Source organism: Gymnogyps californianus, chromosome 1, assembly GCF_018139145.2.
Source record: "Gymnogyps californianus isolate 813 chromosome 1, ASM1813914v2, whole genome shotgun sequence".
NCBI lineage: Eukaryota > Metazoa > Chordata > Aves > Accipitriformes > Cathartidae > Gymnogyps > Gymnogyps californianus.
In genome coordinates this window covers 207,577,345-207,721,523 of record NC_059471.1, presented here as the reverse complement: position 1 = coordinate 207,721,523, position 144,179 = coordinate 207,577,345, and the positions used below count along the sequence as shown (strand labels likewise).

The 144,179-nt window shown below is 37.3% G+C and overlaps 1 protein-coding gene across 1 annotated transcript; it reads left to right on the top strand.

Annotated features, from left to right (window-relative positions):
* Window positions 1–24,001: 24,001 nt before the first annotated feature.
* On the top strand, window positions 24,002–102,365 carry HGF (hepatocyte growth factor). Its single transcript, XM_050905743.1, has 18 exons — window positions 24,002–24,197; window positions 57,380–57,545; window positions 62,291–62,403; window positions 63,003–63,117; window positions 67,829–67,971; window positions 69,655–69,775; window positions 74,497–74,615; window positions 84,404–84,578; window positions 86,560–86,687; window positions 88,173–88,275; window positions 90,283–90,422; window positions 92,511–92,549; window positions 93,027–93,123; window positions 95,837–95,911; window positions 96,508–96,654; window positions 97,380–97,486; window positions 99,370–99,515; window positions 101,722–102,365. Exons 1-18 carry the CDS (start codon window positions 24,002–24,004, stop codon window positions 101,890–101,892), a joined length of 2,301 nt encoding a protein of 766 aa, XP_050761700.1. The 3' UTR covers window positions 101,893–102,365.
* The last annotated feature ends 41,814 nt before the right edge of the window (window positions 102,366–144,179 follow it).

Sequence of the window (144,179 nt, the reverse complement as noted above, 5' to 3'; positions counted from 1 at the left end):
AATTATATTATTATTATTATTATTATTATTATATTTCATTATTATTATTGTTAGTATTATATTTTACTTTAGTTATTAAACCGTTCTTATCTCAACCCACAAGTTTTACCTTCTTTCCCAATTCTCCTCCCCATCCCACTGGGAGTGGAGGGGGGAGTGAGGGAGCAGCTGCGTGGTGCTTAGCTGCTGGCTGGGGTTAGACCACGACACAGGCTGTCAGATTAGGAGTCTTGTGAGATGTTTGGTAGAGCCTTCTCGCCAATAACCTGACAACACCTATGTCAGAACAATTCTACGCAGCAAGGGGCACCGGTTGTGTGTGAAGTACTTGGGGATTTACCTCCTTTTCTCTTGCTATCAGCTGCTATCACAACCTATTCCTTCATGTTTGAAAAAAGAAAATGAAGATGTTACAGGTAATAACACTTCTACTCTGTGAAATCAGTCATAAAGGGGTATTCTGGAATGTCACACCTTGTGTAATGTAATGCTTTAATTAGATACCATGTTCTCAACAGCCTGCAGTCCAAAGATGTCGGCTTTACCTAAAGCTTCTGATACATAGAAAAAAAGAGATGGAAAATAGCAAAAATAAATATCAGCTTTATGAGGCAGAACGAGATTGTGTTGTCAGCCAGGGAGGGTTAAGGGTAATAGAGGTGATGGGTATTTTGTAGGATCTGAGTCTTTTTTTTTCCTTGAAGGGACGTGTTGTTAAAAGGCAGACATTATACTGCTGCAGAGTTTTTATGCAAGAGACCTCTGAATGCCTGTAAAATATTTGGAGCATGGATGAAGACTGATGCTGTTACAAATATAACACTTACTTTCCAAGGAAAGTGCAAGGAAATGGCATCTGAGAGAGCTGAGCCTTGTGTAGAGGACTGAAGCACTGAGAATGTAGGGGTCTCTTTCTAACCTTCAAGATATTCCAAGGGAAGAGTGGTCCTTGCTAATTTTGTACAAAAAAGAAGAGATGCCTACTTTCTGGAAAAGGTCCCAATGCCATATAGCTGTTTTGACTCCTTTCTGAGGTGTTTAGTTCTGCCTTTTCACTGTTCAGTCAGGGTTCTGGATCTCATTCGAACAGTTTGCTGTCTACAAAGAAGTTACAGTAGCACCCATATTTTTTCTTTTCTTGGTTTTTTTTTTTCCCTTTTCTTTGCCTCTCCAATTTATTGTCTTTAAAATGGGAATAATTTTTTTTCTTTCAAAGAAGCACCAAAGAAAAGTTGAGCAGTCTTGTAATACAAAAGCATGAGGTGGGATCCATCTCACCTAACTGTGTGTCTATATTCTAGATGTCTGCTGTTGAGCTCAATACTTGGCTTTCTGTCTATGATGGATCAAACAGGTGGTTTTAGACACTTTCTACCTTACGTTTAGATGTGTCCTTTTAGGACGAGATGACATTCACCCCACCAATGCCTACTTCTGTCTACTGACTATAAGAGACAGGTATACACTTTCACATTGTAGGCTTCACTGTGTGGTCAGACTAATCCCATGCAGTATGCCTGCCACAGATATCTTGTAGGATCTTTGCCAAAACATCTAATCATTTCATGTCCGTTCCCCACACATAAACCATTCATTCGTCACACAATTGTGGTGCTACCCTCTGCCTGACCCATCTATTAGACTGGAGGTTGGCCAGGGCAGATGATTGTCTTCTGTTAAGTGGAATCACAATCCTATTTGGAGCTATGAAGTGTTACAATGATTACAGTAATTTGTAATGCCATGCTATTAGTTCATTAAAATTTTTTAAAACACCTTGAAGAAGTGAAGTGCCGAGAATGACACAGAGTTAAAATAATGAGAAAAAGCAAAGACATGCATTGTACAGAAGAGGGTGAGAGAACAGCTGTTGGGGAAGTGTAGGTCAGCGCTTGTGCGGTTTTGTAATCAAAGAAGTGTAACCTTTAGTCCAGCTTTATGGTAAATAGCTTTAGGTCTACCTAGTGTTTGTCTCCTATGGATCTTTATCCTTCCTCAGTGGAAATGAGTGGGTGCTTAAAAATATGAATTACTGAATTCTGTAAAGGTAGTCCAGGCAGGAAAGCTAAAACAGATTTAAAAAAACCCCAAAAAAACAAAAAGAGCACAGCCCTCTGTGGTTCTGACTTTTCCAAAGGTTTGGAATTTATTAAGATAACAAGGCAAATCCTTCTGTTTTCCAGAAAGGAACAAATCTTCTCCCAACCAACAATAAATTCATTTTCCTAATTTTTGTGGATGGACATAAAATTTCTCTTTTCCTTCTTCAAAATACAGCATTCAAAACCCAATTGGTTTGTCAAAGATTTATTTATTTTTGGATGTGCATGAAGCACTGTCTTGCCAGGACATGAATAATTTAGAACAGGACAAAAACACATGTGGGATTTCTGCTTTAATCAATGTCAGTTCCGTATACTCTGCAAAGGGATTTTCCAAGGGTTAATATATATTATGCATTGTCATTATTAATTTTTTCTCTATATAAAAATAAGATAGCATTTCTACTGAAGTAAGGTCCAGATGGCACTCCAAGCTTACAGCTCTCTAATGCTTTTCCCCCCTTAAGTTTTCCTAGCACTTTTAATAAGAGATTACGAAGACTAGCCTGTAGAGTTTCCAAAAGCAATCAAAAACTTCCAAACAAAGCAACAGAACACTGACCTTTCCCTTTACCGTTTTCTGTCAATTCAGTTATAAAGAGTACCACTAATAGAGCTGCTGACAAATGCCTCACAGTTTATAAATCTTTTTGTTCTATGTGAGGGGGATCTCATGGATAAAGTGTATACAGGGTTTAGGGAAGTTCACACTGTGTGATGGAGCATGATACAGAGACACTCAAACCTCGGCAAGCTAAAATTGTGTAACATTTGTTCAGGCAACAAAACCCTACACTCCATTTCTTTAGTACCTTTCACAATCAGTTTTATACTAAAGTGGCTTCTCTTATGTATAGAGCCTGAATTTGCGGTGTATTTTAAACTGCTTTCTGCCTATGCATGGGATGGTGTAAGTGTAGTCTCTGTGCCTCTGTCAAGTGTTAGTCTGTCACTGAGTGGTTCAGGCACTGAACATAACAAGGATGTAGTGCAAGGTGTTCAGGATACTCTGGAATTAAGCTGGATCTTCAAGCACCTCAAGAGTTTCAGCTCCTCCAGGATTAATCATAGTAAATAATCATCAGTGGCTTGTCATTTTGGATTAGAGTTTGGACTGAGATATCCAGTAACAATGAATTGATGCTCTTAGCAAATCGTAGTATTATGTAGGCCTGTTGCAATCCTCAAGCTATCAATATCTACTTGAGTTTAGGAATCTCTACTTCTCCACTTTTCTTCCAGAAACGGAACTGAAGCAAAGAGAAGCTAATTGTCTCCAGGACAAAAAAATCTCTCAAATCCTGGGCCAACACAGATTTGCTGAGCCAGCTTTCACTTTTCTGAATGGCCACCACTGCAGCCTTGGCTTAAATCCATAATGGAGAGATATTTGGGAATTGGTCTTAAACAGCATTTTTGAAGGGGGAAAAAAAAAAAACAAACAAACACCACCTAAACAACAAAAAAACCCCAATGCTGAAAATGCATTACTTTTCTAAAAAAAAAAAAAAAAATTAATATTTAACTGAAAAACTCCAACTCCACATTCTAGGCAGATGTACAAAGATTTTCCTATTCTTAAGGAGTATTTTTCATGTTGTGTTCTATCTGTTTTCAGTTTTTCAGTCTTTTTGCTTTGGATTTTCATTAGGAAAAACCACACACACACACAAAAAGAATAGTAAAGTATAGGTCCATGGACACATCTTCTTGAAACAGCTATTTTCAAAGAAAAGCATTTTTAGTGAAATATTTGTAGTAGCTCTACTAATTATATTTAGAGCATTTCTTCTAGATAGGTAATTGTTTTAAGAATGTCTTGTTTTCTAAACAGACATTTAGTTCATTTCTCTGAAAGTCCCTTGTGAATTGAAGAAAGAAAAAAGGAGGACATCAAAGCACCCAAAGCCAACAGATTCATCATCTTCCAGGATAAACTTTTTGCAAAAGCCAAGCCTACTGTGGAAAAGCAATACCTCAGCAGGAGGGTGCAAATTCACTCACTGTGTTTTGTTTCCATCCATACAAATCTTCAGAACTGGCATAATAAATGTAAGGAAAATGAACTGAGGAGACAGTTTTGTCATCAGCATCATTCAAATCCAACAACAGATAATCTACCCTATAAGGTTTCAAGACAGAAATAGAAGAAAGGACTAAACAGGTCCATTTTGAAAGAGTGCCAGTTGGTAGTGAGGTGTTAGTGTCACTTACACCTTAAAAATAATTTTACAGCAATAGTTTTTCAGTATCACTTGGTTTTGAGATGGCAAGCATGGAGTTAGGCCCATTTTGATCCCATTCAGATTTGGGCACTGAACAAGTGGTGGCTTTTTTCTATATCGGTTTTGGACTTTGTCTCTCACTTTAATCCAAATTTTGCCTTGGAAGTCTAGAAGATCGGACCAATATATTTCAGTGAGACTTTGTGGACCTGATCCTGAGTCCTTGACTGAAATGTTCACAGCTCCTTCTGTTGTGGCAACTGCAGCTTTCTATGCCAACTAAATACTTAAAAATATGTGAAAAAGGAGAACTCTTGAATAAGTGACAGCAAAGCAGCATTGCCTCAGCTCTCAAGACAAAGAGGGAGTTTTGTCAGAGAACAATATTTCTAGACTGGATCACTTCATTTCAGGTTTAAAGTTTTGGAGTTTTGTGGGGTTTTTTTAAATTATTTTTTCTTAGCCTAATGATCAGACTCCAAAGAACTAAACTATGTAAAGCAAAATGTGAAATCACTAAGATTTCATTCATTATATCTCAGCATATCTTCATTCATATTTCTCACTATGTTGCTTAAAATGGATTATTCAAATCTATTTACTCTAATTGTCAGTAATACACTTTGTACCCTTAGAACAACATTTTTTGTCTCTGCCTTTTTTTCCTTTCCTTTTTTTTTTTTTTGTCATGCATTTCCGTAAGCCAACATGTCTCAGAGCTGGAAATTTGCAGTTGTTTAGCCATAAGTAATTGTATTTACAGCCAAAGTACAGCTATGTCATTACTCAGGTCAAAAGCCAATTTATTTATAATACAAAACATTTGAAAACTGACATCTGTTCTTGAAATACACAGAACTTCTGAATTGACGTCAATGATGTAACCACACACAAAAATGTTTCCGGTGAATTTCCTTAGTGTTTTTATCTGAATGATAACTCAGCCCAATATAGTGTAATTTGCTTTCTTTTCTTCGTGCTACACAATGGTGTGAAAGGGCAAATTTTAAAAATGCCCAATAGTTATAATGTGAACCAAATTCAAACTAGCTAAGCTTAGTTATCCTTACATCTTGAGGGTCTTTTTTGGGACCAGATACAGGTCTGATAGGCACTGCTGGGAAATTGCCCCTACTGTAGAAGGTGAAACTTTGAAATCTGGGATCACTTGAAAGCTGGGGAATAAATAGGTAGAGGTATGCTTTCAAATGTTCCTATATTTTTCAAAAGGTAAACTGGCAACAGTAGCTATTTGATTTCTCTAAGCAGGGAATATTTTCCTAAAAGATTTCTGGCAATGATTTAAATCTGTAGTTTTCAGTCTACATCATAGTATGAAACATATCTTGAGAGAATAACTTATAGCAGCTACTGCCACTATCACTGAAGTGCAGATTCGCTCTCTTTGATTCCGTATTTGCAAAACATCCCTCCAGGATTTCTTATTTGAAAAGGAATCATTAGGAAATAGGGTTACTTTTCCTTAGCTATTTACAAGGTGTTAGCCTCTAAGAAGGCCATAAGGCAGCAAGTCTTCTGGGACTATCAATGATAGTTCAATGTCTACATATAAAGGATCTTTCACCTAACTATATAATAATGACTGTGAAAACACTTGAAAGTGGAAAACTCAAGCTTAATTTTGAAATGCCTGTATGTGACAAATTCTGGGGGTAATTTGGGTTCCTCAGCTGCCATTTATAACCTGAGGAATCTATCTATGATGCTGAGTAATTCAAAGTTAGGAATGTCCTGAAACCTTGAGACATTTGTTTTGTCCTCTCTAGTTAATGATATCACCAGTGGCTGACCCAGCCCGGTACAGTTGCTTTATCATAATCCTATTACTTAAGGCTGGGAAATACCATTAGATCATCTAGTCCATCTAGTCACCTAGTCTTGCTCATTAGTAGGAGTGATTAATGTATTTCAGACCTCATAGCAGGATTCTTTTGTTGCTCCATAAGCAGTAGTAGGCTGATCCCCTATGGATTTACATCCTTCCCCAAGGTTGGGATGATACCATTCATATGGAATATGAACCCCCCCAATCAGCCAAGAGGCACATGTAGCAGGGTTAGTCCACACGTAGTATAGACTGTGCCAGACTTACATACGTAGAGTGGTTAGTCCTGACCTACAGACATGCATGTTTGATCAGCCCAGCTGGATGATACTCTGCGTGACTGGGCATACAGCTGCTTCCAAAGGGGCTGGGTTACAGCTAACTTCTGTCTGCCTTTTTCCTTCATGGGGAGTCTCTCCTTCTCTTTTCTAATGTGCTCCAAATTTTCACAAAACTTTCAGAAATGTAGCTATTTTTGAATCTTCTACCCTTTTTCAAGATTGAAATTAGGCAATGTAGTTGGAATTGGATGGTGTTCAATACTTACCAGACAGACAATTTAATAGATTACCTGGTTGCAAAAGTCTCATTTCTTAAGGTAATCAGAATTACTAAATAAATCATCTTATGGCAATCATAATGCTAAGTCTTATAAATCCATAACTTCAGGTGTTTTCCAAAAGGCATACAAAATGTGCCATATAATTCTGAATTTCTCCAGCTCTCCTTCTCCCTCTTGCATACTCACATAGAGTATAAAGTATTTTACTGTAGATGGTCATAAGCATGACCTGAGTGATTATGACTCAAGTGAAATGAGTGTTTCAAGAAATCAGGTTTTCTTATTCTCTTTAGGAATACAAAACTAGACCTCATAATGACCCCAAACAATGACACAGAGGTTGCCTAATGTGCAGAATCGCTAGTAGTATAGGTGATGACTGAAGAAGGGCTTTGCTTTTTATTACCTGAGGACACTGTGCTGTTAGGAGAGCAAATTGGCTTTTGATCAAAACAATGGAAATAGTTATTTTGAAAGGCTTCACTCACACTCTCTTTTTTTCCTGGAAAATGTCTGAAGCTCTCAGCTGCCACAGTCACAGTGTTTCCAACCAAGGATTCCGCCCCCTAAAACCAGCGCTTTGGATCCAATTTTTTTTTTAATTTGTCTAAAATTTGTCTAAATATGTCTAAATAGATGTTGTTATTTAAGCACATCAGGACAGCCGGAACGTGCTGTAAAGAGAGGTGGACAGAACACAGAATAGGTGAATATGAAACAGTTAGGCCAGATATCAAAAGAAAGTTTTCAACTGCTAACACAGTGAGATTTTACAATGACTTTAATAAGATTGCAGTGGCATGAAACGTGCCTATTTTTAATATGTTGATGGAAAGAACTGTATGATATTGTTGTCTGTAATAAAAAAGCTCTGGGCTTGATGATCAAGCAAGTAAGTGCCTTGCAGCTCTATGCCCCATGGTTTGGACATGCCACTCCTATTCATTTTAATGGAAATTACATGCCCAATTACAAAGATAATTTTGAAAACATGTTTTGTTGTTTGAAAACTGTACAGGAAGTTCAGAGAATGTGTGTTGTGTCGACAAATAAATCTCCCTCTGAGTTAGACACCAATCAACAAGTGTGAAACTTTTGAACCAACATTTTCAAAACCAGATGGCTAGAACTAGATTCTTAGATTCATATTTAGGCACTTATTTGAGCTACTTTTCAGAAGCACAAGCTTTTAAAATGACGGCTTCAGTAACATGGGAAAAGTTGATAGGCAGACTTTAGAAAGAAGAGCATTCAGAAGTATCTATGCCTCTAAACTCTGAATGGCAAGGTCCTTAGCATCATAGGCAGAATTCCTTAATATTAAGGTAAAACCTTCAGTTCTGTGTTACATGATATTTCTCATTGATTTTTCACTCAAAATCCTCTTCTGTTTTCCATTGCATTGATGGAATTGATTAGCTTTCTTACACTTATTTCATTAAGTGAAGGAATCATTTGTGAAGCTGGTTGCTCCTGGTACAGACAGACCAGAGGCTAAAGGCCTCTCTGTCTTTCTCCCTCCCCAACTGTTAATTCATCTTCATTAAAATAAAACAGATTTTTTTTTTCATTCTTATTTGCAATTAGTTTAACTATGTTGGGAGGGGGGATCCATATGAGCAAATACTGATGAAACTGAGACAATGGAATGAAACATGAACATATAAGAGATAGAGTGGCAAATGCTTCACGTTTACAGGAAATAAAATAGGAAATAAATTAAGAAATATTGAACAAAAGATCTCTTTAGAAGGAAGTGGTTTCTCAGCAAAGTTCAGACATTTTTATTTTTTTAACGCAAACATCAGATTGGGTGTGCCGTAAGGCACTATTATGTATTTAGATTCACATTCCCCTTTCACCTCTTCTTCCTGTACATGGATAATGCTCAGTATCTTCCTTTAACCAGAGGAGGCAAATTAGGCTGCTTACTTTTACAATTGAACCTCCTTTTTTTTTTTTTTTTTTCCCAACCTGGCATGGCATGGGCATTCTATCTCCATCTGTTCCCCATTTCAGGAAGACATCATTAACCCCACTACTCTGGTAAGCTGAATGAAATAAAACATGGCAAAGAAGAAGTTCCTTTCAAATTCTTTTAAAAATCCCCTATGTCTGTGGAACAGACATGCTTTATTGAACAAGTTTCAGAGCAGTATCATGATTTACTGCATTTTCAACTCAAACTAAGTCTACATTAAATCACCGATATATGTGGTGTCAAGGTGAATGTAGAGATGGAAAGAAAATCAGAACATATAGATATTTTAGGGATTTAAAGATAAGGGATTTAAACATGTTCAGTGGCAAATCACTTTTAGATTTTTTTTTTTCGTAGTTGCCAGCTTTTGGAGTCTACAATAGGTAAACTCTCCATGGTCATAGATGAAGAAAGTCTGCCTTGTTCTCCAGGCAATAGTGGCCTTCTAAGCAGCCTGGACATCATTCCAGTAAGACCTACCACAAGAATGTGTTCTGTTTTCTTCTACAAGCAATTGTTTTTTTTTTTTTTTTGGTCTCAGAGCTAACCTGGGTTTTGGGTGAACATATAGCGTGTAACTCATCATCGAATGACAGAATCACTTATGATTTATATTTACAGGGCTATTGGGAATTAATCTTTGGCAATTACTTACAGATGAGAGAGGAGAAAGAGAAGTCTTCCTTCCTGGATAACATGATTTCTGAGATCTGAGTCAGTAGTGATACTAGGCTGTGAAGCAGAAAGGCACTTTTTGTTAAACAAAAGGAAAATAGGAACATCTAGCTCTACCTCAGTCCTCTGATTCAGTAGAGAGTTGTCCTATGACTGCTTATTAGCAGCTTTTGGACACTCCTGCAGAGTTTGATTACATTTTCTGCTATAATTACCAAGTGAATTTGGGGTAAAGAGAAGCTAAATGGTGGCTGGCCTTCTTTCACTTGATCAGTCATTTGGTTTCCTTGAAAGGTCTTTATTCAGAAAATAAGGTCTTGGAGGAAGCAACAGTTATCTATATTTGTACAGTTGTTGCTAGTGAACAGTTAGGCCCACAATGCGAATGAAGGGTTAAATTACAAAGATAAGATTTTTATCAGTAAATGTTACATGTGTATAGTGTAGCTATCTACATCAGAAATATCACTCCATGCTTCTTTTATAAATACAGGGAAAAGGGCATATTTCTCTGATCTGTTTTAGATATCCGACTTATGATGAAATGAATAGTGACTCTGACATGACTGCTTCTTTCCACTGACTATAATGGGGGCCTTGATAACTGGCTTAGATGCAGCCATCAACATTTGGTCAAATTAATCACATCTAGATTTCTTAACACCCTGTATTCTTACCCGGTGGTAAAGCAGCCTCTCTAATTATGCACTCCATAAATAAAAGAGAAGAGCAACAAAATAACTGGACACATGTAAAACAATGGCATTTTAAACCGTCTAGATAGCAGAAACAGAGATGTTTACTCTTCACGCCTGAAAAGCAATATTTGCTAACATTGCTGTTGGATCAGTTAAACATAGAGAATAAAAACACATTACAATTATCTAACCAAAAGAAAAAGAACAGGAACTAAACTCTTCAGAGAACAATAGTTGTAGTTTCTGAAGGTGATGTTGAGTCATCAACAGCATTCTGCCCCTGGAAGAATGTTTAGGAAGTGAAAGTGCAGACTTGGGTATTGCAGCCATCCAGAATAACAACCAGACAAGATCAAGTGATATGATCTGACTATGTCTGTGTCTTTTCAAAAGAGAGTGGGTTTTTTCTTCTTTTTTTTTTTTCCTCTTCTCCCTATAGTGATTGTCTTTAAGAATTTATGACTGTTTAAGATGGATCTGTGAAGGGATCCCCACTACATAGCAGAGGTGCAACCTCAGCCAACGGTTCTACCAATTTATTCTGAACTTTCACTTGAGTCTCTAGAAAGAATTTTGTCTTTTAATGTTAAAAACACAAAAATTGCCTTTATTATTATCTTTTTTGTGGCCAGGAATTTGCTAGGATTCTCACAAAAAATTATTCAAAGAATATGTCATTTACACTCAATGTGTCACAAGCCAGAAACTCACGAGGGGAGAGGAAAGCATGACAATGAGATCATACAATTACCCAGCAGAAGAACTTGCTAAAATGGTCCTCTATTTTCCTCATTTTTTCTTCACAATTTCTTGCCTTCTTTCTTCTTTCATTGTTTTTTGTTTTGATTTGGTTTGGGTTTTTTTCTTTGTAGGTGAGAATTTTAAAAGTGATTGCGTGAAACTAGGCAGTTAGTCTGGTTTGCCAACACTATGTCTATGAACTCAAGGAACAAGCACGGGGACAGTGAATAGGGGTAAAAAAATATAAAGACTGATACGAAATCAACAAGGAATATACACTTTGAAAGAGAGGCTGGCAATGGCTATGTGATGTATGGACTGGAAAGTAGGAAGAGATGCTGGAATGATATGATGGATGCATCAGCAGAGGAAATGGTTACTGCAGAAACTTTGGGGGCCTTATTAAACCTAAAAGATGTGCATTAAAATGCATATAGATGATAGGAAGAGAATGGTTTAGAGTGCTGTGGAGAAAGAAAGGGCTGAATTTGCTCCAGCATGGATGACGATGGATTTAGAAAAAGGTCTTAAATTATTTTAAGCTACAGTTATATAGGTGTCAAGCAATACAAGAACATGGTTAGCTGTGATTATTAAAGGAAGTAGTGTAGACAACTTGCCTTGATTATATTGGACTTAACAGACAAGTTATTCTAGATGAGATATTCTAGATGAGAACAGTATGAGTGAGATCATAACTCTAAAAGCTCTGGAGCATAGAAGTGTAAATTCTAAGTAGTTAGTCTGGGCATGGTAGACAAAAATCCATATAAATAAATAAGGAAATAAACATGGAAAAGGGGGAGTCCTGATGTAATGGCTGATAATGAGGAAACAGAGCTGCCAGTCGGGCTGCTGACAGAGCAGTTAGAGAAATGAGCAGTGAAGAACAATCATGGGGGCCAGGGAGAAACTGGCTGCCAAGAAGAAGGGAAATGACTAAATGCATTAAGGACAACAGGAAGATCAAATAGGCTTTGAGCCAGGCCAGAAAAAGAAAGTCAGAGGGAAGCTACCATGGCTCATGTGCTGGACTGAATGGTTAAAAGCAACAACTAAGATGTTATAAGCACTCTAAGATTTAGAAGAAAAGAGAGAGATAAGACAGATCCCATAAAACTTCGTATACAGGAGAACAGACCTTCATCAAATTTCAGTGGCTTTTCATCATTGTCTTTGGTATTTGTTTGCAAATTTTCTTCTCCTGACCTGTGCACTACTGATTTGGTGTACAGGGATTCTCTGTTCCAGCAGTTTCTCATCACAATGTGAAAGGTTCATCTCATTCCGTGATGGTAGCTTTTTATGCTTGTAGCAATTCCCTCGGGTTACTAATGGATCATTTACACATCTGAGAATGTTGTTAAGAAGCTCCTGAGGTGGAATGGGATTCCAGCTGTAGCAGCTACCTATTGCTTTTATTTCTTATGGCAGGCTCCTGAGAGTTGCACAACTGCCTATTAGCAAGTTGATGATGGATGGAACAGCTGTAAATTTACAAGTAATGATAAGCTTGAGACTCCTAAATTAGTTAGAGAACAGCAATTTGCAAATTTTAAAACAGACCTTGAACCAGGATCTTTTTACGGGATAATGCCACCAGCAAGACAACAGGTTAGTGGTTGAAAGCTATAAGCATTCCTCTGTCCTTTCTTATGGTTCTTCATATTTGTTGAAAATAGATAATCCAAATCTCAGGCCAATTTACCACCATGCTTCAAGTATGGGCTTTAATTTTTCTGTTGATCTGTTGGATGGTCTTCAGGAAGTTATATGTTACTCTCCAGTTCACTGGAATATGTAGCTATTTTCTTCTGCAAAGTCACCTAAATTCATTTATTCTGAAAAGTAAGTGAAAAGTAAAAAGAATTCATATAGTAAGGAAGCAAAACAAGAATAGTCACTCAGGGATGGTGACAAAGAAGAAACAACGGAATGAGGAGGAAGGAAGAATAAGGCAGCTGGTTCAGCAGATGGAAAAGAGAGAGCATCATACCCATGGCGATTCTGTGAAGCTCTTAAAGACACCAAAGTGAAGAGAACACTCTGGGAAAGGAAAAAAGAGATAATGACAAAGAAGCAAACTTGATGCACAAAAAGTGAAACCTTGTTTTCCTTGCAGTCTTTGACAGAAAGCCAGGAATATACCTGAAAGGCCAGAGAGATGGTTATGGAGGAAGAAATGAACAACTTTCCTGGAAAGAGAAAACTGTGTTGTTCCTATCATCCTTAAAAGGGTGAAAGGAACAGAATCAAAAGTGACCTTTTTTTTCTGCTGTTTCATCTGCTGGTCTTACATGCCAAGGACTAATAGGTGGGCTTGACCCCACCTAGCTTTATAAGTCTTTATTTGAGTTAATTTTTAGCACATGTAGAGTTAAGTGCCTCTGGCACTCATTCACTATCAGGTAAGTAATCTGCATCCATAATGTTAGGACCCTAGAGACCTCTGGGCACAAAGAAAGGGCACCTGAAGATCTTGAATGAAAGCTCTTTTCACAAAAAAAGCTGTATCCACACTAATTGAGTTTTAGTGTCAGTTTTGATGTATCTCTGGACCTGGTCTACATTTAATAATGAATCATGTGGAAGGTCTCTCCTAGGCCTAACAGATTTCAAACATTTCTTCCTTTTGGATTTGAAAATCCTTGAAAGGATTTCTTGTAATGGCAACTCAGTCTAAAAATACTGATGCCCTATACACTCCATGCCAGGAAACAGAAACAAAAAATGGAATTTTAAAATACGCATAAAGAAAGAATCCAGAGGAGAGCAATATAAATTTAGTAGTCCTATTTTCATCTTCAGCAAGCATCAGTACTAATTGTTAATTGCTCTGAACAGGTAGATGACTAGTGAAGGAGTACACGGAGTACTTGTTTCACTTAATACTCAGGTTATTGGTTTTTTGTAGAGCTAAAGTTTATATGAAAATGTGAAACATGGCATAAGGGCTAAATGGTATTAGTAGGCACTTTTAATTAATGTCCAGAGTCTTATATTTGGTGTTCAATGGTATTACCATGTGAAAATAAGCTTGCAGCATCTAGAGTGTAGCAGCTGAACAAGAGCAAAGCAAGACAGTTAACACGGGATTAACCTGGTGCTCACAAAGCCAGTTTCTGTTCTTGGTGTGTTATTGTTACTACCAGCTATGCAATCTCTGCCTCCTTTCTTTCATGAATATATAGAGTGCAAACCTTATAAAACAGGTACTATCACTCACTCTGTATTTGTACTGTCTCCAGGGCAGTGCTGCTTGACTTTGTCTGAGGTCTGTGTAGGACATTATAATATTGACAAGTGTGCTCCCATCACACAGTGATGGAAGTTCAGCCCATCTCTCCCTGAGACTTCAGTGCCTGACTTCTCTATCCCAGTTATTCACATTATTGAAAGAATCAATTTTGACGGAACTGCTCACATGCTTAAACATTAGGCAAATATTTTAATAATATCTGAATTAGTCCTCTGTTTAATTGCTTTTCTCTTTTATTCATGAGTTCTGTATAAAACATTTCTAATACAATTCAATTACAAGAATAATAATCTCATAGTGCGTATGAAAAAGGAGAGAAAAATGCCACCAAGGGAAATTAGAACACCAAGGCACTCCTTTTCCTTTGGCACTTTTTTCCTGTGAGGCCTGTACTTGGATTGATGGCTTGTTGTACTGCTTTATTGCTTTGTTTGGATCGGCTCTGCAGTACTTTCCAAATTTAAAAATGAAATGCGTGACCCTTTTTTTTTGTTGCCCCCTTTAAAAAAAAGTGAGTGAACGTTCTCATCTGACATGAGCAGTGTCCCTTAGAGAGATGATTCATGAGATACCATGTCATGGGGAAAATTAAAGGGTAAAAGGGCACCCTGAATCCTATTACTTTTATTTCTCTGTTGATTTGGGTTTTTTTGAAATGAGTGGCCTTTTACTAGTTGTCTATCTGTCTTTACCATTTCTGCTAGTCTTTGTGTTCTTACAATAAAGCAGTGGCACAATCACTGCAAAGGGAAAAATAATCAGAACAGCTAAAATACTACTTCGGTTTCACTCAGAAATAACACAACCATGGCTTTCCTGGAAGAATGAAGAACGATGCCAAACTCGAGCAATATCGCCTATGAACAAAGCACAAACAGCTAATGTGCCACATTGTCATAGCTATTGATTGTAGCACACTGCTGTGGCTAATTTTAGATCAAACCATAGAATATACAGATGTGTTTAAGCAAATATCTTGCCTAAAAAGAATTTTTGGGTTGTGAAATAAAGTCTAGAGTGGAAATTTACTGACAGGTTAGAATACAAAGTTTAATTAGAACAGTTGGCTTTCAAAGCAAATATAAACTCCTATGCTGTTCAGAATATTTCTCCAATAACTCTATTTTTTAATATTATTTAATTGTAGACTGCTTTTTGACCCCACTGCAGAAAAAAAGGTCTGTTTTCTTAAATGTAGTGAAATCGTGCCCTTAAAAGTAAGTGTGGCACCACTATTTCTACAGAACTCTGAGAATATATCCTAGCATTTTGATTTTTTTTTTTTAAACAGACATAAGCAGATTTGCATAGCATGCCCACAGAAAGAATGTCTCTTTTTAGTGCCATTTTAATCTTGCTTTAAATATTGTTTACTTTACTGATCAATTGGTTTTGTTAGTGTTGTTTATCTGATGCTATGAGAACAAGAATTTAAACCCTAATGTTGAAAAGGGAGATCAAAGAAAAAAATGCAGTCTTCACATTCAATGATTCTTGACATGGTGAATTATTTTATTTTTTAATAATACAATTACAAATGTGATTAATGACATATGTAGTGGCCTCAGGAAAATATCCGCCTACCTATATTTTTATAAATATGAGAATAAGATATCAGTGAAACACTGTCCACAGTTTATCTCCAAAACAACTCATTTTCCAGCTTCAGCCAACTCTGGCTATGGAAAAAAACTTAACTGTGATTTCCTCCACTCTTGCACAATGTTGATACAAATCTTAGTGCCGCTTTGTTTATCCATTTGGGAATGTTATTTTTCCTCAAAATCATCACAGTTGTCCTTAAGATTCAACATATGAGTACCTATTAATTAGTAAAGCAGAGATGTTTGTATGGTCTATGAGCTGCTTGAGAATGTCTTAATGAATGAACTGTTTCCTTGATTAAATATTCCACAGTATAATGGAGACCAAAATTTGGTCCAGTTATTCAGATTTTGGGATGAGGCTGTTAAAAAAATTCAACCACAAAAACATGTCTCTTTTGGGACACAAACTGCTGACACACTTTTTTGTTTGGCGAATCAGTGTGATAACTGAGTTGGAAAAACATTTTCTGGTAATGTGAAAGTAGTCACAAATATGTCATCTTCTCATACCTTTATGGAAAACCAGTACAACTTAACATTCCTGTCTGTCTTCAACAAGACTAATTAGCAGGCTAACGAGGGTAGCAGACTGCACATTTTCCTTTGGGTTTTCAAAGGAGTCAAAGGGAAAGTCAGTGTTATTTGAATATTACTACTGATTTTCCTTTTGCTTTTTTGAAAATTCCATAATAAAATGTAGAGGTACAAACACACATGTACAACAATTGAAATATAGATTATATGTAATTATATAAAAGATTTTCTTTGACAGTTGCCTTGCAAGCTCATATTTTTATTTACTATTAAAGATCCCTCTACTATAACAGAACATTTTTACCTTTAATTCTTCTGATACATATGCATAGTATTTTGGTACTTGTGTATTTTTGTATTCTTACTCTAATTTCATTTTCATCATGTGTTTCCAGTAATACAGAGGATTTATTGTAGAAGTTTTGGTCTTTCTGACATCAATATATCAGAGTGTGTAATGTGGTTAGGTCCAATTTGGTTGAGTTTCCATTTGCAGACATTTTTGATGATCCTACATAACATTTCTCTTAAGCATAAGAACATGTACTATCTGCATGTGTTTAACCGTACAGATTACGGTCTTTACAGATTTTCAGATTATATACAAGGTCTACATCTTCCTGTATTACACACTAGAAAACATTTTTCAATATTCATTATTGCTAGTTCTTGTTGGAATGTTCTTCCTCTAAAATAATATTACCTTTTAAAAGAAGTGTATATATTTTCAATTAGAATTTACTTTTAGAAACTGCAGTTATACACAACAGATATGAAAGCTTTTTAAGATAAGGACATTTCAAACTGTTTTTTTCCTCATTATATTGTGTAAAAATGGACATGACCCAATAAAAAGTTTTAATAGTAAGCATGTTCATAGTTTATATATTACTGAAATATAAGTCTTAGTGATGAATTAATTTAGAGTTATTATTATGATTTGGTTCCTTTGCTTACAAAGTTTGCTGAAAACACACTGGTTTATTATCTCCCAGTTTAATTTCATTCTGCACAAGTATATCTAAGACTGTAAAATGAACTGGAAACAGAATAAAGTCCTAAACAAGTTAATAAAAAAAAAGAGAACCTCAGTCCTAAGAGTGCTCATCAGGCAATTTTCAAATCATGTATCTGGTTTTGTCTGGAACAAGACTGTACATTGCAGTACAGTGTCAACTATTTCCATGTCATGTTGAAACTTTTAAACCTCAGCTATTTCTTGGGCTGACCTTTTTTAAAAAAGGCACAAGATGTGGAAAGTTTTTAATACAGGGAAAAAAATTGTATGTATATGCATTTTCATTCTAATCAAGGCCTGACTTGTACTGACCATAAAACCTTGCCTTTTGGAGCTCAGAACAATTATAGTGTAAGAGGTGGGAAATTATATCCAAGAGGAAGATGTTCCATTAAGCTAAGATAATCTGAACAGTAAACATCATAACTGACATAATTTTGAAATTAATTACTCGCTACAGTGTGCTTAAGAAAAGAAAGGAGACATCAGCTTGGGCGTATTTTTTCCCCCCCAGAACAATGCTTCTGGTCTACTTAGACAATACATTAGAAGAAGAATCACCCATGGAGTCAGACTGTCCCCAACATGTATATTTTGCCTCCTAGAAGTATTCTGTCTCTGACATGCCATCAATTCATCGCATTTTGTTTGCCAGAAACACCCATTCTTTGCATTTGGGGTATAGAATAGGCATTGGGGTAAAGGTCTGGTGGCAGTTAGCAGTTCCATCTGCTAAGGTACTGAAGATAGGAGTTTAAGTTTTGCTCTGGACTTGCACTTACACCTCAGCTGTATAAGGTTACTGGGAAGGAATCAAAGGTGATGCTAACCACATCAATCTTTGTTTTCCCATGGATGTAGGATCTGGTACCCTATAACTATCCTGGCCTGGTAGGCGACCTATCCTAGTATATGGCCTTTGCCTTCTTTTTGACGTAGCAAAAAGGAAAGAGTTGGATTTTGGATAAAGTGTGCAACATCCTCACAGGTGTTTCAGAGTTCTTTGTAGGTATTTGATACAGTGCAATGTAACAAGGAGCCACATTGGCTACTTCTTGGTTTCCCAAATACTCCATACTTCCAGTGGAAGAAAAACATACTTGAAAAGCCCTGGACCTCTTCTGTTTCCACCAATACAGTGATATGCTAAATTTCTTCATTTAAATACATCCCAGTAAGAAGTCAGTTGGACTGTGAACTTTCTATTTTGTTCCTTCTTAGAAATTTCTCCCATTTTCTCCTCTGCCGTGCCCTGTGGTTGCAACAAAGGAGGAAGCATGAGAAAAAACTCATAACACTTGCTGGAGACAGCAAAGCAGAGATAATTTTGTACCTTTCATGGAACACCTTCGAGAATTCAACCCATACTGTCTAAGGATTTTTTATTTCCAATTGCATGTAATTCTTCTCATAGGTTTCTATTGCTAATGATTGATAGCAACACAGTAAGCACATGAGTTCAGGAAGAAAAAAACTACAGTTTATGATGAGGAAATTGTTTAAACAATATGAAACTGCCAATCTAAATTTAAATGTGCCCTTTAAACAAATCCATTCTCTCTACCTCTCCTTTGCAAGTGCTGTAAATGTGTCACTTCTGTTTTCTGTAGTTTCAGACTTTTCTTATCTCTTAACAGAGTCTGATGGAAGTATCCCACTAGTTCTTTTCCCCTTTTTCAACATGTCCAATGAAGTAGGGTTACAAAAACCCAGGCAACACTGAAAAACTGCTATTTTCATGATCATATCTCTTGCCAATTTTCACTTCTGCTCTCAATTTATTCCACACAGCTTATTTTAATAACAATAACAAAGTTTTTGATATGCACAGTATGCTTTTTTGAAACCCTTTTTAAAGAAGTAGGCTAAAAATCTCCAAAGGCAGCTTTTAAATCCTGGTGTAGTGATGATTTAAGCATCCAAATTAAGACAAGTGAGAGCCTATTTCAGAAGTGCTGAGCATCAGCAACTCTGAGTTCTAGAGCATTAAAGCTCAGCACAGTCAAAGGATCAAGCAGGCACATACAAGCAACTCCAAATCAGAGACTGCTTTTGGAAAATTTAGCCTTGTTTCTTAAGGGTGAAATCTCGGCCCTTCAAAGTCAATTACAAATCTCCCAATGACTTCAATAGGCTAGGATTTCACCCTTTATATTTTATAGGAAAAAACAAGCAACATCATACAGAAGTTTCTCTTTTATGATTTTCTTGATGTTTGCTCAACCCTGGCTTCCCTTTAGGTAGGAAAAATCATGGTTTTAATTTAAACTCCATAAAAACAAATAAACAGTAGCTTAATTACAAGGGTGGATGGGATGTTTCACAATGCTTAAGCTAATGTAGTAAAACACCAAGTGTTTGAAAAAACATTTTTAAAGCTCAGAAAACTTTAAACTGTAGTGTGTTTTCTCCTCCCTGTTCCCAACAATGCTGGAGTTGCTAATTTTACAGCACAAATGAGAAACTGATGACAATTTCTAGTAAAGTAGGTTCCATTTACTTTGGCAGATGCCAATGGCAGCACTATAGGATAACACTTTGAACTGCTTTATCTGTAGCAGTTTTCAGGTGCTTCAGTGTATACCTGTAAGATACACTGTGTCCCTGCTCCAACTATATGATACTGATCTTTTCCCAATCACTTAGGTATGATCATCTCATGTTCATAAATGTCTTATGTTTGTATAAAACACATTTCTGTGCCTATAATTGACCACACTATGACAATAATTTATAAAATACTTTTACTGGTTGTCATCCTTAAAGATGGCATCCTTACTGATGATTCAGACATGGAAAGTATTGCAATATAAAAACCGAAACACAAACACTGTATAATTTTTTAATGTGTAGACAGTCTGCTGGTCCTTGAGTCACTCTGGTCAGGTGAAAATGGACAATGTGCTAAGTAAACCTTAGATCCTATGAAATCCCCAGTAAGATTTAAATATTCTTCTGTTCTACAGCTATGACGTATTCAAAAATGTTATGGTGCTGTCAGTTCAAAGATTAAAGGTATGGTTTACCTGTTCAAGTCCTTCCACTAGCCCATTTCTTCAGGTGTTTGCAAAACAAGAATTGGCCATGATAGGGTTTATTAACATACAAGATATGGCTCTTTATTTTGCATATGTACATGTCCCATCTATGTTGACTTATTTTCCATAAGAAGGCTAGATACAGAAAGGATTTATCTGATGACTCCATAACCACTCCCTTTAGGGACTAGAGCAGAACCAAGAATATTGTTGATCCATATATGGAGGGTGCTTGCATGGAAGAAAGCCTTGAGAAAAATTATGGCTGTTCTTTGGAGGAGTAGGATAAGGATCACCCTTTTCTTTGAAAATGATGCTACTACTCTTCTGTTTAATGGTCAGAGATTTGAGGACAGATTTCCTTTTTCCCTGCAGGAGGTGGTGTCAGCGGTGCTGACATTACAGTTTTTTAATTTCACTTGGTGCATCAAAACGAGCGGCCAGACAGTCAGAGGCCTTATTTCCTACTCGGGTGATTTGTTCCCTCAGCCAAGCAGCCTACTTAGAGTACAGCTACCCTTTATGGGAAAGAAGCACAAGGAAAGAATATTTGTGCTCCCTTATTTCAGCAGTTGGTTGTTTTCAAATGGGTTAGTGAAGTTGTCTATGGGTGAAGCGTTCCATTTGTGGAGGTGCAGAAGACAGACAGCCTCTGACCATCATGCCCAAAGCACAACACTGGATTCCATTTTAGACTGCAATAGTAATTTTAGAAAATTTGCCTTCAACAGCTAGCAAAGGTAAAATAACAAGAGTATGGAATAGACTTTTTCCTTGCTGTATGCCTAGAGGTCATGTTTTATCTGAGCTCTGCAGAGTGTCAAATTTTTCTTTTGTAAAGTACACTTATTGCCATTCAATATTGATGCTAAATTTGAGTGATCTTATTAAACTAACTTTTGACTGGATTTTTAACCAACCAAAATTCTACCAGATGTTTCTATAAATAAAGGACAGCACTGGCCCAGTGTATTTTAGCTGGATCTGCTTTTGAACACTGTAAACTTGTTTCCAGGATTTTAAAAGTCTCTTAATAGATAGAGTGTATCCTTACCTACTCACCTATCAGTTCTGTGTATATAATGTGCTTAGAAAGTGTGCTGCACTAGTCCACTTTACCTTTTGCCTGGCAATACTCCTGAGGCATCTGTTCTCAGATCAAGGGAACATTGAAAGGCCTTAAATCTGATCTCTCAGACAGCTGCGCTAATTTAACTAAAGGGGCTACAAGAGGGGATGGAGAGAAATCTATAAAATATTTGGCTGACATTTGAAAAAAGAGATAGGATGTTTTCTTGTTAACCTTTAGAGCAGCCCATTACATAAATTGTGACAATGTTCTCAGATTAAATGAGACTGTATTCTGGCTTAGCTCTAGATTTATCACTCCAGCAAATGAATTCTACTGTAAAGTCTGGCAATATATCTTTTAAAGAATGCTGTTTATCTCACTGGGGAAGCAGAGTGCTGATAAATAAGGAGCACAGCCTTTTGGATGAAACATGGTAAAGATGGATTGGAAAGAAGATTCAATAGCGTTGCTTTCCTTCTTCAGTGTAGGAATGTTCCAGGGTATATATCTGATTAAAATTAGAGATTTCTCATAGCACAAGTTTTAACGTAATAAACAAAAATATCTAAGAAATGTTGCCTTCTCATAACATTTGATTATGTGAATTCTAATTACATATGAAAAGTATTTGCACAGGATTCAATGATGAGTGGTTGTTCAGCAGTAGCTTCAATTCCTAGCTATGTTTCTGTTCACTCTGAATGAATAAATTTCACCAATTTATGTCTACAAGAGAAGGTTGAGCACTGACATTTTAAATAATTTGATTTTAAACTCTCCTAAAATTAAAACAACTTCAATAGAATTTTTTGATTTCTCAGAAAACTAAATCTTGCACTAGTTTCTAAGAGGTGAAAATTTCTTTATATTTATTGAAACTCTGAGTAATATGAGAAGCTGAAATATAGAGCTCTTACAGAAATCTAAAAGGCCTATGTGCATCTTTAGGAAGAGAGTAGAAAAAAGTTTGAAAAATTATTTTAGAGTAACATATGACAATACTATGTAACAGTATGAAATATTATCAGAGGCAGTCAGTTTATAAAAACTGCTTTCTGGAAATTAATTATTCAATTTCTGTAAAAATGTATTTTAAAAGATCAAGAAATTAGCTTTTAATAAGCCAAGGGTAAAGAACGTGAACCTTGATTCCAATAGGATGAATTTTTGAAACCTAAAAAAAAAAACATTTTCAATGTTAGTTCCTAAAATGCACTGAGGAATCTGTTGTGAATTGCTTAAACTTTCAGAGGCAAGAGATTACACACATTGTAGTGTTCAAAAAGAAAGACCCTGATTATTCAATGGGTAAAATATCAGAATTGTTATAAAGACTGTAAGTTTCAAACTGTAATTACGTTACTCATGAAAGTAAAGCATACTTGTCTGAATAAAGCAAAGGATGGTGTTTCCTTATAGGGTAAAATTTATTTTCAGTAAGATTTTGTGTTCTGGGGGAATTGAACATAGCTGACCAGAAAGCAGAAGTATATAGTCCTGCCAGTCCCACACACTAATTTTGTTGAAGGTTGCAGTGTTTCTTTATTTTATCTTTATTTACTGTAGAAAGTTTCTTGGGTGATGGTGACTAATAGCTGAACATCTGGATGCAGTGACCTTTAAAAGCCTTTAGTCATTACTGTGCCCAATTAAACTCAATATCAACAGAAGTGCTTGCATTTTGACTGGACTAGTATAAATCACTTTGCAAATATATTGTGCAAACAGGGGGAAGTATTACCATCCTGGGCTCATTCCCCTCTAAATGACTTCAGCAGGATGGGTCAGGAGCTAAGGATTTGTTTTGCTTTTTGTTTCCAAAGTACAAACTTTGACAATTAAGAAAATTAATTAATGAAGTTAACTGGACTAAATAGCTCAAAAACTTCAATGGGGAACAAGACTGGAATTTATCTAAGTCAAACATACAAAAATTATCTGGGACCCGCGTCTCATCCAGAGAGAAAAAAACTTTTAAGAAAGCTTTTTAAAGGCCTAACTGGATAAACAACCATCTCATAAAAAGGATATTAGAAGTAAACAGGGACCCTATCTGGAACGGGAAAAAGACTGATCATTAAAGGAAGCTATACTTTAAAGGTCAAAAAATGCAAGCACAAAGTGACAATTTCGAAAAGTCAGGCTGGGTTTGCCTTTACAAAGGAAAATAAAACAAGTGAGCAAAAGGCTCTTCTAATAATGTCTAAAACTTGGAAGTCTGACTCCTGTTCAGTGAAGGATAGAGATAAAAGACAATCTAATGTGCCATCAAACCCCGACATTCAACAGAGTAACTGTTGTAATGAGGAGGTAGATAAAAAAAAGTGCCACATCTACAATGGCAGTAAAGCCCAGATCCAAAGTTGGTCAGGGCACTGCGTGGGCCAGGGCTGGTGGTTCCCTGGGCCTGGGGCTGGGGGTGCCAGGGGCTCCCCGGGGCAGTAGGGCAGGGCCTGGCAGCCAGGGCCCATTCCTTCCAGCAAGGGCAGGCCAGGCCAGGGTGGCAGCTGAGGCAGGCTCAGCCCCAGGCTTTGGGCACCTCCTTGGGATGGCGACAGACCAAGGCCGGGCCGGGACTTTGGCCTACAGGTGGGAGTCAGGATCCAGGCCAATGAGGGGAACCAGGGTCAGATCCAGTCCAGGATGGCAGGGCAGGGCCACGGGGACAGGGATGGGTTGAGGCCAGGCTGGGACATCAGCCAGTGGAGTGGGCCCAGCTCAGCAGGGCCCATGGCTGGGCAGGCCAGGGTTGTGGGGCTGGAGATGGCGTCCTACGGCCACTCTGGGGCAGGCACTGATGGCCCCGGGGGCTGGAATGGGGTCCTGGGCCGTGGGCAGGGTGGGAGGAGCCCTGGGGGCAAGCAGGGACATTAGGGCCCCTGAGTGCACTCAGGGCCCTTGCAGAGTTTCCCCAGTGTTAAGCACTTAAGCAAAGCAATCAGAAGCCTGGTTTTTCCACGCTTCTTTAAAATCAATGGGGAAAAGCCTCTATAAACAGCAATTCAAACTCCCTAAGATCTAAATTGGTGTCTGAAAATTCCTGTCTCTCCATTGACGAGTAGGAGGTCTTTGGGCGGTGCCTGCGTTTGTGCGTTGTGAAGTGATATGCTGAATTTGGGAGGGCTGGTAAGCATCATTTCAGACCTTTAAGAAAACTGACTTATAAAACGTAGCAAGAAATAATAAAAAATTTGTCGAGATGAAGATTGTCTTTTATAGCTAGAAGTTATACAATGCAGAATTTGTATTTAAAAGAAGAAAAATGAGATCTTGGGTGGCTGAGGAACAAATGTTTAACCTTTGTAATATGGAACACCTGGAGGAAAGAGTAATTGAAGATTTCACAATAAACAGAAAATGACATAATACACAATGAGTTTATCAAAGTTAATCATGCCATGCCAACAGGAACCTTTTGATATCACTGTTTTTTAGACAGTGCGTATATCCAAAGAGCATTTGATACTATGTCACATAGGAAACTATTAATTTTACTACAATAAAATAAATAATGAATTTGAGAAGGTGAGATAAGAATAGATTGTGATGAAGGTAACTATCAGGGTAGAGACAATGCAATTCTTTGGAGCTAATCTTGTTTAGTATTTCTAATTAGTGGCTACAGAATAAAAAGTAGACATGTTTCCGTAGAGCTTGTTAATGGTAGTATGTTAGGAGATGTTGGGTGTATTTAGACTGAGTGTCACATTATAATACATAGCTACCAAAAGTCCCAGTTCTGGAATTGTTTGCACTGATGACCTACCTGGAACATATCACAGTTCTGTTCTGGTCCAGATATCTGAGTATCTTTCTTATGTAAACTGAAGCGTGGCAGAGGGGAGGCTGCTGTGTGCTTGGATCTTGCCCTGAGGTAGGGTTAGGAGAACTCTTAACATCAAGCAGGTTAAATATAAATATTGTCATTGTAAGAATGATGACTTAGAGGACTGAAGTGCTAGGAATAAAATGAAATTCAACAGTACAATGTGCCCAGACTTACATGTGGATCTCATAACAAAGCATTATCCTATAGTTCATCAGTCATAAAAGCAGAAGCAGAGAAAGATCAGGTACCTAGATTTAGGTTCTGTGAACACTACTTGAAAGAAGTCAGTCCGTTTGTCCTGGTAAAAGACAAAGAGAGATTACTGTTCTCTGGTAATGCATCTCTATTAATAACAGGAAAGCAGAAAAGTATTTTAAGATAGGCTGCATTTCAAGAGCAAGAAATTGGCCATGAGCACCCTTAGCATGAAAAGAAAACTAACAATATAAAGATTTCTAAGCATCAGAGCAATAAAATTTTGGAAAGTCTTTCCAATGGGACAATCATAAGGTGAAGATTTATTTATTTATCAATCTATTTCTTTATATATTTTTAATATTTTCATTTTCCCATCATTCTTATATTGAAAGATATTCAGATGTGACTTCCTAAGAACTTTAAGAACACAGAGTTTCTGTAAGTTCCTATAGTGATGAAGTTCATAGAGTGACGCCTTTCCTTCAACCACTTTTTCTCTACATTGAAATGGGTGCCCTCAGGATATGCCAAAGGAACCTTCTTATGTCTTCATTGTGTGGGTCACTTCATCTGAAGAGAATGATGTCCTTTGCATCGTCATTCCTTACTATGATTTTGATATGAAAAAATCATGTAAATGTAGATAATCTGAAAATTAAAATTAGATTGTTTCACTCTTTAGGAAGAAGAAGAAACCCATAATGGATATATATATAGGTAAATTGTTTAGTATTTATGATAAATCTTGGTGAAACTCATATGATTCTTTTAATCTGCCTGCAGTATTAAGTAGTATTAATGGAAATGAAAATAATCATGCGTTCAGTCTGCTGTCTTTGGCAGCAGTAAAATGATAACAGGGTAAAAGAATTCAACTGCAAAATGCCTAAAAAGATTAAATTACCAAAGAAGAGAACAAGAATTAAAAATGTGCAAGATGGCAAAATAAAAAGTGTTTTGGAGTCATTGGCCCCAAGTTGGAAACTATAAGGAAGAATTATTATTTAGAAGGATGCAAAGGCTTTGCAATAAAAAGGCCTGTTATACAAAACTAAAACCTGACTTTCTTACAAGCCCAACTGTGAGGCAATGTGTAGCTGAGTAGCTAGATATCTGATTAGCCCTAATACTGATAATGTAAATTTGAGAGCCACATTCTGCATTTTAGTTTTACTTTCTGCTACCTGTTCTGAGAAATATGTATTAAACCTACCCATAGTAGGCATACTGTCCTATCACGAGCTAACACAGCTTTTCTGCTCCATGTGTTGATGAGCGGCATTTATATCTCATTTCTTCTCTTCTTCCCCCCCCTCTTCTCTTTACAGTATTGACAGGTTACAGTGAATGGTTATAGCAGTCTCCCAGGTTGTGTCTAAACTCATCTTCAGGCATGAATGCAATGTGAGTCAAAATCTTGATTCTTGGTAATTCAGATTAGGGAGCAGGGCTGGACAGTTGCTGCGATCTGATCCCATTTCCTGGGTGTTATTGTCTGCAAACCAGGAACTGAGGGACGAAGGGAATAGGATTTGTTCCTGTCATGGAATGAATGCTAGTTGAACTGAAGGAAGCAAATGTTTCATTATTTGGGCAGCATCTAATTTTATGAATTGTCTGTGAGTCATATTTTCCCTGTGAGTTTTCCCCTCCTTTTCGTTCAAAAATGCACAAAGAACATTGTGTTTATTTCTAATTTCTGAAATATTTATACGGTATGTATTTGAAAAATAAGAAAACTTTTAAAGAGTAATTTTTAATGTCTTTTTTAAAAATACTGTAATGTGTTTATTGTGTAACATGCAATAAACCAAATTTTTACTAGCATTTTTTATAATGAAAGTTTGATGTTTACAAAGAAACTCAACTCAAGATTCAGATACCTAAATTTAGTTGCCTATGGTATAGATGTCTGTGTATGAGCTAGATGTGTAAGATCCCATTACCATCACTGGAGGTCTGCATTCACATCATTCAAATGCAGCCACTAAATTTGGTTAGCTGACTAGGTTCTTTTGACTCTGTTGACTATACTACCAAAGGACTTGATTCAATTGCACACACATAAGTGACTAACGCAGTCTGAGATGCTGTGGAGTGTCCAAGACCATTGCATAGGATTAGAAGAGATCTCAAAAGATTTACAGGAGATCCATACTCTATTGTATTAGCAGTGGGAGGTCAAGTATGTTACCCTGGGATATCTCAACCAATGTTGATATCTACCTGTATTTAGAAACATTATGTAATTTGTCCCCTACATTTGCAGAGATTATAATGAGTTTATTCGCATGTAGATACTTACAAGTAGACACACAAATTCATGTGCCTAAATGTCAGGTCTAAATCTGGATTGGAATCCCACTCTGCCCAGCTGGAAAGAAGTTTTGCAAAAAAATACCTGGGGATCCTTCTGGACACCTAGATGAACATGAGCCAGCAACGGGCCCTTGCAGCAAAAAAGGCAAATGGGCTGCATAAGGAAGAGTGTTGCCAGCAGGTTAAGGGAGGTGATCCTGCCCCTCTACTCAGCCCTGGTGAGTCCACACCTGGAGTACTTTGCCCAGTTCTGGGTTCCTCAGTACAAGACAGACATGGACATACTGGAGAGAGTCCCACAAAGGGCCACAAAGATGACTGAAGGACTGGAGCATCTCTCATATGAGGAAAGGCTGAGAGAGTTGGGACTGTTTAACCTGGAGAAGGGAAGGCTCAGGGGAGATCTTATCAATCTATATAAATACGAGGAAGAAGAACACAGAGCCAGGCTCTTTTCAGTGCTGCCAGTGACAGGAAAAGAGGCAATAGACACAAAGTGAAGCACATGAGGTTCTGTCTGAACTTAAGGAAACACTTTTTTACTGTCAGGGTCACTGAGCACTGGCACAGGCTGCCTAGAGAGGTGGTGGAGTCCCCATCCTTGGAGATATTAAAAAACCTTCTGGACATAGTCCTGGGCAATCTGGTCTAGGTGGCCCTGCTTGAGCAGGTGGGTTGGACCAGATGACCTCCAGAGCTCCCTTTCAACCTCAACCATTCTGTGTGATTCTGTGATTCTGTGAAAATGATAATTTTCAGTCTCATAATGTCTTTGGTATAGTTTCTTCCTTTACAGAATAGTAACCAGAAGAACTAACTAAAAATTTTTGAGGCCAAAATAATGTTTATAAAGGAGACTGAAAATCCTCTCTAAATAAGAATACTATTGCAAGTAGAGTATTCAAAATACATGAACTCACAGTGTTATATGCTGTGTATTTAAAACCAATGCTTTGGGGTTTTTTTCAATATTCTTGAGAATATGGGTTTCAGGACTCCATAATACAGGTGACTAATCTTACTTTTTATTTAAGAGCACTAATTGAGACTTTTAAAAATAAGTACATTCTAGAATTTACGTTGAATAGACTGTAAGTAAGCCAATTAAACCCTCCCCCCAAAAAAACCCCGCAAAACCCCACCTTAAACACTGTCAAGCCATATGGCTTCCATTCACAGTCAAGTACTATTTAAATAATAAATATTTCACAATTTTACCTGGTGTATTTCCCTTCTGAGGAAAATAATTGTCAGGGAAATCTCTGAGGCAGAGTATAAGAAGATAGGGATTACTTTCCTGAAAACAAGACAAGTCCTGAAGTTCAAAGTTAGGCTTTCTGGATTTCTTCAAGAACTACAATTCCACCTTGAGTAGCCAAATTTAGGGACTTTGATGGAGGAGATAAATGATGTAGTGCCACAAACTAAGTGATCATAAGGAACACATATATAAAATAATCCCTTAATGATTAGTGAGTGGTTCCAATCAAGAAGAAAAGGCTGAAAGAAATAAAAATGTAATTAAGAAAGGAGTAATAGGAAAAGACATGGAACAATATCCTCTCACAACAGACAAAAATTACAAGCACTTACAGAGTGTCAGATTTCCTTTTAAATTTAAGCCTCTGTAAAATGGTATTGAATGTAAAGTTAAAAATTAGTCTTCAGATTTAAATCTGGTTGAAGAGTGAAAGATAAAGGAATACATTCAAGCACTTAATTCATGAAGTTAGACTTGTAAGCAAAACTAAATAGGCATCTAACTTGACTTTTAAATATTCTTGACAAATATGTACATTAAAATTAAATATAATTAATTTTATCCTCTTACCTTGTCTGTCTTATAAAAAGCACCAGAAAGAAAATGAACTGAAATGATTACTCACCTAAGTAAGTAAGTATCCACATAGCAGCCATTTTCTCAGACTTTGCCTTGCTCAAATTATAACTGGTAAGCCTTCTTCTCCACTGCCTTCCAATGGACCATCTGGCCTCATTCTTCTTCCATTTTTTCTACCTCCTTTAGTTTTTATGGCCTTATTCCAGAGAAAATTTGGCAGTAAATATCGTATTTCTTTTTCACCCAGTCTGTGACTTCCCCACTTCAGATACTCCCAGCACACTTGTGGAAATAAAAGAAAGAAAGTGCCATTATTGAATTTTATAATGAAAGAGCTGAACTCTATAAGTGATCTTAAGTTGATGAGAAAAATTGCGCATCAAACTAATATTATCACAAGACAAAATATGAGAAAGACATACGAATCAGACCAGTTGCTGTTTTCAAATGATGTTTCTTCATACACTACAGTGAAGTGACCAGATTTATACCCTCCTGAGAACCTGTTTCTATGTGAATCCAATCTCTGCAGAAGATATCTCTCTATATATGTTTATATAAATTACATAAGTAAGGCATAGCATAACTCTGTGTTGTTGAAGACACTCAAGAGCAGAGTCCTGAGACAAGACATGCAGCCCGTTGGCTTGGAGCCATGGTTTCAGATATGGCTGGAAGGTGTCTCAGTGTAGAACTCAAAGCCTTCTGCTTCAGGAAGCCCCACAAATTAACATGCTGCTGGACATGTCTGGACAGGCCCTCCATGAGGCAGCTTTGTGGATGGTAAGAAGTACGACATACCTTTCCCGTGGAAAGGAAGCACTCTTTAAGAAATTTGCAAACATCTCTTTAGACTCAGAAAGCAATTTAGGGTTTCAAATGAAAGAAAAAGCTGCAGGCAGTGAAACAGCATGGATCTCACCTCACATACATGCTCTAAGTTGTTAAAGGTGGGATTTTTAATAGCCCTTGCAACTGTTCATAATAAAATCCATTGGCAGATTTTACCCTAGATACGTTGAGGCAGAAACAGGTTAGTGCTGAGTGGTAGTGATAACATCATAAAACAAAAAGAAATCTTTCTGGAATGGCCCTCTCTGCAAGCCCTGGATCATCACACATTCCTGGAAATGTCTGTGGTAATTTGCTATGACTACGAGGAATTGTATTCCCATTTACTGCATCAGCAATGGCGACCACTCAAATCCTATATTTTGTGTATTTGTTATCTCCTGCCTTGTAGGTTACTCTTAAAGAAAGAAACAGCATATTGTAAGAGACTATGCATTATCAGTGGTGATGATAGCAAATAAAAACTGCAAGGTGCTATGATGTATTTACCTTTGACTGCAAGATCCTCTGTTTGGATTTAACAAATCAGCTTCTCAGAAATTTGCTCATCTGAACAGCAGCTGTTTGCCATATGGATCAAAACTACATTTGGCAATTGGAATCGTTTCCTCATGCCCATCTGATTTTCATGTACAGTCATATATTTGAATGTTTAAGGGAGGAGTTTGCTGGTCTGCTGAAGATGGTTCAGCTGAGAAGTGTTTATTTTGAATCCCAGTTTTCTTTTGCTTTTTTTTTTCCTTTTTCCCAGAAGGTTCTTCTCCTGCAGAAAACTTAAAACGAAACGAAACAAAACAAAAACCCCTAAAACCAAAACTTAATAAAGTAAACTGAGGAAAATGAAAGGCAGTGGAAAAGTGAGGGAGAAATATTTTTTAATCTTAACAAAATAAGCCAAATAAAATATTCTGGGTGAAATTCTGGCTCCAAGGAAGTAAGAAACACTGTCTTTCTTGCATCTTCTAAATATTTGATTACTATCAATAAAATCAACAATTTAATTAAAGAATAAATGATGATGATTAACTGCCAGTTATAATACTAGTGCAAGAAACATTAATAGTTGTAATACTTAAAAATGTTGACAAGGAAGTTCCCAATTTACCTAATTATGGTTTAAGTCTATTAAACAAGATTATGCAAATACAAAGAAGAAATACCCTTTCCCTGTATGGGTTATAATCCTATGAGAACATAATTTTTTTTTAATTATAGACTTCTAGCACTGCTCATGCAAAGCTGTCACAGCAGATTTCATGCTTTTAATGAATGAACAGAGCCTCACAACACCTTCTGGATATTATGGGTAAGAATTGTTGCAACCAGTAACTAAAGCGAGTGAGATTAAGAAATTTATTCATGGACATTATGCATATCCAGATTTACATATTATGTTCCCATGTTCCCATATGGATTCCTACACTAACAACACAAATCACAGAACATCAGAGAGATAATAAATACATAAAAATTAGGTAAGGTACAATTGTGGATTCATTTATAAATTCGGTGTGCTGTCCTCATGACCAGAACACTGGTTTCATTGACCTCTTGAGCTCCTGACTCATGACTTACCTAATCAGAACCATAGCTACAGAGGAAATTACTTTTTTTTTTTTTTTTTTTTTACTTTTCTAGGTTTTTCCTGTCTTTGATGAAATGTCAAAATCTGATATTTTGGGGAACTAATATTAAAAATGTATTGAATTACAGCAATTGAAATGGTTCATTCTATTTTAATTCTATTCTATTTTATAGTTCTTTCTGTTACACATTAATTCTGGTTTTAATTTAAAATATCTAGGAACTTCTTCAAATTGGAAAATGTCATTTTAAATTCTGATATCTGTCAAAAAGTTCAGATTGTTTTGTAATTTCAGATCTCCTTAAAAATAGAATAAAGAGACTTGTAGAACGTACCCTTTCTTTAGTTTTGGTTTTGATTGCATTCTGATTTTAAAATATCTGACCTGCACATTCCCAGACAGTTTTAATTAATGTTCAGGATTCTGTAAGGAGTTTGGTGTAAGTTCTGTATAAGCTATGTATATTAACAATAGAGATAATTTCTTTATTGATCATGTTTTGGAAATTTATGTATTCAAAATAACATTCTCAATCATATGAATGTTTCAAATCTCCTATTGGATTTTATTATTCTCTTTTTGGAGCTCCATTCACCTCTGTTGTCATCAGTTGTGATAAATTCAACAAAGAATGTAAAAGGCAAGAACTGTAGGGTTTTTTTAAACTATGAAACAAGTCCCCTAAAAGGAATCTATAACCCAGAGCTGGATGCCTGAGCTACCTAGACAAATTTGAAAAGTTGCATCATATTCCAAATTGCAAATATGGAATTTTTAGCTACCTTTGATGACATTGGTACATTCACATAACAGAGTAGGACAATTCAGAGGTACTGCCTTTGGCTCCTGAAGAAATATGTGCATTCTAGCATGGTGCTATGCCTAACAACCTTAACTTAATCGCAGAAAGTGTAATTAGCTCAAATCCAACACAGAAATGCTGTGTCTCTCCTATTTCTAGTTCTAGAAACAGATAGGTGCAATCTTGGAGATATCTTTGCATATGTCAATAAGGATATATTGAACCTGGATGCTAAACCAAGAAGCAAACCGGAAAAGTTTAAGTATGGGGATTAATCCATGTTTTTCTCCAGAGTTAAATTCTTGATTCATGGTTTCTTTTCAGTGTCAGGGAATTAGAACCCTTAGGTGAAGCAATAGACATTTAAAACAAACATTGAAATACTGCAGCTAGGGTCCTTCTTTTCTTTTGCTGTGGTGTGCATAGAAGAACACTCAGGAAATGTGAGTTAACAGTTCATTGTCCCCCAAAATTGTTATTGACAAATTAAGACTTAAGTAATCTTCATTTCAGCTTGCTGAGTTGCAGACTGGACTCAAGCCTGAGTGCTGTGCTGAGCCATTGTGTTATCCGTCTTTCAAACCAAAATCTAAAGTCCATGGTAAATTTTCTACAAACTCCTGAAGGTTCTGTATTACATCATAAACATATGAACATGGTCATTCCATGTGAGTCCACTGGTTTCAGGATGATTTTCTAATTCATTAGAACACTTCTGGTGCACTAGAACAACATAATATCTGTCGTTTACCTACTTTTTGCCTCATTGGATGTATTTCCTTAATTCTTAGCATTTTTTTCCTCTTCTCATCTGTTAATTTCATTATCTTCTTGCAATCAAAATCAATGAGCAAATTTCAGCTAAAAGGAGTTATATTGATGACACTCAGAAGGGTAGGCATCTGACTGAGAGGAAGTAAATACTTCCAGGATACTTTGAGGGTGACCTGAAAGTTGCCCTGAAAGTTTATTCTATCCAGTCAGATTAATTGCACCCCAAAATGCCTACTTATTTCTAACAATGCTACAATGGAAGCTAAGTGATTACCTCAGACATATTCGCCCAAAACATAGATATCTAGCATTAAATGAAATGAATACCACTGAAAATTAATAACTAGGTAGAAGTGAGAGGCCCACGTAAACATTCCCATTGGGAAAAGAGCCTTTAGTGTGGAGTCATTATATATTTTATTAGGCTTGTTTGTGACCAGTTAATATGCGTAAACCATGTTACATGGCAAAATGGCATGTGTGCTTTTCGGAGTTCACCACTGAACCCAGTGCCTCCAGCCCAGCTGGTTGCTGTGGGATGTGGCAGGTAGCTGAAGGCAGCACAGGACAAACAGGTGTATTCTCAGGAGGAGGCATATGCACCCAGGAAGCTGGGCTTCCTTTGGTAAGGCTGGAGGACTAAGACAGAAATATGTAGGAAATACGGGGTATAACATGGCAGAAATACAGTGTGACTCAAGTAGAAATATATGTTTTCCCATCTATTTATGATAGAATCAAAAGTGTCAATGATTTGCCTCCATTTTAGTATTTTTACGGACTTCCTGGACTCTAGAATATATCTGAAAGTTTTCTTATGTTCCTTATTTTCACTTGTGGTCCCCTGGTGTGTACATAAAAATGCCTTTTAAAATGGATTTGTGGGTAGGCAACCTTCCATTCCAAACACAGATGGTACATCTGCATTTATTATTTAGACATGCTAAGTGGAACACTTTTTTACAACCTATTGTAACTATATTTTGTTCTCTCTGACTTATTAAATTCCGATATGATACAGTGACTCTTTTATTTAAAAAAGAACATTTGTGCTCTATTACCTAGTTAAAAAAATGAATAAACAAACTGCTTTATCCCTTTGCTGCAGTTGCTCTTCCACAGCCTTCTGGTCTGCAGAGATTTTACCTGCAAAGAAGGTTGTGTCATTGCCTCATTGTTCATCAAATCTTGGCTTAAACAGTGTGATGCACTGCTGAAAAATGCTTTTCCTTCTTGTTGCAGTTATGGCGTGTTTGACTGAATATTCCTTTCACCATGGTTGCTACTTCACTGGAATTTTTGCTGGCCAGATGACCTATGATTCTCAGTTTGAATGTGCATTTTTCTGTCCTGACATTCTCTTCTTTGAATTACATCACAAAAGCTAGCTGTTCATTCAGACTTGATTTTGCAAGGCTGACATTTATATTTAATAATTTTTGTTGTGTTTTGGCTCAGGATAAAATTAAATGGGTTTTCAACTCCACTCTATGAGCTTTTGATCAATAGTTTGTAGGTTATTTTGGAGTCAAAGTCCTTTGAAGTATCTTCTCCATTTACGTAAAAATAGTCCCATATGCCTAGACCCAAGAAAGTTCTTTTGAATACATGTCTAAAAACATGAGTAGTCCCAGAGATTTAAAAGGGAGATAGCCAAGGATTTAAATTTGTGAGCGTGTTTTATTACCTCTTTAAATGTGTCACACAGAACAACAACTAGTTTATATTATTAATGATGAAGAATGAAGTTTAGGGCAAACCTAAACTTCGCTTGTGTTATACCTTTTCTAAAACACAGTAGAATGAACATTCTTGAGAATTAGGATGTCAGGTAGACTTTTACATGTTTTTCTGAAGCTAAGTTTCTATTTAAAAGAGAGAATGGCTATAAACAAAATTTAGAAAACTGGAGTTACAATTACTGCTTTTTGGCCTGCAGGATGCTACAGAGCTTATACAATATCACAGACTGGGGGACATATTCCGGATGTGTCCCTCTGTAATGCGTGCTCCCAACTGTAACACCTTCAAATGTAATCTTTGTCATCAGTATAAAAGCTGGTCTCCGCTATTAACTTCCATCTTTTAACTTCCCCGCAACTGGAGAGCCTTGGAAATAAAGATTTAATAGGCTGCTGTTTATTGTGCCAGTACTTTATCTGTACTAGATGGATACACTGATGTAAGTGATAGAACATTTCAAGCTGTTATTATTCCTTTACCTCCTTAAAAAGAAAATCTATTGTACTTTGAAAAAGTATTTTCTCTGGTTCTATCGTAACTTCATATTTCAACCATCATTCTTGTGTCTGCAAAGTCAGGAAAGAAGACAGTTAGCAGTATGGTAGTTAGCATATCTCAGTATGCCACCTAAAATGCCTACTAGCTGGAGCAGTAGTTGCTAAATTTTGACCCCAGATTCATGTTACTTCATAAACTTTTCTTCTAGAGTTTGTTTCATAGGCCAAAAATTAATTCATAAATCTTAGCCTGTATAACTGTATTTTTAAATTGACAATAGACAGGAAGACTTCTGTAATTGTGTGGGGTTTTAATAAAACTTTCAGAAGAGAGAAAGAGACAGAGAAAAAGAAGGAAGGAAAGAAAAGCAGAAAAGCAGAAAGTTAAAGGGAGAGGCTGATGGAGAGAAAGAGGAAAGGAGAAGAAGAGAGAAATAGAAATAGAAATAGAAATAGAAATAGAGAAGAATCACAAGAAGAGGAAGGGAGAGAAAGAGGAAAACAGAAAAAGAGAAAGAATGGGAAAGAAAGAAAGAAAGGAAAGAAAAAGAAAGAAAGAAAGAAAGAAAGAAAGAGAAAGAAAGAAAGAAAGAAAGAAAGAAAGAAAGAAAGAAAGAAAGAAAGAAAGAAAGAAAGAAAGAAAGGAAGGAAGGAAGGAAGGAAGGAAGGAAGGAAGGAAGGAAGGAAGGAAGGAAGGAAGGAAGGAAGGAAGGAAATGAGAGAGAGAGAAAGAAAGAAAAAGAAAGGAAAGGAAAGATTAAATTCCACGTATACTGTCAGCTACTGGCAATGAGGCATATAAGTGGTTTACCAGAGTAATTAGTGCTCAAAGTTTTTCTAAAATGTGATATACAGCATTCAAAATTTTGGTTAATTATGCCTCCCGTTAAAAATTGGAAGATTATTTCCAGATACAGTCAGCTTTCTACACCAGTCCTTTCAATGGAACTATATCAGATATCCTTGTCACAAAATACAGATTAATTGTAGATAATGTTCTTGCTATTTTAATCTTGGGAAACAAATACCAGATTTTTTTTTTTTTCCTGGAGAAACTATAAGAAAAGTAGTTTAAATGTTGTTCATCTCAAGCTGAGTGACATAGCCCTCTACTTCCTGTGGGTGCTCAATGCACATTCTCAGTGGTTTATTTGAAGTGTTTCCATAACTGAAGGACATGTGCATAAAATAATCTCAGGCAAAAATAAAGACAGTTTGTTACCATTACTCTTTAATATATTAATTGAAACCACATTGTTTTATCTACTGGAAATAAATGAAGAAATACATTGGAATAGTAAAAAACAGGGAATCAGATATGTGGCATGTAAATCTACATATTTTCAGAATTGATGGTTTTATTTTATTAAAAATTGTTTATTCAAGTGCATACATGAAAATCAAGTAAAGGACAGAGGGGTTCTTGGGTTTTGTTTTGTTTTGTTTTGTTTTCTTCTTAAGGAAAAGTAATAAAATTGTAACACTTAGCGTTTATTGTTCCATAGAATATGAAAAAGCTATTATTTTTCAGGGTTCTATATGTAAAACATTTTGTACCAGAAGTAAAAAGCAACTCACAAAATTGTATACTTGAAAATTCCTTGTCCAGGTTATTTATTTCTTATTTTTGTTTAGCTGTTTACATCAGAACCTTAGTAGGCTGCATAAAGAGAGAAAAAAGTAATAAATCACTGTGAAGATAATTAATTTCATAGCACCAAAAATTGGATGACTATCAAATGTTGGCAGGTTGGAAAACATTCTAAGGAAGTATCACTGCAAACTTGTTCTGTTTTTATACTTTTCCCTAGACAACCTTCATTGATTACTGTCAGATACAATTTCTCGTCTATGTGGACTTGTCCTTCAACCCAATCTGTAGATTCGTAAATTACAAACCAGTGTTACTGATCTAAGGAGTTAAATATACAATGAGTATTAATCAGTATATTGCTATTTTAAGAAAGACTTCAAAAAAAACTTGCAGTAATAATACAAAGTCAGAAATAATGTGTTTCAGTTTAGGATAGACCACAACTTCTATTCAGCAGGAAAAAACGAATTTTCCATGAAGTTTTTTCTATGCCACTATTGTAAACGCACCTTTTGCTTTATGTCTATTCGTATCAATCTGATTTTATTAAGAAGATAATTTTATTTAATAATCCAATAAAAAATACTGAAATAGGCCATCATACCAGCTTGCTTAGCAATAGTGTTCCAAATTCAAAAACTTATTCTTTAAATGATAAGTTTCATTTTGGACATGAAGAATGAGATCAGAACTTTGGGAAAGTTGAGCAAAGCCGATGCACGTGAACAAGCAGACAGATCTAGAATTGTAACTTCAGTTCATAGACATCTAAATTCTGCTTCAATCGTATTTTTGCAGCAGAAGTTGGTAGCAAAATCCTCAGCAGAAGAATATGCTAAGGCAGGAATATACTCGGTCACTCTTTAATGTGCAGTGAAGCCTAATCATCCATGCTCAAATTTCACCTATAAGAAAAAAGCTTGGCAACAGTTAATCTCTATGAAAAGCGGGGATTGGGTACTTTGTAAAAATAGATGCCATAGTGTTGAGATATGGAATACTAAAAATAGCATAGAGAAAAAGTGTATATATTTTATTGGCATAGCAAATGTAGAGCAATCACACTGTTACCAGTGTCATTTCAGTAGCAGCATTGCAATACTTGTGGTAAGATCTTTAAGGGACAAAATCGTACTGAAAAAAATTTCTCTTTAGTATATAAAGAAATGGAAACAGCAGAGAAATTTAACAGTTTGCCCTAGTCTTCCTTTGAGAGTTCCTGTCCTGATTCTGCAGCCACATGTCCCTTTTCCCTACTTGACTATTTTCCAGTAGCTACATTACAAAGCTCATATCCCAAACAAGGAGACTTTGATTCAAATAAAGTACCCAAAGCTTGTTCTTGAAAAGAAGTCAAGCTGAGATTCCTCCTCTGATAACATCTTTTCTGATGTCTTGTCAAGCTTTCTGTCTCTGGGGTTACAAACCTTAAACCAGGAAAGATCAGTGCTTTATGGCCATGAATTCTGAGTTCTTTTTTCTTGTTTGTGTTTTCTCTGAGCTGCTATTAATATGTCCTCATGTCTGAGAGATTGCTAGGAAACTGATGAATCCCTGTTTACGTTTCTTTCTAAAATCTTTAACAGCACCCTAGGTAGAAATTCTCCTCTTTGATATGAAATCCTAGAGAATTTACTCTTGACAAGCAAGTTCTGGAAGTCTTCATTCTCTGGAATTCAAAGGGCTAATGCTTTTGTCTCTGGATTTTCGAATTGCTGAAGTTATTCCATAATGTATAATTCACAGTCAAAGACCAGCATAATTTTATTCTTTATTAGTCTAAACATATTGAAAATACATTTTAAAATGTCTACCAGTCTGAGAGATATTAATAGTATTTTTATAGCAATACCTTATTTTTTTAAACCTCTCTACGTTAATTTTTTGTAGCTGGTCTTTCAGCATCAGTTTTGGTAGGGTCTTCTCAGAATATCTCTCAATGATGTTTCTTTTACAGAAGTATCATATTGGAAGACAAGGACCCTTTGCTGTCTGCCAACTATTTTACCTCCTCTAGAGGTAAAATGTATACTGCAGAGAAACTGTTTTAAACTTTTCCCAACTTAAAAGCACACATTTAAGTTGCACAAAACAATACATGGGTTTGCATTAACATCTCTGCATTGTTTTTGTCAAAATTTTCCTGGAAATCCTTTCTGTTTGTTTATTTGTTTGTTTGGATTTTTTTGTACACTAATTTTTTTTTAATTTATCAGCAAAAATGGTGTCCTGGTTTGAAATCCTTCAAAAGTTTATTTATTTTTAAAATAAGAGCAATTACTGAAAACAAAAAATGCTCCAGGAAATCAAAAAATTGTTCTCCAGTTTAATTTAACACTTAAAACGATCTTAGAAAAACTACTCTCACTTTTATGGTTAGTCTGTTAAGTGAAAAAATATGCAGCCAGATATGTTCAGTGGTTTTACTTAAGTACACTCTTGGTTTTCACTGACTTACCAATTGCAGAGGGAAGGGTGAATTATCTGTACATATAAAAGTTTCAGAGTAAGCATTACTGTATTGTCAAAATCACATATATACACACCTTAGCTCAGGCACTAAAATCATTAAATTTCTTTAAAAAGCAGGTGATTTTAAAATCAATGTGATTTGGAGATTTCCTTAGTGGCTGAATATTTTGGGCTGATATTTTCAAGCTTTTCAACAATAAAAGAGATGAAATGCCCTTAAAAATATATATACAAATGTAGATTTCCTTGATCATGATTAAGCTTTGTAGTTTACCTAAATATGCAAAGGCATGAAGGCTTTCTGAATCAAAAAAGAACAACAGCTGGAAAAATGGAGATCTGAAGTCTGGGCGATAACCACAGATTAATTTGGCCAAACCTTTGATTTTCAGACTACTTTGTCCTAGAGAATGTATCTTCTAATAAGCATGAAAAAACACTTTTTTATTTGCTAAAAGTGAAACACTTATGGAGAAGCACTAATGGATGCATATTTGAATGGTTAAATAGTGTAGAGGGTAACTATCTTCAAAGAAGTAACTCAGTAACTATGGCATGTAAATTAAGGGCTTCTGGGGCTGTTGTTTCATATCAAATGTATTCAGCTTCTGTTTGTTTTTCCAATGGCCAGTACCACAACTTGATTTTAGTAGACTAAGGTCAAAGAGAGGTTCATTTTTTCTTACATGCTTGCACAAAAAAAATCTATTGTAAAGGTTTTGCAGATCAAATTAGGCCCTGAGTAATACAGGCAAAGTACATCAGAATCTATTTAACAGTACTACCAATGACATTTATCCTTTCTAGACTTTCTTGGCACTGCAGAGACTAATAGAAGAGGAAACAAACAAATTTAAACAAAAAGTTTAACATCCTCAGTCAATATACCTAAACTCTGAGTACGTACAAGGAATGATTCTTCTGAGTAGAGTGAGGGATTTTTTTGCGTTCCTAAAAGCGTATAGCCACAATGCAGCACATTCCCAAAAACTTCAAATGGATATTACTGGGAATTTTTATGAACATAACCATTTAACCATTTTGCATGCAAATTTGTTTGCAAAATTTATCTCCTTGTAGATAAAACATTTAGGTGTGGAAATATCTAAATTTTGATCAGATATTTCCTACTAATAGCAATGTGCTGTATATAGATTCTCGCATTTTTCTTTTATTATTTTTTCCCAAAATACTGGAAATAGTAATTTCCAAACTGTATTATCATCATCTGCCGTTGGGCACCATGCCATAAATGGCTTAAATGGTGTTCATACTAGAACTTAAAAAATGTTTTGTTATTCATCTTAACTATTCTTAGTTAGCATATAACATATATGTAAAAAGCAGTTACAATATGTCTTACACAGGAAAACCATAAAGGATTTATGTTATTAACTGACTGCAGGGATGAATGCTGGATTACCTGACTAGGGTTTAGGACCCAAACCTGAGCACCTGGGAGACTGGGTGTGGGGAGAGTTGTGAATTATGTATGTTTGAATATTATGAATATATCTGAATTATAATGGGTGGAACCAAGCACAACCAAGTCACTTTGGAGCTCATGTTCCTTTTTAACTTCAGCAACTTCAAAACCATACTTCTCATTCCCCAGGAGCATGCATCTGTGTCTAAAATGATAATCTAGACTGTTTCGTATTTTGCATGTGCCCTGCATTATCTTGCATGTTTGTGCCATGAAAGTGCTCATTCAAGGTGTGAAGCTGCTTGCACAAGTCTGTTTTAGAGTAGAGGAAAGTGCAACTGTATAGTTTCAAGCCAAATCATACCATACCTTGTGCCTACAAAGCCAGGTAATAGCCCCTGACTAATTTTTATTTGTAAGCTCTGACATGGGCTGAAGGAGTAAGAAGCTTTTTAAAGCTAGACAGTTTAGGTTATTAAATACACATGGAATTTTACCTGTGAATGCGGTGTTTGCAGAGGTGACTGGCTCAGGACTGTAGGTTAGTGCCTACATTGCAGAGGGAGGTGTGGCTCTTGTCTTCATCCTTGGTTTTCCCTGGTGGCTAATCCACAAGAAGCCTCATCTGAGGTGCCACACTCTCCTGCTTCACTGCATGGGACTCTAAACACTTGACTGGTGTGGTGAATTTGCCCTCTGGGACTAGCAGATCACATCTGCAGCATTTAGTATGATGACATGCAAAATCCTTTTGGCTGAATCTAAAATGGTGGACTCAGGGGAATTTCTGAGCTTCTGCTTTCAACTAGACATTAATCCCTGTGCTTGGATCTTGTTATCCCCTTCTTCCCCCTCTTCCTTTCAGCCTTCCTGCCCTATTTGCCTTTTTCTTTCTGCATGAAGAAGGCTTGGGGATTAGGCTGGAAGGTGCCATGTGTCCAGCTGGAGCTCTGGCTGAGGTGCCTCAGCAAGTATTGACACCCGGCATGTGCTGTAGCTCTGCTTAAACTCTGCCTTTCCCAGCAGTGTCAAACCTCACAGTCCATACCTCAGTCTTTTCCCTTCCTAGTCTGAAGCTCAGTTCATAAAGACAATAAAAATTTATCCTGCTTGAAATGTGAAGCACAATTCCTTGGTTTAAACTTCTCAGGCAGCCTGAGACTTTTTTATCAATCAGCTCAGTGTTGAACAACAATTACTACATGCACTTGTTTATTTTATTGGGCTTATTATCCAGTAGGACCTTGACAGAGTGATACCTATACCAGATAAATCAAGAAGTAAAAAGGTTTATTTTGAACACAAGAGGTGATTCATATGACAGATGCTGGTTCATTCAGAAAAGCTTTCTTTAAATCTAATTGTGACTTGGTATTACTCTGTGAGTGTGTGAAGATTCCTGCCAAAACTGTGAATATCTAGCATTTCTGAACGGCAAGTTACATCTGAAAAACAGATCCAACTGTGGTTATGGTCAGAAAAGAGAATATAAAAACAGCAGTTTCTGTGTATTTGGTCATGTCTGCTTACTTTTCCAACCAAAATAAAGTTTTTCAAACTTTTTTACTCATGTAGGCAGTCCAGAGCAAACACATCTTTGGTAAATTGTGCAGTAACTCTTTTCTTTTTAGATATCTTCTACAGAAATGTTATGCTACTTTCTTAATATAGAGCTACACTGATTTGAAAGTCAGGTTATCAGGGCAAGTTTGCAAAGCTGCCAAAAAAAACAGAAGAAAAAAAAAAGAAAACCAAAAATCCCCACTCTCAGCTAAGCCCCAAAAACAGAAAAAGAGAAAGAGATTTATAGGTCAGAAAACATGTCCTCAAAAGGTCAGAAAACATAACAGAATATTCTTGCATAAAACCTACACCTTTTGATTATCATGTTTAGGTCTTTAGTTTCTCTGTGTGAAGACTGAAACTTCACATGGAATTCTTTTTGAAAACTTAAGCATGAAATGCAATTTTTACAGCCCTCCTTCATATTGAAATTCGTTTCAAGGTAAAATTTGATTGAACTGAACTAAAATATTATGCTTCAGTTGTAAAATACATGGGGCAAGAAGACACAGAAAAAGGATCATACTACATTTCGCAGTATATGATGCGAGACCAAAGAGCATTTTCATTTCCCAGATCCAGATGCAAACCTTTGTCTTGACTGCCTACAAAGAGAGCATCTGAATATATAGGATCTTTCCCTTTCTAATCTCCCTTCTGTCCCTGGCCCTCCACTCTGTGTGTCCTAGTTTCCACTGAGGGGAGATATGTAGGGCTTATGTAAAAGGCAGAGGTGTCCTCCAGCAGGTCCCCAAAATTGGACAAATAGAGAACTAGGACTATGGAGTTGCACCTGCCTGGCATAATATATGCAGCCAAAGAAGCTTATGCCCATGACGTGAGCTCTCAAGCAGAGCTGCAGATACATCATGAATAATACACAGGACTATGTATTAGTAATAGGAATCTATGTAGCAAAATACTTTCTCCATTAGGGAGCACCCTAGTCCTCAAGAGACACAGCAGAAATCTTCCTAAAATTCAGGAGAAATCTGACTACAGGCCAAATACTGCCCTCAGGGAAGTCAGTGGCAAAAAAATCTACTTGACTTTAATGGCACATGATTTTGTGCTTTATACAAAAAAGGGTCACTCATCACATGCATGGACAACAAGTCAAATACATCTGGTTAACCGAATGTGGCTATTTGGGGCTCAGCATGGTGCTATGATCATTTTTGTGGCTTATTCTTTATATTTATGTCTATCTTTAAGCACAGGGAGAAAAACAAAAACTAAGTGAGATACCCATGTTCTATCAATTGCAGTGGACAGGGATTTCACACAAGGTCATTGCCCATTGGAATACATTTTCTCTGTTCTCAGGTTGTGCATCTCTAAGGAACTCCTGTAACTTAACTTTTATTCTTGGGAGAACAACAAAGACAGCAAAAAAAACCCTCCTAGAAATAATTTTCATTCTGCAGATTTCAGAAAGTACTTTTTTCCTCACATAAATGTGTTTTTCCTGTAACGCCAAATGTTCAAAATATTTTCTTCACTGACTCTCTCTCTCAACTCCTTTCTGTCCCCTTTCTTTCACTTACCAAGGCAGTAATTCCCAAATGGAAATTTTACGTTTTGCCACTGGGCATAAATTGGGGGGGGGGGGGGGGAAGTTTTGGGAACATAGGAAAAAATTGAATGAAAGTTAACAATGAACATTTGTGACTTGGGAAGCAACCCATTTTTAAGAAAAGCTGTTTCACTCAAAGGTGTTTATCAGCAGTATGGACAGTAAGTCTGGGCAAAGGAGTCTGGGCTAGAGAAGGAGACACGTTTTCTGACTCACATGGCATGGGGCCACATGCAGGTCTCTGGTTTATTTGTGGAAAATGGAGGGAAACGGTTTCCTGTGTTGTCACAAACTTGTGCTATAGACAGTAGGTGGGGGCATGGGAGAAAGGAACAGTTTAAATTAAGGCAGAATTTATCCTGAAGTGTTTATTTTTGAACACTCGTGTGTCACGAAGGCCGGTCTCATGACTTTAAACAAAACCCAATACCATTGCTTCCATGAGGTTAAAATGAAGTGCAATAGAATAAAAACCACTTTGCCTGCAACAGAAGGAAGATCAGGCCTCGCTTTGGACTGAGGCTTGTCTCCATGGAGTGATGCCAGCCAGCTGATACTTGACCTTTAGATTCCCCAGAGCTGCCACAGTTTTGGAGAAATGGCATGTCAAATGGCCAACGAGGGTGATGGAAAGGCCAGGCTGGTGGCCAGGGACAGCCATGGGCAGGTTGGAGGAAAGGTGTTTCCTTACTGGGAAACTGGCCTTGCTTTGTCCCTGGCCACGGGGTGGGGGAGTCCTGCTGAAATGGCTATGGATGAGGGTGCTGCCTGGGGATGGGGCCAAGGGGGAGGTGGAGAAAGGGGGAGGCTGTGAAGGGAAATGTCTGCAGGGAGAGAGAGGTTTGTTCTGGCTGCAGGTGAGAGGGCAAAGGGGGCTGTGGGGCCAGGAGGGGCTGGGGGCAGGCTCCGGGGGGCTGCGCAGCAGCAGAGATCAGCCCTGGGGCAAGAGCTGGGGGGCTTGGCCCAGCCTGGCTGCTCCTCATGAGCCCCTAAGGGATGGAGGGAGGGAGGGAGGCAGGGGGGGAAGGAGGGAGGGAAAGATGGAGGGAGGGATGGGGAGGTGGGAGCCCTCTCCCTGGGCTGGCTGTGGGGCGGGAGGGGAGGCAGCTCCTGGGGAGGGGAGGAGGAGAGGAGGCAGAGAGGGGATGTTGTTAAACAGTTTCTTACCGTAAGAGGGAGTTGGGACCCAGATCTTTCCAGTTAATCACACAACAAACTTAGATCATCGCAATAAAAAGCAGCTCGGCTCACTCTGCCTCCTCTAGTGACCGGCTGTGCACAGGGTCCTTCCGAGGAGCCATCTCCTCTTCTCCTCCCCGCCAGCCGCCCGGGGGGCCGCCAGCACCATGTGGGCCACCCAACTCCTGCCAGCCTTGCTGCTCCATCAGCTGCTGCTGCTTCCCATCACCATCCCAGTGGCAGGTTAGTTTTTCTATCACTTCGCCAGTGACCCCCCTCCACCTCACAGCTGCATCGTTTTCCCTCTCCTTCTCTCCGCCGTGGCGAGGGTGGGTGCTCGGGGCGGTGCACCGGGCGCACCCCCCCCCCCCCCCTCCCCGGCAGGTGGGGCAGGCGGGGAGACCCCGCCACCTCCAGCGCCCCATCAGCTCCTACCTGCTCGGCGGGGCAGGCACCTCGCCCCGCAGACGGCGGCCGGGCGGGGGCTTAGGTGCGCCGGTGCCCGCCCAGCGCCTCCCGCGCCCGGGGAGGGCTGCGGTGCGGAGCGGTGCGGAGCGGTGCGGTGCGGGGGGGACAGCGCGGCGGGTCGGGACAAGCCGCGCTCTGCCGGCGGCAGGGTGTTCCGCGGCCAGCGCTGTGCGGGGAGGCACGGCACGCTTCGGTGGTTTGCGGGGAGGTCGCTGCTTCCCGCCACCTCCTGCCCGGGAGAGAGGGGAACTCGGGGCTCGCTCAGGACGGGGAGCCCTGGAGGCGCTGAGAGCGGGAGAAGGAAATCTCATCGTTGCCCATAGGTGCTGCCGGCCGTTATCAGGACATGAACGTGTATCCTTAATTTGCAAGTGGTAGAATAAATGTTAAGTAACAGAAATTGCCAAGGAATACCCCAAACACAGGATAGTACCTTGCTGAAAGGGAGTGTCCTTGCTGAAGTTCAGCAGCACGAACGTGCTATTTCCAGACTGAAATACTTGTAATTTCATGAGACGCTCCCGATGAAATCCGGGAGGCAGAGCAGGGGGGGAAGGAACAAACAATAAGTAATCAAGTGCTGGAAGCTCTTTAGCTGAATTTCTTTCCTGAAGTGTCCCCCTCGGACTGGATATCTGAAGAGCTAACACTGTGTTTCTATTGGCCCTCTGGGGAGACGTTTAAGGGGAAAAAAAAGTTTGCAAAGGTTTCTACAAACCTTTCCTTCCTTCCTTCCGGCAACATTGTTAGGGTCAGACCTTTGCACAGACAGAAACAAAAGACAGCCACAATTCAGGGAAGGGGTCTGCCAGGAGCGGGCAGAGCGAGGGCAGGCACACGCAGCATCTGGCTCCTGGGGCAAGGTCTGAGGGCATCAGGCAACATGTACGGCAAGTGATGTTGATGGCTTCCAAGACACAACTATGTTTTCTAATTAAAAAAATAAATGTTTTGAAATAGGATTTCAAAGTGGAGTATTTTGTGATCTGAGTGGGCAAGTCAAAAAAACCTGGCAGCATCATGTGCAGTAAAACCTGTCATTTTTCCCGTACAGTAAGAGCGTGGTTCTGTAGGATGCTGAACATCTCACCAGAGCTTCTGTGCTCAGTCTGCTCAATGATGATTTCGTTTTTGTGGGCATTCTTAGCAGGTGACACAGAGATACAGATGCTATGCTACTACACTTTTCTGAACTCCTTTTCCACATACATTGCAATTTCCATTTTATGGCCATGCGACCTCTCTGAAAAGTGATGACTAGAGCTGGTTAGGAATTTTCTGAGGAAATGTTTGGTTTTTTTTTTTTAACTGGAAAATGCTGACCCATCAAAACTTTTCACAAAAATAATTCCTTTTAAACAGAAACTTTCTTTGGCTTGGTTCCCCCAAAACAAAAGAAAGAGACATTTGCAGCAGGAGACATTCACAATAGCTTGTGATACCTGCTGTTGAGAAACCCTCACCTGTGACAGAAACTCATCAACTGATGGGCTAGTTGGGAAAACAAGTGGACTAAACGCCCCCCCTCAACTTTATTCCATGGGCCAAAGATACAGAAACTGGTCTATAGCCAAGTTCATAAGAAGCTAGGTCATGCTTACTCTCTTGATAGTCAGGATGTTTTTCTTGAATGAAAGTCCTTGTTCTCCCTGACTGTAGGCTTTTAGTGCTGGTCTGTAGTTTACCAAGCTCAATGAATATTTAATCTATCTAATATTCCAACAGGAGAGATTGAGAGACAGCCTCAGTACTGCCAGTATCAGTAGGCTGATGAATAGGGTTGTGCCCTAACCAATGCGCTCTCCAGCTTAGGAATGGATGGTTCATCTTATGTGGAGGAAAATTAGATTTCCAAAACTTCAGAATTTTTCACAGAGTAGAACTTGTTTTCTGGCCAGCTTTCATAGTGACGGTTTCTTGGCAACCCTCCCTTTCTTAACTTTCCTCCCCCACCCGCCTTAATATTAATCAATCCCATTGTTTGCCTCATGGGCAAGAAAGACGATTTTTACCACACGCTGCCATTGTGCTTACCTTGCTTTTTAAAAATATATGATCTTCAACAGAAGTGTCTGGATTTTTACAATGTAGGCAAGGGCAAGTTGTGCCATTCCTTTCTGAAAATATATTGATTGCTTTCTAAACATACATGGTATCTTTGTACGGGACGTTGAATTTTTTTTCCTGGGATGTTTTTAAGAAAGATTAATATTTGCCTACATATTTATTATTCTTATATATGAAAAACAAGCTAAATGATGAAGACAGAATTTAAAAATAGGAAAAAAAGAAATCTTTTGCTAATGCATGTCCATACTTTTTCTATTACTGTTCTGTCAAAGCTGATTTTAAATGTACCTAATAATAAGTGTTATTTCTTCTGTAAATGGATCTTTTAGGTTTGGAATCCCATGCCCTAAGTTGTGTGCGAAGACAAAGTTCTGTGTTACCGAGGTTGCTGACTATTACATTTGGGTTATATTAATGGGTAAAGAAAAAGGAGAGTGAAGAAAACACTGAGAAATTTTAATGTCAGCAAGCTGTCCACACTATCAGTTTCTGAGTTTCTTTTTAATATATAAAACGTAAGATGGTGATTGGTGAAAGATAAATGTGCAAGATTCCTATAGACTACTTGCCTAGTCATTATCAATATCCTGTAAGTCTCTGTCACTTGCACAAAGAAATAAATCTGTAGCTAGTAACTTTATCAGGGAGTTTTCTTCCTTGTTCAGATATTCTTACTATTTAGTATTCTTAGACAGTATCTCTTTGATAATGTTAATCTAGTGAAACCAAAAATGACTTTTTAATCAAAGCAAAAAGTAGATTGGTATATTGCAAAAGAGTGAATGTTAAAGATTTATTTAAATTAAAGATATATTTTTCTGTGAAAAGACTGTCAGCCAAGTATGTTTATTCAAATTTCTCAGCACTTTCTGTAGTTTGGATGATCTGAAGCAGTTGCTAATGAAGATGTGGGAGTTGCACTTAGCTCCTATAAATAACTATTGCTTAAAAAAAATAATAAAATCCCATAGCCATAATCGATGTATGAATGTTGTGTATTCCTGTGGTCTGCATAGCTAAGTATATTTTAAAAATTTAACGTGATTTATACTTCCCCATCCCAGCTGTAGATAATCATTATACTATATACTGTCAACAAAGCGAAATGATACTCTGCCAGTTGGAAGACTGTATTCCTTCTGTTTAATGGAATCCTTTTGGTGCTCAGTGCCAGGGGCTGCTTGTTTTGCTCTCGCATGTAATACAGCACTTACCCTGCTTAACAGATTTTCTGTTTCTATTAATGCCATTTTCATAAGCAACATAGCAGGAGAATATAGAGATTAAAATGTTGCATAAAACTCTGGAAAATTGTGCATTGAAGTCAAGGAAAGGAAAGCCTCTTATTGGAGGAGCTCATCTGTCATTATTGTAATACTTCAACTGAGGCCAGGGTTGGAAGGGAAATGCGCAGTCTCCCTCGGAAAGCCTAATATCTCCCCTTTGGATCTTTATGCTGAACATTAGTTTGCCACTTAAGCATTTCGAACTTTTCCAAGGAGATTTGAAAGCAGGATAACTGGGCCTCTTGATGTGGAGACGAGAGGGTTGCCCTGAATATTTTGCAATTACTTGTACTGGATGAGTGTTGGAATTTCACTTTCTCCCCATTACAGTTGAGGTGGGGTTGAAGGGTAGAGGCTAGAAGGCAGCATGGAGGTGAGAAAGGATTGATCATACAGGTGAGAAAGGATTGATCTCCACGCTTGCTTGAGAAGCATGAATAGTAGGAGAATTGGCATGATGTGAGCAATGTTTCTACCTTGCAGTGGAGAAGTATGGCAACTACAAAGAACTGGGAAGGGGTGAGGACATCCTCGCTGTTACCCCATCTTTTTTCTGTTGGTTTTTTTGGCAGTGCCCTTAGAGGATAGTAGAGCTGTTCCTGAACATTAGGTTAGTACCTACACGTAAAGCATTGCTGCGGCGAAGCAGAGCTGGGAACATGCTCCAGATTAGTCAGATGTGTTGGCAAAATCTAGCTGCAAGAGTTTTCAATGGCTTGTGGGCCTCCACCCATGTGCTGTCTGATGAGCCCAGCCATGCCTGGCAGTCCTCGGTGCTGGCCCAGCTGGGGACTGGCTGCTCCCTCTGTCTCCCCTCAGCTCCAGCTCTTCCTACGACTCCTGGCCTTGGCCGGCAGCACTATTTTTATGTATACAACATGCAGCAAGGCTCTCATCACTCCTCAGAGGGGCTGTTTTGCTGCCCTCAGCAGTCTGTCACTCTTTGTTTTGCCCAAATCCCTGCTCTGCCTGCTTGTGATTTTCTCTTTACCCCCCACTCCCTGCCCGGACATCCTCAGCGGTGGCTGAGACCCCATCACAAAAGAAGGGCACAACGTGCTGGGTGCCTCGGAGGAGACACCAAATGCTTGTAAAGATTGTGGAATGCAATGCGAAATGGTGGGGATTTAATTCTTGTGCAAAATGCATAAGAAGACAAATCTTACAAGGGAAAATCCTCTCAGTAATTTAGCCAGAGGTTAGATGCAGCAAGTCAGAGTATAAACTGCAGAACATTTGTTTCTGCCAATGGGTCCCAGCATCCTGCTGAGCAGATAACCTTTTCTTGGAAGAAAAAGACCTGTCCTTTTGCATCTACCATCCAATTTTAGAATATACTATCAGTTGTTAGCATTATCCTGAGCTTCTTGAGCTTTCACGCTGACTATAGGAGAGGGTTACAACGGTAGGGCTTAGCATAAATACGAAATTGGGTTCCAAGTAACACGGCAATCTTTGCAGCTGCTAATGAGGGGTATGTGTGCATGGGGATGTGTGTGTGAGTGGTAATATGCAATGCAAAGCCAAAAAGAAATATCTTTTTGCATTTCCTGAATCTGCTCAACAACTAGACTGAAAGCCAATGTAAAAATAAGGAAAAAATTATCTCTATATTATATATCTGTATTTCAAACTGCTTTCTAAAAGTTGTAGATTTTTTTCCACGATGGCTCTTTTGCCAAGAAAATAAATTTCAGAAGTTAAAATAATCACATCATCCTCCGGATACCTTTCTGAGAAACAGTTTAATTGTGACAAGCTAGAGATGCCTCCTTGGACAGCTGGTTTTATTTTGGTGACTTTCCATCTGTACAGCTGACTGCAGTTTTTATGGGTATGGTTGGTAAACTTCTTTCATGCCAAATTATTGTCTTACATAAATAACTGCATTAAACTTAATCTGGCATCTAAGTCTATTCAATCTACAAAGTTCCTTTCTTGGGCACATTTCAGAATTGTTTCAGTTTCTCATTATGTTGGTCTTTCTTTCTTTCTTCCTTTTTTTTTTTTTCCAAATGAGAAGTCATTTGGAAAAGGTGTTCACTTTTTTGCATTCTAGCCAGGAATCTGGACATTTCTGATACTGAAACAGGCATAAGGAGAAGTCAAAGTAAATGAAAGTAAGTTACAAGTAAGTTAAAAGTGCTGAGCATCAATTCTTTTTATCAAAGTGACTCTGTTAGGACTTGCTTTAAGAGAGAAAATTGCCTTGAATGTATTTGTTTAAAAGGTGCTTCCTAACTATTCTCATAGATAACAATACTTTGGTGACCCTATTAATGATTTTAGTATCAACATTCACCTTGAACATCTTTTCTTTTATTACTGTGACCGTACTGTTAACTTAAGCATGTGGTGTCTGAAACCATTTAGTAACATCTACTTTCACCATCTGGTCAAGTTTTGGTTTTGTTTTTTCTTTTTTTTCTTAATGAAGCCAGTATATTTATGCTGTCATACGGGGGCCTGCACCAATATGCAATTTACCCTTGATGTTTTATATCCTTTGAAAAGCATTGTCTTGGAAATACATTATTGAATTTAATTAAAAGTATCCCTTGAACCATGTTTTATAGACAAGTTAAACACCTCACTACATTTACGTACTGTTTTCAACTCAAGTATGCTGAGAACTGTTGTTTTATTTCAAACCCTACTCATTGATTTTTCTTCTTACACAAGCTTTGCCAAATGTAATTTTATGCATATAATTAAACATATTTTTTATTTTCATATTAAATTGTCACTATTTATACTGAGACAAGCATTCAGCTTTGATATCTCTTCTGAAAAGTGTTGTCTGACACTGTGATAATTCGTGGTTTTGCAGATTTTTGCTTTGTACATTTTATTGAGATCTAACATTTGCACTTTTTTTCCATTCAGATACATACTTACGAATACATTCGCTTGGGTGTTACCATGCAATTTTTGTCAAGTACAGTGTTCCCTGATAAAATGTTTGCTATGTTTATTGTGTTGGACTGTGCTTTCCCACATTTATTTCAGATGTGTTTAGGGTTGGTGATTTTTTCTTTTTTTTTTTTTCCTTGAAGGTCTTTCATATGATGGTAGATTTCTGACTTCCTACCCCCACCCCCAAGTTTTAAAACACATGAAATTCAGCTTTCATATTTTATTTTTTTCTAGCTCATTGGGGAAATCCAGTTTACTTTGGCTTGCAGTGATGATTGTTCGCAAAATTAAGTTAATAGCTAATCTCATTTTGACATTCTGACCTGGTTATGAATTATAACACAAACAATTCAATCTCTAATTAGTCCATCTGTTAACGGCTCAAGGTCAAGTGACTTCATTTCATTACAAACATGATGCAAAATATTAAACAGAGATCTAAAATGCCAACTGATACTAAAGAAAGGGACTATGTCTCTTTTATATTTCTGAAATAATTGTGTCACTTCATATGACCATTTTTCTTCACTGGAATATATTTTGAATCTTCAGCTTCTCTGAGCTTCCTACACAGTGTGTGGACAATTTCCCTCTTTTTAATTTTTCTCCCCAGTGCCATCTTATTTTATATTTCATTGCTCTATTTGGAAGGACTGCAGTTGATTCCTGCAGCATCTGCCAGCCAAAGGAATTTAGGTATCTTCATTTTCTTGATTTACTTTTTTTTTCCAGCGGTGCTGTTATGTGACTGTCCATATTTTTTTCAAAACTGAAAGTTATAGAAGGTCTTTTTTCCATTCACTGTGTGAAGACCTGTATCCAATTTACTTACATCAGTAACTATGAAAATAGAAAAAAAAATTTTTCATTACCCCACACAGTTGAAAGTTTAGCAGACCAAAGTAAATAACTACTTAGTAAAATGCTGAAGTTGTGCAAGTGTAAACAAATGGAATAAGGAAATAAAACTCTGTACTAAACCATCAAAATTCCATTAAGAATCTTCATTTAAACATAAACTTTTAATTTAAATGTATTTATCTTCTCATTTGGAAAATTTGGTGTTGAATTTTGATGTGTTTGTTCTGTATAATAAGTGGGATGCACAATTAGAAAGAAACAAAGGGAATGAGGCTTCTCATATTATCACAAGTCTTCACAATGTATATCTTTAAGGAAGCACTGACTATTGCATAGACTAGAGTGAAACTTGGAAATCCTGGAAGCTGACATGCCTAATGCATCATAACTCCTGTTTAATAAAAGCTTTGTAGACTCTATGACAAGTCCATAGAAGTAGAGCTTTTTCTAAGGGAGACAGCCAGTAAGCTCCAGTTGTACTCTGTAAGACTGACTCTGAAGCCTAAATATACATCTATATTAGAAAAAGCTGGACGGGCGGAGGAGGAAGAAAGGGATTACCAATGAGGTAGATAAAGTCAGATAATTTCATTGTAAAATTTTGCTGTAGACATTACTAGTGTTTTGCTCTCATTATAATAGACAAAGGTGATCTTTAGGCCTGTTGACATCCTGCATGCTATTTGGATTACCACAACAATGGTATTATATTGGCTATATTAGTTAGACTGGCATATTGGCAAAGACTGGAAGCCAAGAAAACGTATTGTTGGAAATCTTTTCCCTAAGATGCTCTATAGTTTGGGCAGTCTCAGTTAATACTTCATATCTGAGAAGATTATACAGAAACCTCATATGAAAAAGGTAGTAAGGGAACCCAAAGCTGAGTTCTTACATCTCCCAGGTAAATGTCTTTCACTGTGAAGAACCCTTTTTCTTCAGTAAATATTTAAAGCATTTCATAAAAATGGAAGAGCTCCAGCAGGAAGAGTGTGGAAATCCCAAATGAGATTATGGAGTACTCGTTTAATGCTGCACCCTACTAGAGCAAATGTGGTAGTTCCCATTTCCTTGGGCACTGGCTGACCTCTTCTTTTTTCTGTTCAACCACGGTTGCTGTCATGTTAAGAAATAGAAAGAGGCACCACCCTCACCTTTTTGAGGAATTTTTTAAGTTGACTGAAGAAATATTTTTAGTTAGTGGTTATTTCTGTTGAAGGAAAAAATGTTAATTCATATTTGACTGGATTCTTTTGTGTTCGAATCAGCTGCTATTTTAAAATTTAAGTGGAATGTCAGACTTCCTTAGTAATATGATATTCAATTACAAGAAACATCAGAGGACATGGCCCACAAAATAATCAAAAGTCCTGATTAATCAAAGTTTAGGAAACTGAAATGAATGGCAATCACAAATTAGGAACATCAGTTATAGCTGTTGCATGATAACCTTTAATGTAGCACATTTCTAGGGCACTATTTGATTTAAGATTTTAATAATAAAAGCACCTAATGTGAAGTAAAAAGGCTCAATTATTTTTATTTATTTTATTTTTAGAGTTGTAAAAGTAATGCTTTGTGTTATTCTGATGGTTCTAGCAGTCACACCACAGATGCATTTGGCCCTTTGCCTTTTGGATTATAGGCAAGTCATAGAACGTTGTTGTTTGAAAGCTAAAGTAAATCAGGCTGTTATGAATTGCTAAATGCAAGATCAAACCCATAATCCTCTTTGGACAACTGCTAGGAAAAGAAGAAAAAAAAAAAAGCAGAACTGTGAACCATGTTTTTCAGGCAGAACAGAATTTCTTGATTTTTTTAATCATATCTTTGTATGCTAGCTGGTGAGTTTAAGAAGCTGTTATTATCAGGAATTAAGATAATGACACTTATCAGTAGATGGGAAATGTTAGCATCAGGAACTGAAAGAAAATACTTTGATATTTCTGTACAGATTCTTACTTCCATTTGGCATAAAAGTCTTGGCCGAGACAGCATAGAACTAACAAATATGTCTTGTAAGATGATAGATTGAGAAATTTACTATAAGAGCTTTATAGACTTGTTTTTCTGTGTTTGTCTTAAAGAGCAGATGCAATCCTTTTTGCAGCACTTTGGCTCTATCACAGGTACAGCAAATAATAAAGCAGCTTCAGTGTAGACACAACAGTTTCCAGTAACAAGGTGCTGATACTTATACGCAAGAGTGTCCTCATAGCATTTCCCTAAACATAATGGTTCATTTTGGGTGCATGTGCACTGCACAAATACAAGGCTGAAAATGTTTAAGAGAGCTGATATGAGTCCCTAACACAACACCAAAACTATTAGCATTTGATCTTTTCATCAAAAGCTTCTTCGTATAATAATAACATGGATTTGGAGGTAAATAAATCCTTTTTTCTGAAAATGTTTGTAGTTGGAATTAAAATTGGGAGCTATTAGATGCAGGGGAATAGCATAGTTCACCTTCAGCAGTTCAAAAAGAAGGAGAGTAGGATGGGGTGAAGATTATTTTATAGGGACATTGCAGCAGAGATATTCTACTCCTTTGATTTTCTTTTTTTTTAAAGGCTGAAGCTCGATGAAATCTAATTTAAATGTCTTTGGTGTATTTTTGGGTGTCTTAGGGATAACTCACCACTGAGAGGTGTGATTTAGCTGAATCCAGTGAAAATGTGAGCTCACTTAATGATCAGGATGGAAGTTCTGCAAAGGGAATACCCTTAAGCTCTCTTTAGCTTTAGAATATGTCGAGTTGTCAGTAACTCCTTCAGAGCCTCAGCTATTGCAATTTAGAGAGTTATTCTGAGCTTCTGCACAGAGTGCACCAAGCAAAAATTTACTGACCTAAGTGCACTTTGCACTTGCATGAGGAGTTATCTCTTCAGGATAACAGAGCACTAGGCTCAGGTTTCACATATTTGAAAGACTCTGGCAAAATTTAATAAATTGATCCTGAGCATTCATGGTCTATCGTTGTTGTAGATTCTGTAGAGAAAAATGAAAAGACAACTGTGAAAACAGTTATATGGAAAGAAGTTATGAGAAATACTATTACCTACTTTGTAAATTAAGGAGGGATTCATTCACCTAACCTTACCTGAATTAGCCATCTAATCCAAAAAGATCATCTGGGATCATTGAGTGAAATAGGAGAAATAGATCCAAAGGGCAATTTGTCCTCCCTGTGTTACTCGTCTGTCAGAGCAGGGAGAAGCACTCTCCAGAGACACTCATTTGCCTTCACTGACAATGGAGCAGCCTACACTGGAGACTGGTTTCTATGGAAAAAAAATAAAAATATACATACATATTGGGAAAATTGTGTGTTTTTCTTGCAAAAATCAAAGACTTTTCCTCTTGCACTTTAGCCAAACATCTCTAGCCAATCTTCCCTGCTCCATTTTATATTCTTTCCTCTGGGCCTTTCAACAGAGACAGGGAAACCAGATCAGTGTGTTCCTTTTTGCAGAAATCTTTGCAGCAGTGCAGACTATTTCCATGCTATGGCCTCTGCCTCCCCTCGTCTTCTTTTCTGTAGGCTAACAACTCTAATTCAATCACACCTACACTGGACACAACACTCACACTGAGTCTTCACTGGAGCAGAGGGAGGACAAATGATTATTTTGTGTCACTTCCAGGCTCCACTTCTTTTCACAGTTTGTGACAAAAAGTTTGCAGTTTTAAGGACAGTTTATCACATTCAGACCATGATTCTCTATAACATTTATATTCTTTTCCTTCTGATTGTAAATACGCTCTGTCCATCCAAAAAAGACCTTTGAGTTTTTCATGGAAGTATTTATAAGATCTCAGATTATTATTATTATCAGGCACATTTTGGGGGTTCTGAAAAAAATTTACAGCAGGTGAAAAACTTTCCTCTTACCCTTTTCTAGCATTATGCAAGTCTTTATTTGAAATTTATTTTGCTATAATTCCTACTATTCTCCTTTTTAAGAATGGAGATCACCATCTAAAATAATCAATTCTTCTCAAGTATCCACTTGTACCTTATTTTTGTGAATTTCTCTATGCTTTATGTACCTATGTTCCTGTAATTCCTAATAAATGTTATTCATATCTAATGCCATATTTAATCTCAGCACTTTTCTTTACAGTGTTTTTTTTCTTTTTTTCTCTTTTTCTTTGCTTCTTTCTTAGAGGGCAAAGGAAAAAGGAGAAATCCTCTTCATGACTTCAAAAAAACAGGAGAGTTGATGCTCATTAAAGTAAACAAAACACTGGAAGTAAAAACCAAGCTGTTAAATACCACTGAGCAATGTGCCAAGAGATGCAGCAGGAACAAAGGCCTTTCATTCACTTGCAAGTAAGTTATGCGTCTCTATTATTTTCATTGTTTTTTTCCTAATGGAACCTATGTAACACCCTTTGACCAAAGGTCTCTGCAATTGTCGTCAAGCGTAGCTTGTACTGAGGACAACTTAAAGACTGTGCTTTTTGATTTCCATAATCTTGTTCTACCTGTCCAGAGAGTGTCAGTCTTTTCTGAAGCTTTATCTGAGTTGTTCTATCTTCTTACCTTGTCCAATCTGTAATCTTTTCCATAACATAACTGAAAAAATGTACTCATGTTAAGATGTGGATGACTTGTGCTGCACCGTAGTGTTCGGTGAACACTTCTGAGATTTTTATGTCTCTTATAAAATGGTTATTGTCACACATCACAGCTGCAGTATTTCAGCACCACTTCAGACCATGTTCTGTCTTCATTCTTTGCACATTACTCCTGCTGAAATCGATGGGAACCTCACACATGGAGCACAGATACATGCACTGCTGAAGTTCACTGGCAAGTACTACGAATCTGATACAATGGAATCAAACCTTCTGGGCTGCACAATCATTACAAATATATGATAGCTATTCTTCAGCATCTGCTGTCTCTTAGAAACACATCATACAGCTGATTGCTTGTCTGCCTTGTACATATTCTCTACTATTTTTTGGAACAAATCACTACTATTTTTCCCATGTATTAGACTTAAATTATCCCCCTGGCCTCTCTTAGTCTAGACCATTAGCAATAAATGAAAGGACATCAATGCAGGAGAATCTTGGAGAGAATGGACGACTTCTGTACTGGTGAGTACTAGGCTAAATGTGAGGCTGATCTTGAAACATAAAAAAGTTTTGACGATCGCTACAAATGGAAGCTAGGCCAAATGTGATAACAAAAGCTCTTCCTTGGCAGAAAAGGTCCTCGACTGTGATTTAATCCTTCTTTAAGCCTTTAATTCCAGAGTTGCAAGATCTAGTTTGTATTGTTTTGTGCTTTGACTATTTATATATGTAAATGATGAGCAGAGTTTACTTATTTCTGTTAGAAAATATTTTCCAGGCACTAATATTTTTCACATGGTACAAGCCACTCCTTTTCCTATTGGCAGAGCTTCCACTGATATCATTGCCAAGTGGACCAGGTTGTATTCAATACAGCAAGAAATCCTTGAGTTCTGATGGTCAACAGTGAGGAGTGTTATAAAATTAGGTTTCACAGTGTAAAAAAATTCTGAATGACGCCAAGCAAACAACAATTCTGTATTCCAACATCTGCTTGGGAAAATTGTCTCAAGCTAGTTGTAGCTGCTCTGGATGGTATGTTTTGTGTTCTGAAAATAAAAAGTAAGTTAATATATTTGTTAATTCCATTTTACATGAATAATAATCTAGAATCTCTCTGAAATTAAAAAAAATCGTCGTTTGTGAAGAATTTTTTTCTATTGGGACAGTGTCTGATGGATTCATTAAGGGGCAAATTTTCCCTGCTGTAATCAGTCAATAAAGCAACGTAGAGGAGCCATGAGGGACTTTGAGAACACATCTTGGAAGAGTCCTACTCACAGGTAGCAGAATTGCAATCAGTCACATAATTATTTTGCACTGAATATGAAAAAGAATTACAAATCTGACTACTCGTGCTCTGAATTTCCAGTTTTCCCCGACACATTTTTAGCAAGGAAGACTAGCAGCAGAGGTGTAGGTGATTAGGTCTTGCCTGTGCTACCACTATGCAGCAGAGCAAGAGGGATTTTCTGTATCTGGGAACATTCTTGTGGTTTCCCATTTGGCCCCAGATGAGTCCTGTTGTAGTGTGCATAGCTCTTTGATGCTGCTGTAAACACAGATTTGACATGTGTTCCCTTTTAAAGGAACCAGTGATTACTAATGTTTCTCTTTTATTCCTGGGATCGCCAGTCTTTAACTTCATACCAGCATAGGATTACTACAAGGTGAAATTTGTTGCCAACTTAAATTAAAACCAATTAGTTCACTGGTTGCTGTGGGAGCATTCTAAAATAAGAAGTAACACAAAATGGCATTCTAAATACTTGAAAATAAGACTTGGATTTTCCTTTGTTTATTGATGTTTTCGTGGCTTGATTCTGAAACTCTATATCCATGCAGTAGTTCTCCATCACTTGAGTCACAGCACTGATGTTTCATTTTCTGGATGCAAACTCAATTTGTTTAAGTATTAAGACCAAATAAAATAGAAATACTTTGTAACATAATTGTGACAATAGCACTGGGAGCAGAAACACCTGGATCTGTGCCCTGTGAGGTACACAAGCAGGAAGAGGGTTGGGTTTCTTTTCTGCCAGAAAGTGGTAAAGTAGCAGATTCCAGGCACTACAGACTTACAGAGGATCAGCCACTCCTTATTTTCTGGGGGGAAAAAAAAAATATTAAGACAACTTTTGATTTATATATGATAAGTTTCTCTATCACTTGCAAGTGAATTTTGAGTATTATATTTGATAATCATTAATCCTTGCTGTTTTTAATTCTGACACCTTTTTGTTGGAGCTAATATAGGTCACTTACCAGAATGGACCTTTCCTCTTTTCCCTGGCTATCGTGCTTGCACAGATCCTGATCATTTCCAACTGAGTTACAAGATCCTTATCTAGACTTGTTTCTTCTTCATAACACTATTCCTAAAATCCTCCATCGAAGTACCCCTCAGATTCACTGACCTTGTCTTTTTGACTTCATAACTCTCTGTGCATCATTTTCTGCCTTCCCTGTCAGCTTTATTAACCTGCTACTAAGCTGTTCTTATTCCTTTATTTCACCACCATTTGCAGTCCATTACTCCCACTGTTTTCCTTCAGTCATCCTTGCAGCTTTTCCCACTACATTTCTTATGGATGAGAAAAAGATAATATAGTTACTGTTTTATTGGCTATGCAGATGACTTTTGCAGACATGTAGCTTCCTTACCTACAAAGCTGTGCCTGTCTTATCCTTTATCTGCTTAATTTCTGCAGTGTCTTTGTATTTACACAGAAAGACATTCCAGTATAGACCACAGGATTTCAGTATCTGATCAGAAAATCTACCGACTATCTCAGTACAAATAGGAACAACAAAAATTGTTGTGATCGGCAGTATCAGTAGAAGAAAGTCCAAGAATTTGCTTAAATATGTTGACTTTGGAAGTATAAAAATCCTCCAGATTTGGGTCCAAGAAAAGATTGTTAGAAACTTTTATGTGCAGAAGTGGCTGAAGCCAAACTGGAAAGAAACCAAAAGGCAACTGAAAGGCAAAAACTGAAAGAAATGTTTGTAAACAGTGCATTCTGCATTCCCACTTTAGGAGGGAGGGGGGGAAAGGAGAATGTAATTGGAAAGGCAGGAAAGGTCAAGGATATTTTTGTGAAGATGGAGTTGGAGGCACTTGGATACGCTCATATTTGAGAACCAGCCAGGAGAGAACAGAAGGCTGAACAAGGGCAGAAGGATGAAGGTTAGCAGGTTGGAAACATTTGGAGTCAACAGAGTAGAGAGAGCATTTGGATAAAAAATCTGTTTGGTGATGGAAACGATAATGAAGAGGATGTTTGAAAGAGAAGAGTGGGGAGGTTGGATAGGATCTTGTAATATTTTTAACTGAAGCCAGCAAGATCTCACACAGAAAATCTTGTATGGTGAATTAAATGAAGATCAAAGAGCTTTGAGTTGAGGGATGTAGTGCTCAGGAATATGGCACAGCCAAAGTAGGGATGAAGTGTAGGAAATCTGTGTGGCTTTTGGATATTATCAAGTAGTGTTAAAATGCCTTCTCGCGTCAGAATAAAATATCTCAGAAGGTTTGGGATGACTGACAGAAATGTAGACTTTGTGGTGGGCTAGAGACAATAGTATCATGTCAGTGATTTGTTATTTGGTTCTAATGAGAAATTAAGGAAAAAAATAATTTTCAGGGTTTTTTTTGTTGTTGGGGTTTTTTTTTCTTTTTTTCTTATGGAAATAACTGTTGCCCCCACCCAGGCAGTCAACTGTGTTTTTAATATCCTTTAAAATATTTTACCTACACTTAAGGAATTTCCTTTCAAAATGATGTTAGGAGAAAAAGGTCTGCATGTTTCATTTAAAATATTGAAAGAAAGTGTTTTTACTCTTCTGATTTCTGTTTGTCTTTCTTGCCCCCCCCCAATCCACTCAATTCAGCACATGTTGTACTCTATCCTTGAAAGCAGTTAAAAATAAGAGAAAAAAAGAAAACAAAAGCAAAGCAAGGACAAGCTGTAGGTATGCTATCACAGTTTAGACTATTGACAAAAATAAAAATAATCTTGGTTTTAAACAGCTCTGTTGTTCTAGGCAAGAAACAGACTCCTTGTGCTAGAATTTTCCTCAAGCCATCAGTATGAGATACTTAACTGTTTCAGAGACATGTTGTAAGCACAACAAATAAGATGTTTTAGAGTCTTCCTTTTTTTCCCCCAGAAAGCAGCACAACTGGGGACATAAATGCTACCTCAGTCACATTTATCTCACTTTTAAAATAAAGATCTTTAATGACAAGGGAACTCTTAGATTAGTGTGAACAACCAAGCTGGTATTTAATGTAATGGCCACATCAATTTAATTTCTTTGTTTCTTTGTTCTTGTCAGCACAGTTGTGGGTTTAAATAGTAATTTGGACTGTTTCTCTGACTGGCCCAGTAAAAATAAATCCGATGTCATTGCATGCTCCTTGGCAGGCCATGTGGCATTATTATAAACCGCACAGATATTTTTTTCTCATCCAGATTTTCTTTGCAGGGCCTTTGCTTATGACAGAGTTACAAAACGGTGCCATTGGTTATCCTTCAACAGCTTGACAAATGGTGTGAGAAAGAAGCAAGACCATGCGTTTGATCTGTATGAAAAGAAGGGTAACTGATTTATTTACTGATTGTGTTTTTCCAGCTATGGGGGGGGAAAAAAGCTGAGGTCAGTCAGTGACTTTTTGGCTGTAGGAGCATCCTGGGCATGGGATGGTTTTGTGCATTCTGAAAGCTGCATCCTAGAGTTTTACTTACAGATATCCTGGTTTTGCTGTCATGCAAGTTTGTCTACATACTTGCTCTTGCTCAGTTTTCCAATCTACATATTTGCCTACCATCATATGTACTAGTCTGAATTGCTACTTCAGTTTACCACTTAAAAGCTCAGTTGTATGAGTTACTGTTATTGATTTAATATTGCTTTTATTTACCTCATTAATGAGTGGGGGACTTACGTCCTCAGACATAGACTTTTGGTCAATCAGACACTTTGGAAACATTTTCCAAAGTAGCTTTCTGGGAAGTTAGTGATCAATATTTTGAAAAAAAAGAGATAAGAACGTATGTGGACAATTTAAAAGTATTTTGAATAATTAAGTATTTAAAGGCTATCAAAAATATATTATTTTTATGTGAAAACTGATGATGAGCTCTGATTTTAAATACATTAACCAAACCCCTAATTTTCTTCTCTTTTCTTTCAATAGAGTATGTCAGGAATTGTATCATCGGAAAAGGAGCAGACTACAAAGGAACGATATCTGTTACCAAAAGTGGTATCCAGTGTCAAGCCTGGAATTCAATGATCCCCCATGAGCACAGGTAAGAGTTCAGGAGCAGAGACAATGGGAATAATGCCCAGACAGCCTCCATAAAGCATGGTTTGACTTATTAGCAGACAAAGAATTTATGAGAAAACTGACCTTAGACAACAAAATCTCTTAGGTGTATTCTTGCCTTTCCCCAAGAGATGCCATTCTGCAGATCCCAGCAAATCCTTACCTTCTTGGGCTTTCTCCAAAGAGGTCTCTCCTAATGCCAGCCTGTGTGTCTGGATCCCTTCCTTTCTTGTGTCATTTTTTTTAGCTGTTTATATCCTTTTGATCTCTTAGCTACTGGCAGAAACAAAACATCTGCATAACTTCAGCCCGGGGTCTGGAAGTTTATCACTGTTTTCTAATCGACTCCCAGGAAATGGGTAATTTTAAAAAATATGTTATTAGGAAGTGAGGGATATTAGGGATATTAGCCCACCTATTTGATCAGTATATAATTATTGTTACTATATTTTGCATAGTTACTACTAATTCTTTATTATTTGTAGAATATGTTAAACTCTATAAAGCACTTAGACCAGGCAACAAATACATGGAAAGGACTGAACAGATTATTGAAATCCTTTCCTTCACATCATACGAGCAATAACTAAAGACTGATGCAGCAGGTATGGGACTCGAGTTTTGAGTTTAAAATCTGATGTAGTGAGGAACTGAGGCTGTATCTACACCCTGAGAGTAGACTTAGTTCAACTATATTGGCTAAAGAAAAAGAGAAGAAAGCCCAAAACTGAAGCCAGTAAGAGTAATGGTAAAAACAGATTCAACCACAACAAATGTTGCTGGAAACTAGCAAAAGGACTATGAAGTACTGGTCTACTCTTTGACCATTTCTCTTTGAACCTTTTTGTATTGGCTTTAGCCATTTAGATAATAACCCCTTAAGAGCCAAAACCAAAGTGTTCTTTGACCCATAAGCTTCCTATCCACATTGCTGCTTTTTGCTCCAGACTCCCAGCATCAGCACTTTGTTTAGGAGGAGCCAAGCTGGAGATTGCTAGTGAGGAACTGGGCTGTGCACTGCTCAGTCCTGTCCTGACCAAATCTATCCAGTGTGCAAGATGATATCTTGGAACAACATTAAAAGGCAAAGGATACTTGGGTTCTCTCCTCTTATGATGTATTACAAAGCTGAGCCTCAGGCTTGGACTTGACTGGACTTGGCTGCTTATAATATAGATGGTAGTGTGTCTGATTTTCAGTATGGGACCAGAACTGTTCTTAATTGTGAACAAATTGAAATACCATCAGCTCTCACAGCAATGACCTCTTGAGACTCAACACCTTGAAGTATACAATCTGCATCTTTTAGAAGTGAAAGAATTCTTAATAATTACACCCTAAGCAAGAATGAGCATTTATTCTATATAATATACATGTGACTTTATATAATTAAAGAAAGAAACGTGTCTGGTTAGTATATATTATCACTAAATTGCATTTTAATATACAACATACACAGTTTTATCTAATACATTTGGACAGCCGCTCTTCTGTGATGAATTTTATGAGAATGACTTTTCTCCTGCCTTGTGCAATAAGTATAATTTTTAAAAGGTCACTGGATAAATGAGGTGGCTGCATGTTAATTTTGTTTTTCAACATCAGAAAATATGATTTCATCATCAGAGACATGAGGGAGATGGGAAGAAACAGACAGTAGTGGTGTGTTTGGAACTTATTAGTATGAAAGGCTTAGATTTTTGGTCCGTTTTTCTCAACATCTGATTATCACAAAGTGCCATTGGAAAATCCCTTTTTCATATTCAAGGGAGAAATATACTTTACTGATTTTTCACTACCTTTCTAGAAAGACTTGAAATAACTTCAGACTTTAAACTTGTGCTTGGATTTAACAAATTATATTTTTATTTATTTGTATTCCAGTAGAACCTGGATACTCCTAGCTGAAATCAGGGTTCCTTTATTTTTGTCCATCCCAGTACAGCTTACAAGACTCTTTTTTTTTGCTCTTAAGAGTTTTTTATCTAAGTCGGTAAAGCCAATGCAAAAAGAGTTCGAAGAGAAATGGTCAAAGAGTAGACCAGTGCTTCACAGGCTTTTTGCTGGTTTCCATGACTTTTGCTGTGGTTGATCTGGTTTTACCATTACTCTTACTGGCTTCAGTTTTTGGCTTTTTTCTTTTTGTCCTTACCTAATACAGTTGAACTAAATCAGCACACAGTTTTAGGAGTGGCTCTGTCTTCCATTTCTGGGTGGGTCTTTACTGCATCTCATCTTTTCCTCCCTCAAGAATGTTGCTTCAGTACCTGTGGAAGCCATTTGTATATCTGACCTATCTTGAGTTTCTAATGCTCTTCATTTAGACTTTTTTTCTTTTGTTCTGACAGCATATCTGACATAATTTGAAATACCTTTTCCCTATATTTTCTAATGTCCATAATTTCTGAGCAGAAAGATTTTCCAGTAGGAAAATTAAATAAAATATTCTAGTACTACATTAACACATATGCAGGTTGCAATGTCCCATCAGACAAGTTTGCACAGGGCTGTCTTTAGCTAAAAAAAATTGAAAGATTTATATTACAAGACTACAGAGAAAAAACAGAAGCAACAATTTTATAGGCAGCAGTAATGACATAAAAATTATTCTCTTCAAGCACCAAAAATAAGAAAAGCACTTTTAAGTAATGCTTCCACTTTGCATTGACTAGAACCACAATGCGATTAACTGAGATATTTTCACTTCAGTTGGTTCAAAGATTTCATTAATGGGAATAAAACATAATTAAAATGTCACATGTCAGAATTTCCTTTTTGTTTCTCTCTCCTTCTCTCTCTCTCTCTTTATTTAATTTTTAATTTATTCATTTGTAACACAGAATTTGCCAAGGACAGCAGGAACCATACAGTTCTCTTCTGCTTTTGTATATAAATTAACTCAATGTCTGTGTATAAAGACTGTCCCAAGTGCTTAGTTTAGTTTCCTAAACTGCAAGTGTCTACAGTCTTGTAAAAGAAGTTAGGTGAAATAGATATGTTTAAATTCCTTTGGTGATTAAAAAAACCCACACCAAAACAAAACAAAACAAAAAAACAACAGAAAAAAGCCCCAAACAAACACCCAAAATAAAGTATCAGGCATTTTCAGAATAAAAGGTGCACTTTACTTGTAATATATCCTCCAAAATCTAAATATACTGAGGAAAAAAACTGGAACAAATCTTAGAAAGCTCAAAAATTAAATCAATTTATTAAGTTGAATTACAAGGTTTATGTCATCCCCTATGTATTTTGCCCAACTTTTCAATGGACAACAACAATAAAAATCTTCATGGAATTGAGCATAACTCTGCATTTAATGTGTTTTTTAACTACAGAGATTTAACTGCTGCTTAAGCATCACTGCAATGAAACTGGCAGTGAAGTGCCACTGGGTTTGTCTGCAATGTGCAGCCTGAGTGTGATCATGAGCTCTTGCAGTGGCATTGAACAGCACCAGCTCTGGGGTTGGGTTCCTAACTACGGGGCTAGCTATTCCCTAGTTTGTGGGGAAAAATAACTAGTATTACTTGTATGTATAAATATATATGTATATACTGCTACATATATCTCTATATGTCAGTGTGTATGCGGGGGTTTCTCTAGAGGTAAGCACATAATTTTACAGACAGCTAAGAACCCAAAGCCTTGACCCTGGAAAGTTTATATTTGATGGACTGAGCATAAGCCACAAAGTCTCATACTGAAAATGTGTGTTAGGCAAAAAATATAATATTAGCTCACATTTCTATAAAATCACTAAAGAAAAACAAACTGCTTAGCATTGGGCTGAGAACCCCTAATCTAAAGGAAAAATCTTAAGGAGTATTGTTATTTAATAACCCCTTACAGAAAAAGCAGAAAATATAATGAGAGCACAGTTTAAGTCAGCTAGTTTGGTGTTAAATGACCTAATTTGTACGACAGCAATGATAAGTGGGTCTATAAGTAGCAGACCCTAAGGTAACAACAGTGGGGTTTGTGGCAGAACATGAAGCAAGACAGCTAAAGCGGGATCTGGGGAAATTTCTGATGCTGAAATGCAAAGCAGTCCGTGGTTTCGGGCAGTGAAAGCCTCTCGGCGTGGTGTGTCACACCGCTCGGTCACGCTCACACGCTCCTGATGCTCAGTTCTAGCTGCTGCCTGACCGGGGATGGGAAGAGGTTTCCCTGCTTGTGGCCTTTATGTAGTAGGTGCACACTAAGCCTAGCTGGGCCTGCTATATGTGCACAACATGCATAGGAAAGGTGGGTCTGACATGGCTATGGACCCAATGAATTTTTCCCCTATGCACCCAATAGATTTTTCCCCCTTGTCCAAGGGCCTTCCACGTTGCGTGAGGAGTTACGAGCTCGTGAAGGAGAGCACAGTGAGGGCTGGCAGGGAGTGTGCTGCTGCCTCTGGCTTTGCAGCAGATAGTTGGCTCCAGACGCCTGAGGGACGGGAGTAAAACTCGCTAGAGCAAGCTACGGATTAGACAAATTGTCCCAGATTTAGGCCATTGATTGGGTAATCCTTACTGAAGATGTGTATTTCTGTATGGACAGATATTTGGGTGTGTGCATTTGTTTAGGCAGGGTGGAGGGAGAAGGAAGCAGAAATGTGATTGTTTCGAACTGTTTGTAAAAAATAATATGATTAACACCAAAGTTTGCATGCTCTTATACTGTAATGATTGTCATTTTAAAACTAGCTTTTTGCCTTCGAGCTATCGGGGTAAAGACCTGCGGGAAAACTACTGTCGAAACCCCCGAGGGGAAGAGGGAGGGCCGTGGTGTTTCACCACCAGTCCAGAGACACGCCATGAAGTCTGCAACATCCCCCTCTGTTCACAAGGTAACCCGGCACGGCTCACACGGAAAGTTGCCTTTTCTCTGTTGGCAGCAGGTACGCAGAACTTCCAATAGTTTCGGTGACACTTGCTCATGGACTTTGGAGAAAGAATAGGTGATTTCTCAGCAGGAATAACTTATGTAGCAAGAAAAGCAGTTATTAGAAAAAGAGGAGATGTTGTCATCTTCCAGTACTCTGGAAGACTTGAACAAGCTTTCAGGCTCCGCAGCTTTTTTTCAGGTCATGGAGGAGCTGGAACAATGAAGTTGTGCTGGTCGCACAAACGTGATCCTTTTTTCACTTGTCTAGTCCATAGTCAATCCATTAACAATTTCAGTATTACTATGTGATAAAATCATCTAGTGCCATTCCATGGTAAAATCAACCTTTCTTCTTCTTTTTGATGAAAATACAGATACTGAATTTCAGGACAAAAGCTCAATCTAAGCATGCGTATTGTTTTTGAAATGAATACTGTAAATAAGTAAAACTTTTTATAAATCCAATCCCATTTGACTTTCAAGACATAGAATTTGAAAGACACTTCATGTGCACCATTGCATTTGTTGACTTTTAAGTTCTGTTAACCTCCAAACTAAGCTCTTCTATCTTGCTAATCAGCCAATTCAGTTCCAGTCAATCAACCCATTTAAATTCTCAAGATAGGATGCCTTTAATTTTCCTGCTAATGTGTCATGTGCAATAGCTATGCAGTGGTGGGGGAAGGAAAGGGAGAGGGAAGGAGGGAGGGAGTGATTTGCAAGGAGCTTGAAAATCTATTAAAAGCTAACATTTAAATATCAATTTAAGTGAGCTTCAAATGGGATAAGACCTGGAGCTCACTGCAGGATGAAGGCTTTGGTAGCGGATGTTTTGACTGAAGAGTGAGATCTGTAATTGCATAAATTAGTATTTACTAAGTGATCCTTCGTTACAATTACTCTAATTAAGGGGCACTTGAGAAATGTGTCTATAGTTAATTACGGTGAATTTACTTTATATTTTAAGACTTCTCATTCTAAATTATGAAGCATATTTTGTTCAACAGTGATTTCAAATCCCTTTGGTAGCTTTTGTCCACTCTCCCTCCACCCCCCACTTTCCCAAACCAGGGCTGAAAACGTATCATAGTTTAAGCTGCCAAAAAGAATTAATATCGAAAAGAAACAGTATCAAATGTAACTGAAAGTGCTGGGAATTTAAAGAGACAGACTGTACTGCATGGAATTGTGATTCAACCATTATTCTGGACTTAAACTTGTGTTGTTATTATACTATGACTTAGAGTGATTTAGAATAATGAATGTTACTTAATTAGAAAATATCACCTCTAAAAAATACTCCTTCCTTAGATGTGTGTCTCTCTGTTACCAACTATCAGTAAGGTTAAAAATCTGCTAGGAGCATGAATGCCTCTAGCAGCTTATACCTACCTGTCTTGAAATGATAAGTGTCCTATAAAGTGATACCAAATTCAAGCGTCTGGATTAGATCCAAGAAAGAGATGCAATTCTATTCCAAAGGGCATTTCCCATACCAACCTAACTAAAAGATATCACTTTTTTATACCTCTCTAGGTTGGTTTCAATTTATAACAGCAGGGATAAGATTTAATTTTTTTTTTTTTTTTTTTTGTGCTACAAGTCATCAGCATAATAAATGACTAACACATATTTTTTTTCCTAGTTGAATGCATGACCTGCAATGGAGAGAGTTACAGAGGGCCGATGGATCACACCGAGTCGGGCAAGGAGTGTCAGCGCTGGGATCTTCAGAGACCACACAAGCACAAATTTCATCCAGAGAGGTAACCTCTCCTCCCCCCCAAGCAAATCCATGCGGTTATAATCTGAAAATTACACACGTTCTGGAACCAGTTGGGCAAAATCAACATTAGCTGAACTGAAATTTATGGAGTTTACCAGTTTTGGTTGCTTGGGTTGCTGGCCCATGGTGTGTGCAGGCTGGCTACAGTCACAATGGAGATACAGGATGGGGACTAGAAGCTATTTTGTGCAGTGTGAAAATTTCCTCCCTAGCTTCATTGACAGTAAAAAATTAACCTCTGAATGCTTCTGTACGTGTTGTGATGCAGCTTCAGTCAGCTTAAAATACCTTAAAGTAATCTTAAAGTAAATAATGATTAAAAGTCATAAATTTTTGTGAGAGTTCTTAACACAATTAGTGAATATAAACTTGCAACATTGTCAAGTCAAAGTATGCTCCTTTTTTGAAATATTGAACAGCTTTAAAGCTCTAGATGGTCTTCTGTTGTAATCAGGTTTAAGTATCCAATTTGTTTGACAAAAGTGTTTGCCCACTACATGGTTTTTTTCAGCCTGGAAAAGGAGTTAATAATTCAGTTTAGCATTTTATGCACATGGATTTATATTTTAGACTTTTTTCTTTTTTTAATTTAGGCATAGATACATAATGCCAAAAGATGAGTCAGAAATAGCAAGACAAATTGCATCCCCGTTAGGGTTTGTCCTAGAGGTTAAAATTCACCCGACCGCAAAGGGTCATCTATAATACACGCTTTTGGAAGGATTTGGGGGGGGTGGGGGGGGGTGTTAGGCCACACAGGAGGGCCTTTGTGTTTCTCATAAACTGGACTAAAGTTTCATTTTAGTTTTACTCTGGATTTTGGATTAACTTCATTTATAAAGTGGATTGAAAAACTTAAACTGCCAGAGGAAGACTGCAAGAATCAACAAACTCAGAATGATTGAGACCTTCCACTGAAAGTATCTTTATATATGTTGAAGTGTTCCACTAAATAAAGCATCATTTTTATGCACAGAAATACAGGTACTGGTAGATTTTAGAAAGCCTGATTATTCATCAAAACATTAAGGATCTGCAGTTTGGGAGTTTATGTGATATAACCTCTTTTTCCTCTTGGCTCAGATGATCTGCTTCATGAATAATAGCAGGCTATCCAATAGTTCTGCTACAATAAATATTTTGTATTAGCAGACTGGGACTGAAGATAATCTGAGTTTTGCCATGCACTTGCTGTGCGTTCTAGAATAAGTCACAGAAATAATTTTGTTCCTTGGGAGTGAAACTTTTATAGAACTTCTGGGTACAAACAATAATTTTACTGTGAGGAGGAAATTTTTTTTTTCCGTTAATTTTGGATTGTTTGCAAAATGACTTTTCAGACTAACTGCAGTCCCACGAACGATCGCCTTCCTCCTTGAAAGATTTCCTTCAGAAAATGTCTTCTTGAGAGTTTTCAGGCTGTAATAAAAATGCTTTCTTATCAAAAAGTGACCCATCCAGATTGTACTGATTTGTATGTGCTTTCAGAAGAGTAACTGGGGTCCGGCACATTTCTAATACACTGTTAGTTAATTAACTTCATGGAATGGTTACTAAAGATAGTGACAATTATACTTGATCATACTAGCTTTTAAAAATGTTGTGGGCTTTGGTTTGTTCGGGCTTTTTTAATAGTCATTTAAGTTGAAAATAAGAGAGGAGATCTGGAACAATGATCCATTAAAACACAACAATCTCTAGAGAGATACAGATACTATATCATCTAGGGGTAATGTGAATAATCTGGAAACCAGGAAGGACTAGCTGGACAGATTTAAACTTATTTTCATTTATGGATTCATCAGTTGCAATGATAAAGAAAGAGAGGTAAAACTAGTAATCTTTTCAAATGCTCCAGTCTACCTGCTGTTAGACAATGCTTTCAGCTCAGGGTGAATACATCTCACTTTTCCTTTTTGTCACCTCAATGAATTGTTCCACATTTATTCCCTTCAGAGGTCAGTTACTGAAGAGAATTGATAATACCTGTTTACTTAGATGTGATTGAAGCTCACAGTAGGAATCTTCCCAAACAGCTCCTGCATGACCTGGTTTTAGCTATTAGTGGATGCAGAATTGTATTCTGAAGCTCCAGTTCTCTCCTGTATTCCTCATGGGCAGGATTGTGCCTCAGTATGGAAAGAAGACCGTTGAGAATTATGACTTAGATAGGCATAGAGCAGCATAGAGAAGCAACAATTTTCTCCTCTTCTGCTCATATTTTCTGCTCAAAATCAAATATGCTGTGAAAATAGGTACTTATTGCATGGAGGAAAGTAGGGTTGAAGTGTAGTATAAGAGTTGAATAACTGCAGGTATCCTTTTATTAAAATACTCTGGTTTATATCTCTTGTATGAAAATTTACTTTACACAAAATCAAGTTTCCAGCCCTGCATGTCTTTTAAAACAAAAAGAAGGGGAAAAGAAATATTGGTGAAGAGCTTTAGACACTAAGTTTCCATTTAGTTCCAGCAGAGCTAGAGATCAGCATCTGTCTCTTTAAAGAGAATAAATGTTATCTCTTGATTTCACACTCTTCCCCCCCCCCCCCGACACTGAGAAAAAGTCTTGATTTTGACACCAAATGTGTATCTTAATGCTTCATTTCAGTTTCAGCAGTGAAGTACAGCTACTGCAGTTTCAAGGGGAAAAAAAAAAAGAAATATGTAGGGTTCTGAAAGATCTTGGAAACTTCATGCTCTTTGTTGCCTTTAAGCAAGAGGTCTGTGCCCAAGTGTACTGGGGAAGGAGCAGTGTGCAGAGCAAAGAGATGAGCTCTCAGGGAACCCTCCACAGTCTCACTGTTGAATTATGTGGAACAGTTTAAAGCCCTGTTTATCTTATCCCTAATATTTGTGTCTTAAAGGTGTTAGTTGGCCTTTTCTATAGGAACTGAGGAACTGTTGCTTGCTGGATATGAAGGAAGGCAGAAGCATGCCTGAATATTGTGGGAAGAACCAGTGACTGGGAAGACTGTTGTTGCTCTAGAAGAGGGCACATAGATATAGTAGATGGAAAGATACAGTTCATGGACACTACTCCGTCCCACAAAGACACTCAAAGCTTGATCCTGGAAGAACTGTTACACCTCCACTTAAGTTTTAGTTAGTAAATAACAGATTTTTGACATCCTGTGGGAACATATCATATAATATTAGGAAGGACAGAGCATTCAGTGCTGTGAAAGACATTTGCCTTCTAGAAAGTGGATTCTTTACATCCCCAGTTGTTTTGAATGGGTTTTGAGAGCTATGACTGCAGATATCTTGCCATTCCTGGACTCACCTTGGTTCCTGGGTAGTGCCATGGACTCTCCATTGCTACATGACATGGAGCATGTGCTGCCTACATCAAAGCTCATCACTGCACCTGCTGGGTGGCCAAAGCCATCTCATTTTCTGCTATATTATTAGCCCATTAACAGTTTTCTTGTGAAATCCTTGGACACAATTTGTTCCTTTACATTTTGTCTTCTGCCTAGCAGAAAACAGAGTACTACTGCTAGATCTGAAACTACCACATTCCTGGCTGCCCTTGAATTCTCAGTTTTGTGAGGTTTCTCCTTGGTGGATTTGGTGTTGAGGTTTTTTTGTTCGGTTGGTTGGGTTTTTTTAATTCTACTTAAATCCTATCCCTGTCCCTTGTAGAGATGAAGGAACCTGATTTTTCCCAAGGAACGGGAGATCAAATTGCAAATGCATGAGTCAAAATTAGGGTGTTTGTTTGACAGAATAGGCATGCTAGCAAAAACACACTCTTGTAATTCATATTTTCCTCTGCTTGTGTGAAACACATCTGCTTGCAGTTGTAAATGGATTCAGGTTCCCAGGTAGTTAACTTTATTGTTCTCTTACATACTTTTCATGTTTCCCTCAGGGGCAAATCTACTTTTTGTTTCTTTTACAAACATGTTTCAACAAAACTGGAAAACCAAGACAATTTGTATTCACTGGAGAAAAAAAAGTATACATTTATCTCCTTCTCTTTAAGTTTATAGATGTTAATATAGCACATTTATACAAAAAGAACCTCCTTATCTTGAATATCTGCCTGATTGTTCGATGATGGCAGTAGGAACGTGGAAACAATTAAATGGCACAATAGTTTCAAATCTTAATGAGATAAACTGAGACGAAAGTTAATTCCTTATTTTTCTCCTTTTTCCCCCCAATGCTTGAAATGAGGGCATGACCTAGAATGAGCTCTATTACAAAAATGGAACTATCATTAGTAACATAGCTATTCAAAATAGCTTCCAGTTTGAACCCAGGGCTGTTGCACTGAAGAACCTGTTTTCTTAATGAGTCCAGCAAGCCGGGCAGTGTTTATATAATCCACACTTAATTGGGCTGTTTCAAAAAGTGAGTGGCTTTAGAGTCTGGTCATCAGTTGACAGACACAAGAGTAAGAGTTTAGCAATTAGCAGAGTTACCCTATCCGGTATCCTGTGCATTAGCACAGCAGGGAATCCCCTCAGTGGAGGTCTAATTCTGCTGCTCATTTGGAAAGAGATTTTATGTTATTAACTTTCTAATAGTGTTAAAAGAGTATTTGCATCCATCTCACAGGATCAGACCCAAGGTTAATAGGAACTGGTTCTTGTTTGCCTCTGCTGAAGACTGTCGTTTAAGTACCTTGTACAAGCTAGTGCAGTGTTGCCAGGAAGACTTCCCTGACACGTTTCTCGTTGTGGTTTGCAGATATCCTGACAAGGGCTTTGATGATAATTACTGCCGCAATCCTGATGGCAAACTGAGACCATGGTGCTACACTCTTGACCCTAACACCCCCTGGGAGTTCTGTGCAATTAAAATGTGTGGTGAGTTCAAGCGAAATTTATTACTTCCTTTTCCTTTCCAAAATCTGGACACAGATAGTTCAAGCAATGTAAGACCACAGCTACCTCAGTCATTGTACTTCACTGACTTTTAAAACACAGTTTTCAAAGAGGATCTCCTATAAAGACATTATATTTAATCTGGACAGGAAATAAAAGAGTTGCATGTTACTTAGCACTGGAATATATGTATATCTTACGTACAGGAAATTGTATTAAAATGTAGGAAAATCAAGAACTAAAAAAGTGAGGCAACATCATCATGAAGTTCTCATGTACAGTATTAGTTTGGCCATGCTGGGCATCTGCATTACAATGTGGGAGTAGGTGCATGCACACCTTCCTTATTCAGTGCGCTCTCTGTCATTGCTTTGTTTTCCTCCTGCACATTGTGCAGTTCTAGGCCTCGGTTCCTGCACACTATTCAGCCTTGTGCTGAAGACAGAATTATTAATTTCCTCATAGGTTTCTCTGTGATATTCAGCACTCCAGTATCAAAGCACTCCACAGGCAATTAATTTCTTTTCATCCATCAACTGCAAGAGGTGGCTTTTGTTATCCTCACTTTACAGACAGGGAATTGAATTAAAGTAACATTAAGGTATACAAATATTGGATGCCCACTTTGAGATGCTTTAGTTCAGAATTTTTAGAGCATTCTATGGCATGTTCTATCTTCAAAGCCCAGATCCTCCTAACTTTGGTGGTAGCTCTGACAGCTCTGTTCTACTGACAATTAGATGTCTTAAATGAGCAGTACAGCAGGGACAATGAGGAAGGTAAAACTATTGGACCTCCCTTGAAAACTTGGGTGAAGTAATTTTGCTAGACTTTCATGGTAATGCTGGGGCTGAGGCAGACGGTAGAATTAAGTTTTTTTGGACATGCTTTAATCAGGAAACTGAGATTTGCATCCCTGAAATTCCTTGCCTCATTCACAGCTTGTGGGATCTACAGGAGATAGTCTCCTCTCTTATCTCCCATACTTCTCCTTGCCAGATTTGGGGTCCAATTTTTTGTCCTTAGTGAACTGACAATATGTGAAATAATCAATGTACAAGCATGATATTAAAGGCAGTCTTGTAATACCTAGGCAGTTTTTTTTATTCTCTTTACTCAAAATACTTTGTTTATAACATCTTGGAAATAAAGGCAATTTCTGAAAACAAGGCATGACTTTAACTGAATCCATACTGCAGAAGCCTGTCAGCTTCATGTGCCCCAGCCCTGTGGCAGAGCCCCCAGGAATACAGGCAGAAAAGGGAAAACAGTATTTTTGTATTCTCCATGAAGTAGAGGCAAAGGGAAGCTTCTAAAACTGGTCAGCGAAACTTAATGTCATGTTAACTCATGAGAAAGTCAGTTTCTCTTAGATCTGCAGTTTTGGAAACTACAATTTCCTTTGTTGTCCTGCTTTAATTTTGCCTAAAATTAAGCGTTAAAAAAAAAAAAAAATCCTCAAAATCAGACACTCTGCTTTTCATCTAGCTCTAAGTGTCACTTCAGTAGGCTTATGTCACTGTAAAATTCATTTCGCTCTCTTGGGAGGAGGATAGAAGAAGAGAATAGATTCTATTAAAAAGAACAATAAAGCTCACCTGGAACTAGATTTAGTGAGAATTCAAAAAAGGGGGAAAAAAAAAGAAAAATAATAATAAGTATAAAAGAAGTGATTTTTAATGACTGTTTAATTTTCAGGATTCTCTGTATTCTGTTGTTGTTGTTATATAAACAAAAATAAACCATTACTGGAGTGTTTAAAATCCAGATAAAATAGAGACAGTAATGGATCTTACAAAAAGTCTGTTTTCATAATGTAATCCTGTATTTTTCCTATAATGTTAGCGTATAAATGGGGTGGGGGGGGTGGGGGGTGGAGAGAAGAGGGAATGGCTCTGGCATGAACTTTATGTGTGAGCAGTTGCTACCTAAAGGGGGAAGCATGGAATTCTCCATCTTCACTTGGAATTCTTACCAAACCAAATTATGCCGTGTTTTCTGCTTCCACTACCAATAGTTCAGAATTTTCTCTCCTTGCTTGTTCTTGGTTTAGGCCAGTGTAATGTCTTGGAGTGTCACTCACTTCTTATCAATTAGTCAACTGTTTGAAATCCAAAGGCTGAGTAAGAACACTCTTAATGTACTACCTGATGTGGAGTAATTGCTTATTATTCTGCACTATCATATGTCATTGTAAATCCAGTATAAGATACTTAAAATTAGCAAAATTTTTCCACTGTAAAAAAGTGAGGTTAATTTGTTACTTTGGACAATGTCTGTAATCAGGTTCTCCAGAGACAGAAGAAACTTAACAGGACTACTCCTGTTTTTGTGTCAGGCACCCATTAAGTCACACCCATGTTGAAAGTCTTGCCTGTGAACTACAGTACTAATTCATGTAATCGTATCTAGAGTTATTGATAATCTTTGATAATGGGGAAAGTTCAGTCTTTCCCCATTGTGAACACAGTCTTGCTTAGCTCTATAACTCAATTGTCTTTCCAATTTTTTAGTTAATTCATTAAGTTAGGAGTTGTTGTTTTGGATTTTTGGTTTGTATTTTTTGGTTTTTTTGGTTTGAGTTTTTTTTTTTTTTAAACTAAACTGTGCTTCCTACATTTCTCTAATTATTATATAATGTATGAATCATATGTAGCATACTAGATCTGTTCTTTTCCCCGCTAGAAGCGTTTTTATTATGAAAAAAAAATATTCCTAAGTTACAGCTGACTGTTTCACAAATGCAACTTTTATAAACCTTTATCCTTTGGCATTTCCTGAGCTGATGTGTCAGTGTTCTGAGGATTCACATCTGGCTTTGTTGGTCACGTAAGCTTACAGTCCATGTAACTTTCAGTATCTACAGTCTGGCCTCAGCTTTATAAAACAGTTGGGTGGGACATCTCCTGCAAACTACTGTAATGTCACCTTTGTTTACCCAAGTCACATTCAGAGTCCTGAAGAAAAGGTAATCATCAAAATTAAATTTAAAAAAACCCCACAATATCAAGATTTTAATGTTGTGATGGAGGCCTTTTGTCTCATTTCTAGGCCGAAGTTGACTGAATTAACTAGAAATTCTTTCTTTCATCTTCAGTTAGAAAGTATATTAAGATCAGTGGAAATTTCACAAACTGTCTTTTCATTGCAGAAAACTGTAGACCTTTGGAAATTACTGAAGTAATCTATATGAGGAAGAATACAAAAGTAATAATCTTGAAAGTGCTTAATCCAGCAGATATTTTCAAGGGATGTTTAGCACAGGCATATGGCATTGCCCTCTACATAAGGTGCGAAGCTGCTCAGTGCTTTCCTTTATAACCCGGAGAGGGAATTTATTGCTGGTGTTACTGTTGTATCACCAGCTCGGTGACCAGAATACCAGCACAAAATATCGAAGCCCTGTTTTCAGTTTTCTGTCTTTCTTGAGGCACATAGAAAAACTGTTTTCCCACCTCCTAGCAGGGAGCCCAAAACACTAGGCCATTCTGGGTTTCAGTGGCTGCTCCATTTTCTGAAGCTGTGGCTGTGTGCAATCTCAGTACACTAAAAAGAGAACATCATGAGTTATATGTCTTTGTAGCTTTGTGGTTTGGATTCTCACACAGGTTTTTAATTCCTATGCCGAGGATTGTTTATATATTTTACAAGAAATACTCATTAGAAAAAATGCTTTGCAAATCCAAGTCCTTGGACCGTATACAAAAACATAGGTGTCCTCTCTTTGGGGGAGTGACCACAAGGCAGCATGCTGCTTGTGGCTTTTGCTACATGTCATGAGTGCTAGTATGCTCTATAGCCAAAATGCTGACAACAGCTCATATACAAAATTTTCGGCAAAAAAGTCAGTGGAAGGAAGCATTCAGAAAATAAATATGTTTTTAAGACTGAAGAGACAGGAGGGCATTGTAATTTTATTTCCAAGCACAGAAGGCAGCATAAAACTTTGTGGATTGCAGCCAGGGCTGTGAGAAAGAGATGACAGGAGCAATTAGGGATTAGAGATGGCTCAAGCTGCAAAAATTGGATCTGGATTAAGACTTCAGGGACCCCAGGATTGGTTTGAAGTTGCTCACATATGTGTCTGTGGTTTTGGCTTGAGACAATTTTTAGTTAGAAGAGAGGATAAAAGGACAACTATAACAGCAATAAAGAAGTGTAGGATGAAATGAAGAAATGGAAGCAATGACAGCAAATATGAAAAAAGAAAATGACTGTTACTTTGGCATGAATGAGGACATGGACTACAGGGAAGACAGGAGTGGGGAGCTAATACTGTTTTAAAAAAAAAGAAAAAAGGATAGCTGCACTTCTGTGGATGAGTTATAGGACTATGAGAGAGGTGCTGAGGCTCAGAAATGAAGCTACATATGACAGTCATTCGAGAGCTGTAGAGTTATATGGAATTATTATGGTAAGGACAGTGTTTGGTTGTTGCCTACCTCATTTCCAGCCAATCCAGTTGATTTTACCATGGATTTAGCCTTTGCTGTCAGTACTCATAGGCAATAGGCAGGGGTGACTGGAGCCCGAAAAGCCCTGAGAGAATTCAATAAGGGTCTGGGTTTGATGGGAAAGAGCAAGTAATGAAACAGCAGAATTGAGAATCTGGGCATAAAATGAAGAGTTGCAGTGTGCCAACAACTTTTGGGAAGGCAAAGAATCACCAATATTAGATTATTCATTCTGTAGAAGCAGAGATTTCAACTGCCCATTTGAATGTGAAGTTCTGATTAAAGAGTTATTTGTTGAATCATAGTATGTAAACAAATAAAAGTGCCACTCAGTTTAAGCTTAATATTTATGTAAGATAAAGATATTTATAGAAAGGAGACAGTGAAAAGAGACTGATGTTTAGTGGCTGATAAAGTGTTACCTTCCACCTTGCTTCACACAGAGGTATAGTAGAGGTCCAACATTCATTGTGTATGCAATGGCTTAATCTACATTTCCTCAAAAAAAATCCCTCTCAGATCCTTTTCATCATTTCTATGATAGTTTTGAAAGTGAGGTTCGAGAGCTCTGAACCTGCAGAGGTCAAGATTTTTTTTTTTAATGAATTTAAAATAAAAATTGTTTGGATTTAAAGTCTAGCTGTAGATATTGGAACAACCCGGAAAGATATCTCTGTGCTCAAGGACAAATGAACTGTAGGTGTGTAGGTTTTAGGTCACAATGAGTTCTTCAGTACTGTGATTCCTGAGCTTGGGTCTAATTTATTTCTTCACTTTCTCATATGTTTTTACTGAAAAAAACCCAAACCACTAGAAATCAGTGTTGTGGGGTTTTTTTTTTCCCATGTTTCATGTACTGTGAGATAGTACATTGAAGGAAACACATGGAAAGAAAAGAACTGCCACTATCATACTGCCCAGAACTGTAGATTGTATTGCTTGAGGTAGGCATGCCTGGAGGCAGTGTAACTGAGCGTGAGCAGCTTCTCCCCATAACGTCACTCAAGTTTCTTACTGACATTCGCAGAATTGCGTGGATCATGTTTCATGAGGACTTTGCTGTGTCTAGAACATTTTCTTTACTGGGTTAGGCACCTCTTATCTTTTAAAATCTACTTTTAAAAATATTTTGTTACAAATCAGGGTACATTTTCCTTTTGTTGACTGACACACTAGGAAAGACATTGCAACAATACAAGCAAAAGTAGGCATTTTGCTGATGAAGCAATTCAGGACTCTGCTTCTTTTGCAACTATGTCTTTCTCCAAAAATGCATAGATAGTATTACCATGAAAGAACATGAATACTCCAGCAAAATCCCTACCTTCTTTTAAGTCAGTGGGAGTTTCACCATTGACCTAAAATTTGTGCAGGATTTTCTTCTGGGTCATTGGGATTAAAGACAGAAATAGTACGCTAACTGGTTACTTCAGCTGTAGAATGACTCAAAGCCCCTGCTGATTCCCTCATGCTGGCATTACTGTGAGAACCAGAACTGAGAAGACTATCTGTGGCTTTACACATGAATCTCTGGATAGTGTTTCATCTCTTTACTTAAGCATCTATGAATGCATGAGCTGGCCCTTATTAATAAAGTTATGTATTTTGAAATATCAAAATAGGGAGGTTTTATGGAAAAAAGGAAACCTTTGCATTATTGCCCTTTGGCTGGGGACTTCAGAGTGAACATGTGAAGGTGGAAATACTACTAACAGGAAATCCTCAAGTAGCTGTCTGAATTACATGGTTAATTTGAGTCACCCAGAATGCAAAAAAAAATTACAGCAAAGTTCAAAAGTAGCAAAATGCTGTTAGACAATTACCAAATCCTTCTGTTCATAATGAAGTTTCGTACAGGAATAAGAAGTGACATTTAATTAATAAATCATAAATAGTAGTCTTTTATAAGATGATATTTTGTGTGATCTTCCTTAAACAGTACTTTTTATCTCAGTTCAGAACCATAAAAGCTGAACTGGAACAAAAAAAAGGGTACTTTTAATATAAAATTTAAGTACCTGCCTGCATAGTAAGGATTTCTTATTGAATTTAAATTCATCTTCTAACTTAATTCATAATGTCTTTCTCATTGGAACAAGCCCTTGGAGTTGCAGATCTTAATTTATATTTTAGAGGGATTGCTAGGATAAGGATGGGAGTTCAGCCTTACTGATTTTTAGCTTGATCTTGTTTCCACCTTGTAAGAGATCTGGTGGGTGTGGTCTCAGGACTCTTTCACCAGTGCTCTGCACATCTGATGTTCATGCTCGGAGTTATTAAACTTTAGATAATTGTCTATGTGGGTGACAACAGTAATTAGCCTCAAGAACAAGGCCAGTACTGAATGGAGACGACTATTTAAGTTGTAGGCTTGGACAACCTGGGCACTTCTTAAAGTTTGACAACTGCCTTATAGTCTGGAGAGCACCTCTGCAACGCCTGGTGAGGCAGGCACTGCTCCTCAAGCTTTTGCATGGTCCTGTGCACATACAGCCCACCTTTCATTGACATGAACAGGGAGACTGTTCCCATCATGCCTGTTTGTGGAAATCGCCAGCTGAATGAAGGATTTCTCGAGCCTTTTTTGATAATTTTTGAGCTTTCTGTGAGACTCAAGAGCCAGAATAGGAAAGGTTGTTTCTGAGGGCATAAGTCCTCAGAATTTCACAATTAAATTTCAGAAATACTTTGGAGTCTCATTTTTCATGTTTCAAAATCAGACATTTGTAGGAAATGCAGGTGGTATAGCAAGAAGAGTTTGGGGAGGGTTCTGTGCACCTTTTTGAATGTTAGAATTGCTCTATTAATTCAAATAAAAATATTTTAGTGAACCTCTTAATCACTAGAATTCTTATTGAGAGCCGCCACAAAGTAGTAGTAGCAGATAATCCATCACACTTCGCAGATTTTGAAATAATTTCTCTCTTAGCCATTATAATGTAAGTCTTTCCAGTAGTGGTTTGGCTGTGCAAAAATTCATGACAATATGAAAGTTAAGTTTGTCTGGTTCCTTTAAATAGGATATTTTGACACGGACAAATTGTTTTAAAATCTGATCTACAGATAGAGGTCACTGTCCAGACACATAGTGTAAGGTTTAGCGATGAGCTGTATATCTGTAGATGTATAAGAAGGAATGCTCTAAATAATGACTCTATGGCCTTGCTTAAATTAATTGATGCATTAGTTATTTCATTTCAGGTACGTGATATTAAAAAAAAAACACAGACAATGATACATAAACGCCAACCTAATTACTTTTTGCCTAGTATGACTGAGTACAGAGTATATGTACTATACAGTTCATTACAGTTGAAATACTAACTTCTTGTATATAAATAAGGTCTTTGTAATAGCTTGTATTAGGTTGAATTTTTATGCATTATTACTATTATTTAAGAAGACTTTTTGCTAGAGTTATATAGTTATAATTTATTAATTTACTTAGGAAATACTATGCAGCTGGGGTACCATATGTATGCTCAAATTTATCATGGTACATAACTATTTTTTTGCCAAATTATACACCGCAGGTCTTTCATTTTTCATAAAAGCATTGCATATATTTTTTGAAAAGACTAATATGTATTTGAATGTGGCACAGCAATGTTCAGTCTAATCAGCTTAGGAGCTATTTTATAATATAATTCCGATTTCTTTTCGTATATTAATTATGATGGAAAACTGAAAAATGCAGCTATGTATTTCTTAGATGTATGAATTTGTCTTTTTGTTGTGTGACTATTTAAAAAGTGAGTAATAATGATTAAAAACATAGTTACTAGCTGCAAGCCTGTTTGATGAATCCACTAGAAAGAGTGCATTTGTCAGCCTGCAGAAGCCTGCTTGTGATACTTGCAGTGCCATGTCCTTTTGACTTTGGAACGAACTTGGAACTCACAATCCCATTGAAACAGGACAACCTTTGCAGACAAAGTGCCTTGGGAAGGAAAGACAGGAAATTAATTTGACTGTGAAACACTGATGTAAAAACATCAACCAGATGAAGGGAAAAAGGGAAATTTTCTCCAGCATGGAAAAATGTAAAATTCAACTGCACAACTTGATGTTATCATCTGACAGGGAAGTGATCTTTAACGCAGAAGATTAGACAGCAAATCAGCCAAACCCGTCTGTTATGACATTTGGTTTCCTTAAGATCCATATTCTCTGCAAGTTCATAGAACTGGCTCAAGTTACCAGGAATGAACTATATTATGAATAACACACAAATATTGTTCTAATCACTGGACCATTTGAAGAAAACTATTTTTAAAATTTTATTAAAATACTTATTGCTGGCAACTAATACTTTTAAGGTAATTAAGAAAATTACTCTTGTGAACAATAGCCATTACCAACAGATGGGCAGTTACTTACAAAAATATTATGTTGGGAGCTTTTTGGGACATCGTATAAGTGTTGCTCTTACTGTAGTGTATTTAGTTTTGTACTACTTTGTATATATCTGATGCAATATCTGTGCCATTAATTTGCAATTATGAAAATTGCATAAGAAAGAAAAAGAGACTTTCAAGTTATGTGAATAAGTAATTTCAAAAACCACTGTTTTTCTGAATTTAGTTCAAGACAGCCCACACTAGGGTGAATGCAGAGTATATCAACATCTGTAAAAGATCTTGAGTCTGATGAATTTGTTAGTCTTTAAAACATTTGTCTCTCTGTAGAGAATACTGATCTTTGATTTCCAAAAGCTGAGCTTTTTTTTGTTTTGTTTTGTTTCCTCTAACTATATGAGGCATAAAAAAAGAAACTTCAAGGAGGATTTAGCACATTACTTTATAATAGGATTTATCTTCTTTTTTTTTTTTTCAATCTGCATCTTTTTTCCTGTGATTTGATATTCTGGGAATTCTTTGGAGAAAACCAATCGGGTTTTAATCCTGCAAACACGTATTAACATGTTTAACAGTGCGCACATGGGTGGTCACGCAGTTCTGTAAGGCTAAGCAAATGAGAAAATATTTGCTGAACTGGAAAGAGTAACCAAGAATATCTCCTGACCTTCAATGATATAGCATAGGCCAGGTGCCTCACTAAATAAAAGCTCTTAAATGTTGCAGATTCTTTTCCTGCAAGCGGATAAACTAGCATAAGTTCTAACACTATTTTGATTTCATGGATATTGTGAATGTGAAGAGGAGAAAATTATTCTGTAAAAGACATGAGATTTGCAATTTCACCAAGCAACTCTAATTACCATGATTTGAACTGCAATGTAGAGTTCAAACCTGACATCCTGAGCCAGGCTCAGTCTTAAGAAAATGAAACAGCATTTCTTGTCTGGGTCTGCAGATGAAAGCATCGTGAACAGCACGGAGACGACAGCTGAGACGTTAACATGCATTCAGGGACAGGGTGAGGGTTACCGTGGCACAGTCAACACCATATGGAGTGGAATCCAGTGCCAGCGGTGGGACTCCCAGTTTCCTCATCAGCACAACATCACTCCTGAGAACTTCAAGTGCAAGTGAGTAGAAACATGTGGATATTACCGCAGTGGGAAAAAAGCATAGTTTTCAAATGGTTAGAATTCATGCCACCGAAGCAGACCGTAGGATCCCTGTCCCTGCTCTGCGACCTGATGCATTCATTCTACTTACTGATGCTGAAAACATTTGAACATGGGAAAATCAGTTCTTCATATCTCAAAATATTAGTTCTAGATGAACTTGTGTGAAACTGTGGGGCTTTTTATGAACTTTTTCTTCAAGCATGTATTCACCTTGTGAAGTGTTTGGATGTTTTCCAGACTGGGATCTGAATCCCAATAGTGCTGGTACATTACTGTTGTTTTTCTTTCATGGAGGTAAGTACTTGTTTGCAGTTTGGTTACTGACTTTAACTTAATATGTCCAAATGTTACCTAAGTGTAATCTCCTTGGCAATACTTGACGTTTATAATATTTGACAACACTTCTTTTATTTTCCATCTTTTTAATCCTTTTTCTGTCTCATTACTAAATGTACTTGCATGAATAGGACTGCTTTTACCAGAAGGACCACTGGTCATCTAACCTTTCTGTACAGTTCATAAACTCCCAGGATGTGAATAATCTACTTAGTCTAGGCACTTACCTTAGTTATGCTCTTTCAGTCCTTTTTTCACTGAGCATAGAGGAAACCTAGCTGACCAGCATGGACCCAAAGCCCAGTTTGTACTAAATGTCTTTATTGATGGCTAAATATCAGTCTGGGCTTGTGCTGAAATTTAATAGTGTGGATCTTTCAAGGTAAAGAACACACTCCAGTCTGAGTTCGGATTATCTCTCCAACAATAGCTTGTTTGAGCAAAACAGTTAGGTTTGTTGTCTTAATCCCTTCACTACTATTGTTCAGTTTATTGATCAAATACTGTGCATTGTAACACATCTACTGAAAATGTAACAATCTTCATTGTAGTGGAAAATAGGACTGATCTTGAGCCTCCTCTGTCAATCTCAGGACCACCTGGAATTTACCTGGAAGTTAGTGCTTGAGCCTGATCCCACAGGTTTTTCTCAGACAAACCACCACTTAAGCCAATTTGCACTGTACCTATGTAACATCTGCAGGATTAGGCCCTCGTGCAGTTTTAAGAATGTTCCTAGCAGTGTAGAGGGGCTAACAATATCAGGAAAGCTTATTCAGCTAATGCTTGAGAGTGTAGTGGCTATTCAGGTCAATAGCTTGAGTAAAATCAACAGAACTGTTGGTACAACTGTTCTAAACTCACATGAGTAAGAATTACAGTATTAAGCCCATTGTTTCCATAGTCTATTATCAGTAAGTGCTGCAGATGGAAAAATACAGTGAAATATGGAGATGCACAGAACATGGCAACAACTGTCAGGAGATGGGAAAATAAAACTTACATTTAAGAGGTTTGACTATTTCATGCAAGCTGCAAGAGACATTTAAAGGTGTTCCCTTGTGACTAACTTTTACTTTAAAGGTAACAGCTGTATAGAATTTCAACATACATTTTTTTGTATTCCAAGATTCAGTTTCTTAAATGAATTGCTGACAGCCTACAGGACTGTTTCTCTAAACTCAGCAGAACCATTCAAAGTACAGGGAATTTTAAGCACTTCAATAATGTTTGTGTTTAAAAGCACTTGTAATGGATTGCAGGTGTATCCAATGTCAGCTTGCATGCAAATTTTGATGGAGAATCCTGAATAAAAATAAGCTATATTGAAAACATTGTTAATCTTCAAATGAAATCTTATATCCAGTCAAAACATAGGTCCACTGAAAATGAATTCCCATAACAATATTCTTACTACAATTACTATATTTTTCTGGACACTGTATTCTTACTGGCTCCTCACCTCCTTGCACTTGACACTGATCAGTAACATACAGACCTTAAGGAGCCTATATTATTGCTAATTCATAATAAAAAGCAATAGAATGCATCAGTTGTTTTAGGTTATCCCTGCTGTGAGCTAACATATTTATTTTTATAGGGATTTGAGGGAGAACTACTGCCGAAATCCAGATGGATCTGAATCACCCTGGTGTTTTACCACTGACCCAAACATCCGTATTGGTTATTGCTCCCAGATTCCTAAGTGCGATGTATCAAATGAACAAGGTAACAGAAGGAAGGGCGATAACATGATTTTAAGTGAATGCTGTACTGTTCCAAATGGCAGATAGGCAGGCTTGAAAACTGGAGAAGTTGGTCTCAGTACATCTGTATTACACCTGTGTAATTCCGCTTTGGCTCTATTTGCATACTTGGGATTCTTCATGGTGTAAATGAGATTAATTTGTCAGTTCATGTTTTGATTCCAGCAGGGAAAGCTGCAGCAAAGATTCGCTATTGGATCTGATTTTTAGACAAGGTGAATCTGTGTGCCATTTTATAATAGCTGGAGATCTGCTTCACTGTCTTACCTTTCTTGGTTTGAAAGGTCTTTTACCAGAGCTGAGATGATTGCCTTGGTTCACAGTCTTTTTGTAATTGCATATGAGGCCACCAAAAGCAATTTTTTAAATTTATTTTTTCCATATACCCCCTTGTCTAGAAGGAGTTGAGCTGAAAAAAGCCATGTCGGACTTCCCATATAGCTTCTTAGCTTCAAGCTGTTACCTCTGCCTGTAAAGTCCACTCTGAGTGTTCAGGCAAATGTTGTTTTTCCCATGAGGTCTTGGTATTACTCTAAGGAGTATTATTGCATCCTGAGAACTGATGTCAATCATAGCATAAGCTGAGGCTAAGACGGCAGACCTACCACTCTACATCAGGCTGCATTAAGATCTCCATTTTTAAATTTTAGCCACTTTTTCTCTTAAAATTTGAAAGAGTCGCAGTTGCAAGAGTTGTCAGAGAAAGGATTAAACTTTGACTTTCATTCTCTATTTTTTGTAAAGTATCAATTATCAAAAGGTGAAAATACTGATGAATATGAAATGAAAAGCTTTATACAAAAAGTCTTTATAGTAGTGATCATTTTAAACAATCCTCTTGAAAAGTCTCAAAAAGGCTTGTGATAAAAGCTTATAAATTAAACATGACTTCTGCTAGAGTGAACAGGCAAGTTTTTGAATTACATTAAAATTAAAGTCATGTTGATTTTTTGATTTTGCCAAAGTAGAACTTATGTCTAGAATTATATATTGTTGCCAGTACCCAGAATCTACACAAAGGTAAGCTGTTTCAAATAGGCTAAGAGCACCTGTTTTTTGAGGAGGGAGGAACAAGGGGGCATTTTTCCTTTGTTTTGTATAAAACAGCTCCTGACAACTTTTAGAATATTCCGTGTGACCCTTCTAAATTAACCATAAACTGCCTATTTACGAAAGAAATTTTCCCAGTTTATCTAAGACAAAATTTAAAATGCTACTGTGTTGAGAAAGAAGGTCTCAAGAAGGAGATTATGTATCTAAATTTGAAAACTTTCTCCCATTTTCTTTCTGATTTGATTTGTACAGCTGTCTGATTTATATTGTATAGTGTTTGCTAAATATAACACTTGTCTTAAATTATTTGGATTACTGGTGGAAAGGAAGAGTTTTCTTTTCAATGTTGCACAATCACCCTCCAATTCTTTTTGTCTCAACATTCTTTATTCAGATTGTTATCGTGGCAATGGCAAGAGTTACATGGGGAATCTATCCAAGACAAGATTTGGGCTAACTTGCTCCACATGGGACAAGAATATTGAAGACTTACGTAGGTGTGTACATACAAAACGAAACAGAAAGAGATGGTTCAGTGAGTCCTGAATAAATACTGCCTCCAGATGGCATCTCTTTTTCTTCTGCAGTGATTCTGAAATAGGCCCTTATGCCCTCGAGCTTTTAGTATCTTTTTTTTAAATCTTTTTTTTTCCCTTTTTTTTTTCTTGGTGTTTAAATATATTACACAACTTGTCTTTGTTCAGGCTAACCACTAATTGCAGGCTTTGGGATGCTTCTTAGTGTTTAGTTTACTGGCCTGGTTTACCCCGTCTTTGTCCTTGAAAGTTTTGTTCTGTGAGAGGATAGCAGGAATGAAGTAGGAAATGGTTATCTCATCAATCTGATCTCATAGCTCATGCTGCTTCAAGGTGCTTGAAACCACCGAAGGTCCCTTCCAGCCTGAAATTGAATTTTGAGTCTATGATCTAATGGCACTGACATCAAATGTTATTAAAGCAACTTGCGATTTCTGTTGTTTATCATTACTTTGGCTTCATATTCAAGTAGTGAATATGGCAAGTTATTTTAATTTATTTGTTGAAGTAAAAATGAATCAGCAGTAAGTACAAAAGAAGTTGTGAGTTTCCAAGACTTTTTCAATCATGCCAGGATCCTCAGTGTTGTCTCTGCTGGTTCAGAACAGTAGATTAATAAATCTCAGGAGTGACAAAAAAATGACTTCCAGGTACCTCACAAAGACAGAGGTTTATCAAAAATTTTGCTATGTATGAGATATTACACATATTAGTGGCCCAGATGGAAACACTTTTCCCTGTTTTCCTTCAGTTTCTGAAGTCGATGCGATTATGTCTATATTACCTTTGGTACTTGTTGAGTTAGTGCTCATGATCACCACAGTCATAGTGCCCAACATATTAGCCATTGCCCTCTGGAATTTGGCTGTCCCTGATTCCCGCTGCTGACTTGATGGTCAGTCAGGTGAAGGTGTGTAAGTCAGTAAGTCAGCCTTTGGGGAAGCTGTATTGCAAAAGGCAGACTTCAGTGGCACTGTCTGGAATCACCAATTGGACTATATGTGTTTCTCCCCACACAGGATCAGAGACAGCATACGTATTCCAGTGTGCTGCTGTCCATGTAAAGGAGACAGAGGTTTAAGATCATGACTTCTGAGAGCTCTGATAAGTCTTCAGTTAGCTGTGCATGAGGTAGCTTGAACCTACTGGATGCTTGATGCAATTGTATTCATATAATCGAGCACAGATCAGCCTTTCTTCTCTTTCTCCCACAAATTTTCCATCTGGGAACTTCTTTGGGGAGTTATCTATCTCACTCCAGCCATTACTCTGGTTATGGGTGTGTTAGAAGCAGCATGCATGGTTGGTTATGAACTAAAAGAGCAGTGCAGCTGTAATTTAGGAAGCCTGTATGCTTCTCTCTGACAAGCCAGAAATAAACAGCTTTCTCTGCTTCAGATTTTCACCCCAAAATTTCACCTTTCAAGTGCCTCGTGTAGGTTTGCAACTTAGGTGACCTATCACTGCAGTTTGTCAGAGCCATTCAACCTTCTCCTTGCCTGCTGCTCAGTCTTGCTAACTTTCTTGTGTTTGTCTTTCCTTTGCCTAAGATTCAGCTTTCTTTGCAGATTCGGTGCTCCCTTGTGCTAACTGTTAATCTGCAGGGAGAAGGTACCTGTGATCCCAGAGAGGCCTGTAAATTTGCTGAGGGCAACACAGACTCTCTTCTAACCAGTGTAATGATCCCTCCTGAGGGTATCCAGGGATTTTAGCGCAAGTGGGAGATCTAGAAACCTCCCAGCTGTCCAGTGGACACAGTGCTTAAAATACCAACCAGAGGAAACTTGGACCCAGATCCAGCAAATATCTGGGTCTCATCTTCCCTTTGATTTTAACCAGCCCTAAACCCTGACCTGTAGGCTTCTCAATCAGCTAATATTACAGTGTGGAGCAAAGCAACATTTAACCTTTGAAAATTTGGGCTATAGTATAAAGCTTTTCAGCACTTTGAATTTTTTTTCCCTTTAGGCATATACAAATATTCAGAGAACCAGATGTTAGTAAACTGAAGAAAAACTATTGCCGCAATCCAGATGATGATTTTCATGGTCCCTGGTGTTACACAGATGATCCTCTTGTTCCCTGGGATTACTGTCCTATTTCTCGATGTGAGTACTTTGTATGCCTCAGGCATTGTCAACTCTGCAGTCCCAGTGAAGCCATGGTGTCACATGCGTATGCGTACCTTTCTATTGTCACTTGTGGCAGCAGAAAATGTGTAATTCTATCAAGAATCAATTGTGCATGACCAAGAAGGAATGGACAGACGCTGCTTGTGCAATATATGAACAAGGGGTCCTTTTCCTTGACCAGCTTGGAGATTTCAAGGCTTATTTATGCAGCAGGAGCATAAAAGGGTTATTACAGATGGTCAAACTTTTTCCAACAGATCTAGCTATTGAATGAGGGCTGGATGGAGACAAAGAATTGTCTAGTGGTCAGAATGCTGGCTGTGGCCTCAAGAAACCCAGGGATAGTTATCTTCTGTGCTACAAGCTTCATAGTCTCTTTGTGTGATCTGTATTTGTTTGTAAAGTTAGGATAACTCACTATATATATGCTGAAGTGTGTATGTGCTATATAGATTAGATTCTGCTTTTGGATGTTTATGGGATGATTTAACTCTTGGCAAGAATTAGGAACATCACCCCTCCAAAGTTGCATGTTAAAATACAAATAGCTCAAATAAACAGAATTAAAAATCCTAAGGAATTCAGTAATAAACTGTCATTAAGTGGAAAAAGATAGATTTATGCCGAAAAACGTGCAATTCACATTTATGTTCAAAATTTTTCTCTTCAATTCTTATTTCTGAATCACTGTGCTGTATACCCTGGGAGAACATTTAAATAGTAAATCAGGCTTTGAATGCATGTCTGTGTTCTCTAGAGGTTAAGGATAAGGTTACGTTCAATCCTAGCAACAATCTGCTGTATTTCCTCATAGTCTGAACTGTAGCATCTCTAAGAGGTGATATTTGAAGTCTCAGGTGATATTTTGGCATCTATATGAAGAGTAAACAAACTGTGCAAAAGGTTATTTGTGTCAATGTAGATAAAGAACAACAGCTGAAGAAATATAAATTTTATTCACTCACTCTCAGTTCATTATCTGGATCTATGAATTCCTAAGGAAATATTCACAGCAAACATTTGTAGGGTATATGGCAATGGTGAGTATTACGATTTCTGGAATCAAACTCCAGAGCTGGAATATGTCTGTTGTACAATTGTAACTCGTATGGACTAGTATTAAACTACTAGTAGCTTACTCAGGTACTGATAACCAGCATAACCAGTACAGATGCAATGCTGGCAGTTCCCAAGTGTACTTACTTGGTGCCTTTAACTGGTCTCTTCAAATTGCACTATATATACATATTTATATGTATAAATACATACATACATGCACATATACATATGCATACACATATGCATACGTGTATACATACACAGGGAAATTTAACTATGTATATAACTGTATGCCTTTTTTTATATATATATATTTGTTTAATGGTGGAAATCTAGTTGGATGAGACTGTTTAAATTTTGCCTGTGCAAATTTTCAGTTGCTACACCTGTACCTCTAGCTCATAATGCTGGGCCACTCTGCAGACTTCACTGAAGGCAAAAATTTTGAACCAAGTTTAAGCAACCTTGTTGTAACTGTATTTTGACTTGGACTAGATGGAAGAACCAAACCAGATTTTGGGGAACATGTTTTGATAAGTTTTTGCTGATAACAACATAAAAGGACTTTTGAAGTTTCAAAGGTTTTTAAGGAGATTAGAAATTTTCATTAAATCAGATTTGGATTTAATCACATAACTACTATAGTTCCTGAAAGCTTATAGAGAAGTCACAACTTCGTTTTTCAGCATTTGCTTGTTCAAATGAAACATGTAAACTGAACATGATAGATAGCCTGATGTATTCAGGATTCAGCCAAGAAGAAAAATGCTTGAAACTCCTGTTGCAAAACATCTCATTCTTATTTCATTCTACTGGAACGAAATTCTGCCTTCTTGTTAATCCTTACCAAATTGTGCTTTTGCAGAGTATTAAAGAAATCATTGACATTTAAAACTTTGTGACCTATTAAAATTAACAATATGCCATTTGCTGTTTATTTTTACTCTATTCAGTTTTTAGATATGTTTTAATTTTGTATTATGGCTATCTTATGTGTCTGTCTAGGTGAAGGTGATACAACTCCTACTACAACCGGCTTGGATGGTAAGTAAATTTGCAGGTGTACTGTGCAGTGCATGTATTGTATCCTTTAAGACTAGCCATTTCTTTCCAATCGGGAAACAAGAGAAAGATCAGTTAAAGGTACAAAAAAACATACAGCTTGGGAAAAATTGCTTTTACAAGAGGAAAATGTAGAATAGCTTTATTATACTCCTTTATCTGTTCTCACTGTCCTGTCTTGCCAGTGGTGAGATACGGTAATTATTTTCAATGTTTGCTTTATAATTATGTAAATCTCCGAAAAACCTATTTTAATATATGTTTTTTATATTCCCTATGAATATTTATATAGACTGACCCAGCTTCACTGAGGTAGTTTTGATGCTCTAGAAATATATTTCATTAGCACAGGAAAGTTAATTTGTAATAAATATTGACCTTCTTGTGGTCCTTATGTGCAACTGTACAGGTTTCCTACCGCTGTTTTTAGTAAAATATGATCTCTGGACCTGCTTTCAGATACTGTCATTCCTTGTGCCTCAACAAAACATTTGAGAGTTGTAAATGGAATCCCAACACAAACTAACGAAGGATGGGTGGTTAGTTTGACATACAGGTAACTATCGCTTTGATTAGAAAGACAATACATCTATTAGGATATTTGGTTTGGAACTGTAGAAAATGTTGACCATAATAAGAATTCTTCTAGATTTCAGTTAAATTCTGTAAAAGCAGAAAATTAGCATTCCTGGAACATCAGGTGATTCCATAGTGTTCACTCCATCAGTGAAATATTTATATGTTCATTATCACTAACTTACACACATGAACTTGTAAAGCATTCATAGCATTCTGGTCTTTCAGTTAGCTACTGCAGACCTTTTCATAACATTGGCTTAGCATCCAGCATTAAACTGTTTATTTTAGAGACTGTTACAAAAAAATTGAGTTTCATATCAATATTTTCACTTTAACAGCAGTGCATTTAGTTGTGAAGTGTTGGATTCAGGATTTATACCTGTGTCAAATTTAGTTTTCTGCTCATATCATTACATGCAATTAAAATGTATTCTGTACTAAAAAAATAAGTAGGAGCTATAAGGAAATCCTTTTCATTCTGTAAAACAAGAGTCTAACAAGTACAGCTGGAAATGGGTATCAGATTATGGCAGATCTTACCTTGCTACTGCGTAAAAGCCAGAACACAGAATTACTGTTTCCTACATTCTGGTTCATAACTCATCAGCTGGAAGTGTGAATCATTAATGTATAACAGGAGATATATCTCATGCATCAGCCCTGTACCTTCTATCATGAAAAAAAAGTAACAAAAAAAGTCTTTTTTGTCTGCTGGTATAGACTAAAGTACAGCTCAATTCTATTAGCTTACGATTTGTCTCTCTTTTAAAACCATGTTGTAAAATAGGTCTTAAATGAAAAATTGAAGTAAAGGAAAAGATAAAAAGCCTATTTTCTACATTGCTTCATTGCTAGAGAAATTCTGGGGTCCTCCCTATCCTTGGTAATCTTTGCATCTTATGAGATCCAATCAGATCTAGATCTTTCTGGAAGTCTAGCAGATGGTCCAGAAAGACATTTCTAGAGGAACATCACTCTATTCCTAGACTAAATAACCAGATACATGGGCTGAATCACCCTCTGGAAAAGTTTATCTTCACACTGTTTTTAAAGCAGCCTTGATGTTTGAGAAACTTTTAGACAGGTAAGGTCAATTACATCTGGGTGCCTAAAATTTAAATAGCTAATATTAAAGTAGTTGAACATGGATTTTGTGCTATGCAACAAAATTCCATTAAGTAGATGAGTGCTTAAATGATTGCAGATTCTTTTTTGAAAAAGTGATTCCTGGAATACTCCAGCAGCAAAATATATTTTTAAGTATTACATGTGGGCATAAAAATGTAGTTTTATTTTGTATTGTTACCAAGGAAGGAAATAGAATGTTGTCTGAAACAAAATCATAATGACTTCAGGACTTTCTGCAAAAAACTAACTGTACACCTCAAAATGGAATTGCCATGTCTGAATAGTAAAGGCTTAGTGATACTTAGAAACTTGTATTCGTATTTGGCAACCAAGGCTCCTCTCTAAACGTTAAATTAATCAATGACATGTTTTCTTACATATCCCATCCAGATTCTGTTATCAGGTATATTTAAGTATATTTGGATGAATTTCATCTATTTCATGGAATCAGCTCTGGATTTGTCCCACATTTAAATAAGAAGTTTAACCTTCCTATGTGTACTAGTCAATCTTCTAAAGCAGATGATGCAATCTTGTAAATTCCTTTTGATAATTAGTGATGCAAACATAACATGGAAGAACACATTTATATTCCTGATTGTGACATTTTTACAATGAAACTGGGCAGAATCTGTATTTAAAAAAGAATCCAGCCTTTTGGACTAGATATTTTGTTCCTCAACCAAAATACAATTAAAAAAAAAAAAAAAAAGAGGCAAGCATCTGTGTTATTCCGCTGTCTTTGAACTCCATATAGAGTCTGGGCTCCTTCCAGCAGTTCTTTGCAAAGCTTTGAACATTTGTGTGATTTGAATTTATAAATTGTGAGATTTTAAGCTTTTCCCAAATTGCTGACAATTCTGATTCACTTTCCAAAGAGCTGCAGAAAATAAACGTAATTTTGGAGGCACAAAGAAGGAAACTATTTAATCTGCATTCCACAGTCGTCTTTATTTTTGAAAGAACTGTCATGCTTAATTGCTTTAATTTTACTTGATATATTATGCTGCAGGTTTCCTATAATCACATGTAGGATGTCATACATTGCAGATTGTTTCCAACTGAAGTATGTGGGGACAGAAATCTCATAGGGCTTGTAATCAAATAGGAACTCTCCACCTTGAGGTCAATGCTTTGAATAATACCTACATGAATAATGAACAAATGTTGTTTACATCTGGTGGCAGTTTCGGGACTTGCTTGAATGTTTCAGTCCAGTTCCTATTACAAAGAATTAGCTTGCCTTTTTTTTTGTTGTTTTGTTTTTTAAATTAAGTCCCTTATTGTAAATTCAGCTTTGAAACCACTAAATGAACTGAGTTACTGAATTTCTCTTTTCTCCTGTTTTTTACACATTGGAGTAAATCTCTGCAAAATCGTGTTACTGTAAGTGTTGAAACTTACAAAGGGACAGAGACATGTTTTTGCAGGCTGTCAGTCACTTTTCATCAGCAAAAATACGTGGGGAGCAAAACTACTCTTTAAAGGTTTTGACTATGTAGAAACTAACACTTTTTAAATTTTTTTTTTCTTCTTTTTCTTCTTTTTTTTTTTTTTTCCAGGAATAAGCATATCTGTGGAGGTACTTTGATAAAGGAAGAGTGGGTTCTAACAGCAAGGCAGTGTTTCCCTTCTCGGTACAGTAGTCTGTAGCTTTGCAATATTGAAATACATCTATTTTGGGGAACTTATCAGCACAATATTTCTTCAACTTAAATGCAGCAATTTTCCCTCCTGTTTGGCTTTAGCACTGCTTTTCTGATGTAAAAGTCCTGTAAGACCTTGGCATTTTCTGTTGTTATTGTTGTTAATTTAAAGAGCTCTGACTATTTTACGTAGAAATATAAATATGTTTTCCAAGTGTAATGGTTAGACAATTGCCTCTTTATAAAAATAATCTCATGCTTCTGCTTAACTGGACAGAATAAAATAGAGAACTTGGGTAAATCTCAAAAAGTTCAAAGGTTCATACTGTCCAAGGATCTAAATGTTTAGATACTACTAGGAAACAAAAACTAGATTTTAGTCACAGTTAAAGATAAAATTATGTAGTGGCTTCAGACCAAAAACTTACATCCGAGCATGTTGATTTTGGAATAGCAGTTGGCAGCATAAACCCATTTCTAGAGAAGAGTATTAGTTAAGATCTTCTAGCGTAATCATATTAAGCAGAGTTTTTTGAGTTATTTTATTATACATTCAGCAAAATCCTAACCACCTTTGCCTCATTTAGGTACAAAGACTTGAAAGACTACAAAGCCTGGCTTGGAGTCCATAATATCAAAGGAAAGGGAGAGGAGAAGCATAGACAAGTTCTGAATATCTCCCAGTTGGTATATGGCCCCGCAGGGTCAGATTTGGTCTTACTGAAACTTAGCAGGTTAGTAGCTATTATTGCCAATTCCAGGTTTTTCAACTGATGAATGAGATCCTTCCTAAATAAGATTTGCAAATTCAGTTCTCTACTATCTCTGACACTGCAGATGATGTCTCCATGGGGTAAACTTCCCATTGCAAGAAATTTTACTTGATATATGCAGAAATGCAGGTCCATCTACCTTACTCAGAAAACAGATGTTACTTCTGAAAAATTGTGCCTACGTTTTTTTTCCTGATAACCAAGTTTAGGTTTGTTGGGAAGTTTTTTTTGTTGGCTTTTTTTTAAAAAAAAAAAAACCAACAGCTCATATTGACTAGTATATGGTTTTAATTCATAGAATAAGCACCAGATTGTAACTGAGATCCTTGTGTAACTGATCCTACACTGAGATCCTTGTGCATATATGAGCTTTCAAACTTTCTCCATATTAGCAAAACTATATATTCAAATGAAATACCATCATTACTTACTTTTAAGATGAAAACCCAAGTTAAATAGCATAAAAGTGGTGACAGCATTTCAAGAAATCTTTTGACAGTTAACAGCTGTAGCACAAAAAGTAGGTAGAAGAACCTATCATATTCTTCAAAGATGGAAAAGAAAGGAAAAGAATTGGCACAGTTTTTAATTGTTGTGGTCTACAATAGATTTAACATCATTTTTAAGATAGATTTTAGAAGCTTAAGTAAAATCCATTGTATCTATTATTTGTTTTCTCTTTTCAGACCTGCCATATTGACAAATTTTGTAGAAATAATCCGATTGCCCATTTCTGGATGTACCATTCCAGAGAAGACCAGTTGCAGTGTTTATGGATGGGGATACACTGGATGTAAGAAACTATTTTTAAAAACTAAATGAATACGTTGACAGCTTACTTCCTCTTGTCATTATAGGTGAGGCTGCTGGTATTGCCTGATGCCACGGTTGTCCAACACCTTTTGTTATAAAATGCAATTTCAATTTTTTTCTAATTTTGTAAATCTTTGAGCATTTTATCTAAGATTATTTAATATGAAAAATTTTCTACTAGTCCATCCTTTTTTCTGTTTGTTTGTTTCAGTGACAGGCAAAATGATTCAGACATTTCAAAGAATGAACTAGAGAAAAATATTGTTTTACGTGTTCAAAAAATCTGGCAGAATTGTTTTGCAGAGTTCTAACCCTTTTTGTAAAAATTCCGATTCATCTACTTGAGCAGTCTCTTTCTGTATCCCAGAGCAGGCTGCCCTGTGGAAAAACTAGTATAGAATCACGTAATCAAAGACATAATTAACATACACAAAGACAGTGAACTAAGGATGCACAGGCAGCCCTAAGTCTGGCATTTCCTAACTTTTGAGTACTTGACTTTGCAACTTTACTAATGTTTATTAAACACAGTTTTTGTGTGAAGTACATACAAATATGTGGGAGAACAGACATTTATTTAGTCTGGTAAATACTATATCTGGCTAATTATGTGTTGATGATAAAGTTAATAGCTGCCAGTTGACAATAATTACTCCAACAATTACTGTGCTCAAATGTCATTTTGCCACAGACCCTGAGTAAGCAGCAGCAGTGTACTCACGCTGTCCTGGAAGCAGAGCAGAAACTAGATTGTAATTCTGAGGCTCCCTTCCTTGTAACCATTACTCCACATTTCTTTGTGGGTGGCAAGTAATCTGTACCAGCCCTCTCCCAGATGACTGCCTTTGATGTTCCCAGCATGGCCATATTAGCCATCCTCTGGGGGGGAATGGATGTCTGGGGGACAGGGAAGTCGGGCTGGAGCACAGTGCAACGTCATAGGAAAGCTTAGCTTAAGAGAACTGATAAGGAATTTGCAATGTTGTGGAGTTATGTAATACAGTAAATACATAACATCTGTCATCCAAGGACCCTGTACTATATTTTATGCACTACTTAATATAATCCTCACAGCATCCTAGTCAGGGAAGGAAGAAAGGTTACATCCTTTTTTTTTTTTTTTAATTCAAGAAAGCAGGATAACAATTCAGTGAAGGGCAAGCTTGGCATTTTCTTTTGATGGCTGTGCAGAGAACGGGCAGGTCCAGGCCCTTTATTTATCTTTGCAGCTTGTACAGACTTGTCTTTCAACATGTTGAACAAGAGTAAGCTCCACAGGGCTTCCTGACCTTCACACTGATGAATGGAGATTACACAAAGCTGTGGCTCTGCCCTTGCAGGCACAAAGTCATTCAGTGTAGCTGAGCCAGCACAGAGTGAGAAAAACTCTGCTCTGCTACAGGATTTTTCAAGTCACACATCCTTCCCTAGGCCATGGCGGGCACTGTTACACATAAACTCGTGTTTAAGGCAGGGAGCAAAATCCTTGCTTCACTGATGGAAGTGACAACGTTCTCAGGCTCACTTTTTCTGCTTTCTGTGACATGACAGGGCAAGCTGATGGTGAACTGCAGAGTAAACCCAGTTACCTAGCCTTTTCTTCTAATACAAAAAATTTCTCCAGATATTCTCAGAGAACTGAACAGACATACACATCAAACAAATTTCTTGCAAATCACATTTGTAGCAAATATAAGAAATCCAAAAGACAAAGGCATGATAACAGTGAGGATGGACAAAAATATGAATACTGGAGAGAAAGTACAACAACTGAAGTTACATGAGTAACTTTATCCAGACTCAATCTTCAATTTTTTTTTCCCCCTAAAATAGAATAAAGTTTTCGTTCTTTTTCAATCCTAGTAATTAACTATGATGGCCTTCTCCGGGTAGCAAACCTGTTTATTTTGGGAAATGAGAAATGCAACCAATATCTCAAAGGGAAGATCACTGTGAATGAGTCAGAAATCTGTGCAGTGGCTGAAACCATTGGTGCTGGGCCTTGTGAGGTAAATATTACATTTCCTAATATATTCTTAGGAGCCATCAGCCTGGCTATTTCTTTCCCAGAAATAATTTACTAGCATTTTTTATAATTATTCTCTCTGCATTAAACTTGTACACAAAAAATTATTTTAATCTTTTGCATTGGAAAATGATTTATGTTTCTAGTGATCTATTTTCTGCCAGAGTGCAGGAAGAGGTTCCTTTTCTTCAATTTCACTGTACCACCACACCAGTAAAGGATTTACATGAATGTTAAATATGCTCATATGACTAAACACTTTGCTAGACTGAGACAAATTTGTGTTCTGTATAGCAAGGGCTGAAGTGGGCTGTGTGCTAGCAACAGCAATATATTTTGATTGACTAGAAAGCAAAGGCTGGAGCAAATTTACCTACTTAGTTAGATGAGGACTTGCATGCAAAATACAAAAAAGTCACTGCTGAAAAGAGTTGATAGAGTTATGAAAGAAGGAGAAAGATCCAAAAATGTACTGACGTTCAGTATTAGTCAGAAGGCCAGAGCATTTGGTGTCCCTAATCAAGCCTGAGCAATGTATCAGTGAGGACAGGAGAACTACTTCAGTGAAAGTATAGTTTGATACAGTTGTGTTGCTTGGGACTAGTTTTGATGATGGAGAAAAGACATCTGAGGAGAAATGCTATAAATCATTTATTACAGGAAGATATCACTTTTGTGTGGAAAATCTGCCTGATGTGATGATGTCTAGAAGGAGGGCAGTCATGAACATTATTATGCATTTAATATCTGAAGTAGAATAGATGATTTCCTAATACTGATGTTAACAAAGTAGTGAAATTTTCCCTACCCAAGGGTACTACCAAACCATGGAGAAATGAGGTCTTCATCAGGCTGAGGCCTTGTCCGTTTATTATTAATATTCCACAAGATCATTTTGTTATTGCAAAGTATTTTCTTCAAAATCAGATATTTAATCATAAATGAGCTCTTAGACATGTCAAGGCTTATAAATGAAACATCTGCATGGAAGTCTGCTGGGGATCCTGCACTTTGTATTCCCCTGCAAGAAGAAATGGACTGAATTAATATTAGCAATCAGTCTTAATCACTGCATGGTTTCCTGCTCCCTGAGTTCCCCTTTGAAGCTGCTTTCCTCAGCAGAGAACAGGCAGAGAAACAAATCAGATTGGCAGGTGAAACTCCACTCCTGAAAGTGTTTTATGAGCCACTGTGATGGTACTGACGTAGTTCATTGTTCATGTGGGAACTACTCTACAGTCCGTCAGAAAAAAAACCCTAAACAAAATAAAGGTCAAGCATTGTTGTTTCTCTGGTGATCCAGAGAGAATACAATGCTAATTGTCAGCTTTTATTTTTTCAAACAATATCTCACTGTCTGATATGAACATTTACTGTCTAGTTTTGCAGCTAATTTGCTAGGTTCAGCATATGTTTTGCCTGGGTAAAAACCGCAGTATCTATATTCAAGTCCCAAATCTAGGTGAATGTACCCAAATTACTGTTTCAATCTAATTTAAACTGGATGTATTTTAGTGCTAAATAAGACCTCGATCTGAGTTCGCCATACTCCAAATTTTCACTGAATGCATGTACTGGTGCATAGATGTCTCATTTACTCAGAATAATGAAAAAGAGTATTTTAACAAGTTATGTCTCAAAATTATGTTTACAAAATATTACCTTTTATTATGTTTGTGATTCCCCTCCCCCCCTCCACCTATTAGTATCCATAGATTCTCATCCTAGGGCCTTGCAAGATGGTTGACTGACAGAAGGATATTAACCTGGCTCTGTCAGTAGTCTGATGCAAAGCCTGCTATCATAACAAAGATGTTTATCAGTCAACTCACTTTCTGCTCATCTGGTTTATATGCACATAAACAAATATTAGGCTTGCAGGTAGCTGAAAGAGGAGAGTAAGATCTGGTAGTCTGAAGTCACTAGAATCACATGTAAAGATGGATCACAGGGTTTAATTTGCATGGGAAGCAACCAAAGGTCAAAGGCCAACCTTAGCATTGGTTCTTACAAGTTCTGGTTGTGAAAAAGATATTGGTAGTTGGTTTTTGTCCTATGGCAAGAATAACTCTATTGCCTGTTCATTGAGCTAGATCATCCTCAAAAGAAATCACTCAGTAAGAGACAGGTGGGAGCTGTGTCTTGAAGCATTTTGAGAAGTGACATTCTTTATATTTATTTTTTCCTAGCGAGATTATGGTGGTCCCTTGGTTTGTGAACAAAACAGGCTGAAGATAGTAGTTGGTGTCATTGTTCCTGGCCGCGGATGTGCCATTCGAAATCGTCCTGGGATTTTTGTTCGGGTCTCGTATTACTCCCGGTGGATACACAAGATTATGATGACTTACAGAAAACCCTGAAAAACTCAACAACTTCCATTCAAAGAAAGATTTTGGACAGCATGGAATTAATGTGTAATGTAAAGATCAACAATTTTTTAACTACTTGATAGTCAAGTTTGTTGAGCTTCTTTTAATATTTATGGGTGTTTTTGGTGTTTTTGTCTATAAGTGTTGTTTTATAAATGTTGGAGTGACTTACAGTATATGCAAGTATGGTGACATATCTCCTGAAGATACTTGAATGGGTAAACAATTTTGCAAAGATATTATTTCTGGATGATAAATGGTTTTGTAGAAATAGATCATATGACCTCTTTTATGCTGCTCTTCAGATTATCTTAGAAGGAGAAACAAATTATACTTTTATTTAACACATCTTATTCTTTCTATGAGCCATATATTTCTCTTCATATATGACAAAAGACCTACTGAGAGATATATGCATCTGCGAAGGACAGCATATATGATCATATTTCTCTTCCCCCTTATAAGAGGTCAAAGATTTCAATATTTCATTAAAAAATAATCTCTTTAGAAATTAATCTTTTCATTATTGATGGACTTTGACAAGCCTGCCATAAGCAGAGTTCTCATAGAAGTCAATACCACTTCCTTTTACACAGTGCTTATAGACTCTAGTTCTGCACTTGGTTCGTTCAGTGTGCATGTGGTCCCCTAAAAAATATCTCAAAAACTCTTTTGGATGAGGGTAGAGACATAGAAGTGGATTGGTTAGCAAACTATCAATCATTTCCTTAAAGCTAGTCCCAGAAATAACCATGAATTTACAATGCTAAAGAGAGTATTTCATACAGTTTGAAAAATTAATCCTGATTAGCTACAGACTTTGGCCGTTAAAAGAAATTTCAATCAAACATGCCCCAATCTTTCTCAACAGATAAGTGTTAAAAATTCAGTTGATTCTAGTTATTTCATGAAAGTAACTCTGTATTTACAGCAGGAAAAAGAATAGTTGAATCTGGCACCTGGCTGAGAGGCTTAATACTGGGAAAAGTAAGTTACACATTAATAGTCTTTCAGAGACCTAAGATCTTTAATAAAACCTTACCTAGATTTGGACAAAATTATATCCTTTGTATAATTCCTTTCAGGGTAATAAAATTGTTGCAGAGATTGAGACGATCTTGTATGTAATATGGAAAACATCACTAATAGTTTAGTAGCTCGTGTTTTCTGCCTATATGTAGAACCACCATTTTCCTTTATGTTGACGGGGAAAGGGAACAAATAACCAGCATCTATGAAAAGCGCTTGTTCTCTTTTAGGCATTTAGTTGTATGACTGGAAGTATTATACAAATATGTTGTTAGAGGTGGCACCAATTACCCTGTAATTTCTGGAAAATTGATACAACATATATCCAATTGTTAGTTTTACTACTGTACATGTAATTGCATAAGTAACTGCACTGTTACTTCACTTGTGACTATGTAATTGTAAATATTTCCAGTAGCAAATTGTATGGTATGTGTATCATATCTAACTGCATAGCCGCTAAGCTGACATCATGGTGTAGACATACAAAAGGACATTTCATTCAGAAGACGCAGGGTTGAATTCTGCCCTGGCAGAAAGTAACCACTTCAGGGGAACTGTCTTGGGAGGCAGCCCTCATGTTGACTCACCAAATTATTTTCTTCAGCAGTGCACTTTGACTTCAGTGGGACTCAAATATGCTTACATCTCCTGGTGAACTGGGATGAGTTTCAGCCCATGCTTAAGTGGCTTGGCTTGCTGAGATTTGTGTCAAGTATCCAGCAGATTCTACTGACACATAGGAAGAAGTCTTTCAGCAAGCAGAGCTTCTGAAATTCCTCCTGATGTAAATAGTCTCTTTGGACAAGATGTGACTTCTCTGTACAGCGGATCTGAGGTTGTGGATGCTACGCAGATAGTCTGTCTCGATCTATTCTGGCTGCCTCTGAAGGCTTTATGCTCCTTTTGGGCTCTGTTACTTACCAGGCCTAAAGAGGGCGGGATTTAGCCTGTTGTATTTACAGTTAATTATTGCCATGTATGTGAAGAGTGTATTCTTACTAAGTATATACTGACCATATCTTATTGAAAGGGTTAACTTTTTAAGAGAGACTTTTAAAAAACTCCAAGTGAGTTTTGTTTTCAGTCACAAGTAGAATGTGGATAAAATATATAATTCCATGTTCACTCTTTGTATTCTAAGAACTGTTATGTGGTCATTGTATTATATTTGCAGGCATTTTGTTATGTCTATCTAAAAAAATTGAATCCTAAAATATTTTAGTTATAAGCTTCTGCTGTGCAGAAGACTGTGATTTTTATATATATATATACACATATATATATGATAAAAATACTGTTTTTTGTTAGACAACGTGTAAGGATTTTTACCTGTTTGTTCTGGGCAGTGCCTCAGTAAAATAAATTGTGCAGAGCTGATGCTCCAGAACTTAACATGCTTGTATGCACTTGCTTATCAGGTGCTCTTGCTCTCCCTATCTCAATATGGAGGGCACGTGAGACTCTGAAGAGCAAGGGAAGAGAAGAATAATGATCTGTGGTAATGAATTTGTACTTCATTTATTCCTGTGAATATTTCTTGTTGGTACCAATGGTACCGTACCAGGCAACTGTTATAACTACAGGATTCTCTTAAGAAAGGACACTCTATAGATATTTTTTCACTGTTCTAATATTTTTCTCTCTGTAATAACAAGGGAACCTGATCTAGTGCCCATCTAAATTGCTGGAAAGCCTCTTACTAACTTCAGTGGGATCTGGACTTTACTTCATAGGTGTGATTTTATTCATATTAGAATTAAAGGGTACAGAACTTAAATTCTTATCTAAGGACGTTCTTAAACTTCATTGAATTTCATCTTCATTCTCCTTGCTGTAACTAATCCTTGGTCTCTGAAAAGTGTAATAACTGGATATAAAATTTTGGAATTAAAACCTAAGAGCTGATTTTGTGCTACTGAAGTTAGTTTGACTTAATTACTGATTTTCTTTGGGCATTGGAACTGGCTGATGTTTCTTCCTTTCATTAATGAAAACATTTTTCCCTTAAAAAAGCTTTTTTTCCTATCTCTTTTTCTCTCATAAACCTCATGACCCTCAGAGAAACTGTAGCTCTCATTGGGAATGTACTGGTCTAGATTTTTGCTGCTACTGCTGAAATCTTCTTCTCTAGTTTAAGATTAAAATTCTCTGAGGCATTCTGCAAACCCTTGCTGCAGGTAATGCCAATGTACTTGACAGAGCTACTCACTTGAGTTAGAGCTTTTCAGACGAGGGTCCAAATATATCTCTGAGGGTCGAAATCTACTCAGGCAAAATGTCCCTTGAAATCAGTGAATGTGATTGTCAAAAGAGCAGGGGCTGAAAGTTGCTCAGTGCTTTTCCCTATGGCCGTGCACTGAACTACATGCATCCTTGTACACTGAAAAGCACACAGATTCTCAACTCCACGGCAACTGCAACAGGAGGTGAGGCTTTATCGCCATCCTTCTGGAAGGCTGGTTGTAAACTAGTTGACCCCCATGGAACCTGTATGAAACCTATTGGACTGGTTGTTTAGCCTTGTTTCTTTATCAATTATTTTCTTCCTCCCTCACGTGCACTGGTATATTATTGTTTTATGAATGTTGGGGCTGCTGGCAGGAACTAACATGTCTTTTCACCCTAAAATTTTTACTGTGTTCCTTTTTAAACATACTCTTGGGCATTTATGTATGGTGTTCCCTTGCATGGGATCTAACTTCAGGGAGCTACCTGTGGAATTCAGTGTATGATAAGAGTATTTTTTCATATTTAAGTGGGAAAAATAATGCTCCCATTAAATACAACTAGCTGAATGCCTAATGAAAAGGGAACACTGTGGTTATAACTTGTATTACAAATCTTCTGTAATTAACGGCATCTTCATTAGTTAATAAAGTTGGTATTTTTGTAACCTTGTTTACTCTTATTATTCTTAATAAAGTATTTTATAAAAAACAACAACTTAATTAGCATATTTTTTATTTAAAGAAGAAGGTTTGGAACTCCATTGCTAGGTTCCCAGTTTTGATTTCAGTGAGGGATTTTAGTGTGAAGAGTAAGGACTGGTACTTTAAAGATCTTCATGTGTCCAATAGCAGAGTTGCACATAAAATGCCAGATACAGCCAAATCCATACTGTCGTCCTGCTGAGTCTCCCCAAGAGCTTCCTGCTGGAATTCTGCACTGAGAATGGCCTAAGCATATTACCGAGAGAGTATATTTGCAGAGGAAAGGATGTGCTTAACCTAAACATGAATTTTTACGAAGAGGTTTGTAGTTCCTTACAATTCCAGTGTGAGAGACTTGGAATTTTAAGTATTTCTTTTAATATACTTTACACTTCAGGAAAAGGGCTCCCCTCACTGTATCACTTAGTACTACTGATGCCACAAAAGGTGATGCAAAGGAGACCAATAACTTGCATGAATTTAGGTGCTGCTGCTGCACTTAATGTCAAAACCGGCCAACAGCAATAGCTAGCAAAAAAGGAAACAAGCAACACCCTTACTAGCCCCACGAGATTAGTGCCTCTGTCCAGCTGAGTACTGTCAAGCTCCCGTAGCATCATAGCATTCTGATTCGGTAAGTTCAAATAAGGGACAGTAAGTTCATTATTTCTTTTTCATTATCCAGTCGAAATTTCAAAGTTCTAAGCATTTCTGGTTACACGGCAATTTTGATGATTTAAACATATATTTGCTAGCAATTCCAGCTATATCAACAGTGAATCATTCTTCAAACAAACTCATGTGCAGAGTGGTGGAAGTCTAATTCTGAATTTTCCATGGTAAACATTACTTTCTTTTTGGTTGTAGTCCAAAAAGAGGATTTTCTTATTGATTCATAGAATCAGTGGATTTTATCAGGAACTCCTGAAATCAATGGGAAGCTTGCCAATAACTTCAACCATGCAGGAATGCTTCCAAAGTTATAAAAATCTAGAAATAGTCCATATGTCAAAACCATATTTTGCTATAGTTCTACATTCAAAGTGTTAATGATGTTCAGGTGACCTGTCTACCTCCTGGGAGCTATAAGAATTAACTGCTTGTACAGCAATTTGCACGACAAAGATCTATAAAGGGATATTACCTTCATATTACATTCTGTCATGGCTTTATCTTTTGTAGTTGCAAGAACACTATAATCTGCAGATGATAAATGATGAAAATCCACATCGATGCTCAGTGCTTGCTTTCTACTCTTTGTTATTTAACAAGCCTCGTGTAAACAGAGCAGGCCATTTAGTAGAGTTCAGTTGTGTATCTACTCTGCCTTCAAAAGCACCGATTTCTGGACAGCTATGTTCCAATAAAAACCACGTGCAATAAATAGGAAAGAAAACAGCTGGGAGGAAAAAGGCAAACCATAAAAAGGTTAATACCAAAGTAAGTCCTAAAATGAACAGATAATTTTTTTTTAATGTTGTCTCAGCTTTTATAACGTAGGATATATGCTGTGAAAAACTGCAATAGAATAGCTTAATAGCCTTAGCTTTCCTAAAGCTGTTTTACTTTGGTTCACAACACTTGAGAAGGTGCAATGACTTCTCCATATGGTCACAGAAGATGTAGTGCAAGTTGTGCTTCTGTGTCTGAGGACCTGATCCTACTTGCATTGAAATCACTGTCAAAACTCCACCTAGGGCTAATGGGTAGGTCCTAACCCAGGACTGTTTCAGATCTTGACTTAGTCAAGTACTCAGGGCATGTTCCAGGCTGGTACTGAGTGACAGAGGAGAAAAGCATATGGTTTATTTCAAACCTGGGCATCAATGTTCCACTGCAGACTATCAACTTTGCTCAGTCAAAGTCTAATTGAATATAAAGATTGGTTTATTTACTTACTATTCAAATATTTTTCATTAAAATAATAGTAATAATAATTAAAAAACCATGATGGATGCTGTTACTATTAATGTAGTTTTTATACACATAATAATAAATTCCTTAAAGAATTCCTTAGGGAAAAAGTCTCCACTAGAGCAAAAAACTGTACCACTTCAGAGCCCAAAAGATGTTGGCATTTGCTTGAGATATCTCAAGTTCTGTCTGTTTAAGCTAGTGTTGTCCTCAGTTGGGTTATTTGATATATTGTACTGGGAGAAAACATATATACAGGAGAGTGGAATTCACAGCAATTTATTAAAAATAAGGCAGGAAATACAGCATTAGAGGCACACATTGGATTAGACAGGGCTAGTGTAAAACACAAACAAGGATATAGTCCTTCTCACCACTTGAGAGAAGTTTTACCTTGAGTAATATGTGAGTTTATAGTATTTAATTCAGTTCAGATTATACTAACTGAAAAATTTCCAGATGGTTTTCTTTCCCTGAGGATTAATGTCAGCATGATATACAGACTGAGCAAATATGCATTTACATCAACATTGCTATTACAAACCATGTCAACAATAGTCTCATGTCTTGGGCGTAAATATGCCATCTGCTGTTCAGCCTTGTGTTTAACTGTGCTGTAACTCCACATAGCAGTTACAAACCTGCCATCACATAGTTTCTTCTCTCCTTTATTTTTTTTAATTTTTTTTTTTTTTTAATTAAATGAAAGCTCTGAAAATTTGCTGTTCACAGCAGTGTAAGTTGTGGAAGCTTTGCATTAAACATTCACTTGAAAGCCTCTGTTTTTCATGGCTGTGCATCCTCACAAGGCAGCTAAGTCCCAATTATTGCCTGATCCTACAATTCTTTGAAGTCTATGTTTCTGTTGGCAAAGTCTCCACATAGCCTTAATTTTTCCTGTTGAACACACTCAGAATATGTCTCTAAGAATACCTATAGGAGGTGAAAACTCATTGCAGTCCTGAAATATTCAGATACCAGCCTTCAGCTATCCACACTGATGTTCCTAGCTTGCCATCACGTACATTAACACAGGGAAAGGAATATGCTAGTGGGCTAGATCGATTCTACACATCCCACATCAGTGAGGCTTGGCTATCCCTGGGGAGGTGCTCCACAGCCCTCTATACCAAGCCGTCCATACATAGCCAGAGGCTTGATGTGACTGAGCACTAAAGTACACAAATTACACACAGTCACACAAACAAATTCACACTGCACCCACACAAATGCACACAGATGCCTTCACAATGGTATCTAGCTGACTCATTCAGAACTTCTTGGTCTACACAGATACTTCAGGAAAAGGGTTATAACCTGGGATTTTCCCTGTCCCCCAGAGCTGTGCTAATTGAAGTGCCTTAGTATAGGAACAGGACAACCTGAGAGGAAAGGTCTTCCTACCACGAGCACATATCTCACTTTGCCTAATAACTAAGAATAACAAGGGGAACCTTAGTAGTGATGGCCAGGAGTATGAATTTTTCACATCCTGAATTTGTACATTTGTGATGGCAAACTTCTGTTGTGTAAGCCTGAATTGCGAGAAAAAGTCTTATGTGCCTCAGCTCCTTTGCCCAGGCTCCGGACTAGCTGGATCCAAACCAATCCAATCAGTTCTGCAATGATAGCGTGTTTACGTCTGTCTTTGTGTGTGTGCATGTTCATGTGTGTGTATGTATATGTATCTATTCTGCCTGAAGCAACATAGAAGCTCTGGCACTGGTGTTTATTGTCCTGGAAGCAGACAAGTAGACCTGATTAGTGTTCAGCCAGCTGTGTACTGGTTTGGACCCATCAGTATAACTGTAATCTGCATGTGAAGGCCCCAAAAGTTAGGAATTAAAAAGATCAGCCTTGGCTCTTAAGATGTTCAGACCCCTAGGGAATCAATGCTAACCATACTACACTGCTAATTGAAATGGGCCCTACTGCAAGGGCCTTTGGAGACCCTTCTGGATGCTTTTTTCCCCTTTATTGTACTTCAATTTTGCTAGGTATCACCAGAGGCTGGCCCTAATGTTAAAGCTGTCTTAAAAGCAAATATTTTTCCTGTAGAAACCTGCTTCCTTACTGGAGCTCTTTCTGGGCTGTTATCTTAGTTAATAAGGTTAGGAGTCTCTTCTAAATTTCTGGATGGGTTTTCCAGGATGACTTCTCACTTTATCTTAGCAGAGAGGCCGGGCTGTATTTGTAAGCACGGCTAACATGCTTTAATCCCCTCTGATGCCACTTAGTGTTAACAACTTTTTAGTTCATATAACTCCCTAACAATAATCCCTGAGAATTAATTCCTTTAACTTTCTACTGAAGTTTTTTATTTAGCCTTACCTTCCTGCCTGGTTTATACACATGCTTAGGAAAAAAAAGGGGGGAGAGGGGGGGAAGGCTTCTCAGTTTTCTTTAGCTGGCCTTTGCATTAAAGCTACTAAACTTTCTTATCGGTACTTTTTCCCATCATGACATGCAGATCTTACCAACTCAGTCTGCAGGAACATGTCAGTTTTATTGGTATGTTTGACAGAGACCAGGCTGGTTTCCAACTGAAATCTGTTTGTTTTCCCTCCAGCGTGCTTGCTTACCTCCCCAGGCTCCCGCTCTGTGCGACTTCTTCCAAAGAGGTATTTCCCTGCCTGTTTGGGTATGGATTGTGCATTCCCTTTCAAAATTGGCAGCAGAGTTTCCTATCTTTCCCACTCCACACTGGGGAGGATGGACTTTTCTTCCCATTTCCCTGACAAATTCTTCAGGAGTGTAAAATACTCCTTACATTTAAAGCAATTTCTAACTAAACGGAGGAAGGAATCTGTGAAGCTGATGTGAGCTTGGGCAGCCAAAACTTACAGGAAGACACCTCACTTGGACATAAAACAAAAGTTTTGGATGTGCTTCGCTTTTAAATATTTAAATATAGTCTTGGCATTCCTGTATTCCTCTGAATGGTTATTATTTCAGACACTTAAGAAGAGTTTGTGAATTCCTTTCCTGGATTGGACGTGGTGAGGCAGTGGTGTTTGCACAGGCTGCAGCACAGTGTGATCCAAGGGACTCCTCAACACTGCTGACAGACAAGGACTCAAATTCTTTTTTCTTTATTGAGATTTCTTGCCTTTTTTTTTTTTGTCTGGTTTGTTTGTTTAGTACTTTATTATTCTATTTTAATGCTGACAGGAAGAAAATAAACAGGGAAGAGTAGGGCTGGTGCAAGTGATGTGTTTGAACTGTCCACTTGGTAAGATTTACAGTCTGCTAAGGACAGCTTTTTGGAATGTTCTTCTCTTCACTCCTCTCTTGGCAGTTTTCTTGGCCTCCTTAGCTGTCTGAAGACACTTCACTTTCTCTATTTGGAAAGTGCTTTCCTTATCTTCTCTGTAAGGGTGGAAGTAATGAAGTCACTTTGTCTTTCTTCCCCTTTCCCCCCCGCCCCACACTGCTATCTATGTCCCTCAGTGCAGATTCAGCAACACTACTGAGCACTTCACTGCAGGACATTTTCCTTCCGCAAGATACAGAGCAAAGGGCTACTTGGGCATACCTGTGTTTAAGAACATAATATAGCGAATGCACTGACTGGAGTGGCATTTCTACAACATTTTCCTTACTCTCTCCAGAGACCATGCCTGTAAAGACAGAGCTCTGTGGTGTATGAGAGAGCAGAAAAAGAAAACTCACTCTGGAAAAGAGAAAAATTGTTAGAAAAGACTGTTGCTCATACAGTAGGCTTTTGATTGCTCTTCAAGATGGGCTACCGCCTTCACATAAGTAGTGAATGGATGCCTGGTTTGAAATAGAGAAGTTCTGTAGAGGCAAATGAAAAGGTTAGGGGCTACCCTCAGGGAAGTTTAGGTGTGAGAAAGCAGGGCAATAATTTTAGATCCCAGCCCATAGGAGTGGCCACTGAGGAGCTTAGGAACCACACAGCTTCTGACCACTGTCAGAAGCACATGACCTGTGTCGTTGTCTGGTCTCTTTCTTTGGAAGATTGACCTATGAGAAGAAATTCAACTTTGAGGGAGAAATTTCAGCAAGCTCTGCTGAAAACACTCAGCAGCGTGCCACTGACTTTCCCGAGATCAGCTCTTTGCACATGGAGCTGGTTTGGTTTGTTTTTTCTGCCTGCTATTGGGAGATTGAAAAAGTGGCCTGAACCAGTTTATGTCTGTATCTGAATTTAGTCAGTCTTTTGACTCCAGCTTAGAAGATGAAGATCAAGGGAAGAGAAGTTTTTTTTAAAAAATGTTCTCTTTCAGGCCACATCCTTCCTATCGTTTTCCCAATTTCACACATTCATTAAAAGGGAACATGCACTGCATATAGAAAACAAACCAAGCCCTCCGAGTGAGAACATATAGCGATTTCATTCAGAAATGCTCCTTTTAAGGCAAAGTCTGTAAAAACCACACCAAGAGAATACTGTACTCTGCGGTCAATTGTTAGTAAAGCTGACAGGAAATCAAAACTGAAAGGATTCTTCTGTAACTGCCAACTTGCTGTAATGGAAGCCAGGGGAAATATATTTATCTGTTTACTTGACTAAGAAGAAAGAAACCAAAACATATTTTCCTCCAATAGTAGAGGGAGATTAGACTGTTACTAGTCACTTGTGTGCTAGACTTCCCTCCAGGCCTTTCCAAATGTTTTGTCTTACATTCAAAACAAATAAAATATCAGCTCTTAGGAAAAGAAAATATTTCCTAGAGTATAGAAACTAAAAAGACCTTATAGTACCTAACATTTCACCTTTACAGCCTTAAGGATATTGTCCAGTACTTCACGTTATTGCCAACTATCTTTTTCATAGATGATTTTTGCACAATAGAGATTGCATGCCTGTATTCTGGCACAAAACTGCAGCTGCAAAGATGGACAGCCCATTTAGAGGTATGACTCACTAGGCTTGGTTTTCCCTCCAAAATTAATTTTTATTCCATTGGAATAAATAACATGAACTAGAATGGATCTGATTACAGGAGATTCTGTCACCTTACTTAGGACTTATTGTAACAGATTCTAGGTCAGTTGAATCATGCAGGACAGCGGCTACTACTGATGTGACACTAAATGTGATCTCTATAGTTAGGATCCCTGTAAGAAGCATTTACGTGATGATGTGAAGAATAAAAATAATCTGAAATACTGCAAGGTCAGGCTCAGCAGTGGATTTTCTCTTTGCTGCATTACTCTGATGATACAGAGCTGCGATAAATTTCTTCAGTTGGTGTATTTACAGCAGTTTTGCACTGCAATGTAGGAGTCAAAACCAGCTGGCAAATCTTGTCAAAGCTGTTTAATGTGATTAATTCTTCTGTCTGGGCAGATGCAGTGCAGTCTATCAAACCATGAAAATAAAAAAAAAATAAGATGTATTTCCTAGATACTGCTAGCTGGGTAAAGCTTTGGTACCTGAAACAGGGCAAGAATTAAAAGTGGATATTTTTCCTAATAGGGCATCTTTGATGTGAATCTTAACATAACTGTTTTTAGGGAAGTTGCATGAGAGAAAGGAGTCTGTTTATAGTGTGCAAGATAGCTGAGCCAGATAACTAACAAACACATTAGGTTTTGTCCAATTTAAAAATTCCACAGCAGGAACCATCATACTTGTAGCAAGAGATGAATCTGCACGTGCTATCATCATGCTGTGTTTTTTTATGCTTTTCATATTCTGTCGTAATGTTCAAAGTGCTGAGAAAGAATCTTATGCATGGACTTCGTGACATTATTCCTAAGTACTGAATGTACCTATAGAAGTTCAGCCAGAATAGGTAGACTGCCACTTCTGACATATTTAGCACTGTAATATGAACATGAATAGACTATGCTGTAACAAACCACTTAGGTCCTCATTTGGGACCATGATTAAACACATGTTTAACTTCAAGCATAAACTTAAGTCCCATTGACAAGTGCCTTCCCTTGACGACACAATAATCCAGTGAATTTATAAAGCATTGTGACTTTGGCTGAATGTGGGCAAGGATTCCAGTTGGGGATGGGACTTGTTTATACAGTACCTAAGCCAGGAACACCATAAACATAAAAAAGACTTCCAAAACTGACATTAAAAATGTTAATGGCTCCCTTTCATTCCTCTTCTCTTTTTAAAATAACAGCTTAAAATGACGTTCAAAGGCTCAACAACTGCAACTATATGGGAGAGGACACATTCAAATTTACTTCTGCTTTAACCAGTTTGTGTAACTCCTGTGAAAATAGATGTGGTGTTGTGGTTTAGTCTTCAGAGTCTTATTAGATGCCTTATTATATGACTTCATGTAGTTGAAAGGTAATGCAGAGAACATTTTAATCTGGTTGCATTTTAATGGCATTCAGTCCAATTACTTCAGTCTGTAGGGAGCACCTATAACTGGCCTGTGCTCTGGAGCTGAATTTAGAGTGTATCTCTCTGCAGCATCTATATTACTTGTCTAGACACATCTCTTAGGATTCAGAATTAAAAATGGCAGATTGTATCCCAGGCCTGACATTTATTTGATAGAATATAGAGATATATTAATAACATGATGATAACTGTATCTGATATGTGCTTCGTCTAAGATCAGAATGAAGCCCAAAACATTCACGTGGCAGGGTCAAAACCCCTTTATGATGACATTATAGAATAAAAGTATATGTGTATATGTGCAAAAGCTCCAGATCTTGGCTTTGCAAACTTTTTTTCTATAAATTAAACTCTGTTCCATCCTCAGAAGGAATTCTGAAGATTAAAAAAGACTTGAAAAGTACACTTGAAAAGTGTACTACAAGTACCTGTCACATGAATTATCTGATCAAGCCAATTAAATTATATTCAAGAAATTATGCTAAGTCATTTAGCGAAGCTCGATTCCACAGCTGTACAAACAAGGCAATTGCTTTGAGATTAGCATGGAAGATTTGTGGATTAAAAACAAATGTTGATGACAAATGAGGATTCACATGGAAGAACTTGAGGACGTGCTCCTCCCTAGTCGAAGAATAAGTTCTTAAATAGTCCTTTGCAATCAACATATGTATCAATTCTTTATTACCATTAAACTTTTTATTTTTAATGGCAATACAGATCATGAAACTAGAATTTGTTGGAGTTGTATTCAGTTCTTGTCTCTGCCTCAGGCTTGTCAAGAGTCACTTTATCTTTGACTGTCTGTCGAGACCCTGAGCGCACTCAGGGGCCCTAATGTCCCTGCCTATCTCTGGGGCTCTCCCTGCCCTACTCACAGCCCAGGACCCCATTCCAGCCCCCGGGGCCATCGGTCCCTGCCCCAGCGAGGTTGTAGGATGCCGTCTCCACCCGTCCTGGCCCATCCCAGCGTCAGTCTGTCCTCATTCCCAAGGAGATGCCTGATGCCCAGGGCTGGGCCTGCCCAGACTGTCCCCCGGCCTGCCCTGCCTGGCTGTGAGGGACACTCTGGACACTCTGCCCTGCTGCCTCGCGGGGCCCCTGACACCCCTGGCCCCTGGCCCACGGAACCACTGGCCCTCCCAGCACCATCATAACATTGGTTCTTTATTTTCAAAAAATTATAATACTTTTTTTTCAGCTTAGTGGAAGAGGTACAAAAGCAAGAAGAAAGCTTCTGATACTCCTTCCTGCTGTGGTCAAGGTTTTGTGCCTGCGAAAAGGACTGTCAACCTGAATTGCTTTGTTCAATATGAAACATCCTCCACATCTTTCCCCCATTCAGTAATTTAACTCTTCAAATTCCCTTTTTTTCTACTAAAAACTGTTAATTTCTAATGGACAGACTTTGTTTCAAAATTGAAATAAAAGACTGCTCATTAGAAAATTTGGAAAAAAAATTGCTTATATCTTCCTAAATAGGTTTCATTTTAGAAATGCTCCCCTTTTAACATATATCTTTAATTTTAATTCAGACATAATTTCATCTAATTCTAATAAAAACACTTCCTTCTTTGGGTTTGAGTGTTGAGTTCAATGACACAACTTTATTACAACTGTATTATGTTTAATGCTTCAAAATGCTCTACAAAATGCTATTGTTTTCTCCTGAATCCTCATGAGACCATAGAACGGTAATTAGCAGATATTGCCTTCATTTTACAAAAGAAGACATAGGTGAATCTGTGCTTCTAAGATTTGTGCGTTTTTAGTTATTTCTAGCTACTTACAGCAGCAATTTTGAATAGAACATGAAAAACACGAGAAAACTGGTACAGTTTTTGAAGAAGGCAGATGAGAACCTAAAGGCCCCTAAATCCCTTGTATGTGTAAAAACACAATAAACTTTGTGTTTGTGTTTGTTTATCTGTATTTCCTGAAGAAAATTTTACAAATTTGGGAATTATTGACTAGTTGTGAATTTTTTGCATTTAACTGTAATGAAATGTATATCACAGTTGCTGATATATATAGATGAAAAAAAAAAAAGAAACTTACCTTTCCTCTAGGTCAGTGATTATCAGGCATGAAGATAATAATTTTAAGCATCTTTAAGAGAAAAGGAAATGTACTGTCAGTGCTTTTTTTTTATTTTTTATTCTTTCTCTTTGAAAGTAACTACAACTTCACCTGTTCAATATTAACGTTAAAAATTATGATAGATATTTCAGGATCCTGCACGATTTTCATTTCATATCAGGCTATTTTTACACAACGATTTTCGGAATAATTTCCATATTGTTGAATTAACTAAACACAATAGTTGCTGTATCCACCCCAAGATGAAATGCACACATTTTGTACAGCAGCTATATACAAAAGTTTGGTATATGAAGTAATATATCCAAGCTGAATTGAAAGCGTAAGGGAAATTCTAAAGAGGTAGAATGCAACTAACATTGAAAGTTGGCAAAGACGTTACACAGTTTAACACAAGCTGTTCCTCTCTAATATCATAGTGACAGTTTCATATAAATGACATTTCGTGAGTAATAAAATGACAAATACATCATTAAAATTAGAGACAGATTGCTAAAGGGATTAGACTGCAAGTATCTTGGTTTTTTCTTTCTTCTTCCACATGCATATTTCATCTTGCTGAAAAATTATATGCCAATGTTGTTCATATTGCCAGATCTTAAAATGAGTTTTAAAATTCATTCAGTTCTACCATGCAACAGCTCTTTGAGGAGAGGAAATTCAGCACTGACTTTTTTTAGTATCCTTGAACAAACCACCCCAAACTCTGTTCTGCAAGCTTTTAGATGTATGAAGTTCCAGGCACATGTAAGGCCTCGTACATGTACAAAGTAATTGCAGAACAATGAAAGGCCTTCTCTTTTTAGATGATCTTTCAAAAATAAAATCCTCTTTAAGGCTCAGGTTAGAGCATCAAAAGTTGTTATAAAGCTTGGTCTCAGAGTATGTAAATAACTAATACATTTGAGGGTTTAGAAAAGGAACCAGTCAAATCACATTCACACAGACAAATAATATACAAGATACAAGCAAGAAAACCAAATAAAAAAGACTCTTGTCATAAAAGAGGCTAAGAGGCTGGCAAAACATATTTTTAAAAAAACCAATCACATAGCTATCTAGAAGGACTTCTAAAGAAGTTATACATAAAGAGAAGTATACAGAAAGTTTTATAACAGGCTGTCAGAATTCTATAGTATAAAAATACAATTTTCTTTTGGGGTTTGGGCTCATTAAGATTAATTAGTGTAAGAAATAATATTCATTATGGAATAATTTAGGAGTAGTTTCCTTATTATCCTATTTAAAACCTCCAGGAGTCTACTGATTTTAGGGTATATTTTCATACATGATTGGATTGCAGACTTGAGCAACTTGTCAAGTGTGGCTATAGTATGCCTATAGCCCATGCAATTACAGTAAACAAGATGTTATTCTGTTAACAGAGGAAATAAGGAAGTTTGATTTCCTATGGAGGTGTCTCCCTTAAATATCTTCCTATGTGCTAACTCCAAATCTGCCTCACCAAGCAACAGGGAGCAGTAATGTGAGTGGTCCAGGTCTCTGTGTGTGCTGAAACATAATTGTTTTGTAGACTCCTACCCTTCCTTTAATGTGAATTTGATCAGAGGATTCAAAAGTTGTTAGAGAAGGATGGGCCAGCGGAAACCTGAACAGTGGGGGTTTGAGCATGAGCCAGCAATGCGCCATCACAGCAAAGCAGGCCAATAGCTTGCTGTGCTGCAGGGCCACAAACATGTTTAGGGTCTTGGAGCATCTGACATATGAGGAGAAGCTGAGGGAGCTGGGACTGTTCAGCCTGGGGAAGATAAGTGTCAGGGGGTATCTTATCAGTGAATATAAATACCTCGTGGGAGGGTGTAAAGAAGATGGAAGCAGACTCTTTTCAGTGGTATCCAGTGACAGGACAAGAGGCAATAGGCACAAACTAAAATACAGGAAATTACATTTGAAGATAAGAAAAAAAACCCCACATTTTTACTGTCAGGGTTCTTGAACACTGGCACAGGTTGCCCAGAGATGTTGTGGAGTCTCCATCCTTGGAGATATTAAAAAGTCACCTGGACAGGGTCCTGGGCAACCAGCTGTAGGTTTGAGAGGGGGAGCTGGACAAGATGACCTCCAAAGGTCCCTTCCAACCTTAACAATTCTGTGATTCTGTGATCCTGTTTCCTTAAGAAACCCATCTAAATACACATATATATAAAGTCTTCAAAATATCTGTGCAGCTGGTTCTTGTTCATTCATTCTCATGGAACAAGTAATTTGGCTTACTGGAGGCTACTCACATATCCTGCAAAACCCAGCATTTGTAGAATATATAGAGACAGCATTTGAATGGAAAAAACTTGTCAGAAGCCTCTAGATTTGTTAGAAGTGCCATACGTTTATCTGTTAGTGACTTGTTAACCAAAATTCTCTTTTATGATAACACTAAAATATCTTTTACTAGGGAAACTAATGGGCATCTTATCAGGCAACCTTCTTTACAGTGTTCCAGTGGAAACAAGCAGGGACTCATTTTAGAATTATTGAGCGCAAGCAAAAGGAACTGAACTTTTTTTTTTTTGGACTCATTCTCTGGCAAAGCCTTACTTCAGACTGTAGAATTTGTATATTCTGATGATAACAGCAGCCTGTAGGAGTAAACTTAACTCACTTTGAAACTGTTTCTATCTTTGATGAATTTGCAAGTTACTAAAAAGGAAGTGAAGATTCCATCAAATTGACCACAAGGGAATATATGTACATCTTATACAAACCAGGGCTATTTAGTTGCTAGGTAGATTCCACTTTTTGTTAATGGACTGTGGAAATGAATAATTGTCACACTTGGCCAAGGCATAGGGTTTGTAATCATCTTCAGGATTGCATAGGTCTTGGATCTAGCTGTATGAAACTGTCTTTATGTCAAGGCACAAGTGAGAGAAACTGCACTGAAAAAAGTTATAGGGCCTGATCATGGAAGGTACTGAACGACTCTGGTGAAGGACTAAGGGCCCTTGGCTTCAGCTAAAGCAAAGAACCATGCAGGATGAGGACCTCACTCTGTGAAACAATCTTCTGATTAAACATGTCCTATTTTCCCCTCTTCTGAAATGTGTGTGCACATTAACATCTGTAAATGTCAGACAAGTGATCTGCTGTATTGAGCAGTCTCCGTTTAAATCTGTCTAATGCATGCCTTGTCTTAGTAAAGATACAGATGCTTTCTGTGGTCCTATAAAAATGTGCATTTTAAAGATGAATGAGAGAGTTTATAGTTCCAATTACTCTTGTCTCCTTTGAAGCAGGAAAACTGGCAACTCCTTATCTAGACTTTAGCAGGTTGAGATAAACCTTGATAGCAAAAAAGTATCTGGATTGTCAGAGCTTTTAGCTACAGTAAACTACTTAAACTGAAAGCAGGTGTTAGTCAAAAAAGAACAATACCCATTCATTTGTGAGATGTTCTGTAGTGGGGCTGGGATACTATTTAATGAGTTTTTTCTTCAGATGAGACTATTGTAAAAAATCTAAGTTACACACACGGACACTCACATGCACAAACATGCCCACACAGTGATATAAAACACATAGTTTTTGAAGAAATCTTATTTGGCTAATACACAGTAGTCATTTGGAAGAAATGATCCATGGAGATCACTGTGTTCAGAAAACCATAATTTAGTTCCAGCAATATAGCAGTGAGATTACACTCATTGTTATGAAAATGTTGTTGTCTCTACAGATCTATTATTCCCATGTGATGTCTGGAACAGTAAAATTATCCTCACTGAGAGGTACTATTCTGTCTGCTTCTCTTTTGTTCTTAAATATATTGAAATTACGTGGACAGTGCAGACTTCTATCATGTATTCTGAATCATTACCAAGGTATTTCATTGTATTACATAAGGCAATGATTCTGACTCCCTCTGGGTTTTGTACTGTGTTTCTGCTAAGTTTCTATAAAGTTTTCTGGTGTAAATTTAAGTCTGTCTTTTAGTTAATATGGCAAACAGGAAAAGATACTGTCCTGGTTTCAGCTGGGATAGAGCTAACTCTCTTCTTAGTAGCTGGTACAGTGCTGTGTTTTGGATTTAGTGTGAGAATAATGTTGATAACACACTGATGTTTTAGTTGTTGCTAAGTAGCGCTTATCTTAAGCCAAGGACTTTTCAGTTTCCCATGCTCTGCCAGCAAGCAGGTGTGCAAGAAGCTGGGAGGGAGCAGAGCCAGGGCAGCTGACCTGAACTAGCCAAAGGGGTATTCCATACCTTGGAACGTCATGCCCAGTATATAAACTGGGGGGAGCTGGCCAGGAGGGGTGGATCGCTGCCGGGGTATTGGTCAGCGGGTGGTGAGCAATTGCATTGTGCATCACTTGTCTTTTCTTGGGTGTTTTTTCGGGTTTTTTTTGTTGTTGTTGTATTCTTTTTCATTATTATTATTATTATTACTTTATTATTATTCTTAGTTAGTAGTGTATTTTATTTTACTTTAGTTATTAAACTGTTCTTATCTCAACCCACTTTCTTTTACTTTTTTTCCTCCTCCCCACCCCACTGGGAGAGGGAGGGGGAAGCAGCTGCGTGGTGCTTAGCTGCTGACTGGGGTTAAAACACGACAGATACTAATTCAATTTGTAGTATATCTTCAGTGTGCTCACTTTGTTTACAAAACACTGTTCAGCAGTTTTAAAATTCTGCATGGATCTGTTTGGTCAAGAATGAAGCCTCCTGTATTTATGAAATACCTCCCCCAGGTCTCTGATAATGCCCATGTCATGCACACTGTCTCTCTCGTTTCCCAGACCAGTCTTCTGGAAATATGAATAACCAAATCTACAAGACCAAAGCTTTAGCTCACAGTGGCAACAGTCCACCTGATTTCCAAGGCATAAAAATTTACACCAGTTAAAATCCTCCCTTCTGACTGCAAGAGTGTCAGTTCTGCTTGATTTTCCTGTGGTTTCTGTGCAAAACCAACTTCTGTACTCAAATCTTGATCAGCTTTGCTTGGATTACAATACATTTTCCCTTGAAAATCAGGTTGGACACTCATGAAACTCAGTGTCTGTTCAGGCTGTTCTTTCTACAGCCTACCCTGATACTTGACTTCGCAATGACAAGTTAATGTCAGTGCTCTTTTCTAGGGTTTCTGTATTAGTTCATTATTGGCTGCAAGACAGGCGTGAGGATCTAGTGGGAAAGATTAGGCTGGCGAAGGAGAGGGTTTGGGTTATTATAAGGTAATCTCCACACAATTTATCCACATGCACCTGCCAAAGGGTCACCGTAACTATGCAGTAGTGAAGAAGCACAATTTCTTTCTGATTCATTTCTGTGAAGGTGTCAATGCCCAGATGAAGTTTGAATGTCTGCATTAGGCTCTGAAATTAAATCCTAAAGAAATAATTTCTTCTAACAGAGAGAGAGGAATTTGCAGCCCATGGAAAGCTGAGGCTTAACCTTACCCTTTTCCTCATATTTTAGCATTAAATCAGACTTACCTAGTTGGTTTCCAGAGAGATTTTCCTATTTTCATATGCATATTCTTATTCTTGCCGTGGCTTATGCTGAGACTTGGCAGGGTGATCCACAGTTGTGAACTTCCCTTCCAGACAAGGACCTTGATCCTCTCATGTGAACCAAAGACCTGAGTTCCTTCTTTCAGGATTTCCTGTTTAATACTATAATATGGTGGTGTCTGGTCTATTCAGTTTAGGCACTGGTTCATTTCCAGTTTGAAGTGCCTGGCCCCAGAAAGGGAAAGAAAGAGTATTTAAGCTACTCTAATGTAGCTTCCTACATCCCTTGAACAGTTTTGAAAAGAAATAAGAACTTCTGAGATCTGCAGATGGAGTTCCAGGCTACTGAAATCAAACATCTGCTCTGTGGACGGTATATGCAAACTAGGTACTACCAGAGAATAATCCAGCCTAAGGTACTTGTCTATCCTTTTCCATTGAGAATACAGTGAAATAACAGGAAATGTTCGTCTCCTCCATTCACTTGGGATGCACCTTACTAATTTTCTCTGTGCAGAAGTGGAAATCTCCAAATCTGCAAAATGAATAAGACTTCGTATCTGCAGGACTCTAGGCTCTGCTCAGGATATACTCCAATAGCCCAATAGAGTGTTTCCCTCCCTGAGGCCATGGTCTGCTGACCTGAATCACTATGCAGGCACTGGCTTGGACCAGTCAATGAGCATATGAAAGTTACCTAATGTACACGCAGATGTCTGTCCACTATCAAAGCTGGCTTCAATTATGACAACATAAAACTTTCAGGGTTTCTCCAGAACATTTAGAAAAATTTCTAGTGTGGTTGCCATAAACTGGATTGCAGCAGAGCTTTAGCTGGTATTTAAAAGACTGCCATCTCATCAGAAGAAGTACTTGCGATCAACCTGAGGTGAACTTTAAGGCTGTGAAGGGAGGCAATTCACAAACACGAGTTTAGGCTGTCCTGGAAAATAGAGCTCCTGTTTCGGATGCGGTACGCTCTAGAGATCTAAGTCCCAACTGATATGGAATTTTTGGCATTAGGATTTCATCTGCTTTTGTGTGTCCTGTATTTCCAGTACTAGATAGCATTATGGTGTTTTTGTGGGAGAGGGAACAGAACTGGTTCTTCTATCCTTCCTCATCAGAAACTTGCTGTTGTTTGATACAACAATTCTTGTTAGGTGTAAATGATGAGTACAGGTGCATCGAATCATACTATTGAGCAAAATCAAGCTTTCTGGATTTTATACTTTCCATAACTCAACCAAATTATTTATTCCACCCTGTGCCACAGTTCTCTATTTGCCAATGAAGTAAGACATCCTTATATATCAAGATTGCCGAGAGAGTGAAACCCAATTTTTAAAATATGGGTAAAAAGTATAAGTGGTAGAAAAAGAGAGAGAAGACAGACAAACTTGTTACTTTATCATAAATATGGATTAAAATACTGTATTATAAAACTTTATTTTCAATGTTTGTATTACTTATAATGCCAGATATTCTGATCCTGCCAGAGCGAATCAGATTTGATGAGAACATTAACTTGGTTTGGAGCCAGGAAATAGGTGTAAACAGCAGACCTCATTAGATTTTCCTGAACTGTACTGAAATCAAGGTTTATTTCATGCCATGTATAATTAGACAGTTATTGTAAATATTCCAATTTATTTCACATCAAGACTTTTGCATTGCATCCTTTTGAGACAAGAACTGAAATCTCCTATGCCCCAAGGCAGATCAAAACAAAATTTGTCATGTCCTATCCATCTAAAGGACAACCAACATTTGTATCTGTCCTCCGATAACAGCCAACTCCTGATGCCTCAAAGGATGACAGAATTTCAGCAGAACAGAGAATGTTTGTAGATGACGTCTGTACATGAGAAAGGAAGAATCTGCATTTTCTAAAGGGTCACTTAAAACAACGATAATTCATTCATTTCTAAACTACTTTTCAGACTGAGTCCATCTTGAAATGTCTTTCAGATATGTCCTTATGAAAAATGATTCCACAGAACTCAATGACTGGATTGAATGATTTGGGCGTAAATTATTTCACTGAAGTTGAAAGCTTTTTCTATCTGTTATCTTTGCATGCACAGCCTGCTTTCTAGAAGGATTTTTGACAGGTTTAAGCTGACTGGGTTTGTGTATTTAACTCAGTTGCACACAGCAGGGTACAGCATCTACAGACAGCATCAGAACTCTGAGGTCAGTGGATCAAAAAGAGTATTAAAAATATTGTTTTCCTAACAAAATCAGATAAGCTAAGGGAAGGCATATATGTTGAGAAAGGAGATGTAATTTTTTTCGTTTATGCTGCTTTCTACTGCAAATTCTTGTGTTTGCTGTTCATCTGGCTCTCTTTAGGGAATTCTAGACCAAAATCTACTTCTTCCCAGGTTTTGACTATTGTGGTCTGTCTGCACCAAACTTGAAGGTAATTTGTACCTAAGTCTCATAAGATCCTTCTGTCCTTCAGTCATTTGAAACACTTAACCCTGCAGTTACTGGAGAAACTTTTTTATATTTTGGGGTCACCAGATGTTATATTTCTTGTTGCCTTTGTCTGAGATATCCTGAAAGATTTTTTTTTTTCCAACAGCCCATGTTGTTCCGACATTTGAAATCATATGCACTTCAGGCAGGATGTTTCTTGAAAAAAAAATTACCACAGTTCTGCACTACCTGGATTGTAGTTTTATTGTCGTAGTCCATACACTTTATCCTCTCTGGAAATCCATGGAGTACTAAAGGTCAAGTGGAGCCTCCGTAACTTACTGCAAGGGAATATGTTTTTCCTGGAAATGCTAAAATGGGATATAAATGATCATCCAACTTTCAGTTCATAAGAGCATACCATATATTCTTCCTCAAGCCTGTACTGTTTGTTTACTATTTTTTACTTCATCTAGTACCAAAGCTGATTGTACAACAAATACACTATATGTCTTGCTGATACGTTTGTTTCTTTTTGGGGACAGGATTGTCGTGGTTTAGGCCCAGTCGGCAACAAAGCACCATGTAGCCGCTCACTCACTCCTCTCCCCCGGCGGGATGCGGAGGAGAAAATACAATGAAAAGGCTTGTGAGTCGAGACAAGGACAGGGAGGGATCACTCACTAATTATGGTCACAGGCAAAACAGACTCGAGTTTGGGGAAAAAGAAATCAATTTAATTTGTTACCAATCAAATCAGAGTAGGATGATGAGAAATAGAACCATATCTTAAAAACACACCTTCCCCCCACCCTTCCCTTCTTCCTGGGCTCAGCTTTGCTCCCAATTTCTCTACCTCCTCCCCCCAAGCAGCGCAGGGGGGCAGGAATGGGGGTTGCGGTCAGTTCATCCCACGTTGCTTCTGCTGCTCCTTCCTCCTCAGGGGAGGACTCCTCACACTCTTCCCCTGCCCCAGCGTGGGGTCCTTCTCACGGGGGTCAGCCCTCCATCAGCTTCTCTAGCGCGAGTCCTTTCCACGCACTGCAGTCCTCCGCAAACTGCTCCAGCATGGGCTTTCCCACAGAGTCACGGCTTTCTCCAGGCCCAGCCACCTGCTCCGGCGTGGGGTCCTCCACGGGCTGCAGGGGAATCTCTGCTCCACCGTTAACCTCCATGGGCTGCAGGGGGACAGCCTGCTGTCTCACCACAGGCTGCAGGGGAATCTCTGCTCCCCTGCACCTCCTCCCTCTCCTTCACTGACCTCGGTGTCTGCATGGCTGTTTCTCTCACATCCCACTCCTCTCTCCGCTGCAGCTCCTCTTCTTTCTTCTTTAGCAATCTTTTCCTTGTCTTAAATACGCTATCACAGAGGCGCTACCACCATTGCTGATGGGCTCGGCCTTGGCCAGAGGCAGGTCTGAGTTAGAGCCGCGGAAGCTTCTAGCAGCTTCTGACAGGAGCCACCCCTGTAGCCCCTCCCCCGCTACACGAACCCCCGCCACACAAACCCAAGACAAGGATCTTCAGTCATATGCTAGTCTTCACATAATCAGTATATCAAGATTACCTATAAAATACTTTAGAGTCATTTCAGACTATGAGGAACACAGGATTTTTGAGATTGTAGGGATTAGAGAAAAGAACCGAGTATAAAGTTAGTAATACCTCACCAGATTTACATGGTTATTTTGTATGGTCATTCACTATGATAATGTGATAATAGTTGATCATTAGATAAACCGATCAGTGCTCTTGGGGGTTTAAATGTTACATAAATGGAAGTATTCTTTCTGAGATTAATCTATGCAATGAGATGCTGAGATCACGTTTTAGCTCTTAAAGTCTCAAACAAAGAGCTTTAAAAGTCATAAGTAAAGTCAGAGTCTGCTTCATGATGTGTTGTTAATATAACTATTCTGTTGATGTATCCTATGAAAATACTCTAACAAAATGGTTGCTTTGGTTTGGAGATATGTTTTCTCAAGAAATATACTCCTCAAATCATAGTAGTGCTAGCATGTCCAGAAGGGGCAGAAGATGAGATCCCAAAGCTATTTCTGCACTGCTTTGATTCTGAGAACACAGATCCACTGAAATTTAGACATCATGAACTAACTTCAGTCATTCAGGAAAAGATTGTCTAGCACAGAAGTAAAAGAGCAGATGCAACTGCAGCTAAAGATTTTTTCATGCTTTTTATTGTCATAGAAAAATATGTAAAAGCAGGGCTAGATCAAAAGTGAATATACTACTAGTAGAAAGAGGAATACACATATCACCCAGTGTTACGAGGATTTGGGGTTGTACTTCAAACTATACCCATCAGCTAGAGCATCCTCTGTCTTACCCGTAGAGTAGGAGACTTTTAAATTTACTCATAGGTACTGTGGGGTCACGTGTGCTCTCCAGAGTATTGTTCCCTCTGTTGTGTTCACTCTGGTCCACCAACACAACAAAGAACAAGCTTGTTCCTGCCTTATGTCTGGGTCCTGCCATTTCCTTAACTTTCTCTTCTTGCAGTTTGATAATGAGGCACAACCTGCCTTCAGAGCACCTCTTGCTCATGGGAACTTTATGGGCAATACATCTCACAGCCTCCACCACCAGTTATGATACCCAAGCAACACCTTAACAAAGAAAGCATGAGGCAGAGAGAAGAATTTGGAGTAATAGATAAGAAAATGAAAGAGCAGGGCACAATTAACCACAAATTTCATAAGCGTGAGATCTGCAGGAGTGTGGAATAGCAGGCTAAGAGGAATCATGGAAGTTCCACCCTCAAGGGAGAATACATCACTTCAAATGGTATTGTACTGTGGGAATGAAGGGAGCATATGAACAAATAGGTCTCGTTCTGATAATTCATAATGTTTTTAATCCTTAACAAAACTTGAAGAAAATAATGGCAGTAGTCTTTCATTACAGCCCTGTTGATTATATCAAACAATAAGCCAAAAGCATTGTCCTTTTCATGATATCCTTGCCTAGCCCTTTGCCTTTGATTAAGTGTAGTTAGAAAGACAGCTATACTGGGTTGAGTGGCTAAACATTTCTTCAGAAATTAGAAACAAAGTCATGCAAATCAGGGCTGGTAAAGTGATAGCAGCAGTTTATCTCTTGTACAAACAAATTCTTACTGCTTTGTCCCAGTGTTCCTCCCTGAGTATCAGAGCATGATACAAACTTTTTTCAGTGCAGATCCACAGTGACTGCATGAGAAAAATGAATGACCCGCTGAGCCATTTGTCATTAACTCTGGATATCAAAGACACAAGCTCTGATTTGGAAGAAAAACCCCAATTCCAAGGTCTTCATTTTAAATCCATTCTTTACCATAGAATCTCTTATAATGTGGACTTAAAAAAATTAAGGGCAAAGAAACCTTTGTATTTTTTTAATCTCTCCTTTTACTTCTTTTTTAACACTGTAAGTCTTCTCTCAGAGCTGCCAAAAATTGAGATAACATTGCACTCAATCGTAAGTGAGGTAAAGAGAACACCTGCCCCAAAACATGTATCCACAATTCTGTCCATTTTTTGCAAACTGTACTAATGTAACATTGTCAATTCCATTACAATAGCTTGCTTTTGTCATGCAAATTCTGATTAGACTTACATTACATTTTAGACATGTTTTCACACTTGTTTCCACAGCCTTCAGGACAAAATACCCTCACCTGCTTCTTGGCTTAGTCTTATTTCATTTTGTGAAAATTAGACCAGCTTGAGTAAAAATTGGAAAAAGAGAGAAAATCTGTGTTCTCTCCCTCTTCCCTCTCTCCAAAGAGCTTACTACTCAGCACATTTACTACTTCTTAGCTCTACTGTCACATGAAGGAAGTGAGTTCAAGCCATATCATGTGACAGAGGAATAAAAGGCTGAATGTTCCATCATCTGAGTGATCAAATAGAAAAAAGTTTGTGTAGAGGAAGGGCAGCACTTCATCCTTCTTTACCTCTGTGAGGATTTGCATGTACTCTGAACTTGCTGATCAACAGATGTCACAGGTTTGAAAACTGTTTTGTGAGTCCAAAAGGAGTAAAATATGAGATAGCTGCTAAGATAGTTTATGATATTTTACTCAAAATGAGCACATGCCTTAGAGCAGAATTCCAAGGACTTCATAAGGGAAATTCAGAAACTGAGAAGTTTTTAGGAGCTTATGTGGGGATTTTGGAAAGCGACTAGTTTAGACTAGACCCCTGTATTTAAGTTGGTTAAAGCTAAGTGAGATGAACTGAAACCACTAACAATTTTAAGTGGGAGTTGAACTTACATGCTAGTCTGTTTTGTGAGTCAGGCCAAAGTGCCTGTTATGACTAAGGAAGTTATTTGAGACTTTCTAGGGGCAGATCACTGGAGACTTACTCAAATGGCTGAGTCCTCACATTCTCGTCTAGCTGATGTCAAAGGCACTTCTGAGAAAGGTCAAAAACTTGACTGACTTTTTTCAGCTTATCAGTTCCACACCACTTTCATATTATCATAGTAGTACAAGAGGAGGATTCCTCATTAGTTAAATGGGCTGTCTTGGATTAAAGGTTAGTTGTGGAAGGGAGGTCCATCATCAGCTAATTTGTTTGTCTGCCTGGCAGGCTATTATTTTGCTGTGGAAAAACCTTAAGCCCACAGTATAATGGCATTACTGTCTGGTATTCGTAATTCTAGCCACACAGTCCTCTTTCTTCAAAATTCATCTGCTCATTATTTGCTGAAGCCAACTTTATTTTTTCTGCAAGATGCAACAATAAGTAAACAACATATGTTGTTGATTCAAAGAATTAACAAAAGAGTGGGGTTTTTTAATGCTCAAAAATCCTGTCTGTTGAGTGTGTATAATATACTTTCTGCTTTTGCTAATTTCTCCTGCTTCCAAGTGTTTGCATTCAGAAGCTGAAAAGGACTTAGATGTTAATTACACATGTGTTTTGAGTCATGAATTTATGACCCAAATATATCTTATATACACTCACACAAATTCCTTTTTTGTCTTAATCTATCAGTCATTGTACAAACAGTACAAGTACAAACATTTGTCTTGATCTTTAGGAAACTATTGTATATGGCTGGGTAAGTTGGAATTCCTATTTTCTGCACTGGAGTATGATTTCATCCCTGGATTAGTGACACTATGTTTAGTATACATGACTTATACGTGCTCTCATAGCAGCCAGCAGCTTGAGCCTGCTCTTACTGACACTGTTTTTAGTGGTGCAGAATTGTTACTCAAATGTCATCATATTTACCTGCAAGGATTCCAGGCATATTATAAATGTGATAGTGGAAACAAACTTTTGCGTTATGCCCAAACTCATATTGAAGATCCTACCATTAAAATCAATAAAGAACATTTAGCTAAAAGGCATTGGTGGAAAAATCCATTTGATTTTTTGTGATGGCCCTTTTCAGTCAGGAAAAGTAAAGGTGTAACTTTATTGTATGCTCAATCCTTTCCCACCCACCCAGTTTGCAAGAAAGCCTCTGACTCACATTTTTACTAATATTCTCCAACTCTTACTTTGTCTAAATTGTTCTTTGGCTTAGAAGAACATTTATGTCAGTGTAGTGTTTGTGTATGTGTTCCTTTAAATCTCAACTCACAGGAGAATTTATGTACCAAATTATGATTAAATATCAGCAAATATCATTTGTATGTTAAATAGTCATCCAGACAGGAGATGGAGCCATCTGAGACTTAGCTGGCCAATCAAAAAGTGTGAGTAATGTGTAATGAGTCACATGAATATTCAGACTGAGAAGATGGCAAACAATCAGAGTCTGAAAATCACCTAATCAAAAGTAGAAAAGAACTAAAAGTTGAAGAATCATAAAAATATCTCATTTAGTAAATTAACCTATACCCTGGCTTTTCACAAGCACTTTGCTAAAATCTCTCAGTTATCTGAATGACAAACGTCTTTTCTCAGTGCTCACTGTTGTGCTTATTACCAGTAAAATATTCTCTTGGCTTTATAGAGAGTGTATTGTTGTCTTCTGGTAGCACTAGAAATCCTTCTATGGCAAAACTTATCCTTCCAGATACAGTTTAGAACATTCTCTGTGTAAGATGTACTGTATAAATTCAAACCTGTGTAATACAACATACAATCCATGATACTTAGTTCTCTGTACCTATGTGAATAAGGGAGGATGAGGAGATGTTATATGTTTAGTATTTATTCTTCAAAGTACTGATGGAGACACATAACTATACTCAGTACCCCTAAACTATGACAATGGATTGTGAAAATGTTTAGAATAGGAAAAAAACACACCGTCCCTTTATTTAGCTCCTATATTCTTTATTAGGCGCTAGTACACATTCTACATAGGACCTGTAAAATAAAAGCAAAGATATATATCAGTAATTATAGAAAGGTTTCATGGAGTTGCAGTAAAATTTCCAGAAGAAAACAAAGAAATTGAGATAATAAATACCGCAGCAAATTTAGTTTGCAGTTATTCTATGATTTTTAACTGATATTCACTGGTAGGAACATTTTAAAATGTAAGTTTACAGTTTAGGATTGTTTTAGGATAAATATAAACATGTAATCCTCAAAAGCATCTTTTTAGTCTATAAATTAATAACAAATGCTTTATTCTAATGGTGCTAGCCCACAGAAAATCAGAAAATGGGAATATTATCTCATGTCCAATTTACTCAACTATTCCACATTTCACAATATGTTTACACATGATGTACACACAAAATATTATTCATTTAAAGTACACAATCATCAGGTAGAAAGTAATTTATTTTTTGTTATATATATTCTCTGTGGACACTGTGCATTTAAACTATGCATACCTACTTGCACAGAATTCTGTCAATTGTTTGTATTATAATGTAGTCTGCATTTCATTGTCTCCATCTACTCAATTATTTCTAATCTTTTTTGACATCTTGTCCATGAAGACCTGTCTGAAATCAGGCATCTGCTTCTGATTAGAATCAGTTGTGATTTACACATATCAACTTCTAATCTTGCTTTAGTCACTGGACCTTCGTGTGGTCACTAGTCCCTACTGGCTGAATGATTTCTAATTTGATTATCCTGCATTAGTCACCATCTACCAGATGTAGACATGAAAAATTTCCCAGTAGGTTTATAAAGTCATTTATGACAGGAAGCAATTTTTCAGTGCATTCATCACTTCTGTCTCTATCACGGCATTTCTTTCAACAAAGAGTTTTTGAAATATAATACCAAAAAAGGTGAAATCATACAGCTCCAACTATAATTGTAATGATGATGCCTCCAAGTTTTTGATATAGCCTAAGCTCAGCTGGGTTGTTCATTGAAAATTTAGTCTTTTATTTTCTAAATCATTGATACTAACTTCTGTATACTTCTGTTTTTACTTGTAATTATCAGTGATCATTATATTTGTGAATACATTAAATTTCGGTGGTTATTCACAAAGTCATGAATTATTTATTCTTAGTGGTACGTGATTAGTTGTCAGTCATATTGTGCTAACCACCTTATATTAACACTATATTAGTTGCTAGTCACATTTCATCTTTTTTTTTATTATTGAGCTAAAAATAAAAGATAGACTAATGGATAACAAAAACCAGATTTTTTTATTAGTGAATTGGTGTCCTCACTGAGAGAGATAGCTTCCTGTAAGGGAACACCTTTATTAGAGCAGCTGATGTAGGTTGAATAAACAGGGTTTCCAGCACAGAAGCCTTTCTTCAGATCTGAAATGGTGCAATCCTCAAAGCCAGAAAGAGATTGCTCCAACGTTTACTAAACATGTTATCAATTAGATCTTTGGGGAGAAAAGATAGTTAGTAACTGTGAAACAAAGATGAGGGAGGAGGTGTTTGAAGGAGAAGTACTAAGTTAGCTATACTATATGGGAAAGAAAAAAGAGAGGCAGGTGACTTACTGTCTGTGGGACATGGCAGAGAAAGAAATATTATGTGTCATGATATTAATGTGAAATATTCATTTTCCAAATAGTTATGAGAGGTAAAACAAAACATAATATAAAATTTGGCACATACAGGAAATCATGGGCTGCAATGAAAGCTGAAATATGTGGAAGAAAAAATGTCTTTATGTTCAGTCTTCAGCAGGTTTTAGTCAGCACATCATTTAAAGACTTTTGGAGCATGACTACAAGCAATTTTTTAATTTTTATTTTTTAATGTGGGCCAGAATCACAGATTATAAGAATATAAAAGCATATGGTTTCTGTTTTGGAGTCAGTTTAAATGCTTTGTGCAGGGTGTGGTAATGTTCAAGAGGAAAGTCCCTCTGGGCAGAGGAGCTATCACATGATCTACCTACTCATGGTTCAACCAGATCTACAGTTTATTTTGGAGCTGATTTCTATATGGGAATAAATAAAGTATCATCTTAACTTGTGTTTCGTTATTGCTCATGACTTTAGTATCTTGATTTCCAATTTTATACTTAAATCTACTCTGGCTTGATGGAATTCTATAATTATGTCTCATGCTTAAAGCAAACTCAACTGAATATTTTCTTTTTTCATCCTCACAAGTGAAAAATACATGTAAAAATGTTGTGGATACCGTCACTGCCTCCAATGGCAAACAAGTGTGAGAATCTTAGCAGTTTCCCAGCCAGATGAAACCAGGGTTAAAAACATCAAATGAGTCACCCAGGGTGAAACCTCTCCTACAGGAACTAATTTGTGCCTACCTAGCAAGAGGCAGAGGGACTGTTAACATCCCACAGCTTTGAGGTATCCCATATTGGAATATATACTGAAGGCCATGAGAAAGAATGTAGATAATTCAGTATGAATAATCAAGAAGAATCTATTTTTAATCATTAACTGAACCGAAACCTTGGAAATTCAGCCTATCCCTGAAAGCATTAGCTATACAAATACTTCTACCTTATATGACTTCTGTACCTTACCTTACCTGTATAGCTGATTCTCCTACTTTGTACTGAATGGGTACATAAATGGGTTGCATAAAACATCCTAAAGCAGGGAACCAAAAGAATTCCCAAAGCACGTGTGGTTTGTTTAAACTGCTTAAGAAGTTAAATTTTATATTCATCAAATCTTGATCCAAAAAGGATTAGTGAGTGCATGTATGTGCTTTCAAACTGTAATAAACATAATGTTTTAAAAATTAAGTAAACATCTATCATTTAATTTTAAACCCAAGATATCTAGCTAGAAGTGCTAGCAATAAATGTGTGTTTGTGGCAAAAATATAAAATAGTAAAACTGTTAACAATGGATCTTTTAAAGAAATGTAAAGTCAACACCATAATAGAAATGGACACTTGCTATCATCCAACAATTCACAGGTATAGCCTTGCAATTAGGACAGTGAGTATTGAAGCACCACTGTAAATCCATTAAATATACAATAGTTATGTTGCCTTGTCTGACTTTTGTTTAAACTCAGTTTCACCAGAAATGATTTTAGTTATTTAGTTTTACAGTGAAATACAACCATGTATGGGATAGGTTTTTTGGTTTTTTGGTTGGGTTTTTTTTTCCCTAAAGAAGACCACAACTAGAATTGCTGTTACTTCTGTTACTATATAGTGCTTGTTTCAACTGGAATGGGAGTTTTACATATGGATTAGGATCCCTCCAACAATCCATTCCTATTTCTTTGCAATGAAATGTGTGGATAATGATTGTTCCATTCATAGAACTCCCTAAAAGCTGTTCAACTACTTCAGCTGAGAAAAAAAATTTGATGACCTACTAAGGCCTATATATTTTACTCATGACTGGGTCTTGGATTGAATAAAATGAATATTTTAGAAAAATATTAATCTTGACTTTTCATCCAAGAAGGACAAGATGTTCCTTACAGCCAGGACATTTCAAATATCAGGCCTGAAACCCTGTCAGCTATTCAAGACTTCTTTTTCTCACGTCAGGAAAGTTAGTTCACCTGTTTTTTCTGGAATACATTATTCCCCAGTGTGTATCTAAGGAATTACACCAAAGCAGGCTGACCTGAAAGTAATAATTGTGTAGATTTTGTTGAATGTCTGAGTCAAGACAAAATTAGGTTTTATGAAATTGTGAATGAAGTATGATTAAGGGGGAGTGAAAGAAAGATAGAGGAGGTAGAAGCAGTAATAGCATTCCTGCTCTGAGTTTTCTTCCTGGTAGACATGAAACTTTGCCCAAAGAAAATTTGTTAATGTATACACTTTTGAAAAATCTTTTCCTTTTGTTGAAACAATGCAGTACTAAGGGAAAAAAAAATCCATCAAAAAATTCCTAAGCACTTCAACATTGCTTTTTGGGGGGGTGGAGTCAGTCTGAGGGGACTAAACTGAATGCTAAGCACGTAGCTTATCTCCCTGGTCTGCCTAATTAAAGGATGAAGAAAGCTAATCACTTGTAACAGGGGAGTTTTCTATTTTTTTTCTTCCTTATTTCCAGTATTTCCTTTACCCCTCAAACCTATTTTTTTATTATTTTTAATTGAATAAATAGAGGTCCTGAGAAATCTGTTTAGCTATGGCAAAGGAAATTAATTATATTTTGCTGGACCTTGTGGTAAGCTTCAGTTCTTCATGGTTTTTATATCCAGCAACACAGAATACCCTGAGCAGTATGAGATCCAGCATTCACTGGATATGTTTGGCCTTGAATTCCACAGCTTATTTTGATATAAGGTAATTAAGCATTGCCTAAGGCAAGGAGATGTGTGCATCTTTTCCTTTCAGGGGTACATTGGTAAAAGCATGAGACGGTCTGCTCTTGAAAGGCTTTTCTGTTTATTCTCATAGTCAGCGCTAGCTCATATTTCTGTTTGTTTCTCTATGGGCCACTTTGAGTAAAGCAGATATGTATTTACTCCGTGATCTACAGCTAAGGCATATTTCCTTAGTTGACAGCTGGCTGAATCTGAGCTGAAATCTGACATATGGTTTATTTTAATGGGAAATTTCTTTTGTTTCATCATGGTATTTGTCATCTCAAAGTAACTGCAGGTTGTACTCATATATATTGTCTCCCTTGTGTAAGATTTCCCATGTGATGGGAAAAAAAGTAGCAGAGTGTCATGAAATTTGAGTACTGAAAGGGAACACCTTTTCTCAATCTTCAGCTGTTTGAAACACAAAGTAATAGCATCCCAGCAACAAGACAGGCAGGCTATTATCAAAGCATACCTTTTTTTTTACTTTAACATAGTAGAGGCAGAATGTCTCTCACAGAAACTCCCTCACCAAAAAAAAAAAAAAAAAAAAAAGAAGGGTATGCCAACATTTTGAAACATAGGTCATTTTAAACTGTTTTGAAGCATCTAAAGAATCTTGCCCACTTCAGGCTTAAATTTTTATCTAGAAAACCTTGGTAAAGGCTTGTTGTACAGGACCTGTGAAAATCAGGACACTTTTCTGTAAATAAATGTTTTTTCACCAAAGTTTGAAATTATAGCCATACATGAAGTAATTCAAGATATTACCTGGCTTATGGGTGACAGATTTTGGGAACTAGCTTCAGGGGCCTAAAAGAGACTCTTGTAGGCCCTGGAACTGAGACATATGTAAATCGGTCAGTTGGTGTGAATACTCAAAGTCTGTAAGAGTCACTTAATGACTTCGTGAGTTGTTTCAGATGGGGTTGGACTTGCCTATGAAGTGAGTATGAAAGCACATTCTACAGAAGCTGATGACTCTCTTACATTCTTTGACAGCAATTCCATGACATAAATATAGGTCTCTTAGTGAAGAAAATTAACATTTTCTAAAACACTGATCAGTCATTCACCAGTTCCCTGATGAACTGGAGTTGGAATTAGAAGAGTCCTCCTGAAAATGCTATCAATGAGCTGAAAAGCATTATAATGGAGAGGAAATCTCTATTTGGCAGATCCCTTTTATACATATATTGAGAAAAGCATATGCCTTCCTGAACTCTTGTACAAGAGGAAGGTAGTGGTGTGCCTGGACCAAACAGGAAAAGATGGGGCTGATGACATACCTAACAGATTGAAACCAACAGAGAAAACATGGTCATCTATTCTCTACAAGGACCATGGTCTTATATTACTTGGTAACATTGTAGCGTAATTAAACCATATTATTGCATTTTGTCTTTTTTTCCAGAATAGTCAAGTAAAGTGTGTTTGTTATCCTTTGAATGGATTTAGTTTTCATATTTAAAGCAATACTGCTGATAGGGATATTGTACTGATCTCCTCTGTTCTTTAAATGAACACAATATCTTCAGGTTAATGTCTTGTATCTTATTCTTATGTGTTTAGTAGTACTATTTGCTGTTTTCTATTTCTGAGCTGGTCACATTGAATTGTTTTTGTGGAATGATCTGTATACAGATACATATAATATCTGGAATAGAATACAGGGTGTATGATTAAAAAATGTTGAACACTACAGTTTCTGCTTAGATTGCTGGGTCTTCTCTACAAAATATGAAAAAATCTTCATTGTACTTTCAGTTAAATTCCTTATAAACTGTAACTTTTTTTGTCCCTTCAAAAGGGGTTAACAGATGAATAATTTTCAGTGTTTTATTCATATTATTGAAACATAGGGGGCTGGAAAACGTCGGTTACAAATAAAATTAAAGACTGAAACTTTCACATGTGGAAATGTGTTACACCTTTAAAAAATACTACATCTTGATGTTGTTGGCCAATTCAAGTTTTAACAATCATCAAAAATGATTTAAACTTCTTTTATAACTTAGTGTTCATAGTTTCCCTCTGTTACTAGATAACTTCTCATCTTTCTTCTCACCTCTTTCTTTTTTTCTTTTTCTTTTTTTCCTTTTTTATTTTAATAAAGCCAAGGGAGTCTAAAACTACCATCCAGATCTGTACACAACTCTTATGATGGAACTAAGATGCCTAATTTAAAAACCTAGGTGGTCAAGGGAAAGGGACATGTACTTCCAGAGGGAGAAACGTGGTCCTGGTTGGACTGATTTGACCTAAAATGAATGTTGGTTTCTCTTCATGGGTATAATCCAAGGGTTGAAGGTGCATGAGGATGTGCATGTGCAACATACAGGCCCAAATAAGTTAAGTCAGATGAAGACAGTCACTAAAGACTGAACACAGGGGTAATGTACCTCAGGAATTGTGTGCATGGTAATGGGAACTCACTGGAAACTGTGACAAAAGTTAAGAATATAAAAACATCTGGGCTTAGTCAGATTTAAAATTCATCTGTGCCAGTATCATATTGTTGATAGTGGTCAGCAAATGCTTTGGTAACGGCACAACCATGCAGCTTCCAGCCATCTCTTGTTGGGGCTTTCTCGAACTGAAGATTGCACCACATCATCAAGTTTATTAGTTTTTGATGGATCTTCCAATCTTTAATTTGTTTAATATGTTTTTGAACCCATTTACACTGCTGGCAATGGAAGTAATCTGTGGCAGTGAGTTCCACAATATAATGAGGTGTTGTGTGAAAAAGTACTTCTTTTACTTCCTTCAAACCTACTGCCTGATAATTCTACTTGGTGCTTTCTCATCATCCTGTTATAAAATACACTGCATGATTATTCCCCAGTCACCTTCTCCAGCCCATTCATGATTTTACAACCTACCAAATCACTCTCAGTTCCTTCTTTTTCTGAGAAGAGTTCTAGTCTATTTAAAATCTTCTCATATGGAAAACATTCCTTACCTCTCATCATCCTTGACACAGCTCTCTATATCTTCACAAGTTTTACTATATTTGTTTGGAGAAGGGGATGGTGAGGAGTACTTTATATAGGATAGAAGGCCTGTGTTTGCCACGGATTGCTACGGTGGTATAAGGTTTCTTATTCTGTCTTTACTAGCATTCTATTTTCCTCTGATTGCTGATGATCATTGAAACTGGTGATTCTACAGAAATAACAATGATCCAAAGATCCCTTTCCTCAATGAGAGTAGTTTATTTAAAGTCCATCATGACATATGAGTAACCAGACTTTCTTTTAACTATTTTGTGTTTATCAACACTTTATTTTCATCTGATATTTTAATATCTAATCATCCAATATCATACAATATCTTCAGCTCTCTAAAGTCAATTTCTGGCATGACTGCCTTGAAAAGATGTATATCAACAAAGTTTTTGTGTTCCTCTTCACCCCAGGCCATTTATGTTTACTCACATGCATTGAAGTGCAGATCTTCATGGGTTACCACTAATAACATTTCACACTATTTGTTCTCATTATTTGTTTCCCAGCTTTTAGCTGACCATTAATTTGTGCCGGGACCTTTCCTGTTAGGTTAAGAACTTTGATGAAGAACTTTTTGAAAGTTCTTTGAAAATCCAGGTATAGTATATTAGGTAGCTTACTTGTAATTCTTGTTTCTGTCAAACAGTCTGCAGTGAAGCATAATTTCTCCCAGTAAAACTCATGCTGAGTATTCCCTATTAGATCATATTTATTCCTGTGGTTCATTATGCAGTTCAGTTGCTTGGTCCAAGACAAAAGAGGCTTACTAGTGCGTAGTTTCCTGGATATCTCCTGACGGATTCTTTGAAAACACACCGTTTCATTCAGCACCTTCAGTCTTTCAGCATCCAAGCTGATTTGAGCAATTCTGACAATCTCAAATATAATCTGATTTTGAATTTTCAAGGGAAAATCATTTCACTTTCTTCATGTTATTAATGACAAAAAACCTCATCAGAACTCTAAAACTCTTCTAAGCACACTTCAGTTTGAGTTATTTCCTTGGATTTGTCTACCATAAGGAAAGGCTCAGTGTCAGAGCTTACCTACGTTCCTCTATAGTGAACACCAATGCAAATAATTCACTTAGTATTTCTGTTATGACTGCATCTTGTTGGAGAAATTCTTTTTTACCTTTTATATCATTTATCAACCCTGAAGACAAACTGGTATGCTTCCTGCTTTTGATATGTTTAAAGAAGTTTTATTCGTAGTTTTTATCCCTCGTGCAATTATTTAACAAAGTGATTTTTGGCCTATCTTATTCTAGACTTGCCAGAGTTTATGCTTAATTCCACTTCTCTTGCTTGAAAGCATTTTCCACTTCTTGAAGAATGCCCTTCTGTTTCTAACACCCTGTGTTATTGTTCTGTGATGACTTTCTGGGGATCTTTTAGACCCAAAGGTCTCTTTGGGTAGGTGGTGCAAGCTTACTCTGAGTCTTTATTATAGTGTTTTAAAACAATTTCCTTTGTTTGCAGAATTTTTAAACATAGGTCAAAAAAACAGTTTGCAGAATGTGCAGGAGGCAGACATCTGTTAATAACATATTTGAGGAAAAGAGAGATTTTGTATTACAGATGCTCATATGTTTCACCGTATTTGAGATAAGGATTCACAGCTTGGAAAAATCTTTAAACTATTCCTTTCAAAACAAATCAAGACAAACATTAATGGTTGGACTCGATGATCTTAAGGGTCTTTTCCAACCTAAACGATTCTGTGATTCTATGATTAGAAGAGTCATTAACAAAGCAACAGCTGAAGCATTGTTTCAGGTCATATGAAAAGTTAGTTCAGTGTTTTTCCTACTACCAGAAGGGTCAACATCTCATCTTCTGTTTTTCAGGGAAATCTTTAATAATTTATCGAAAGTGAAGAAAGGAATATGATTTCCCACTCTGGACATCAGCAAAGGATTGCAAATTTTAGTTCCTTCACCAGGGTTGTTTATACTTGTTATACAAGGAGGAGTCATGTAAAACACAGGAACAATAGTGGGAATAGAGACTCTTCTCAGGTGAACAGTGTGCTCACAGATTAGGAGGAGTAAGTTTCTTTGCTCCAACTCCAGACAGAGGCTATTTCAAAAGCTCCACCAGGAGGAGCAGGCAACATTTTAAGAGTTTGGTAGTTGAGACCCTCTTCTTGAAAGAGGAAAATGTCTAGTGGAGTTCACTTTTAATGAGCTTTGAATCCAGGTTTCTTGCCTCTGAGTATGTGATCTGGCACCAAGATAGACATCAAGAAAAGAACATAACTCCTTCTCTGACAGCTGTTCTTCTGAATGAATGCCCATGGCATTTGTGTTTGCAGGAGAAGTCAGCACTTCTAAGTAGACGTACATGTTTTCTGAGCCCAATAAATGGCACTTTCAGGATACAAGCTTTTACAACAGTTATGAGAAATGTTTGACATAATGTGTTTTATATCAGTTGGCACTTAAAGGTGTAAATCAAAAACATGTCATGAATACTTGACATGTAGGATGGGGGACAGTTCTTCAGTTTGTGGGGATATTTCCAGTGTAACAATGGGGGACATAACCTGGTTCTAAGTAGCTCATCATACTTTTATTAAGTAAAATGAAATGTACTTTTATCATGAAGAAGACTGCTACAAAACACTTTTCCTGTCCTGTTACTTCAGACTAACATTTCTCAGCATATTACTCATTTTCACTAAATACCTTCTTCAGGACGAACATAAATGAGGTCAAATCCTGCTTTATGCAAAAGCTGCTTTTGACTCAGAGAAATTGTTTGAACTAGGAAAGTGAACAATATTTAGACACATGGTAGGCAGGAAATATATTTCTTCTTTGTCAAGAAATGACATAAGTTTTTCTATATAGTAATAATCCTTTGCATTTTATTAGGGGAAAAACATTAAACATAAGAAACATAGTTGGGGAGGAGTTGCTTTGTAATTAAAACAGGATGATTTCACCTACTTAACTGTCATGAGCCAAAAAAATAAGCATGTTTCAATTTCTATTTCGTATGGCACATCATGATTTCGGTACGAATTGGCTTAAAAAGTCTGAAGCAGTAAAGTCCTAAAATTAGTATGGATAGATGGAATGGAAAAATTTTAACTTTAATGATCTCTTGTTCCCTACGTGGGCCTATGCCTTCAGGAAGAACTATGAGTTCTACAAACTTCAGCTGTTAAGTTTATGATTTACTCTTCTTTTTAAGATCTTTTCTGCTCTACTATTTTGCAACCAGGAATCTAGATCTTCTTGTAAAAAGTCTTAAACAGAGAATTAACATAAAAATTTAAATTCTCAAAAATGTTTAGAGTTGTTGAAGTCCAATGCTCAATGAGTCCAAAAAATTTTTTTTCTTTGATTTCTTTTACCTGAAATTCACCTGAATTTCAGGTAAGACTTAGGGGCTGATTCAATTTAGCACTACACTGCCTAAAATGTGGGTGCCATAAATACAGGGGTGGCATTCACAATGCAGAGTTAGATCTCTGCTCTGTGTCCTGTGTGCTCAGTTGGAGACAGGCTCTGAAAACTGGCTCAACAACACTAAGACAGTTAATAGGAAATGCCAAAGCAGCAGTTTTCTTTGAGATTCTTTCACCAAAGTGTTTTGGTGTACATCTCAAGGCTGCAGTTAAGAATGTCTATGAAACTGTAGTTTAGTGCTTGAAACCCTAGTCCAGGCTTAGGTGCCAAATTTTTTGTTTTTCTTAAACATAGTTGTTAGTGGAGTGATTTTCTCCATTTCACATTGTAGGTCAGACCATTCCCATCAGTCTTTCTATGTCCAACCTGTTCTCAGTAAAAGACAGTACTGTAATGAAGGCCTAGAGAGGATCCCACATGCCGGTAACCTTACCTTCATACGCTGGAGCTGCGTTCAAAAAGAAGGATGTTAGAATCAGAGAAAGCAGGAGGAACTTTTACTCTGTAATTAGTGGTTAGGGAGAGGAATGACTGGAGTCTTACTGGTGCAAACTGTTTTAGAGGGAGCTGCCCAATCTCTTTCCAGGATTTCTTAGAAAGGTGCTAACCACCTGGCTCTGGAGAGAGACCTAGGATGTGGATCTCAAGCAGAGGGACATAAAAGTCCTGTGACTACAGGATCTTTGCTCAGTACACAGGCTTTCAGAATTATTGTTCAGAGGCATCTGACTCCATCTGTTGGCTATTTTTATTAAGTCTGGGTCAGCCGGCTGAGGGAGCAATGCAGGCTGATTAGATCTCCTCTGAAGCTCCTGATCTTGTTCTCCTGTTAGGATTGTTACTGGAGCACAGCCCCTGATCCAGAGCACCTCTGAACAAGTCTTTCTTGAGTAGAAGGGTGAAAAAGAAGAGTGAAGAAAGAATGTATTTTGCACAAGTTGCTGGGGACTCTGCCATCCAACACTTCTATATCTGGAGAGGTCTCTCTAGATCTCTTTGGAAAAAATGAAGAACCGATGTGCAGAACTCAGTTGTCTTCTTTGTCTAGTGTCATTTCCAGTGCTATAGGGATCCTGCTCGATCTATAGCTTCTGTTCCAGGAGAACGTCGGTCCCATAGGTCCTGTGGCATTGTATTTTCTATGGTGTTATAAGGCACTAGCAATGAATCCGACTACATAGGCTTCCTTGTTGATTGTTGATTTCCTTCCAATAATCCCACACAACATATCTGGAAGTAGAACTTGTTCCGTGTTTGAAAGATATAGATGTTACTTTACTAAAAAATTGTCTTTGTGTTTAGAACCCTGAGTTTTTATTTCCCTGATTGATTGTAAAAGAAAGACAAATTTTAACCCCTTTGGTTTGTGCTGCCTCATGGTCAAAGTAATTTTAGAAAATCACCAATGGCACAACTCTATAAATGGCAATTCAGGCTATGAACCAGCAAAAAGCATTTACTGCTGTTATGATGCGTGGAAGCTGTTTACAAACAAATCTAGATTCACACTTTGAGAAGTACCCACTGATCTTTTTCCATTTGAGCTCCTGTCACCTGCCCATTCAGGCAGGACTGCCAAGTTTCCGTTGTTGTGCATTGCTATCTGCATTAGAGAAGGAGATTGCTGAAGGAGTAGTTTATAGGGTAAATGTCTTTCTTATGCCAAATAGTTAATGCATTAAGTGGTTGACTTATGCTTTGAAGGCTGTATGTTTACATTTCAATATATGTTTTAAGATATTGTGCTCTTTTGTTTGCTTGTACCTTTAATCTTCTGTTCTTTGAGCCTGTTACATAATCATAGATTTAATTTACCAGTTGTGCTGCCTGGCCTTAAAGCTTTATCACACAAGAAAAGGAACATTGTGAAGAGTCAGAGTACTGATATAAACAGTTTTCCCTGAAATCCCCTGTACGTAGAGCATGATTAATTTCACAGCTGTGAATCAGACCTGGCCTTGCTTAGTGTACACAGTCTATAAACAATGCATGTACATATTTATACATAACGAAACAAAGAAAGTAGCACAGAGTTTACTTGGCTAAGAACAAGTATTGCATCAGTCTAATATCTGAAAGTCCCCAGAGACAGGATGAATCTCCCAGCTTTGCAAGATGATAATTTGATGCTCTAATAGTTTTTTTATATTGATGTTATAATAGTAGGCAGATGTTTAATTCACATGTAGTCCGTAGTACTGAAAGCATGTGTCTTTGTAATATAACTATCACCAGGATGCAATAGATACATTGGCTTTTAATCAGGAAGCTTTGGTTTCAAACAGTGTGCTGTTTCACAAAATAATGTATAGAATAAGAACACAAGTTTTTTAAAGTTATCTCAATCCATTCTCTGTATTTTACTGAGAGAGGTGATAAGAATGGGAGTACACTTGTGACATACATTTTTATAAAGATTCAGAAATGGAAAAAAAAGGACTGCAGGAAATTTATATTTCAGAAGAAAATTTTCACAAAGAGTTCTGAATAAAAAGAAATCTTAGCAGTCTAAAATGATGGAAAACATCTATGAACTGAAGTATGTAAACTGGAATTTTGACACCTGTTCCCACCTTAGTTACTTAAAACTATATTTAAGCTGCTAACAGGTCCTAATTGAGAGAATAATGGTCATTGGTTCATGAGTGAATTAGGATCAGACTTCAAAAATTGCTTTGATGCCAAGTTGAGGTTCTAGATAAAATTTACAGACACAAATTTAATTCTAGAAACTACAGCTCTATTGCTTTTTAACTTTGGTGATCTCCACATGGATATTTTGATTTTCAGTCCCCAAATGCTGCAGGTGCCACATATTTCACTGCTATGCTTTCACAGAGCTGCCTTCATGCCCCTGCAGAGAAACTTGACACTTATCCTAAGTTGAAATCCTACTGGGGTTTGGAGAATAAGACCCAGCTTATAGCCTAAGACATCTAAATGTAAATGTCTACATCTGAGATAA

Coding starts and splice junctions, on each gene's coding strand:
- HGF (XM_050905743.1), top strand. CDS start 24,002: ATGGCAGGGCAGGGCCACGGGGACAGGGATGGGTTGAGGCCAGGCTGG. Junction 63,118..67,828: donor ATGATCCCCCATGAGCACAG/GTAAGAGTTCAG, acceptor TTTTAAAACTAG/CTTTTTGCCTTCGAGCTATC. Junction 67,972..69,654: donor CATCCCCCTCTGTTCACAAG/GTAACCCGGCAC, acceptor TTTTTTTCCTAG/TTGAATGCATGACCTGCAAT.